General features: G+C 35.2%; 5 protein-coding genes and 1 long non-coding RNA gene across 7 annotated transcripts; 1 reads left to right on the plus strand and 5 right to left on the minus strand.

The window, feature by feature from the left end:
* The first annotated feature begins 5,537 nt into the window (after window positions 1–5,537).
* On the plus strand, window positions 5,538–9,982 carry LOC132285463 (triacylglycerol lipase OBL1). Its single transcript, XM_059787656.1, has 5 exons — window positions 5,538–6,321; window positions 7,628–7,872; window positions 7,991–8,024; window positions 8,248–8,951; window positions 9,482–9,982. The coding sequence occupies exons 1-5, from the start codon at window positions 5,958–5,960 to the stop codon at window positions 9,737–9,739; spliced, it is 1,605 nt and encodes a 534-aa protein (XP_059643639.1). The 5' UTR covers window positions 5,538–5,957; the 3' UTR covers window positions 9,740–9,982.
* Window positions 9,983–19,590: 9,608 nt separating this feature from the next.
* LOC132287057 (tyrosine-sulfated glycopeptide receptor 1) lies at window positions 19,591–23,568 on the minus strand. The gene has a single exon (XM_059789531.1). It carries the CDS (start codon window positions 23,258–23,260, stop codon window positions 20,042–20,044), a length of 3,219 nt encoding a protein of 1,072 aa, XP_059645514.1. The 5' UTR covers window positions 23,261–23,568; the 3' UTR covers window positions 19,591–20,041.
* Window positions 23,569–29,634: 6,066 nt separating this feature from the next.
* LOC132287060 (uncharacterized) lies at window positions 29,635–35,364 on the minus strand. Of its 2 annotated transcripts, XR_009472925.1 has the most exons (3): window positions 35,070–35,364; window positions 29,969–30,159; window positions 29,635–29,889 (listed from the first exon to the last, which is right to left on the minus strand). It is a non-coding gene; the product is annotated as an uncharacterized LOC132287060 (long non-coding RNA). The 2 variants fall into 2 exon arrangements; XR_009472926.1 differs by lacking the exon at window positions 35,070–35,364 and having other exon boundaries at window positions 29,969–35,063.
* A 1,644-nt stretch (window positions 35,365–37,008) lies between these two features.
* LOC132287058 (receptor-like protein 2) lies at window positions 37,009–40,400 on the minus strand. Its single transcript, XM_059789532.1, has one exon. The coding sequence runs from the start codon at window positions 39,380–39,382 to the stop codon at window positions 37,151–37,153; it is 2,232 nt and encodes a 743-aa protein (XP_059645515.1). The 5' UTR covers window positions 39,383–40,400; the 3' UTR covers window positions 37,009–37,150.
* Window positions 40,401–40,478: 78 nt separating this feature from the next.
* LOC132287059 (vacuolar cation/proton exchanger 3-like) lies at window positions 40,479–53,425 on the minus strand. The gene is made up of 12 exons (XM_059789533.1): window positions 52,928–53,425; window positions 49,064–49,333; window positions 48,718–48,785; window positions 48,582–48,610; window positions 47,094–47,290; window positions 46,052–46,264; window positions 45,805–45,939; window positions 43,997–44,113; window positions 43,862–43,915; window positions 43,516–43,632; window positions 41,613–41,706; window positions 40,479–40,800 (listed from the first exon to the last, which is right to left on the minus strand). The coding sequence occupies exons 1-12, from the start codon at window positions 52,964–52,966 to the stop codon at window positions 40,778–40,780; spliced, it is 1,356 nt and encodes a 451-aa protein (XP_059645516.1). The 5' UTR covers window positions 52,967–53,425; the 3' UTR covers window positions 40,479–40,777.
* Window positions 53,426–57,084: 3,659 nt separating this feature from the next.
* Window positions 57,085–95,904, minus strand: LOC132286551 (vacuolar cation/proton exchanger 2-like). Its single transcript, XM_059788900.1, has 11 exons — window positions 95,476–95,904; window positions 91,331–91,603; window positions 91,053–91,120; window positions 90,917–90,945; window positions 88,942–89,138; window positions 86,641–86,853; window positions 86,388–86,519; window positions 59,180–59,284; window positions 59,044–59,097; window positions 58,689–58,805; window positions 57,085–57,383 (listed from the first exon to the last, which is right to left on the minus strand). Exons 1-11 carry the CDS (start codon window positions 95,512–95,514, stop codon window positions 57,270–57,272), a joined length of 1,341 nt encoding a protein of 446 aa, XP_059644883.1. The 5' UTR covers window positions 95,515–95,904; the 3' UTR covers window positions 57,085–57,269.
* Window positions 95,905–113,554: the final 17,650 nt, after the last annotated feature.

Genomic DNA, 113,554 nt, shown 5'->3' on the forward strand with positions numbered 1-113,554 from the left:
CTAGACACCCACCCATCACACCAGCCGTTGCCCCGTGTGATAATGTATGCGTCGGTGGACAATGGCCCATTCATTCATTGACTCACCATGTTTTGGCTCTCACACACACGTATATATATACACATACATACACACATCTATATATATATACATACATATACGTATGTCGGTGAGAATTTGTTACATTTTGTTACACTACCAACAAAGTCAAAAGCGCGACTGCATGTTTTTCATTAAACGTATGCAAACACGGACTCTGACCCCAAACCTAATTACAAGGGACTTCATATTCAAACAACAGCTAAGAGCAATGACTTTGGAGAAGTTCTCGAGCTCTTGTTAAAATTCATTTTCATAAGTATAAGCATCTAAGCAACCATAAATTACTATTCCGCATTCGAGTTGAGAATTTAATTGAGAAATGAAAATCAATGAAAGAAATGGTCTCCAGCTCATTAACAATTGTCACAGTAGTTTGACGATTTAAAGTTCTTCATATTGTATGTCTAGTCTACACAAAAATACTTTTTTTATTTTAATTTTTATGTTTGGTTGGTTGGGGGATATTAGAATAATCCCATACGAAAAGTAGATGAGTACTTCGTCATCAAATGATTACTTAATAAATAATTCACTCTCTTTTCTTTGTAAAAATATTTGATTCGTTCTGCGGTTAAATATGAGATGATTTTGGATCGCTCTCGAAAATCAATTTTTTGCAAATACACTATAATTATATTCTGCTGCATAAAATTAGAGTATAAAAATTAGAATTGGTAAAATGGAAAAAGTTTTGGCTAAATTTTCTAAGTTGCTTTTTCAAATTTTACCAATTTTAAATTTAAAACCCCAATTCCATACAACTAAACATAACCAATACATAATAAATTTTATTTATAACTATTCTTAACAAGTTTTCATATTCAAAACATGTTAAATTGATGCTAATTTTATTGTCAATGCTATTCTCTCAATGTACACAATCATTATCATCTATTAATATTCTATTCAATTGCGGTATCGAGCCTTCATAAATTGATTGCTGAAAAATCACCGCTACCACCAGCAAAATCAATGCCGTGTGTGAGAAAGAAGAAGGTGGCTTCTCAAAAAGATGTTTACAATTTTAGAATTCAGTGGGCTCACGCTCTCTCTCTCTCTTTGTATACGCATCACAGGGTTATGTGTGTGTGTGTGTATAAATTAAAGCAATGATCAAATTGGCTTTAGTAAACTTTTTTGTAATGTTGTCTTCTCGAGAGAAATGTTATAGTAGCTATTTTTGAATTTTGAGTAGATTTGAGGTCTTTTAGAAATTTGGATAAAATACTAGTGAGGGCAATTACATAATTATAAAAAATATTTTATATAAATTTATAATTATAACAAAGTAGAGTGGGGGGCAAGGGGCACTGTTGTTGTAGCAGCATCCGATACGTGTTTTGACATGAACAAACCTAGGGCTAGATACATACGTGCTACACACAGCTAAGAGTATAAATTTACATACATATTGTATATATATGTGTGTGTGTGTGTCTAGATGTGAGGTCGTGATGCAATGAGGAGATCATTCTACGTGGGCTAAGAATACTGAGGTTAGTGTGAGTGAGAATTCAAGCTACACCAGAGACTCCCTGCTCATAAAGGGATTAAGAGAAGGAAGTCAACCAACCAGTACCTTGAGTCGTTCGAATTCTAATGTCTATCAATTTATGATTCTTGGTCTCTTATCTTAATGACTAATTATTGTGCCTATTTATACCATTTTCCTTCATGATAAGGATCCTTGGTTGCGAGGGTTAACTTCCCTTTGACTGATGGGCTGATAAGGCCTCCTCCTGATTGAATGAATGTCAGGAGGTGGCCTGAGGCAACCTGTGCCTCCGTTCAGAGACAATAATGATGGTTCCAATCTTGCAAGTCGAGGTTCTGCCTTCTTTAACGTCGCACTCCCAAATTCCTTCATCCCTCGAGCTCTTCTGTAACGGGTGGCTTAGGGCGAACAATCACGGCAAAGAATTCTTAAGTCCCTTTTTTTAGTACTGCAGGGAAGGGAGGGGCCTCTAGGATATGGGGGAGCCCATCTAACTGGAGTGGGGCACCTCCATGGCAGAAGGGTAGCGACCCTTTTCTCTTGCGAGCTCAGAACTCGCATGTCCAATCCTAGTAACTCAAGGCTATTAGGGTTTTTAGAGAGTGCCAGGTGGGACCTAGCATGGTCCAATCAGCATTAGCCAGATGTAATCATCATTCAATGAGTTACACGTAATGTCCGTTGTGGCAACACCATCCACAATATGTATATATTGTTGAAAACACTTTTAAAAAGCAACAAGGTGATTTTGTGAATAATAATAATAATAATAATAATTTTTTTTTTTTTTTTTTTTTGAAAATAAAGTTCTAGTGCCATTTTAAACATATTCTGGGTTTAATAGAAAATTGATGTAACGTTTTAGAAAGCAAAAAAAAAAAACTCTCATTTATCCAGTTTTATGTTCTAAATTAATGATTACATTCATAATAATGTTTATATAATGAAAAAAAAAAAAATCAAAATTTGCACATATAATAATATATAGTTTAATTAGTTTATTTTCACATTCATGCTTTGTTTGTATCATATTTTCTTGATAATTTCCGTGTCGAATCATTTGGTATCTGCATCTTGTGTCCTCTGATTAATTTTCTTGCTAAAAGCAAGGAACAAAAGAAAATAACAAAGAGAGAGACAAAAGAAAAAGAAAACGGAATGTGTGCTGCTGGTATGATGTAGGATCCAGTTTAGATGTCCAACTATTGATCACCTCATAATGGGTTTGGGCTAGAAGACGTAAAACCCAGTTTGGACCTGAGAACGGTAATAGCCGAGCCCATTATGGCACGTCCATCAGCTATGGTAAGAGTTGAGACCGAACCATAATGCAGGCTGGGCTGAAGCTGGCCTAACCCAATGAGTAGTCTTATCTCCATAACCAATTTAACTAACATCATGAAAGAGACACGAGATGGGGTAGGCCATCAGCTAAATCACCAATTTGCAATAACAGAAAGAAAACTCGCACATAATTGAAGATCATATCCATATCCCATAATTGCTAATAAAAAGAAGCACCATTTCTCTCTGGAAAAGCACCATAACAAACTTCAAAAGATTCCCTCTTTTCTTTCTCCCCACTTCACTTCACCTTCCCCCGTTGGACCCATTCTCAATAGCTCCAAGTTTCTATATACAAGAATAGGTATTATCCAACTGTCTAGTCGGTAGAAACGCCTAACTTTCCAAATATGTATGTCCGTATTTGAGTCTCCATCCCTAGTTCTCTTTAAAAAATAATAATAAAAAAGCATCATAGCCTAAACTTTTCATTTTGGTATATGCCTTTTCATTTCCACGTGATACAAATTGTACATTACAGCATCCTTTACACAAGGTTGGCTATCTGTGTTAGGCACAAATTGACATTTTTGTACTCAATCCTTCCAAGGACCACGTTGAACTGTGACCTTTTTCAGTTAGAGACGTGTTAAAAGATCATTTCTCATAGAAAATTGGCCAAAAGATACTTAATAGTATCTTAGTAAGAAATTTGCATAATCATAAGCTATTAATCATTTTGTTTTATATGAAATATAATTTTACCCATGTTTCTCTTAGGAAGTGTCAACACCTCCTACCAAAGCTTAAGATAAATCATGTCTGCACATAAAGGCTTGCATACCTCGTTTCTATGAATACATACATACATATATAATGGAAGAATTTGGAAGACAATGTTGTAATTTTTTGATAGGAAATAAATATAAAAAAAATTAAAAAAAATCTGTTGATGCTGTAACCGAATGGTGTACATTACAACGAAAATGCTATCAAGTTGTGAGCATGGTTTTGCGTGAGGATTATACTCCCCAAATATTCCCTGCCATCATTTGGTCCACAATGCCGTTGTATATGAGCGGTGCGAGTCCTCTGTTAGGCGAGGCAGTTTTCTGATCATACCCAGTGAGATAAAAAAATTCAAGATATATATATATATATATATATATATATATATATATATATATATATTTGAAAAATTCAAGTTTGATTTGTCACTCAAAAATAATTTTACTCGTAAAATTGAAACACAATTTTATGATTTTTTTGTCAATGATAAAAAGATAAAGGCCAAATGACCCGATTAACAATATATTTGAAAAATGAAGAGTGATGTTTGATTTGTCACTCAAAAACAATTTTACTCTTAAAATTGAAACACAATTTTATGATTTTTTTGTCAATAATAGAAAGATAAAGGCCAAATGACCCGATTAACAACAGTCATAAACAAACAATAATTTTTTTGTTATTAACTGTGAAAGTAGATGAAGATCAATTATAATTTCTTGTAAGGTAGAACATTATAGGTCCTTGTTACATTCTACTAAGGGTAGGCCCAACTGCAATCCATGAACATTTAAGTAATCTTAAAGTTTAAGGCAAAGATTACATTAAAGAAGTACTCAATGACACTGTTATATTATTGAAAGCCAGTAAGTGCAAGGAATAAACTTAGAGCTACACTGTAGAAAGCAAGCTTCAAATAAAACTAAGAGTTGGAGTTCATTGGGGACAATATGTAAGTTCAGGTGTATTGGTGCAGAACCTTTGCTCAGACATAAATAAGTTTAGTTTATAATACATGCTCGAGCAAGGTCGGACATTAGCTTCCACGTGAATGGCGAAGATGCATTCTCGTTGCAAGCCAACAAGTTTTTCGTGAGCATGGAGGAAAGCTGGCGTTGATGGGACCTTCAAATTGCAAGGCTGATCAGAGAAGGGGCTATTTTACTGATGTGACAATTTGTGCTGTCGCTTTTGTCAATGGATGAAAACCCTTGAATTACATTGATCGTTTTTTCTAGGTACGGAACTCATGTCAATTTAACTTGTCTTTTTTGTCGGACCAAAACCTAAGTCACATAAAGCGTAAGCAGGAGCGAGAGCGAGTTCGAAAGCGGGAGCGTGAGAGCAGCAGAATTAAATCATAAGTAGTGAGAATTTGAGTTAGACCGCGTGCAGAGCTTGAGAACGGGAGTACGCTCGGAGCATAAGAACGATACATGTTGAGAAGGATTATGTGACTTAAACCAAAATTCTTTTGATTAAATTAAAATACCAGTCAAAAGGGATTTACTTATGCTAATATGGCATCTCTAGCGGCTCGATCCTTCACCTCCCGGGTAAGGACCTTATCATTTGACTTGCTTATGTAGTAGTGAAACCAAATGTCCAATTTGGGGTCTACACACTGAAAACATATTTTATTTAAACTAAGAAATCAAGCAAGCCTTAGGAATCACTAATCAAAGTATGTTTTTGTACCATTTTTCTAATTTTCAATTCTAAAAAAATTTACTGACATGGCATCTCTTAGCGGCTCGATCCTTCCCCTTCCCCTTCCGGACAAGTATCTTATCATTTGACTTCCCTATGTTGCAGTGGAACCAAATGTCCAATTTGGGTCTAAACACTGAAAACGTGTCTTTTTTTTTTTTTAACTAAAAAAACAAGCAAGGGAATCATTAATCAAAGCATGCTTTTGTACCATTTTCTAATTTCCAATTCTAAAAAAAATGCTCAAAGAACTTAACCAAATAGACCCTTGATAATTCAACAATTCTTCTTTTACGTCTGAGTCTTGATACAAAATTTCAGATTTACCCATACACCTTTATCAATTGTGAGTTGGGGGCTCTAACGGCAATCTGTTTGATTAGTCCAGATATTCCATTCCTGTACACGCGACCTCTGCCTCTCCTGAAACCTATAAATTGGAAATCCCAATGTAAAAATTCCCACACAATCAATGTTCCTTCAATCATAATTTTACCTCCACGACCACCCATACAAGTTCCATTTCTAGTGTGAGAAAGAGAAGAGTAGAATCAAAGAGTGACTGAGTGAGTGAGAAATGGCTATTGAAGACGATGACAACTCTTCCCAAAGTTTCAGGTACCTGATTGTTCGTCCTGAAAATGGTGGAATCCGCGACCTTGTTCAATTCTGGGCGTCATCAGACAGAACAAGCTGTTCTAAATTTCTCGAATGCTCCTACGACGGTGACAGGGAGTTGTTGGGCGGCGGCGGCCGTGGCGGAGGAGGAGGAAGATTGATGGGTGACCACCGGTGGGTCATATTTGTGTCGATTGTAGTCCGGAAGATCATAGCCCTTTTTGGTAAGCCCATGGAGTGGATTGGCTACTTCGTGGAGTTCGTCCTCAATCTCCACAATGAAAATGGTGGTTTCCTCGGTTTACTCTACAACTTTTTCCACGGTAAGTTTCTCTCTTACACTCGATATATATTCACAACTTATATGTATATGTGATATGTATTTATATAGGAAATTGGCTTATTCTTTTGCTGTTGAAATATGCATATATGTGCTTTTTTTATTTTTTTTATTTTATTTTTAGTTGGTACTCACACACACATATTGGCTTGAGACCTGAACTCCTTTCGAAAGTACGGTTGGTATGCATATACGTGATTTATTTATATCAATTGTGATGGTGGTTATCCATTATGAGAATGAATTGATACCCTTGGGTTGTGTACGGGTAAGCCTTAGTTCAACACTAAGGTTGCTCCATTGTGACTTGGAGATCATGGTTTCAAAATAAGGAAACAACCTCTCCAAATGCCGAGATAAGACTGCGGTCGTCCAACTCTGCAATGGCGGTAGCTTCATGCAATGAGTTTGCCCAAAATGTGTAATATTTCTATTGCATTCCAGAACTATTTGTTTGCTTATGAGAACAAGAACTGATTTGAATCCGATCCCCAAGACAATATAATTGGGTATTCAATACTCATACATCCCTCCAAAGAATTGTTTGACCCCAAGAGGAGTCTAATCTTAGACCTGCCGCTTTCTGAGGCACCATGGCGAATTTACTTACCCACTTGAGCCAACCCGTTGGGGTTTATTTCAAAATTCTAACAGAGAGTAGTTCAATAGCAAGTTTAATTACTGAAATACTCACATAGACATTGTAACCACAATGACAAATGTTGGAGTTCTTCCTACAAATCATTCAAATTTGGGATTTAAGTGAACATTATCATAAAACGAAATGAAAAAAAGGAGAAACACTATTAATGACGAAAAAGGCTTCAAAAAAAGCTTTGTCGAATAAATAATAAGATGTAATTTTATTGATTTTTTGTAGATTAAGCCATAGAATGTTAAATGAAAAGGTGTAGAATAGTCGATAACAATTAGGGAGTTCTATGAATGTTTAATTACCTGGGAAATTTTCTTTTTGAATGTGTATGTTTTAAAATTAGTCGATAACAATTAGGGAATTCTTTGAATTTGTAGGTTTTAAAATTTGTGAATCATTTGCAATTCGGGGAATTACATTATGGAGTAGTATACAATATTTGTGCTACTTTGATAACATGCAAAGTTCAGTAAAATAAATAAATGATAGGCCAGTTATTGAAGTGTGCTTGCTTAATCTGGTTTCCTAACTTCCATTTATGAAAATGTCTCATATAATTTTTATCAGAAAAGTGCAGTACATTGTTGCAACAACAGTAATGTGATCTGTTAATGTAATGGCATTGGGGAAGCAGGAAAGGTGGTGATACCACAGAGAGGTTCAGAGACTTTTATAAGCGCAATTGGGCATTTAGATGGACGAATAGACCTTTACAGGAGTGATGTTCTGTTGGAAGGAATCAGTGAATCTGCTTCTGGACAGAGAAGCATACGGGTAGAAATAGGAGATCAGGGTCTTATGGACCTCTGCATAATAGCCGCCAAGTTAGCCTATGAAAATGCCAATGTCGTTAGAAATGTTGTAAATCTCCACTGGAAGGCAGGTTTTCCTATGTGAACTCAGCTCTGTTTCCCTTTCCTCATGCTAATTGATTGTACAACATGAACCGCACACAACAATATTAACTTTTGTAATTTCACTTCTTGACAAAAAGCAGATGCATTTTGTGGACTTCTACAACTGCTGGAACGGTAATTGAAGACTTGTCATGTGATTTATATTCATTGGCAGCTGTTGGAATTATCCAGCTTTATGCATTGATGAACATTCTTCATTTATATCTAGTTATTTCTTCTTTCCTTTTAAGTCAACTTTAATACATGAACTTTCTTCTTTTTTGTTAAAGTTATGATTTTAGATCTTCTTATGTCTTTCTAATACTTTTTTTCGTTATTAAATAACTTTTTTTGATAGATTATCAAAAGGAGAGGTCGACCCAAGTTTTTATACTCTGTGACAAACCAAGAGATGCAAATTTGATTTTGATCAGTTTCAGGGGCACGGAGCCATTTGATGCTGATGACTGGAGTACTGATTTTGACTACTCTTGGTATGAGATCCCTAAATTGGGAAAAGTCCACATGGGTTTTTTAGAAGCCTTAGGTTTGGGCAACAGAGATGATGCCTCCACCTTCCAGGAACTTCTTCAAGGGAATAACGCAAATATCACCCCTTCAAATGCTGTTGATATAACCACTGGCCCTTCAGCTGATAGTGGCAGGAAGAAGCTCATACCAGAGATGGTGGAAATGACTGCATATTTTGCTGTGAAAAGTAAGCTCAAGAGCTTACTGAAGGAGCACAAGAATGCAAAATTTGTAGTCACTGGACATAGCTTAGGAGGGGCCCTTGCTATCTTGTTCCCAACAGTGCTAGTACTACATGAAGAGAAGGAAGTCATGCAAAGGTTGCTGGGTGTACACACATTTGGACAACCAAGGGTTGGGAACAGGCAACTGGGGAGCTTTATGGAAGGCCATTTAGATTGTCCATTCCCTAAGTACTTCAGGGTAGTCTACTGCAATGACCTTGTGCCAAGGCTGCCTTACGATGACAGAACCTTCCTGTATAAGCATTTTGGGACATGCCTTTACTATAACAGTTTCTACATTGAGAAAGTACGTCTCTTGCCTTTGGTCTTCTTACTTTACTTCTTTCATATGTTATTGTATTGGAGTTCATCATCCTTTTCAAACAAATCGTGTTTCTGGTGTATACTGTGAACATGTTTCCGCTAAATAAGAATCTGGACCATTCTGTTGTAGAGTGTGTCAAATATGCATAGGGCCGTATATCAACGAATTTTGGTATTTTCACTACATTATGACAGCATTTTCAGATTAAATCGGGGATAATTTGTAAACCTTGTGCCTTTTGACCTGTCATTTGATTTTATTAGAAGAAATATTGATGATATGATCAATAAATAAGCATACTAGGCATTGTAGACCACAAAATTCTAGTCCAGAAGCCGAAAGTTTTGTTCTTCAGCATGGCATGGATAAAATTCTATCCAATCAAACTAGAAGAGTTGTTCACTGTTCTGTTCTAAGTTATAGTCCCCATGTAAAGTTCATGACTTTCTTGAATCATTGATTAAATTAGTTATGCTGACTTGATTTCTTCTTTTATGTATGTTACTTTGAAGAAAGTGGACGAGGAGCCGAACAGAAATTACTTTGGGATTAGATACCTGATACCAGAGTATCTGAATGCGGTGTGGGAGTTACTTAGAAGTTTGATGATGGGGTATGTGCATGGGCCGGAGTATAAAGAGGGGTGGTTATCAGTAATGTTCAGGATATTTGGACTTGCATTCCCTGGTATTTCTGCACACAGCCCCCTAAATTATGTCAACTCTGTAAGGCTTGGGAGGGAGAGCGCCTTGCAGATGTCCTCTCTATAAAAAAAGGCTTCTCTTGCGAATAATTCCGGCTGCAGTGTTACGGCAAGACTCATGTTTTGCAATGTTGTGTAGTGAGTATTTCTAGTGATCATAAATTTGAATCCCTCTGGCTTGTGGAAAAACCTGTCCTGTTGCATGTCAAGCTCATTAGTTCTATTGATTTCATTTCATTTGGGGTTTCTGTCATAATAAATTTTTGTTGTTTCTATGATTGAATGAAAATTTTGCTGTGTTCCACTAAAATTATTGCATTAATTTTAGAGCATAATTCATGAAATCATGGTCTCAGTTGAATGCTTGTCTGCTGATTCTTACAAGAAGAAACTGTAAGTGTGAAATCATGAAAATAGCATAACAAAATATCCGATTCGAAGACTACCCCATACCCATTTTGAAATTGGTTTTCTATATTAAGTGTTTTTTAGAACTGTTTATGCCCTAATTATGCACACTACAGTAAGAAAAACAAAGTGGGACCTGAAATAAAAGAATAGTGAGATGAACATAAATCTGTTAATCTAAGATATGTTATAGAATCATCTGCAAGAGGTCCCTTTGCATATGCACTCAATCTTTGGAGCCCAAAGAATTAGAATATCACTGCATAGATCACCATCAATGTTCACAGCAACTCTTTTGACGCCTCTCTTGTAGTAGATATGCCCAAAACTTACCATGCCATCAATTTAGGAAAATGATAGAGCCTTTAGAATTAGATTTAGGAAAATGATAGAGCCTTTAGAATTAGATTCAGGAAAATGATAAAAGACCGATTTATGTGATTGTCATTTATTGAAACACTTTGAGAGGAGAGAGACTTTTATCTTTATCCATTATGGCTGAGATAGGAAGTATAGATACTTTTCTTAAGGTGACGTGGCAGTATCGGATACTTGCCGGACACACGTCGGATGATACGGGTAGAAGTATCTTGAATAATGAATATTTTATTTTCTGATCAGACACGGCTGGGATATAGAAAGAATATGTTTTGGACACTTTTAGGATATGGCAAGGTGACTTGTAATTACGAAGCATTTTTTTTTTTTTTAGAAACATGTAATTTAATGCAATCTAAAATATATTATGGGTTAATTAGAAAAATAATTTAAAATTTAAGAAAACAAAAATAACAAACATCAAGCTCTAAAATTCAAATTATTGATTTATTTATGATTATATGGATAAAATGATAAAATATATATATTATTTATATATACAATGACATATATTATATTATTATTTTTTTAACGTATCCATGCCTTATTCATGTCCTAATTTTTTTTTTACAATTTATCGTATCGCCGTGTTTAATCATGTCGTACCTGTGTTCTGTATCCGTTTCGACTAAAAGTCCTTGTTGAACAGTTACACAAGCACCCAATAATTAAATGTAGCATTACTCTGAGATTTATGTCCAAATTCTTAAACCTCACTCCTACTGATTCTACATGTCCTTGCAAAGTGTGCACTCTCATGGCCTGCAAATCTGAAGGATCATTTCAACAAGTCAATGTGGTTTCCAATATTACTTTCAGTTGTTCTTTTTATTTTACATTTATTTCAATGAAAAGGCACTGAAGTGTGTTGTTTACATCCTCTTTAAGTACTGTACTTAAATATGTACTTGATTCAATGCACTAATATGCATTCAGATCACTTCCCTTGTACTTCATAATATGCAAAATTGATGTTAGCTTTTGCTTCAATCTCGGACATACATTGTATTTGGATCAACTGTACAGAAAACTAATAAACCACCTCGTACAGGGAATGTTCATTCAGGCTCTTTACTCTCACTCTATACATTGAACATGTCACTCTCAATTTCTTGGCCTGCATTTTATTACTTCCAATATTTTGGGAACTGGTGCGTTCAATTTTTATATTAAAAGATAAAAGATTACGGATATTTATGAATGAGACGGTGTTCTTAGTCGTTTCACCACCATCCTAATGGTGGTTCTATTCATCCATGATTAATTGGGTATGTTTCGAGTCTGTTCCTCATAGCACTAATTTGTAAAACGACTAAGATACATGGTGATTAAATAATGTTTGAACACTTAACAGCTTACATAGTGTGACTCACAAATTACTACTAAATTAAGATATTGGTACCATTTTGTCACATGTTAACAACACTCAAATTAAAGACGTGTGATTTCATACTTAATTACTTTCATAGATTGGACAATAGTAATTATATGAGAATGAATGTTTGAGAGTCGGACATATTTGACTTTTTTGTTTATGTAAATAAAAATAACGTTGACTTTTTTACGTGAGTAAAGATAATGTTGAAATTCTTTAAATAATTTTTTTTTTTAGAACACGTGTATCAACTTCACAACACACGCACCATTCAAGTCAGGAGTGCGATTCGAAAGTGAGACTTCAAGCACTTATCTCCTGAATCCCTGCCAATACTGCTACGCCTCTAGGGACTATTAAAATCCTTCACTTACACATAAAAAAAAAAATAATAATAATAATAAATAAATCGAATATGTCCAACTCTCAAAACTAATCATTTTCCTATCATAATTACCATATGCAAGCTTCAACCCAATACTTATGAATCAATTACATGTTCCAAACTTATTTAAATGATGAGAATGACGGGAGACTTGTGACATGCTAACTATAGTTAAATTGTTGATACATAAATAGACAAATTACTCCTTTCTTTATTAGATTAAATTTGAGAGGAATTGTTGTTGACATGTCATAAAAAGGGAAAAAATTGATTCCGTCCTCTTTCTAGACTTCTTGGCTCGACTTGTTCACTTGTGAAACATATTATTTTAATTTTAATTTTTTTATTGGTTTTTATTACTTTTTAACTGTTATTTTAGTGTTTTTAGTAGCATGATTTATGAAACATTTCAAAATATTATTAAAAAATCTATTAGGCACCATTTAATAACCGTTCTCATTGTTTAAGTTCAAAATAAACATATTTATTTAATGAACGTATAAAATCTTAGTTCGAACTGTTTTTGAACAACATGATATCTATAGAAATATATGCCACAGTTGGAAGGCAGCTGTCAGAAAAGAATCTCATGCTAATAGGAAGTTATGCCATAGACATGTTGCTAATTCACTTCTTTGATACTCCATATTGAAATAGAAAATAAGAAAACGTACTAAAGAAAATACTATGACCATTGTTACAGCTGTTAGCTAAAACCTTAAATCTGATAATGATATATATGTCCTCAAAACAAATGTTTGTTTATTCTAGGACATGAATGAACCAATCTATGGAGATTAGATGTTGTCTCCAAAGTAGCCCAAAACGTGACAAATGGGACAATAGAGAATGGGTGATTTTTGATACCAAATCTCAGCATCCACATGGTAAAATTTGCATATCTCCAAAATCTTATGAACTTCAAAGTCCTTGGTGTACATATTCAAGTCCGCAGATTTGTAAAAATCTTGTTTTCTGTAGTATCTCTAGGCGCTTGGTCTAATAAGAATGTAGGCCATTAGTCAATTTCAACTGCAATTACGAGAGTGTTGGGGGAATGGATTCGATACAGACAGAAAATTCAAATTTACTTAAAAAGTTATTATATTAAATACTAGAGGAAATAAAATTATATCGCAGATTCCATTCATATGAAAATAAGACAAGAATAATGACGATAACAACCAATACTCGAATTCCTATTCATATTTATTACTTTCTCTCATTAATACGGTTACTTTAATCATGGTGAAAGATTAACTTATCTTTAATACGGGTTACTTTAATCATGGTGAAAGATTAACTTATCTTTAATACGGGTTACTTTAATCATAGTGAAAGATTAACTTATCTTTTTATATGTTATCTATATGTCTTAGTGGTATCTTATTTCCTTTCAAAACGAAATGTAAACTATAAGTATTATGGAAATTCTTTATATATATATATATATATATATATATATATATACTTTGAAAAGTGCCAATATTGTTTCTTCATTATCCTCGTTTGACAAAAATCCTTTTTTGGTAACTATAAGGAGAAAATAACTGGATTTTACATAAATGTTCCGTCAAGGACAACCTACAGCACAATCAGAGTTGGAAATTTGGAGATCATTGCAAGCTAATACTTCTTTAATTTCTTATTCACTGTCATTAACTTTGATCCATGATCGAATCTTTGACTGTCAAGTTGTGCATTATAATTATATGGTAAAATAAACTTCTCTTACCATCGTATTTTCACTTCATTGTCACACACACACACACACATATATAGATACATATATATGATATGCAAATATCTGAGGAGAGAGAAAGGGGGGAAACTTGGGATATGGAGCCAAGTTGGAAACCAAATAAAGCTGCCTCCCAATACAGTAATAATACACCTCAGAATTGAGATAAGCTAGCCGACACACTGTTCCCATAGCTCTTTTCTTTGCCTTGTCTTCATTAAACATCCCTCCTCTTCTCATGCCTCCTTTGCCACTTTTCTAATTAATCTACTTACTTACTTGCACTCAAATACATACATACATACATATATATATATATATATATATATGTATGTATGTATGTATGTATATAACAATCATATATCCATTCTCTTCCAATGTATATACACAGCTTAATTTTAAATACATAAAAAATCTATGCCCACGTTCACTCCCTTCTTTCTTAGAAAAAACAATGCTGAGTTTATACACCTTTCCATGCAAATCCCTCTGTTTTCGAACCTGACCATGTTCATTCCCCCTCTCATTTCAAAGCCTAGTCAACCCCCTTCTATTCTTTCTATAAATACATCACTTCATTCTCACTACCCCTCTCAGGGTCCAGCTCCAATTTGTGGGCTTTTTTCCCATCTCTCTCTCTCTCTCTCTCTCTCTCTTTTCTTTTTTTTTTTTCTTTCAAAGTCATACTATAAATCAATTTTCAGCTATGGCTGAGCTCAAGCGACACTACAAGAGTGGCACTTCAAAGAGAAAGGCCAATGGGTTCACAAGGAAGTGTGCTTCCTTGGTTAAGGAGCAACGGGCGCGGTTTTACATCCTTAAACGATGCACCACCATGCTCCTCTGCTGGTATATTCAAGGAGACGACTAATCTCGAACTCCCTATATTTCACTTTGAAAGGAGTGGAAATACCACTAATCTGCATCACTTTAACTTTGTCCCACCACGGTCTTTTTCTACTCATTTTCTTTTCTTTTCTCTTCTTATATATCAATATTAGTATACGTTTATACTCACTCACACATCTTACAAAATAAATCCTACTTATCAGTAGAGAGCTTAGTTTTTTTCCTAAGATGTTTTTGTGAGAACATCCCTAATTTTCTCCTCTTGTTGGCTCATTCCATTAGCCTAGCCTGGTTTTGGCCTATGATCATCTGACCTGCCTTGTGGCCTATATATCAATCTCCTAATACATGTGCCCTAATTTTTTTTTAACCTAATTGGTGGTTAATCCAATTGGGTTTTTGCTTTTTGGGCACATGAGAGGTGTATTGTGGCACTACTACTATTTTTATGCTTTTTAGCAGACCAGGCATCCAGCAGCATGAATACTGATGAGGCTGACATGGGGGAGATATTTGGCATCCAGCTTCAACATCACTTGGAAGTCGGATCGTCGCGCATCGATTAGGGTTTATTAATCAATGATTAATATAGGTTGTATAAGGATTAATCTCCATGTGTAGTTCGCTTTGTAACTTTTCCCTTTTATTCAAGTGTCTGATGAAGGAAATATTCTGAGCCAGAGACAAAATAAATGAGTCCAGAAGGAATAATAAAGCAATAGATGCAATGTGGGTATTTTGGCTCTACTTGTATTTCTTCATAAATAAAAGGTTTATGATGTAAACATTTGGCCTATTAATAAAAAGGGTTTATGTTTTATTAACTTTTTGTGCAAATCTTGATGCTAAAACTCATGCAAATAGTTGTCAACTGATGCTCTTTATATACATGTTGCTAAGATGCCAAAATGGAATCATTAGATATAGTCATATCAAATAAGGATTCTTGCATACAAGTACCACATCTTAAGCATCATCCATTCTTGGGAAAAGATTCCACTTCCACCTGTTCTAAAAATCTTCCTAATTTTGTTGTTTATTTAAAGAAAGAATCTGCTAACTAGTAGTTTATATCTATTTATATCATCACACATATAATTTATTCTTTTATTTTTCGTTAACTAAATACTCACAGACTAACTCACATAATGTTTTTCAACGAGTGTTACTCTTAAGTTTTGAGTGAATCCTCACTCTCATGTTTCGTGCACATTATCGTTCTCATTCTCACTCTGTGTGACTTAAATTTTTCTACTTTTGTGCTCCCACTCTATATGACTTAGTTCACCACGCTTACAAATATCCACTAAAAAAACTCGAACTACTCGCTTTTTCGTTAAAGAAAGATAAATTATACAGGTAGACAAATGATCCAATGATCACACTTGAAGCTTATTGTTTGGTGCACTATTAATAGTTTAGGAAAATAATAAGTAGTCGGACTTTCGAACTAATCCGACTATTTTATGTGAGTGAGTAATAATGTGATCTGATTAATGACATCATCTCCATTCACATAATTGAGACACGGATATCCGAATTTTATATCGCAATTCAAAAGTTTATTGTCCGGTAAAGGAAGGGTTATTGTAAGGACTCCACATTCAAACAAACAATGGGAATATACCACTATATATACGGTGGGCAGTGCAGTGCTGTCTGAGTATACAAACATGAAATTGACAGCCAATGATGATATAGTTCGATATGGTCTAATTAAGTAGGATTCTACTGTCATGACATGTATGAATCTTATCTTTTGAAGTTAGCATCTTTATCAGAGCATTATGATTATGGTGCCTACCTAAGTAAGAATGAGTCGTGTGAGGCAAAACCACAATTGCTGGACCATGTTGCTTGGCAGCACGACATGATTTTGTGTTTATATATGTATGTATGTTGACAATTTGTCAATAGTTAAACACAATCAACACAAGGTGGTGCGATTAGGTAATTTAAAGTAGGTCAGTAAATTAAAACCATGGTAAATTGTCTAGTACTTTTTCACAAATGGCTAGCCATTAAAGGTATAGTCAACATCTCATTATGAACACCACAATGAATCAGATTCGCTGAGTTGAATGGATCATTTAATCGATTTGGTACCGTATAACAAATCAATTCAATATTATAATGTAAATACGTGATCAATTGCATATTGACCCATGTATTGTCCTTTTTACATACAAACTAAAAATAATTAAAAATTCATTTAGTGGACAACAATTTTGGAAAGTAATTTTTGAAAAATTAAGTTAAAAAAAATTAAAAGATTCACAATATAAAGAATACACACTTTTTTTTTTTTTTTTTAAATTACACCGCCTCCTTTAGACAAATTACATACAGATAGAGGCGTTTGGCTTTTATTACTTTAATTTCTCTTCAAAATATAAAATGTCTTTCATACCCTTATCTAATTTAATAATTGTTTAATAAAAAAATCTGTCAAACCAAAAACTATTACCCTTTTTTTTTTTTTTTTTTCCCATCTTATAAATACTATATTACCTACATTTTTTTTTTTTATTTTGAGAAAAAAGTAACCTAATCAAGCCTAAAAAAAAAAACTTAATCAAATGTCATAAAAAAAAAAAAATTATAATTTAAAATTGGTATCAAAATTGATAATTTACATTTCAATAGCATTTTTGTCATTTCATGTCAAAATATAAGATTATTGATATCTTTTAATATAAGAAAAAAGCAACTTAGTTATTTTTTGAATTTTCATTATTGACAAAGGGTGTCGTTGAATATATACGTCAAATCTTAAGAGGGGTGAAAGTAATAAAAATTAAATACTCTACCTGTGTATAATTTGTCCAAATATGAGGGACAGTAGTGTAATATTATTTTTATTTTATATATATATATATATATATTTTTTTTTTTTTACGTTTCTTCCAATGAGCAAGTCCAACGTCTTAAATAATTGATTGAACTCAAATCTTCTTCAATGCATTGACAGGTACGATAGGATTTGCTCACTAAATTATTATGTTGAAAGAACTGAACCATGCTTTAAAATGAATGGAAAAGGTCCTAAACAGTAGAACATCAAACCATTCATTTCAGTCCTAAACAAAGAAACCCACCTTTCTACTGAACCCCTCTCACTTGGATCTTGTGGTATAGGCCTTCAAGGTTTTCTTGATAAGGTGGTGCATTGATCCTTCTGCATCCTAAACCATCTCATATTCACAGTCATCATCTTCATTTTTCTCCTATGCCTATGCCTTTGTTCCACCATATGAAAATGTTTGTTGGATAAGTATATATATAGATATTGCATCTTCCTTATTGGATAAATTTGGAACAGCAATGTGTCTTAAATTGGTGTGCTTTTTAAGTTTTATGGTGTTTGGTATCAATTTCATGGGTTCTTACTCTTTTTTGTGTCAATTTTTCTTGCTTGTCACAGGGTTTCTAAGCTAAAGAAGTGCGGGTTTGAACAATTGTTTTCAAGGTTTGTTAGTCCTGCCACCTGCTTGTAAAAATGCCTAACTAGATACATTACACATTACTATCAAGTTTTCAAACACGCAAGTTCATACACACACACACACACCCATGTGCGTGTGTGTGTTTGTGTACATATATATCAGAGATCAGTCGGTCATACTAGAGCTTCCTGGGGGAATCTGTTCACCATGTCTGTATTTGAGTCTGGGGGAGTTCAAACTTTTATCATATGGACTTTTTACTGAACTTGCGTTTGTATTTCGTAATGGAACTGCTAGAAATTTTCTTGATGCCTTACATTCGAGGATTAAAATAATTTCCTCTTCTTTGAAGACCTTATAGATCGAACTCGGTTTTAGAAGTTTTAAGCTTATGCAGAAATTAGTTATAATGTTTAGTTTATCTATTTCCTTTGGTAATTGGTACACTTGGTACTTTCTAATTAGGAGTTATCACAGACCTGTCAGTAAAGAATCAGAGAACGTGAAATTGCAGCACATTACTTAGTAGTTACTTGATGTATTTGATTGCTAATTGTAGGCCTATAGAGCGCACAATTTTTAAAACTGATACAGAATGAATTATTTTGAACTGTCAATCTAGTGAAGGACAGATATGAATATCTTAATTGCCTGGGATTTCAAAGGAATGTGGGACTGTGATTAGTTTGCTTATGGGCTTAATTCATTTCATGGAAGCTCAATTGGAAGAATGAAATTGAACAGTTATGAATTACAATGGTCACACACTACTGCACTAGGCCAAGTTTATCAGGTCTTATAAAGCTTTAATTCACAAGTCTTTGGGAACCGAGAAGATATAGTGATTAGTTTATTTTCTTATATCCATGACTCTGTGGAATATAATTAATACAAAATGCTTAAAGAGTAATGGCATGGAGCTGATTTGCTTTTACTGTTGGTGCTTTTAATACTTGTGATTGTTATCTTTTGCTGGATTTCCTTCTGATTAAGGAGCACATATTTAAGTGGGTATAGCTTCTGAAATAGAAATCACTCATCACATTTCTTCAGTCTAGCAAAGTGCTAGCTATTATTCCACTGATTAGTGCACATGTACGGATAGAAGTTTGTCTTTTCATATAAAAATGACAAAATACTAATAGCGTAATTTTTCTTCTGTTAACAGGCAAATTTATGGGAAAACCTTAAGATTACAAGGTAAACCATATTAATTCTTGTGAGATAAATGACAGACATGTGTACAAATGATTTCCTGTTGTACGCTTTAAGGTGCTAACCTAAACTGGGAATTTTTTTTCACTGTTGATGGTATGTATCCATTGCAAAATAGGAAAGAGAGAAAAAAAAATCCTTGTTGACTATTAGCTGAGACAAACATGATATTACATTTGTAATTTACTTATGATTATGAACACATTTGAACTTGCAATTCAGGCGCAAATGAAGGAAAATCTGCTGTTGTAGAGGTTTAAGAATCTGAAAAGCAATTAGTATATGAAACTTACACTACTAAACTCAACTCAGCATAGCCTTGTTCCAACTATTAAGTCCTCTCCATAAATCCTTTGGCACTTTTTCATATCATTATTTTCTTTGCTAGTTCCTGTCTTCTAAATTGAATCATTTCTTTTTATACATCGGTTATGCATTGTCATTAGATAATTTTCCATTTACATGAAACAAAAGATTGCCTGCACAGCCAACGAGTTATACATGTATACTGACATTAAAATATGTAACAAAAACCCATATCTCTGTAAGATTATATGTGCATACTATTGCTTTCATCGTGGTGTCTGCCTGTTGTCCGGTATGTTCTTAAGCCAATGAACTACTTCTTTAATGGTTGGCCTCTTCAAAGGGTTCTGGCTGACACACATGCAGGCCACGTCAAGCACCTGTAGCATCTCTTCTTCAAATCCCTTTCCTCTCAGGAGAGGATCAAAAATTTCATCTTTTTTTCCCTCACTCCTCATTTTCTGCACCCAGATGACCAATTCTCTTGACATCTTTGGCCTGAATACCTCCATGGGCCTCTTCCCAGTGAGCAACTCAAGCATCACAACCCCAAAACTGTAGATGTCCCCTCTCAAAGTGGCTATCCATGATTGACTATACTCGGGGGGAATGTAACCCAGGGTACCAACAAGTTCAGTGGTGACGTGAGTATGGTATGGGAGAATGAGACGGGACAATCCAAAATCTGCAACATGTGCTTCAAACTTTTCATCAAGAAGGATGTTGCTGGACTTAATGTCCCGATGAACTATATGTGGTTCACAGATCTGGTGCATGTAAGCCAGCCCACAGCTTGCTCCCTGTGCTATTCTCAATCGAGTAGGCCAATCAAGTTGGGATGGACCGTCAGTCTTTTCATGCAACCAGTAATCCAGACTTCCATTCTCCATGTACGAATATATTAGTAACCGAAAGCCATCATGCACACAGTAACCTTGCAGGGAAACCAAGTTCTTGTGTTGGGCTGTAGATAGAGCTTCCACCTCTGCTTTGAATTCCCTTTCCATCAGACCCATATCTCCCGAAAGTTTCTTAACAGCCACCTTGATCCCATTTGCTAAAGTTGCTTTATATACCAAACCAAAACCCCCACAACCGATGATGTTTGCTTGGTTGAAATTGTCAGTGGCTTTCAAGATCTCAGATATTGTGAGATCCTTGATTTCATCAGCGTTGTCTGGAAACACAACCACTAGACTGGCATCTTTGCAATCCTTGATCGATATTCCAGAAGTAGAGTTAAACGAGATTGTGCCTGAATCAGTTCTGCCGGGGTCACTTCCTGGAAGGATTCTTCTCTTGGACAATATCCAGAATGCTAGCATGGTGACAGTAAAGCCAATGCCCAAACAGATGCCAAGGATGAGTCCAATAATGATTTTCTTTTTGGGGCTTCTTTTAAGTGCAGAAGGATGTGGAGATCCTGGTGGAACAGAGCAAGGACGCTGCAGAACTCGACCACACAATCCTGGATTCCCATCAAAGCTATAACTACTAAAAGTATCGAATTGACCTCCTGATGGTATTGGCCCTTGAAGGTTGTTGTTTGCCACGCTGAAGGAAGACATGAAATGGAGATTATTCAGTGATGCTGGGATTTCGCCAGACAAATGGTTTCCAGAGAGGTCCAGCTTTTCCAAGTTAGTGAGGTTAGATAATTGGTCTGGAATATTGCCAGAGAAGTTGTTATTACTGAGATCCAACACATGAATGAACTTCAACTGGCCGATTTCACTAGGGATTGTGCCATTGAGGTTGTTGCTTTTCAGATATATTGCTGGCGGCAGGTTGGAGAGCTGATTATATTGCATATCGGAAGCATTATCGGGCTGAATAAAGACAGGCAACTCTAGATAACTCCGGTCTACTTGATCGCCACCTTCTTGAGATGCTAGACTTGGCAGTACAGTAAGTTCCTTGGGGAAGTTTCCCCATAGGGAGTTATTCGACAAGTCTAAGTAGAAGAGGTTTGGAAGATTTCCCAACCAACCTGGAATTGAGCCTGTGAATTGATTCTGAGATAGGTCCACAACCTCTAGCTTCTCGAGCTTTGCCAGCCAAGCAGGAATTTGCCCAGTGAACCTGCAGCCACCTAGGCCTAGAACTTGGAGATTTTGAAATCCTCCCAAAGCTAATATGCTTTCATCATCTGGCATTGCTTCACCAAAGAAGTTCTTTGAGAGGATGACGGTGCTGAGGTTCTTGCAACCCATCAGAATCTTGATTGCTCCCGTGGAATTTGTTAAACTATTATTGGAAATTGAGAGAAAAGACAGAGATTGTAATGCAAGTATGTCAGGAGAAATCTGTCCCTCTAGCTTGTTAGTGGCCAGTCGAATTGCAGACAGTGACTTGCACAAGAAAAGGCTTCCTGGCAAGCTACCAGTGAAGTGATTGTTTCCGAGGTCAATTGTGACAAGTCGGAGGAGTTTTGAGAAATCAAGTGTGGAGAGCTTACCTTCAAAGGAGTTGACCCTTAAATTTAAGGTTGTCAAATTGACACAAGTCATCAGAGATGGAGGCACAGTGCCATTCAAATGGTTAATGTGAAGGAGCAGGCGTTCCAGCTTGGAGAGCTTCCCAATATCCTGAGGGATCATGCCAGTAAATTCGTTGCCAAAGAGTTCAAGGATTGCAAGGTTAGTGAGGTTAACAATGCGATCATCAATGGATCCATACAGCTTATTAGCAGGTAATGAGAGTTCTCGCAGCTGCACAGTGCTGTAAATATCATCTGGAAGCAGTCCTGCAAGATGGTTGAAACCTGCCCGGAAGACCTGCAGTTTGGAACAATTTCCAATTCCTTGGGGAAATTCACCACTGAAATCATTGGAGGAGAAATCAAGAAGCTGGACAGACGGGAAAATACTGCAGATAGAGGAAGGTATTGTGCCAGTGAAGCTGTTATTGCTGATATTGAAACTCAGCAAATTGGATGCAGGCTGGAGAAATGAAGACTGGATTGTCCCATTAAAGTGGTTGCTGGATAAATCGAGTGTGTGTGTGGCAATAGGCAAGCTATCAGATGATGGCAACGGTCCAGAAAGCCGGTTATAGCTCAAGTCAATGGTGTCAAGTTGATTCAAGGATGTGAAGAAGCCATCAGGGAGAGAACCTGAGAGCCAATTGTGTGAGAGATTGAGTTGAGAGAGATGACTGATGTTTGCAATAGACGGAGAGATCAGTCCGTGGAGGCCTTTAAAGGGCAGCGTTAAACGGATCACCTGATCATTACCATCACAAGAAACACCATCCCAGACACAGCAGTCAATCACAGAAGACCAATTCAAGGGAGGAGAAATGTTGAGAGAGAATGATAAGAGAGAATCGCGATCGAGCTGATTGCAGGAGGCATGGCAGGGATTGGAAAAAGAAGAAAGGAACACAATTGTTAAGAAGACATCCAAACAGAAGCAGCCAAAGGCAGACGGCCTGTGGTGGCTGTTGTGGTGGGGTGAAGAAGAATGGAAGAGCCACAAGAGCATGACTGTTCTTGAAGGTATGATCTTTTAGGCCAGATTGGCTGTTTAAAATCTTTTGATCATTATTAGAACAGAAACACAGAAAACAGTTGGGGATGGCAAGAAACTCCCAAGAATCATGTGGGTTTTCTACCTTTCGTCCAAGTTTTTCAGACTAAAGTATTCCCAAGAGAGAGAGAGAGTTTAGAGGGGTTGATGTTAACTTGAAGCAATATGAAAATGGTGGGGTCTAAATTCTGATAAAGCGTTTACTTTTGGGGCGGCTGGCTGGTGGACTTTTCATATGATTTTTTTTTTTATGTTTCATACAACATAGTGGGGTAGAAAGCGTGTTAAGTGGAGAGAGAGAGAGAGTAAACAATAAACATGAACAAAGGAGGGAGAGAGAGAGAGAGAGAGAGAGAGAGCATGAGTAAACATAAACCAAGGTGGTTCACTTCCAAATCTAACCACTATGGAAAGATTATTATAATGGGCTTGACTTAGCGTTGTATAATTCTATGTCCTAATAATTTGTTTGATGACTAGAGCATTTAGATTTTGAAACGTGGACAGATTTAATCTACGGTTTGTGAAGTGATTGAGAGAAGATGACCCATGGTATTGACAAGACGATTGGGTCTGTTTTATATTGGATTATTGAAAATTACTGAAATCAAGTCTGAGATTTGTAAAACTCATAAATGATCCATCGTATTCACAAGACGATTGGTCTGTTTTAATCCCAATCACATCATTTTACTATAATAACAATGATATCCGTGTAATTAGCCTCTTTTTATCTTTTTCGTTTTTTTTTTGTATAAACATGTAATGTTCTGTAACAAATAATTATTTGTTTTTTAGTGTTTCTCTACCACTTGCAAAAACATATTATATTTGGCAAGTTGACCCATTAAAGAATTTCTTTAGTCTTTATCCAGCAAAAAGACCGACTTTTTGTCTTTTGTTCCACAAAATTCTAAGTAAAACATGAGCTTATTTTTCTGGGCACAGGGATGTTCAGACACTCCATATTGAAGAATGAAGACTTCGTTTTTTTTTGAAGAATGAAGACTTTGTTGAACTTTTTAATTTAATTTAATTTTATTTTATTTTTCCTTTTTACCCATTAGTAGACTTGGTGAAACTATGAAATCATATTCTGGTAAGGATGACAAAATTATGTAATTTGTTAATGGATAAAACACTCTACAATTAAAAATCATTTACCACTAACGATTATTATTAGCTGAATGAAAGTGGCACCACACCTTCCTAGTCTCAACTGGAGAAGAGAACATGACCACCAAAGTAAGGAGAACCATTCAAAGTCAATGATGATTACCCCATGCCAGGATGCATCATCCCTGTATAAAAAAAATAATACAATGCTAGAGATAGATTTATCTGTATACACACATTACACACACATTACACAAACATTAAAATAGTATACCTATATTTTAGTCTTCCAGTTGCAGAATTTTAGTATCAAGGGTTAAAGAAATATACTAAACAGTGCTCTACCTTGTAGCTTTGGTGAACCTGATCAAAGACTTCTCTTTTTAAAAAACAAGTTGGTAAGCGGCATGGTCTGAGTTATTTTGGCATGGTGGATCACTTGTTAAAATAGTGTTTCCATCCACAATTAAGCCATTCAAGAGTTCAGCTTGTTTTTTTTTCTTTCTTCTTCTTTTTTTTTTTTTTTTTTTTTTTATATATATTTTTATTTTTTAGGGTGGGACTCCAAAATTCCTTCTCAAAAGTCAACAAACATACAAGAACACAGGTTGATCAACATGTACAAAATCAAACATTGTGAACAAGGCTGCAGAAAAACAAAGAAATTGCTCATTATGTGATCTAGGAAGAAAAATACAAACACAAATGAATATTTAACCAGCTCCAGATATACACAGTGTCATGCATCTACGGTGAAGGAACTTGAAATATTTGTGGGTGGTGCATTACTATCGCCATCCTGCAAGATTCAGCTGTCATCTGCATTTGAGCCCATAGCAACAAACATTAATTGCTAAGCTGAAGATTGTGCTGCTTCTAAATTCAAAATCTAAAAATTTTATAATGCTTTTTCTTCTCCAGTACGATGATTTTGTATTAAGAAATGAGAAATCATTTCATGTGTTTTGAAGAAGGGGTGGGCTAGGGTGTCAATGAAGCTTACAAGTAATGTTTTGATTAGGTTCTGATAATTTGGTTCACCAAAGAAATCTACAACTTTATACATCAGAAAATAATATGCTAAGTTTAAAGTTATTTGAGTCTGGTTAGAGATCGTTCAGCACATGCAGTTCTCCATACTCTATTTGGATAACTTTCCAGTGTACGTGGAATTGCCTCATCTCTCATGGCGGTGAATTTTTTTTTTCTTCATCTTTCAACATCTAATAGCTGCCGATGAACTAATTCAAGGATGTCAGACTTAAAACTGGTGCCAACTTTCACACATTATACCTAGACCAAAATCTGTTTTCTTAGCTCCTTGTAATACAGTTGAACCTCTAAAAGTCATGTCATGGAGGAAATTCCTAATCTGAATTAGCAAGGGATCGTTTTCCTTCTTCTTAGGTATTTGAGTCGTGTTGCCATATTCCTACTCAAAACCTGGGTCGTACAGTGTGTCAAACTATTATGAGTCATTCTTTTTTCCTGGTTTTTTTTTTTAGAAAAAAAAATTCCTAGTTGTATTATTATGAGTCATTCTTTTTTCCTAGTTTTTTTTAAAAAAAAAAAAAATTCCTAGTTGTATTATTAGTAGTCATTTATCTACAACCATTGAAGAATCGAAGATGATGGAAATGGAGTTTAGCGTAATACATACTGAAAATCTCTCAAGACTCAATCACATATCTAGCTTCGGTAAGTTGAGATCACAGAAACCGATAATGACCTAGGTTTGATCTCTATAATGCTCAAAAATATTGTTTTAATCATATTTATCAAAACTGGAATTTTTTATAAAGTGATTTTCAAAATAAGAAATTAAAAAAAAAAGTAATGATAGAGAACCGAAATAAAATACGCAAAATATCCCGAATCTTATGTGCTATGCCACGTCAATTTCTCATACCCTACGCAACTCCACCGTCTCTCTCCTCTTTTGCCGGCATGACCCAACACTCAAAATTCCGGCAGGTTCTCTCTCTAAAACCTCTCTTTTTCTCTATCTGCCTATGCCACATCAGACTCAAAACTACTTTTTTAGTTAGAGAAAAAAAAATTCCAATTGAGATCAGTACAAATCAAATTCCACCTAATTTCTTCTTCTCATCAATTCAATCCAAACTCCACCCAATTTCTTTTTCTCTTCATCTCATCAGTACAATCCAAACTCCTACCTAGATAATTCACTTTTTTACCACCGATGCTAATCAACAGAGTTCGAATTCTCTGTCTGATCCTCACCGGCATCGCCGGCTTCCTTCTCTCCGGCGGACCTTTACTAACAGAAAGTGAATATGACTCTCCTTGATACGAAACTGACAAACTCTGCGTTGTAGTGCTCAATAGCTTGTCGCTTCTGAAAACTTGCCGGCTTTGAACTACGTATTAGGCTGAAACGTGATTAGCTGCCCCGAAGAAGACGAATTGGAAGACATGGCCGTGGATGAAGTTGTTGAAGTTGAAGAAGTAGAAGACATGTACATAGAGGAGAGTTCTATCGACTTAGGTCTCTAATTGCCAGCGGTACCATTGTCGACCTTAGAAGGTAATAGAGGAGACCTTCTAGGGTTCGTACCAGTACCAAAGATCCTAGGGTTCAGTCAAACACACAGTACCCACCATTATAGTTCACAACATTCACATAGTCGAAGACCCTAAAATCCAAGATTGTTTTTGTCAGATTTAGAGAGATAAAGAGGAAGAAAAATTATGCTAGTCAAGTATGGATGTGGTGAGGTAATGGAGGAGGGTAGAGACAAAAAGAGAGGTTTTAGAGAGAGAAACAACCAGAATTTTGAGTGTTGGTCATGCCGGCAAAAGAGGAGAGAGACGGTGGAGTTGCGTGGGGTATGAGAAATTGAAGTGGCATAGCCACATAGGATTTGGGGATATTTCGCTTATTTTATTTCGGGTTTTCTATCATTACTCTAAAAAAAAAAAAAAAAAAACAGTATACCTCAATTAAAATGGTCCATCGATCCAGATTTTTCCAGAAATGTATTTTTGAAATCCAGAATGCTTCGATCAATGTGTCAACTGATCAAAGCTTGTCCAGTGAGTGTCAATTGAAGACTCAATCAATAGAACCATGCAGACACACTTTTATGCAAACTCTCTCAAATCAGAATTCTAAAAGGATTTCACTCCCATACTACATGGATCTCCTATATTCACTATAGGGTTATAGTCAATTTAGGGTTTCTCTTACAGAAATTTTGAAATCCTTAAATGTTATTGTGAAAATTAATATTTATAAAGAAAGCTCCGGGAATCAATCTAGGGTTCTTCATAGATTACCATATTATACGTGATTGAGATAACAAAGTAAGGAGCTGAACTGAGAAAATCTATCTGAGCATCAACCGAGTGGTTCATTGAGAACAAGACCGAACGACAAGTGGTTGGGACTTGAAATCGCTTGAGAAGCAGATTCGTAAGGAGCGGATATTTTTGAAAAGCAAGAAGGATGACCTGGAAACTTTTGGGAGAAAGTCTGTAATTTTCTGTGTCAAAAGGTAACGAAGGGTTTCTTGTAGTAAAGTCTGTTAGCTTGGGTTGTACTCACTTTCTAGCATAATGATTTTTGTTTGTCTGGATTAGCTCTCGTGGTTTTTTCCTACTTATGATTTTCTATATTAAAAGATATTGTGTCTTTGTTTTATTTTATTGAATGCTTTATATGTTTATATGATTGCAATTTAGACAATCAAACTAATTAACTGGATTTTAAACAATGATTAACGGTAATTCAAAAAGTTATTAGTTGACAACTAATATGCACAAGACCTAATTCACAGCTCACACTCTGACATATCAGAGCCTCAGGTAACGGTCCCTAATGCATTTTCAATTGTTATCAGAGCATATCAATTGTACCGTCTCTTCTTCTACTTCCTTTTGCTTTTGTGGTGCTACTACATAGTGGTTTGTAAATACAACCCTTGTCTCTCCCCCCTCCCCCTCCACACACACACACAACCGACAGGGGTAACAATTCAACAAATCATGACTTCTGAGAAGAAGAGCAATTACACAGAATGTAAGTATTGTAGTTAAACATTACAAGCTCCCTATTTTCCAATGGGTCAAAAGAATCAAAACTATGTTTATCAAGACTTACCATTTGAAGGGTCAACGTGTATAAAGAAACTGGCAGCGACAATGAGATAGCTAGAATAAGCATCAAACCTTTGAAATAGTTTGATATCCCTTCCCAGGGAATGGAAAAATCAATTATCAAGTCATAAACTAAAAAGAAACAGTTCAGCATCTTGGCATATAAATCAATAGGGACAAACTGGTCCTTGATAAATAAATAAATAATGTAGCCCGAAGAAATAGTCAATGTTTCTGATGTAATTCCAAAAGGAAGCTAGGTATCTCACTAAAGTTTAAGACAATAATTGTGCAATTAAAATAAATGAACCCCCAAAATTCTTCCCACTCTTCTCAAGTTCAGTAGAAAAATAACTGATCTTCCATGTCTTTGGTCTGTCATTAGTTAATGATACTTTTAGTATTAACAAAATAGATATTATAGACCAAATAAGGGCTTAATATTGATTACTCTAATCCCATGAGATGAGCTGATTTCTCTCTGCCCGTGTCATGTTTATTGCTCATCTTTACACAGCCAGTCCCAAAGCCTGAAAAAGGGAGGAGGGTTGGGGGGGAAAAAATCATGTAGCCAACCCCAACAACTTAGAAAAAAGCTTTGTTGAGTTGAGTTGAGTAAATTAATAGTTACTCAAATAAAAATTGCTAGCCCCTAATACCCATATTCCTCTACCCCACATGATTTTCAAGACCTACTTCAAATTTTAGTGCCATCTCATGCTCTTAATACATTAAGCATTTGCAGTTATAAGTGCACTTTAGCCGATATGAAGACACAATATTGACTTCTCTTCAATTTCAAGGCAATTAAAGCCATTACAGTTATACACTCAAGGTATAATATTGACTGCTTGTTTAGCATATCTCTTTCTCATTAAACATCACACAGAAAAATATTAAGTATACCGTAGGTCCGGTATAACATGCAAGCTGCCTGCAACAGAGTGCAGGTGAGCAAGTGAATTAGTATGTCCAAAGGAAAGAGAGCTAAACAACACAATGGGATGCAACATTTTAATTTGAAAAGCTAACACTTACTGAGTTACATAACCTAGCGGCTCATCTAAAGGTGCAAGGCCCAGTAAGCTGAATAAGAAGACCCAACCCTATGATATGAGAAGTACATTCAAAGGATTAAAACCCAAGAACAGAGGCATCACGAATAAATGAGGCTTGAACAAAGTTAAGTGATATGATTTGTGAACATCAAGCCACTTGCCACATAATCATACAAAATGTCATTTGCTCACCAATATATCCCCTCTACTGTTTCCTTTCCGCGACATTCTTTTCCAGATAGATGCAAATAGGAAAATGAGGACTGAGAGATAAACTTCTTACATGCTTTCCTGTAAAAGTGCAGCAATATCACCAGGGGCCCAAAAGGTAGTAACATGATAATATTTTTTATTAGGATAGTGAACATACTCCTGGCAGTTCTGATCACCATCTGCTTAAAGACCCATAAGTTGGTCATGTTTGCAAAGGAACCAATATGAGATGTCTCAAAGTCAGAGCTATGCATTTCATTTCTGGTTTTTGCTGAGCTAAAAGGATCTCCTCATCAGATTCATGGTCCATCTTCCCTTCTGTAGGTTCCATCTGCATGCATAGATAATCTGTACCACCCATGGTAGTTATATAAAGTAATACAAGCTCAACAAAGCAGCCTGTGGCACTTTATAAATTCTGAATTTCTAATACATTTACATTAACTCAGGACTCTACAATAAAAAATTATGAGGACCTCAACTAATGGAAAAAATTACTCATTTCAACAAGATAAATTTGTTGACACCAATTGATTGAACAAATTTGGTACATGATCGCAAAATTTGGTGTCACTATAACCAGAGATGATAACTAGGACATCAAGGAATGTCATACCTCTGCAAAGGTATAAAAAATGAACTCAAATATTAACCTCTAGAACAAAAAAATACGGTCATTAAATTTTTATTTTTTTTCTTATTGGTGGGTAAATAACTTCTGTTAACATCACGAGCCACACACAGGAATCTCCTCAATCAGGGGAAGGATAATGGCAAATTTACTACAAGATCAACTGGACTAAGATATAGAAGTTAACAGTCGCATATTAAGTTATCATTGCAATAGAATCCCGTACTAAGAAAGCGCCTGCATCTAATAATGGCTAAATCTCGTGTGCTTGATTCATTCCCCATCCAGTAGCAGTAGCTTCTGAAAGCCTGCGTGGTAGAAAGAGTACTACCAGATTGAGAAGGAATAAAGTGACAACTGACGAGAATCCGCTGGTGCGCTTATCATCTACCTCAACTCCTGGGTAGGAAGATTTTCTTTCTTTAATAGGGTTCCCCCCTTTTAGGGATTACTGTCTCATATATGAAATTTCAAAAGCATTAACATACCAATGTAAGTTGTAACTGAGACCTCATGTTTTTTAACATTTAAAATAACCCATTTTAGATTAGGAATAGGAATGCTGCTACAGTTTTAGCAAGCATCTATCAGCATTGTCCATTGACTTTGTATGAAAGAATAAAAATGATATGACTTAAAAGTTATACAAAGTGATTTTGGGGTAGGAAATATAGGAAAAGATGTGCCCAACAGGTTATACTCTAAGAATCCATCTTATTGCGCTTGAAAAGAAAAGACATCAGGTCTAGAAAGATCTGAAAAATCAGCAGTATCCACCATCTGAGAGAGGATGATATCATAAGATAATAGGCCATCAAGTATGTTCTTACTTGCCTCGATCCATATCCTTTTTCGCATTCCACTTTGACCCATTTTCTTTTGTGCATTCCATTGATAATCTTTCATCTAAATCACAATATACCCACTCGTTGCACATGACCAAACCAACTTAAAAGGCCCCCTTGGATTTTAAACTTAACTTGTGCAACCTCCACCTTCTCACAAATAAATCACTTTTAACACATCGACACCTTAACATCAAGAAAGAGAAGTGTGAATTTACTAGGCACAACCACCTTTTTTTCGACTCGGCCAACTCAACCAAGTAATAGTCAAGTCAAGATCTCAGGTGAACAAAAAACCGCAGAAGTCTCATGCTCACTCAACCAAGACACCAGTCAAAGGTGTAGTTTTTGGCAGCTGGCTTAAGTAGCCAGTGTTCTCCCCTTCTTGCTCATTTCTGCCCTCCAACCTTCAGATATACAAGTTTAAACACCAAAAACTTGAGATTCGTCCTTAGATTTACAATCTAAGCTTTCTGTACTCAAGACTAACTGGTATGATTTTAATCTTTTCCTTTTTTTGTTCTGTACCTAGATCTAAACTAGGCAAAGAACAAAATATAAGAAGGACAACCTCAGATGAAAATTCCCTTATCCATTCCCTCTTCTCTCCTTATTCTCTTCAACTCCATTCTCCTTGCTGTCTCTCTCTCTCTCTCAATTTTTTGCAATTAACCCTGTGTGTATATATATTATTGTTGTGCTTATACGTTATAGTAGTGTAACAGCTGCAAAAATGCAGCCATCATTCATGGGATGAATCAGGATCCTTCTAGTACACGGTACTTTCAAGTGCATATGCAACACCATTACATCGAGATGCAACACATTTACTTCGAAGATGCAACATATCAACACTGCAACCACTTTCCTTTGAGAATGCAACACTTTACGTTGTTGTTGCATGCTCGATTTAATGGTGTTGCATTTTCGATGTAATGATGTTACATATTCACAGTAAAGTACAGTACAAAAAATTGTACCGAAGAGGATCGGGGTTCTTCGTGGCATATGCTGCAATCTATCAACCTGTTTGTAGCTATACAAGGTAGATGACAAGGTCAAAGAATATTAAATTTTCAACAATATTAGCGAATTCCAGTATATCATTACCTTGTATAGCTATGATTTTTTGCCTTATATATTAGTTCAAAGATTATGTCATTGCTCCTTAAATGGAAGTGAGATGTAGGATCAACTAAATTAGCATTTAATTTGACTATTTTTTATATGAATTTTGATTAGTAGAGTTAACACCTTTAGGAGAGATACTACCATCAAACTTTCCCTTTGGAATATGACTTTTATGTTAATGAAGCCAATTCCGGTAGAAACTTAAATTGCTTGGACTTAAAATTCATTTTAGCAATTGTGAAGAATTGTGACACACTCCTACCAGCAAATAGGATGTAAAGAAATGCCATGTGTAATCGCACCATGGTAGGTACCGTCAAGGGGCTAACAGTAGGAGATGACAACATAATTTTCAAGGTGGCTTATGTATATAGAAATCAAGGCATAATTGTCTTGTATTTGGTTGGGACACCAGAAAGGGAGTTTCCTGAAGCAGAGGTTCTTGTTTGAAACTGTTCGTCATTGTTAAACCTGATTAGTCGAGGACCATCCAAGAAGTTATTAACCATTCAAAGCAACAGCCCGATTGATCGAGGCAGCACCAATAAGTGCTCCACTAATGGAAAGACGGACCAACTAGTTAAGCATTGTCCACTGAACACCAAATGGATTGATCAAATTTCTTCAGAGTCAATGCAAGACTAGTCTATTGTAAAATTAACCGTATTGGTCATATATAACCTCTTAGGCCAAAAGAAAAATCAGAAAGAGACAAAGAGAAGTTTGTGATGTAACATAAGTATGAGTTCAATGATTTCGTGTTATTATTGTAGGTGTACCCCAGGTGCTGCCAACTTGGCACATGCCACACAAGCAAATGAAAAGTCAAAATAGTCAAAAGGCCACAACATCAAGGAATCTTCCCTATAGATAATCCTCAACCCACTTCGAGTAGTTCTTTCCAACAGATAGATCTCGATAGATACGAACGAACTCTTCCCCACATATAAACCGAGGTTTTCTTTCTCACAGATAAGCCTCAAAGGATGGCAGGATGCAAGCTCAAGGAGCTCTTTCATGAAAATAAACTTCGAGCGGATGAGGCTGAAGGACCTCTTCCGTACAAATAAGCCTTAGACTCAGGGATATCTTCTCCACAAATTAACTTCAAAACTCGAGAATCTCTTTTCCACAAATAAGTCTCGAGTCACCCAAAATACTCAAGGACCTCTTCCTCATAGATAAGCCTCAAGTCATCTAAAATGCTCAAGAACCTCTTTCCCACTGATAAGCCTCGAGCCACTCGAAACCTGAACAGTTTCTACGGTGGACAAACCTTTGAGTTAAGAGTGTCAGCCTCTTCAAAATCATCTGAGAGGCTTGGAGGATCTTGGATTGGAGGATGAGAAAACAGAGTTCGTCAAAGCACACAGATACTTGACCCAATCTAAGGGATGGATGATCATGCGTCAACCGTCATGTTGGTGAAAACCTTAGCTAAGGCCGAGCACATTAAATGACCAGCCCCCAACATTTAATGTATGGCCATCGCTATTTAATGACTAGCAGGAGCCATTTAATAACTCTGCCATAAACACTGATGGAAGGAGAGGATTTGGTCGAATGGCCAGTAAAAAGAAGACTGAGGTGGTGATGACCTAATCTCATAGACTTCGGTTAATACCCACAGAAAGAACGCACCATTTGGCATTAACCAAGTCCTTAACCAAACATACTAAATAGCCTAAAATTCCTGGCATGGCACTTGGATCTTCCTGGCTTCCCCTGTAATCCCTTAGAATTGTCTGCTTCTCCTCCTTCCTCCCATTCATCCCTCCAGGTCTATATTGTTGTGTGAGATATATCTCCTTAATAGCATTTATTATCAACTTCGTTACAAAAAACCCACATTTGGTACACTTTATTTTTCATAGTTGATTGTTGATCCCCCTGTCCCCTGTAATCATAGTATTTTATGGAGCAACGTAAGACCACAGGTTCTCTGTGTGCTTTGGCTGATTGTTCATTGATTTTGTGCCATCGTGTATTTATTGCACCACAAGCAAATAATTGAGCACAAATTTTTAAAAAGACACTAAAATCACCTTTAAAAAAAGACATAATTTCCTAAAACATACTTGAAAAGTAGCACTCGTTTCTCTATGTTACATTCCAGTGGAATGCATTCAAATTGCAACAAAAACCAAGCAATTCCACAACAGTTAACTGGGTTAATTCACTAAGCATATGAATAGAATAAAACATCCAATAACAAATTCAAACAGTGAGCCAACTCAAGCAACCCACAAAACTCTAGTATAGCATAGGACACTGCAATTTACATGTTCAGAGAACCTAATAGTACGATAAAACAATGAAGCACATAAATTATGTATAAATGAATGGAAAGAAAGAAATACAGAAAACTTGGAAGAGAAACTACTAAGTTGAGTTGCCCGTGATTAATTGATTTGAGCTGAAAGGGTTTCTATTTCGAATCAAATTCACCGATTTGGTCAAAGCAGAAGTGTAGAAACCAACTGAGAACTAGATAATTCAATTCTAGTGGTAAATCCACAAGATTTATACAAATACTTGTGCATATATACGTGTGCCGGAGGTGTGGCCGGATCCAATGAAGACATTGAGCAAGACAGAAAGTATTTGTTCTGGGCGGCTTGAGAGAGAAAAAGATGAAAGAGATGACTTACAGTGGGCGGCATGAGCAAAGACGGTGAAGATGCTGGGAAGCTTCGCTTCTTCATTATAATTATAAAAAGATTTTGATTTTGATATCTAACTACATGTAAACCAAACCACCCCATCAAACCGATTACCCCAATTTATTCACTCCACTTTTTTATGATTTTTGCTTTAAAGCATATGATCAGAAACAAACTTTAGGAGTAAGTATCAAAACCCAACTACCAAAAAAAACTGTCATCAAGATTCTCCGACGACTATCTAGCATTTCCGATGTCGGCATTAATTCTAGCAAGAAACCAAGCCCCGTCTCTAAAACCTTCAAACAAATCCTTGCCATGGGATGGATCTGTCTTTAGGGTGGGCCCCAAAGGGTCATTGCCAAATGGGCCTGTCAGTCCAAGTCTTCTGATCCAGTTTGGAATATTGGGCTAGCGTGGGTCACAATTTCCATTAATTCGGATCTTTCGTTTTTGGGTGGGTGAAATACTCACCTCTTCTGATATTTGTTCAAATATCCCACTGCTGAATTTATTATCAAATTAGTCCTTGCCACTCCTTGGCTTTTGTCCAAATTTCCTGACGTTAGTCATAGTTAATTCTGTAAATGGAATATTTTATAAATACTTAAACTACCATTAAGTGAAAAAATAAAATGACTCAAATGACCTTATTAGTATATTAAATAATCATTTCAACATCTTCATGTCAAAACATAGTATTTAACAAATAATTTATATAATTCAACAAAATAGACATTAGTTAAAAATAATTCATCCTTTCATTCATCAACAAATCACTTGCTCAAAAATTGTATTTGACTGCCCACAAAAAAAATATTTTCAACTCGGCAAAAACAATCCAAAATGATGGATTTTTTTTTTTTTTTTTAATTTAAAAAAAGGTAGTTTTGTCCAATTAAATTTGGTTGAAATGATCATTTGATATTCTAACAAGGTAATTTGAGTCATTTTCTCTCATTTAAGGGCAATTTGGACATTAAAAAATATTTCATCTATTAACGTATAAAAATTTGGACAAACCTTAAAAGGTGTCAAAGATTTATTTTGACAGATTTCAAAAGAAGTCAAACTATTTTGACAATAGTTTTGGGGTGAGATATTTGAACAAACCTCAAAAAAGATCAAGACTTTTTTGACAATAATTTTAACTAGGAAATATTTGAACAAAGATTCAAGGTATATATATATATATATATATTTTTTAGCGTGTTTTGTAGTTTTGTTTCTTCCTGACAGGGAGGAAAAACAATTAAATTATTTTGTCCCAATTCATTAAAAAAAGACCGAACTCAAAGTGATTTGTGTGTAATCACCAATTGTTGTGTTCTTTAGTATACATATTTTTGTTGTTTGTTAGTTCCACCATCTGCTCGTGAAAATGCCAAAATAAACGATCAAACGAGGAGAAAGTGTATGTGGTGCTATGCATGGTGAAAATTAAAAAAGGGTGACTAGAGATAAACCAGGTTGGCCGCTTACGAATATAACAACTCCGGGAGGATATTATAACGGGCTTGACTTGTTGTATGTATTAGTAAATTGTTTTAGGTTTTAAAATTGTAACAGATTTGATTTATGGCGGACACATTTTGATAAGTTAAAAGACATCCCAAATTGGATGGCAAGTCAAGAGTTTTCGTATTATAACCAATTGTAATCATATAAGAGGATCACAAATGATTTCTTTCCACAATAATCAATCTGCATTGTACTAGTATTGTTTATATTAGTTTGGGCAAGTTAACCCAGTGAAGACATTATTTAGTTTTTAATTCATTTCTCATTTATTTTCCCAGAAAATTCAGAGAAATTGCTGGGGTAGTGCCATTAAAGCTGGTAAGATCTCACCTTCCTACTCTTTACAGGAGATAGGAATGAGTATCAAGCATTCAACACTCTTAAAAGGTTTCAATGCTCCAATTACTGATGTACATCTAATAACTTTATTTCTTCATTTTATTCGACACACCCGACTAACGAAAAACAAAAACAACTATTACTAGACTGCTACCAACACAGGTATCCTTGCCAACTTTGGTCATTGTTCCAGCCAGGATTAGAATTGATTAGAATTGAAAGAAACAGTTTCCACTTATTTTCCTCCTGGACAACATCCCTAATGTTACCACGGTCACACTAAGGCTAATCCCAAAAGAGGTGCCAAAGCTGAGTCCAAATATGATTTTATGTTCTCGGCTTCCTTCAGGTGCAGGAGGATGTAGAGGATGTGAAGATCCTGGTTGGACAGAGCAAGGACGATGCAGAACTGAACCACACAATCCTGGATTCCCATCAAAGCTGGAACTGCTAAAAGTATCAAACTGGACTCCTGATGGTATCGGTCCTTGAAGGTTGTTGTTTGCCACGCTTAACGCAGACAAGAAATTGAGATTATTCAGTGATGCTGGGATTTCGCCAGACAAATGGTTTCCAGAGAGGTCTAGCTTTTCCAAGTTAGTGAGGTGAGATATTTGGTCTGGAATATTGCCACAGAAATTGTTATTACTGAGATCCAACACATGAATAAACTTCAACCGGCCGATTTCACCAGGTATCGTGCCATTGAGGTTGTTGCTTCCCAGATATATTGCTGGCGGCACGTTGGAGAGCTGATTATATTGCATATCGGAAGCATTATCGGGCTGAATAAAGACAGGCAACTCTAGATAACTCCGGTCTACTTGATCGCCACCTTCTTGAGATGCTAGACTTGGCAGTTCAGTAAGTTCCTTGGGGAAGTTTCCCCATAGGGAGTTACTGGACAAGTCTAAGTAGAAGAGGTTTGGAAGAGTTCCCAACCAACTTGGAATTGAGCCTGTGAATTGATTCTGAGATAGGTCCACAACCTCTAGCTTCTTGAGCTTCGCCAGCCAAGCAGGAATTTGCCCGGTGAACCTGCAGCCACCTAGGCTGAGAAGTTGGAGATTTTGAAATCCTCCCAAAGCTACTATGCTTTCATCATCTGGCATTGCTTCACCAAAGAAGTTCTTTGAGAGGATGACGGTGCTGAGGTTCTTGCAACCCATCAGAATCTTGATTGCTCCCGTGAAATTTGTTAAACTATTATTGGAAATTGAGAGAAAAGACAGAGATTGTAATGCAAGCATGTCAGGAGAAATCTGTCCCTCTAGCCGGTTACCGGCCAGTCGAATTGCAGATAGTGACTTGCACAAGAAAAGGCTTCCTGGCAGGCTACCAGTGAAGTTATTGTTTCCAAGGTCAATTGTGTTAAGTTGGAGGAGTTTGGAGAAATCAAGTGTGGAGAGCTCACCTTCAAAGGAGTTGACCCTTAAATTTAAGGTTGTCAAATTGACACAATTCATCAGAGATGGAGGCACAGTGCCATTCAAATGGTTAAAGTGAAGGAGCAGCCGTTCCAGCTTGGAGAGCTTCCCAATATCCTGAGGGATCATGCCAGTAAATTCGTTGCCAAAGAGTTCAAGGATTGCAAGGTTAGTAAGGTTAACAATGCGATCATCAATGGATCCACACAGCTTATTAGCAGGTAATGAGAGTTCTCGCAGCTGCACAGTGCTGTAAATATCATCTGGAAGCAGTCCTGCAAGATGGTTGAAACCTGCCCGGAAGACCTGCAGTTCGGAACAATTTCCAATTCCTTGGGGAAATTCACCACTGAAATCATTGGAGGAGAAATCAAGAAGCTGGACAGACGGGAAAATACTGCAGATAGAGGAAGGTATTGTGCCAGTGAAGCTGTTATTGCTGATATTGAAACTCAGCAAATTGGATGCAGGCTGGAGAAATGAAGACTGGATTGTCCCATTAAAGTGGTTGCTGGATAAATCGAGTGTGTGTGTGGCAATAGGCAAGCTATCAGATGATGGCAACGGTCCAGAAAGCCGGTTATAGCTCAAGTCAATGGTGTCAAGTTGATTCAAGGATGTGAAGAAGCCAGCAGGGAGAGAACCTGAGAGCCAATTGTGTGAGAGATTGAGTTGAGAGAGATGACTGATGTTTGCAATAGAAGGAGAGATCAGTCCGTGGAGGCCTTTAAAGGGCAGCGTTAAACAGATCACCTGATCATTACCATCACAAGAAACACCATCCCAGACACAGCAGTCAATCACAGAAGACCAATTCAAGGGAGGAGAAATGTTGAGAGAGAATGATAAGAGAGAATCGCGATCGAGCTGATTGCAGGAGCCATGGCAGGGATTGGAAAAAGAAGAAAGGATCACAATTGTTAAGAAGACATCCAAACAGAAGCAGCCAAAGGCAGAGGGCATGTGGTGGCTGTTGTGGTGAGGTGAAGAAGAATGGAAGAGCCACAAGAGCATGACTGTTCTTGAAGTTATGATCTTTTAGGCCAGATTGGCTGCAGGTCCTTTTAAGATCTTTTGATCATAATAACCACTTCGGAAGATTATTTTAATTGGCTTGACTTGCATTTTATTATTCTATATCCTAATAGTCAACAGATTTACATGTAATATTCTATAACAAAAAATGTTTGTTTTCTAGTCTTTTTTTGCCAAAGAAACATGCAAAAACATTAATTTTTGCAAGCTCACCCATTAAATACATTCTTTAGTCTTCGTCCACCAGAAAACGACTTTTTGTATTTTATTCCACAAAATTTAAAGCAAAACAGGAGCTTGCAAAAATTCACAGGTATGTTCAGACATTCCATATTAAAGAGTGAAGACATTGCTGAACTTTAAAGTAATAGATTTTTATTCTATTCTTTTTCATTTTTCACATTCAGTTGGTGCAACGGTAAAAAGCATGTTCTGATGAGCATAACCATTATCTAATTTGTTCATGGATAACTCACTCAACAATTAAAAATCATTAACCACTAATGATTATTAGTAGTCATTACCAGGAGAGATTATTAGCTGAATGAAAGTGGCGCCACACCTTCCTAGTCTCAACTGGAGAAGGAACATGGCCACCATGCGAGAGAGTAGTAGAACCATTCAAAGTCAATGATGATTTCCCTTTGCCAAGATGTATCCCTGTATAAAAATAATACAGTGCTTGAGATAGCTTTATCACTATAAATATTATAGCCACATTTGAGTCTTCAAGTTGCATGATTTTAGTATTTAGTTAAAGAAATACACTATACAGTGATCTACTTTGTAGCTTTGGTGAACCTGATCTAAGAATTCTCTTTTTTTAAATAACAAGTTGGTAAGCGATTGGGTCTCGCTATTTGGACATGCTTGATCGCTTGGAAAAAGTCACTCCATCCTCGAGTATATTAAAAAGTTGGAGCCAAATACAATAAATATAGTGGGATTGTAATCAGCTTGTTTTTTTTATGTGTAGACTCCAAAATTCCTTCTCAAAGGTCGAAACATAGGCAAGAACACAAGTTGATCAAATTGCACAAAATCGAACATTGTGAACAAGGCTACAAAACAACAATTGTATGGAGTAATTTATGGGGGAGACTATCATAAAAGAATGAGAATAATAAAGATTACAAACATCCAAGTTCTCCTTGATTTGTAAATTGAAAGATTCCATTTAGCCAGAGATCAAAAAAGTCTGGACAACTTACAATGCTGGGAGAACAAAGAAATTGCTCATTATGTGATCTAAGAAGCAACATACAACACAAATGAATATTTAAACAGCTTCAGATATACCGAGTGCCGCATGTCTCCAGTGCAGGAACTGGAAATATTTCTGGGTGTTGCAATACCATCTCCATCCCGCAGGATTCAGTTGTGATCTGCATCAGACCCTATACCGTAGCAATGAACATTAATTGCTAAGCTGAAGATTGTGTTGTTTTTAAATTCAAAATCTAATATATTCAAGATGATTTTTTTTCCAAGTAATAAGATTTTCTTTAAGCCATAAGAAATGATTTCATGTGTTTCGCTGCAAATGGAGGAGGGGTGGACTAGGGTGTCAATGAAGCTTACAAGTTCTCTTTCAAGATTTGTAATGTTTTGATTAGGTGTTCAAATATTTAGTTCACCAACGAAATCGACAAAACTTTGTGTCACAGAATAATACACTCTATTTAAAAGTTATTCGACTCTGGTCAGAACTGGTTCAATTATACTTCCATAGGGATAAGTTTCTAATGCACATGAAATTGCCTCATCTCTCATGGCAGTGAATGTCTTTTCTTCTTTAAAATCTCATAGCTTCAGATTAAGTAATTCAAGGTTGTCAGAGAAAACTGGTGCCAACTTTCACAACATCAACTTCCTCTAGTCAATCCATGGAGGTTGGATAAACAAATTGTTTTCTTAGCTCTTTGGTACTATTGTTGACCCTTTACAAGACGAGATGAAGGCATTCCTAATCTGAATTGGTTCTCCTTGCTTTCGTGGTGCTAGTACGTAATAGTTTGTGAATCCAATCCTTGTCTTTTTCCCCCAAATTACTTTACCAACAAGACATAAATGAGATGGCAGAAAGGTAACAATTTAACCAATCATGACTTTTTAGTAGAAAAGCAATTATACAAAATGTAAATAGTATAGTTGTAAATACAAGTTCCATATTTTTCGATGCGTCAAAACTAAGTTTGTTGAGACTCACCTTCTACAAGGTCAACATGTACAAAGAAACTGGCAGCAACAATGAGATAGCATAGAATAAGCATCAAACCTTTGAAATAGTTTGATGTCCCTTCCTGCAGGAATCGAAAAAGTGAACATTAAGTCATATACTGAAAAGCAACATTTTATGCATGCTGCGTCTAGAGAACCAGGGACATACTGGTCTACCTACAGTTTCAACTGACATGAAGTTTTGTGCAGGGAACTACGAGAACACGTCGAAGTTAAAGAAGAGCAGGTATCACTTTGGGCTTTGTTTATTACTGCATGATAACTTTATTGAAAAAGACAGAAGTTGCAGTATGTTATTCCACTCAAGATTGGGTCCCTCTTAACAGTTTGGCATTTGTAGACACACTATGGCAAACAGTGTTCCCAAAAAGCTTAGGTCAAAAGCAGCACAGTTGTCTCAGGTTAATGTAAACTGCATACTGAAATTCGGGTACACCCAAGCTACCTAGGTTTAGTTGAGAATTGATTGAAATGGTTTTAGACAGAGAATAAGGGTTTGTGGGGTTGTTTCCATGGTTTACCGTGTAGTTTTAAGTACAAAGAAAGCAGGAAATCTCTATTATAAAGGAATTTGAAGAATAGATAAAAGAAAAAAATAAGAACAGGTAGAAGAGAGAAAAGAGAAGAAGACAAAAGAAACAGCAATCACAGTCTTGCTTGAAATTATCAATTCCATATCAACAACTCCAAAAAACTTATTACAAGCCCTTTAGACTACGAAATCGTAATTAAAATAAATTTTAAACTTAAATATCAAATTAATCTCAAATCTTAGTTAAAAGTAACAAACGTAACCTTAAAATGAAAGATAACCAAATTACTTCACAGCTAAATATCACAACACTACATGCTATAGCAACGTTAACTTGTCTACTTTAATGTTAAAAACTATACCACGAATGAAGCTCAGTAAATATGGCTTGAACTTTGAATAATGTATCAACCAGAACAACTTAAAATACATCATGTTGAACCAAGAAGGCTTCTTAATGTTCCACCTGCAGCCATGCGGTATAGTATAGATTTCTAAGCCTGTCATATTCGTCCAGCAAATTTGCAAATTTATAAATACGGCATCAGGAATGCCATTTCATTATGTGTATATACAGACTATATAGTTTACTCTTTTTATCTCAGTAACCAAACACTGTTTCAATTTTCAACTCAACTCTAGAAAGTCTAGTCCCAACTATTTAATAATAGCTACATAAATCATGTTCACCAATCTGTGTATATACAGACTATATAGTCCAGCAAATTTATAAATACGGCATCAGGAATGCCATTTCATTATGTGTATATACAGACTATATAGTTTACTCTTTTTACCTCAGTAACCAAACACTGTTTCAATTTTCAACTCAACTCTAGAAAGTCTTGTCCCAACTATTTAATAATAGCTACATAAATCATGTTCACCAATCTGTGTATATACAGACTATATAGTCCAGCAAATTTATAAATACGGCATCAGGAATGCCATTTCATTATGTGTATATACAGACTATATAGTTTACTCTTTTTACCTCAGTAACCAAACACTGTTTCAATTTTCAACTCAACTCTAGAAAGTCTTGTCCCAACTATTTAATAATAGCTACATAAATCATGTTCACCAATCTGCTCTACCCAATAATGCAACCCTATCTTTATTTACAATATCAACCAACGTAAGTTTTGTCTTCCCTTAAATAGTTTAAGCCTCTTGTGATACTGTTCTTCTTTTATAGTCTGTAACAAATTAAAAATAGAAAACGAAAACAGCTCTGAAATATGCACTTGGTGGTACGCATATGATTAGTTTTATAAGAGCTAGATATAAGCAACAGGATACATATTCAAGTATGTATTTAATTAAATAGATAACAAACCTGCAGCATAAATGCCACCACTAACACTGTGATAAAGAGTGTAGCTGTCTCAAAGAGCCGAAAGTTCAAATCCATTCGTTCTCCCATAATCCAACCAACCACCACACAGAAGGGAATCTGCATTTATCAACACCACAAAATTCTTAACCCGCTAACCTTAAGCCAAATGCAGAAATGTTGCTATCTAACTATAACAGAAGTGATGGATTCTAGTATACCTGCCCGCAAAAAACTAAATTAAACATAGAACTAGAGAGAATTGGGGAAACAAAGAAAATGTGGCAACATGACCTTTTCAAACATCAAAAATTAGCATCAAGGATTGAATTGAATCTCCAAGTCTTACCACAAACATTGATATCTGTGTAGATGATCCTATCGCAACTCCTATTGTGATGTCCTATAGAAGAAGACAGGTAATTAACTGACTCAACACAATTACACAAGCAAGAAATAGCAGTTCTGATTTTCAAGCACTCACAAGCTTGTCCTTCATGGCAAACATGATTGCACTTGCATGTTCTGCAGCATTCCCTACAATTGGAAGAATGATGACACTTATAAAAGCCACAGGCATGTTCCATGAGTCAGATGCTCCCTGAAAAGATACAGCAACATCATCAAACCAACAATTGTTCGTATAAAACCACAAATCATATTACTTCTAAAGCATATCAACATAAAAGAGCATAACAATTAAAATTTTCGAAAATGTTTCTGAACTTGAAAATACAGAGAATCCTTGCTCTCAAATTTGGCGCTTCATGTAGTAATGGAGGTGTGCACATGAAGCCTATGCTCCAACATGGTCTGAAGCCAGTTGGTGAACTTTGAAATTCAGGCAAACTTGCCAATTGGCAAACCATGAAATTCAGGCAAACTTGCCAGTGAGGCCAGTATGAGGCCTATATCTGAAAGCTAAAATAACTTAGCACAGAGCTCAAGCTAGCCAAAGGATGGCCCTAAAACAAGCCTAGGCAAAAATAATATTTTCTAAAACATTCACTTTTTTAGCCTATTTGGATGCCCACATTCACAATTTGCACTCCACTTTAATGTAGAAGGCAATCATCTTTATTGTAAACATATAGGAAAATTGGAAACTTCATATTTCTTCATATGTGGCCACTTTCAGGTTTCCTTGACAATGGCAAATTTTAAATTTCAGACATCTTTTTTCAAGTATTTGTTAGGTCAATAAGACTTAGGTTCACAAATTTCGTGAAAAAATGAGTGTAATTTTCGATTTCAGTTTATTCATATTTTTCAAAAGTTAGTTAGTTGGGTTACCCAATCCAAAGTAAATTCAACTCTCAATTCTGCACTCACCAAATTAGGGATCATACTAATACATTCTTAGCATTATTGATTATCAGGGTTTTTGACAAATATGTTTTGATCCTAAAAAGGAGTTTCAAATGAATCAAAGTTGCTTTAAATCAAAATTCCTAAAAAACAGAATTAGAGGGAGTTCAATTGATCGAAACATCAATGGACCCTCACTAGATTAGGTTTGATTGCTCAAACCCAAGTTTGATTGATCCAATTATCACGACCCGTCCCACCCTATGTATATACCGTCCACTTTGTTAGTTATAATCTAATCCCGACACCAAATGCATGGGCGTATATTTGCAAACTGTTTCCCAAGCTTGTTTCTCAAACATGAGGTTTCTTTTTCAATGTAATATAATAGAATATCAACACACTGAAATTTGTAATCTAAAAACAATGCCAAAGTCTTAAGAGGAAAAAGAGAAGGGAAAAAAAAAAAAAAAAATACCTGAATTTCTTCAAGTAACCAAAACAAATTTAAGATTGTTGCAGACATCCATTCACCAAATGTACATTCTTTAACAATATAAAACAGAACTTATAGAAATTGGTTGTGCATTACGTAACATAAATTCAGTGAATTTATTCGTAAAACTTTTTACCAAATGCAAAAATATTAATGCTGAGTTATAAAAAATAAAAAAAAGTGCACGGAACTATGTTTAAACATTGTCTGAAGCATAGAAATTTCATAAGAACAGCTCCAATCCAAATTATATGGCCATTGAAGGTACACATTCATTATCCAGAATGAGCCATTGATTACCAAGAACATTAGCCATCATTTAGAATAGATTGCTTAGAATAAGTTCAAATCTTATTTAAGTAACTGTATTACTGTAAACAGTCCAAACTACTTGTTTCCCGAAACCATGTCAAACCAATAGACAGACAGACAAACAGACAGAGACAGAGAGAGACAGAGAGAGAGAGAGAGAGAGAGAGATATCTTACCTGTATAGCATCAACGAGGTATCCAGATAGTACAGACACCCAGATGGTCAAAACTGCAAGCCACCCAATTGCTTCCCACTGAGAAATCTCAGGAGCTTCTTCTTCCTCAGAATTTTCGACATTATTGTCTGTTTGCTGCAACGGATGCCAGTGGTTAATCATCAGGACAATAAGGTGCATGCACATCAGGCAAAAAGACCTAATGCGAAAACAACATTCCATCCCAGAAAAAAGCAAAGAGCCTCACCTCGTCGATAGTATTATAAAGTTGTTTTTGACTCTTAAGCTGAAAGAATAGGTAGCTTGCATATGCCACCAGCATTATACAGCTGCTAAATCTTGAAAGAGATACCTCTGATGTCCCATCATGCACTTCAGTGTGTGTGAAGTGAAGTACAGCTGGAAATAATATACCCATAACAGCCATCAACAACAATCCTGAGTTCACGACGGCAGCCGCCTGTCTTGAAACATGTCAACAGAATTAGTTTTTCATTTTCTTTTTTCGTTTTTGGGGACAAAGGGGAGGGGAGATGTTGATGCCTAAGTAGGGCTCCAAAACAATTAGACTCAACTTGACCTCAAGACAGACAATAGAAACTCTATCGCGCTCAACATGGCAGCTACTTGCCAAACTTGAAGGCCATTCAAGCTTGGCCTTGCGTACAGGTAAGATTGCTCTTTAGGTGATATTTGCCGGCCACTTGTGTCTTGGTTGGTTTATTATGAAAGTAGAGGTTACAAGTCAAAAAGTTATGTGGTTAAGATGAAAGGCTAATCATAATGCTATAGTGTCAGCCTGCAAATTCATAAGCCGAGGACCCTATTATGTGGTTGCAGGCAACTAATATTTTGACATAATTTATTTGTTCAATGTTCTGCCTATCAATAATATAAAACTGGAATGAAAAGAAAAATGTAATCCAAAATATATATATATATATATATCAAAGTCAAATTAAAAAAAAAAAAAAAAAACTAAGCTATTGAACTCCACAGTCTCACCCGTTCAGGAGCCCACGCGAGCTGAACTTGAGACTGTTCAGGCTCTGCCCATTAACGAGCTTGAGAGAAGGGATCATGTACAACTTGTTTGCCAAATGAACAAGCCTGAGCAAGCCAATAAGTGAATTGAGTCTAAGCTGTTCATGAACAGCTAAATTTGTATGCAGCCATTTGCAGAACCAACTCAATGTTGACTCTATTGCTCAATATGTTGAGAATGTAAATTAACTCACTCCACATAGTATTTCAAGGAAAGATGTTTTGATCAGATTATGATAATATACCTTATTGAATTCCTGAACTTTCTGCCTATGAATGATCCCACCAGTAAAGAAAGCACATCCAAGCACTAATAGCATATTAGACAAGATGGAGCCCAGTAATGATTGTTGAACGACCCTAATCATTCCATTCTTCAATGCATATATTGAAATTATCATTTCCGTTGCATTTCCAAATGTAGCATTTAGAAGGCCCCCAACTGCAGAAACAACCAGAAAACTGTCTCAACTGTCTTCTTGATACAGATAAACAGGTCCAGGTGAATAGAAATATGAGAAGAATATTTTCTCCACGGCAATCTAAGTTTCATTTATCAATCTAACCGGATGTGTGTCCATCACAAGCAGGCATGCACAGACAAAACCCACACTAAATATATGCATATATATATAGGGTAGTGTCTATGCATGAGCTTGTATGTGTGTGTGTGTGTGTTTATATGTACAACATATATAGATATAATAAAGTCAAATAAGACCATTTATAAAAAAAAATAAAAAAAAAACTACAGACAACCTAGCCCTTGAGTGACATGGTCAAAATAGATTATAAAAATGTAACCAATTAATTCGACGTTAAGGGCTCTTCTAACGATGATTAATATCTTTCCGCCTCCATTAACTGAAATACTTGAAATGTAAAGTTGACTATCAAATCATTGATAATTTATGAATGAATGATACTTGTTAATAAAAAATAAAAAACTTTGACGAACCAACAAATAGCAACACAATGAACACTATACCTGTCCAATTAATTATTAGGTAGGATAAAAAAACCATGGCTGCCAAGCATGAAAAATTATGGATTTGAGTCCAAAAGTAGCTAATTTGTGTAAAATAATGGCAAATGTTTGGCCCGAGTGCAATCCACCCAAGGTCGGAGGGGTGGCTAGGGGGACCATGGCCCCCCCAAAAATTTCTAAAAACGCTATTAATGGTACTAATTTATTGTTATTAATGGTGATTTTGTATAGGACCCCCTCAATTTTTCTAAAACTTCCCATTTATGGTACTATTTAATTGTTTTCTAAGGTTATTAAAGGTGGTTTGAAAAAATAAATGATTAGTTGTCCCTTCAAATTCCAATGAACCTTTTTAATCTTAATTCTAAAAATCAAATCCAGTGAAAAAAAGTGTTAAACTGTTATTCTATATAACATATTAGTACTCTATTTATATATATACATCTATATTATTTGTTATGAATTAAAGAGAGAAGAAAAAGAGTGTTGGACACTTGAGAATGTCATTTTATCGGTTGACAATGTCATATATTTCCTACACCCACATGATATTCAAGAGATTTCAATTTTTAGTAATACCTCTGCTCTTTATGCATTTAGCATGTACAGTTCTAAGCATACTTGAACTGATCTTTTATTTCATTTCCAAGGTAATTAAATGCTAATAATATGCAATAAAAGGCATGGTTTTGACCTATAGTTTCAAACATCTGTTTCTCACTAAAAAAATAAAGAGTAAATATACCTGTAGGTCCTGTATAAAATGCAAGCTGCCTGCAGCAGAGTGGCAGGTGAGCAAGTGTATTAGTATGTTCTAAAGAAATGGAGACTAAAAAACACCAATGGAATGCCACATTTTAATTTGAAATGCCAATACTTACTCAGTTGCATAACCCAGCCGCTCTGCTAAAGGTGTAATGCCCACTAAGCTGAAGAAGAAGACCCATCCCTACGATGTGAGAAGTAGCATTCAAATAATTAAAATCCAAGAATAGAGGCATCATAATGAGGCATGAAAGTTACGTGATACGATGTTTGAACATCAAACCAATTGCCACATAATCATACATTATTTCAGGAGGTCATTAATATAGGTTCAAAGAAAATTCAATGGAATGCAAAATTAAGTCAATGAAACCGTCCCCTGTACTCTTTCCATTCTCCAAACATCCTTATCGTAATTTAATGTAAATGGAGAAATGGTGACTGGGAGAGGAAGCGTCTTACATGTTTTCCGGTAATATAGTGCAGCAATATCGCCAACGGCCCAAAAGGTAGCAACATATTAATCTTTGCTTTAATTAAGACAATGTATATACTCCTGAGAGATCTGTTGTCCCTCATCTTCTTAAAGAGCCACGAGTTGGACATATTTGCATGCAACCCAATATGAGATGTCTCAAAATCAAAGGGATGCATTTTATTCGAGGTCTTTGATGAGCTAAGAGGCATCTCCTCATCAGAACCAAGGTCTCTATTCACCTCTGTAGGTCCCATCTGCATGTACAGGTAATCTCACTGATCAGCCATAGTAGTAGTATAAAGCACCCAAGTTCTACATAGAAGTTATTGGCACTTTCTAAATTATAATCCCTCGCATCACATCAAGAGCCTACATTCAAAAATAATGAGGACCTCAACCATGGATAATAGATACTCTAACAGGATAAATTTATTAACATCAAATCACTGAATCAGTTGAGTACTTCATCATAAAACCAAAGAGTATCATTACAACCAGAGATGATAATTAGGACGTCAAAGTAACAATCAATTGAATTCAAATTATTGCTACCGCAAATAATTTTAACGATCCTAAAAGAATGGCACTCACTCTACAAAGGAATCAAAAACAAAATTTAAAACAGTTACCGAAATATATTATTATTTTTTTTTTTTAATTTTTTTTTTGGGGGGTAAACAACTTTTATTCAGACCATGAGCCACTCAAAAGAATCTACTGAAGACCTAAGATATAAATATGAACCACATAAGTGTTTGCTCATCGCTATACAAAATACTACCTACGGAACTGAAGACAGATAATAGCAGTACGAGAAATAATACTGAGTTCCTCTATTTAGGATGGGTTTATAACACTCTGCTTCTTAGGAAGGTTTCCTTTGGGTTGGCAAAAGCTACTACAGCTCTTCTAACAAGTGAAAAGAGGAAGACGCCAGTAAATGAGGAGTACCAAGCAAATAGACTTGCGGAAAAAAATGAATTAAGCTCTGGAAGGAGTAAGGCAGAGGAAAGAATTTTGACATTCTCGATCAAAATCTCAAGCAAAGATCAAGAAGTATTGTTATTATCATACTATGATACAAAAAATAAAAATAAAAAGCCATATGAGAAAGGATTGGCGAACACTAAAAAGAAAACTGGGAGAGATGAAGAGGACCAACAATTGCAGAGACTTGCAAATGTGGTTGACAAGATCTGCGAGAGTGAAGAAGATCTTCTTATGGTCTCCCCAAGTATAAGTTGGTTAGATACTGGTCGCACTTGTCACGTGTTCAAATAAAAAGTGTTTTACATGTGTTCAAATAAAATGTATTTGATAAATATGAATCATGCAACAGAGATATTGTTCTAATGGGTAATGGTGCGACATGCGACGTCATTTGAATTAGTACAGTGAAGATCGGGATTTTTTATGATAATTTCACACGTCCCTGATTTGAGGAAGAACATGATTTCGATAGAACCAATGGACTCTCTTGAGCGAAGCTAATCAACAATAAGTGGAACTATGAAGATTGACAAAGGGCCTTGATTATCATGAAAGGCCAAAAAATATGGAATGAATATGTACAAGCGAACGAATATGTACGAGTGAATGAATATGTACAAGCTGGTTGGGAATACAATTACACGTGGTGCAACTGTATGATTCCCAATAGAATCTGGAACATATGATATGGTTCTGTGGCATATGAATCTTGGATATATGAGAGAAGACATGTTGGAACTTCACATGTGAAGATTGTTAAAATGTGCCAAATTATGTATACTAGATTACTGAAAGCACTGCGTGTATAGGAAGCGTTGAAGGGATAGATTCAAGACACAGTCTCACACCATCAAAGTACAATTTTTGTGTTTGGGGACCAACTCCAATATCTCCACAAGGTGAAGCAATTCATCACCTTATTGAGGATTTCTCAAGGAAGGCTGGTTTTACTTCACGAAGCACAGGTATGAGCCCAATAAACAAATAATGGAAGGCCAAGATTAAGCAATGTACAAACAGGAAATTGGAGTACCATACAGATAAAGGCGTGGAATAAAGGAAAACAGGGTTCAAGGAGTTCTACAAGAAGGAAGGTATCACACGCCACTTGACGACTTCGAGAACCTACATCATAACTTTGTTGGAAAGAGCAAGAGGACATAAGGCTACACGCAAGGAAACTGAAGAACTTCTGGGCCAAGGTAGCTAGAATAACATGATTCAACATAAGCGCATCTCCATCTACAACAATTGTTAGATTCCATAAAAGGTTTGGATAGGAAATTTGATTGACCATTCTATTTCCAGAATGTTACTGGTTCTGGGCCATGCAAAGTAGTGAACTGTAAAAAAGTTTATGCAAATCCAAGAAACGTGTATACTTCTCGGACTTAAAGGGTGAAAAGGTATAGGCTTTTGGATACAGCTGCAAAGAAGAACGCCATCAGCTATGATATAGGCTTTGATGAAGACTGCATGTCTAATGATATGAGGACAAATCGAGGAACCATCAGATGGATTGAGGGATGGTCAAAACATTTAGTGGGGCTAAATGTGTAGCAACCACCTACAAGAGATAACGACAGAATATATTTCAAAATGACTCAAAGCAATACCAAGAACAACATTATTCAATTGTGAAGAAAAATATATAAATATATCTGAGAAAATGGTCGCAAAGGACTCGGAAGAGTATGGTTTTGAAAATATGATCTCTTCTGCCTTGGTGGTGAGTGTGAAAAGTCATCATGTTTCCATAACAAAGAGACTGAGAAAGACAATGTGAAGACAATTCTGAAATGTATTATATTTGGTTTTTGAGCAATTAAATGCCCTAAAAGGATCTTCTCGAGTGCAGAGATGTTTTCCGTCGGAAACTTTTCAATCAGCATAATCCCCGATTGATCAAGGATCATCCAGAAAGTCATGGACAGGTCAAAGCAAATAACCAAAGATCATGGCAGCACTGATAAGTACTCAACCAATCAAAGGAGGGATCGACCAATCAAGCACTGTCCTTTTATACTCCATATTAACTGATGAATTCCTTCAAAGTCGGTGCAAGATGTTGCTTTCTATCCCAAATCTACTTATATTTGTTATAAACAGCTTCTGATGGTGAAAGAAAAATTAAAGAGAGCCTAAGAGAGTTGAGACAGTTTTTAATAGGGCAAAGAGCTGTGGGTAGAGTGCATTACTGGTTCTGTAACACCTTAATATGTTTGAGTAGTTGATTGTTGATCTCCCTCTTCTCCATGAACATGTGCAATTAGGCATGCCATCAAACCACGTAAATCATATGTTATGCGTGCATGTGTGTGTGTGTGTGTTTGATTGTTTGATTGTTTTTGCTTGATTCTTTATTTATTTCATGCATTTGTCGATGACAAACAACATAACTGAGCACGATGACACTGGCATCCAAATTCCGTTCCACCAAAATAGTCCTTTATAAATAATGCATTTGTGCACCACACACAACATAACTGAGCACAATGACACTGGCATCCAAGTTCCATTTCACCAAAATCGTCCTTTATAAATAATATGAGTTGCTACATTTTGTGGTATACATTCAAATTCCAATAGCTTCAAGCTTAAATATTGGTTACCATATTGTCACCGAAAAACTGGTATACATGCTAGCCATCCCACAACACCTAACTGGGTTAACTCAGTAAGCATCAGATCAGACCACAACAAACTCAAACAGGGAGATAACTCGAGCAACCTATAGTATACGAGTTTAGCATAGAACTTGCAGGTTACACATCCAAGAGACCAAGAAAATCTTATTGTAAAATAGATCAATGAACTAGGCAAATTATATATGAATTATAGCGAATTGTGTAACTTACCTGTGTGACTAATTGATTTGATCTGAAAAGGTTCCACATGGAAATGATTTCACCGATTTGGTTAAAGCAGAAGTATAGAAACCAAAAGAGGACTATATGATTGAATTTGAGTAACAAATCTACAAGATCTATACAAATATGTGTGCATATAGATATAGAGCGAGAGAGGTTAGTTGAATAGATAAAAACGGAGACACAAAGATAAGCAGCAGTCCGACCACCTCTTGAGGGGTGACTGAGTCCTCCTTCTCGTTAATAACGAGGGGTTACAGACCTACAGGTTAGGGTTAGCCTCTTCCGTTGAAGAAGAAGAAGACGGAGAGAGAGAGAAAGAAAGGATTCAAAGTGGGCGGCATGAGCAAGACGAAGAAGGTTCCGGGAAGCTGCGCTTCTTACTTGACAAAAATATATATTTTGAATATTCGAGTTGATCCGTACCTAGATTTGGGGTTGATGTATTTCTTACATTTTATGGAAGCTTAAGACACGAGAAGTATTTGAGTGTGGGAGCAGCGTGGCCTGCGATTTGCCCGTCTAAGTAAATATTTAAATTATAATACTAAATTTATGTACATGTGTCATGTGTGGTGGGCCTGGTGGCAATAAATATCAACCAAATATACAAAGAATTGATTATAAAATAATAATAATAATCTCTAGCTCGTTTGTATTCCAAAAAGAAAGGAAAGATACATATATCTGCTACCTTTTTCCACACAAATCAATAAAAAATAATTTTTTTATATATTTTTATATATTTTATTAATTTTTAAGATCATCAAACACAAATAATGATCTATTTATAAAATCTAATTATTGTTTTTTATTAAAAAAAAATATAGTAGTAACATTTTTTGTTAAATTAATAATAATATAGTTAAGGGTTGAATAAATTAAAATTCATACAATATATAGCTGAGAATATAATATAAAATTTAAAAAATATAATACAAGTCAAATGAATCATTAGTAAAGAAATAATAATTAAATATGCTAAAAATAGATTGCATCCTTAAAGAAAGGTTTAAGATTTTTGTATTTTTAAGCAGTACCATTTCTAAAGAGTGTTAAAATACACCAATAAACAAAAATATATTGCATTCTTAAAGAAAGGTTTGGTGTTTTGTAGTTTTAAGCAATATCATTCCTAAAAATATGTAGCATCCAATTAAATATTATTATATATAAAACTGAACTTTGTAAAGGAAGGATGATGTATTCATATTCTTCTTTATTTTCATACATAACAAGAAAATTCGTTCCTTTTTTTTTTATTTTTTATCCACATATCTTTCTTTTTTCCTTCCAAACTCAACATCCCTTCTTCCTCTCAATTTTAATATGCGTTTCAATAATTTTCTCTTTACTCTTTATCTATGCAACACACTCCTTCCCCTCAAATTTTCTCCCTGATCTGTTTTCCGGCTAAAATGGGTGGATTTACTATTTTTTTCTTTGGCTAGATATATGGTGTATGTCATTTTTTGTTGTTTTTGACTTGGTCCGATCTTTTCCACTTGATTTGATTTTGTGCAGGTTTGGGTGGTTTTTTCTCTGTTGGAGGCGTCTTGTGAATGTAACTTTTAAAGTTGTGATAGCCAGGCCTTTAGGTCACTCTTATTGTTACTTTTCTCCTTTGGTGATTTTCGTTCTTGAGCTTTGACTATGTTCTCAACAAATTTGGAACTTATTTTTCAATTTTTTTTTTTGTTTTGCTCTATGCCTTTACAATGATATAAAAAATAAAATAAATATAATTAAATTAAACAATATTCTAAGTTACATAAGTTTTAAATTCTATAAATATCCTCTATAAATTATTATATTATAAATATTATTCAATATAATGGTAAAAATAATTAAAACTCTATACGAATATAGTAAATCATAAATTTATTCTTTTCTCTTCTATTCGATCCAAAAAAAAATTAATAATAATAAAAAAATAAAAAATACCACACAATCGCTTCCCTAAATGTCACATCCATCTTCTCTCCCTTCCATTTAATTTTTTTTTTAAAGATGAGTCCTGGATCAATTTAAAACAATAATATTTTACATACTCCTTTATTTTTATTTTTTTCCCCGGATTTTTTTACACTCTTCATCAATCAAACTAACGTTTAAATCCTCATTTCGCAATCCTGTTTGGGATGGGTCAAGACCCTTTTAAGATGCATTCACCACGTGGTTGCCGACATGGGTTTTGTTTCATTGCTTTGCAAATATCCGACAATTTATTGAAATTGAGCTGATGAATTTGGAATAACCTTATCAAATTGAAATCCAGATAATGATTGGTTGTTTTATCATGGACTTATTACTATGTATACTGCCGAGTCCTTTTCATGGGCCAACATTATGAATTTTTGGACACCGCAATTTTGTTTTCAACTGTCCCACCATAATTTGGATGGTTTGGAGTATCCAAATATATTCACTATATTGATCAGTTATGGTCGGCTTGACCCGAGTTGGGTTTGGGCTTTTACCAAATTTCGAACAGGCCGGCCCTTACTAAAAGATCCAACACTACCTCACCTCAATATATCTTTGGAACTCGATTCGAAAATTGGTCTACAAAAATAAAAACAATATACTACGTACATAAATTGATAAATATACACCAGATATAATAGCATATATTAAGCTAGAATGGAATCCTCAGAAATTTAATAGAATTACTTTTCAGCCTAAGAAGTTGTGCATCATAAAAACTTGATCCGAGATTATGAAGTAAAATAAAATCAATAGGTTTGTTTTCCCCTAAAATCAATAGGTTGATAAATACAATTTTAAAATAATGGATGACAATGCATTAGATTTATTAATTAATAAAATTATTTGGTATCAATTTGTATAGTGATAGTCATTCACTTCTTCCTCAACTTTTTTAATTAGAAGGAAAAGTTAATAAACATGCTTTCACAAAAGTGAATTGCAGAGCCAAATAAAAAATTATATTTTTTAAAGTGTGTGATAAAGATGAAATGATATTATTATTTGTATTCTATGTTAAAACATTGCAGTAAATTAAATGTTGTTGTGGTTAAATTTATGCAGTACACGTGCTAATTATTTTAGACTCTTGAATGATTTGCAAATTCAAAATACACGTAATAGTCCGTTTTTTATATTCGGTTCACAGAATCACAATCACCAGGTCAATCTGGGTTGATTTTATTATGTCAGTATAACAATATTTGTCGCTGCTAGCTAGCATTTTGTTTGTTCTACTTTATGTCTTTCCACGGAAAGAAAAAGATGAAATGTTTCTATCACAGATCCACAATGGATACAAAATCTCTATAGAAGTGTGAGAGAATATATGCTGACTTTGCCTTTTTTCATGTTTAACTTTGTCATGATGGAGAGAGTCATTTGCCTAATTTTAGATAGACTACCTGCAGAGGTTGGTTTTAAATCCACTCTTACAATGTGTGCACAAACACACAGTAGAATTTAACCCAAAATACAAGCATAGATAATGCAGAAAGAGAACACTGCTACTCCAATAGGAAATGGTCTGTTCCAACTTCCAATCCAATAGGAAATGAATAGTACATGGCCCATATTGGTTGTTTGGTCCTCTTCACAACTGTTATTGAATAAAGATTTTTTATATGCACATATGATGAATTATTATGGTTGCAAAGTTTAGGGCTGAACAGAGTTCTGTTTTTATATTTTACTTCAATTCTGTTGTTTTTAAATTCAAAATCTAAGCTGAAGATTGTGTTGTTTTTTTCCCAGTTTTCTTAAAGCCATAAGAAATGATTTCATGTGTTTCGCTGGAAATGGAGAAAAAGGGGTGGACTAGGGTGTCAACGAAGCTTACAAGTTCTCTTTCAAGATTTGTAATGTTTTTGATTAGGTGTTCAAATATTTAGTTCACCAAAGAAATGGACAAAACTTTGTGTCAGAAAATAATACACTCTATTTAAAAGTTATTCGACTCTGGTCAGAAGTGGTTCAATTATCCTTCCATGGGGATAAGTTTCTAATGTACATGAAATTGCCTCATCTCTCACGGCAGTGAATGTCTTTTCTTCTTTAACCTTAAAATCTCATAGCTTCAGATTAAGTAATTCAAGGTTGTCACAGAAATCTCATAGTCAATCCATGGAGGTTGGATAAACAAATTTTGTTTTCCTAGCTCTTTGGTACTATTGTTGACCCTTTAAAAGACATGTGATGATGGCATTCCTCATCCGAATGAAATAGTTTGTGAATCCAATAATTGTCTTTTTCCCCCAAATGACTTTTAAGTAGAAAAGCAATTACACAAAATGTAAACAGTATAGTTGTAAATAAAAGTTCCATATTTTTCGATGTGTCAAAACTAAGTTTGTTGAGACTCACCATCTGAATGGTCAACATGTACAAAGAAACTGGCAGCAACAATGAGATAGCACAGAATAAGCATCAAACCTTTGAAATAGTTTGACGTCCCTTCCTGCAAAAAGTGAACATTAAGTCATATACTGAAAAGCAACATTTTATGCATGCTGCGTCTAGATAATCAGGGACATACTGGTCTACCTACACTTTCAACTCACATGAAGTTTTGTGCAGGGAACTACAAGAACACATCGAAGTTAAAGGAGAGCAGGTATCACTTTGGGCTTTGTTTATTACTGCATGATGATTTTATTGAAAAAGACAGAAGTTGCAGTATTTTATTCCACTCAAGATTGGGTCCTTCTTAACAGTTTGGCATTTGTAGACACACTATGCCAAACAGTGTTTCCAAAAAGCTTAGGTCAAAAGCAGCAGTTGTCTCAGGTTTATGTAAACTGCATATCCATTCAGGGAAAAAAAAAAAAAAAAAATGTAAACTGCATACTGAAATTCGGGTACACCCAAGCTACCTAGATTTAGTTGAGAATTGATTGAATATGGTTTTGGACAGAGAACAAGGGCTTACGGGGTTGTTTCCAAGGTTTTCTGTGTAGTTTTAAGTACAAAGAAAGCAGGAAATCTCTATTATAAAAGAAACACCAATCACAGTCTTGCTTGAAATTATCAATTCAACATCAACAAACTCCAAAAAACTTCTTACAAGCCCTCGAGACTAGGAAATCGTAATTAAAATAAATTTTATACTTAAAAATCAAATTAATCTCAAATCTTAGTTAAAAGTAACAAAAGTAACCTTAAAAGGAAAAACAACCAAATTACTTCACAGCTAAAGTATCACAACACTACATGCTATAGCAACGTTCACTTGTTAAATTTACTTGTCTACTTTAATGTTAAAAACTATACCACGAATGAAGCTCAATAAATATGGCTTGAACTTTGAATAATGTATCAACTAGAACAACCTAAAATAAAACATGTTGAACCAAGAAGGCTTCTTAACGTTCCACCTGCAGCCATTCGGTATAGTATAGATTTCTTTGCCTGTCATATTCGTCCAGCAAATTTATAAATATAGCATCAGGAATGCCATTTCATTATGTATATATTTTTACCGTAGTAACCAAAAGCTGTTTCAATTTTCAACTCAACTCTAGAAAGTCCCGTCCCAACTATCAATTAATAGCTACATAAATCATGTTCACCAATCTGCTCTACCCAATAATGCAACCCTATCTTTATTTACAATATCAACCAACGTAAGTTTTGTCTTCCCTTAAATAGTTTAAGCTCTCTGAAATATGCACATGGTGGTACGCATATGATGAGTTTTATAAGAGCTGGATATAAGCAACAGGATACATATTCAGGTATGTATTTAATTAAATAGATAACAAACCTGCAGCATAAATGCCACCACTAACACTGTGATAAAGAGTGTAGCTGTCTCAAAGAGGTGAAAGTTCAAATCCAATGCTTCTCCCGTAATCCAACCAACAACCACACAGAAGGGAATCTGCATTTATCAACCCCACAAAATTCTTAACCCACTAACCTTAAGCAAAATGCAGAAATGTTGCTATCTAACTGTAACAGAAGTGATGGAGAATCACTGTATACCTGCCCGCAAAAAACTAAATTAAACATTAAACTAGAGAGAATTTGGGGAAACAATTCAAAGAAAATGTGGCAACATGACCTTTTCAAACATCAAAAATTAGCATCAAGAATTGAATTAAATTTCCAAGTCTTACCACAAACATTAATATACGTGTAGATGATCCTATCGCAACTCCTATTGTGATGTCCTATAGAAGAAGACAGGTAAATTAACTGACTCAACACAATTACACAAGCAAGAAATAGCAGTTCTGACTTTCAAGCACTCACGAGCTTGTCCTTCATGGAAAACATGATTGCACTAGCATTTTCTACAATTGGAAGAATGATGACGCTTATAAAAGCCACAGGCAAGTTCCATGAGTCAGATGCTCCCTGAAAAGATACAGCAACATCATCAAACCAACAATTGTTCGTATCAAACCACAAAACATATTACTTTACAAAACATATTACTACAAAAGCATATCAACATAAAAGAGCATAACAATTAAAATTTTCGAAAATGTTTCTAAACTTGAAAATACGGAGAATCCTTGCTCTCAAATTCAGCGCTTCATATAGTAATGGAGGTTGCACATGAAGCCTATGCTCCAACATGGTCTGAAGCCAGTTGGTGAACTTTGAAATTCAGGCAAACTTGCCAGTTGGCAAACCATGAAATTCAGGCAAACTTGCCAGTGAGGCCAATATGAGGCCCATATCTGAAAGCTAAAATAATTTAGCACAGAGCTCAAGCTAGCCAAAGGATGGCCCTAAAACAAGCCTAGGCAAAAATAATATTTTCTAAAACATTCACTTTTTTAGCCTATTTGGATGCCCACATTCACAATTTGCACTCCACTTTAATGTAGAAGGCAATCATCTTTATTGTAAACATATAGGAAAATTGGAAACTTCATATTTCTTCATATGTGGCCACTTTCAGGTTTCCTTGACAATGGCAAATTTTAAATTTCAGACATCTTTTTTCAAGTATTTGTTAGGTCAATAGGACTTAGGTTCACAAATTTCGTGAAAAAATGAGAGTGTAATTTTCGATTTCAGTTTGTTCATATTTTTCAAAAGTTAGTTAGTTGGGTTACCCAATCCAAAGTAAACTCAACTATCAATTCTGCACTCACCAAATTAGGGTTCATACTAATACATTCTTAGCATTATTGATTATTAGGGTTTTTGACAAATATGTTTTGATCCTAAAAAGGAGTTTCAAATGAATCAAAGTTGCTTTAAATCAAAATTCCTAAAAATCAGATGTAGAGGGAGTTCAAATATTGATCGAAACATCAATGGACCCTCACTAGATTAGGTTTGATTGCTCAAACCTACATTTGATCGATCCAATTATCACGACCTGCCCCCCCTATGTATATATTGTCCGCTTTGTTAGTTATAATCTAATCACGATACCAAATGCATGGGCGTATAATTTGCAAATTGTTGCCCAAATTTGTTTCTCAGACATGAGGTTTCTTTTTCAATGTAATATAATAGAATATCAACACACTGAAATTTATAATCTAAAAACAATGCCAAAGTATTAAGAGGAAAAAGAGAAGGAAAAAAAAAAAAAAAAAAAAACTACCTGAATTTCTTCAAGTAGCCAAAACAAATTTAAGATTGTTGCAGACATCCATTCACCAAATGTACATTCTTTAACAATATAAAACAGAACTTATAGGAATTGGTTGTGCATTATATAATATAAATTCAATGAATTTATTCCGAAAACTTTTTACCAAATGCTAAAATATTAATGCTGAGTTATAAACAATAAAAAAAGTGCATAGACCCATGTTTAAACATTGTCTGATGCATAGAAATTTCACAAGAACATCTCCAATCCAAATTATATGGCCATTGAAGGTACAATTTCATTATCCAGAATGAGTCATTGATTACCAAGAAGATATTATTTTATAAATGGCTAATTTCGGTAACAAAACAAGTCATAGTCGAGTTGTAATTTCAGTTACCATATCAGGATCGACATTGACTATGGAATATGGAAGGTTGTTCAAAAGAAGAAAATACTGTTGATCATCGAAAAGGAAAGAACAACACATTAGGAAGTCGTTTCCCACTTAGGACACAAATATCTATAAGGTATATTTTCAGAGTAATCAAAATACAGAAAATCCAAGTTCAAGTTGGATTCTGTCAAGTGCGAACCGGTACCTGAATTTGGGAACCGGTTCAAAAAGCTGATATTCGAGAAATTCCATTCTGTCCTTTGGAAACCGGTACCAAGATTCTCCTACCGGTATTACTGTTGTTTCAGTTTATGGAAACTTAGTCCTGATCAGTTTTGAACTTCCTATTTGGTTTAAAAGTTTACCAAAAGTCCTATGCACGAAATTTCCTTTATTTTCCGAAGGAATATGACTTTGAAACTCAATATAAACCTTGTCAGACACATAAGTTTATTCACGACTTTTGTTCTACAACTTCATTATTTTTAAAAAGCCTTAGGAAGATTATTTTTGCAAAAAATCAAAATTGATTTATCTGTCATCTTTCTAAAACACGTACACATAAACATATAGTGAGTTTAGAGTTGTGGTGTTCAAAATCCTGATCGTGATCATACTGTTGCATCTACATCGATCAGATAAAAGTATATCTACTTCTACATCGAATTCAGACGATTGAAGAACAGAAGTAAAAGCGATTACACTTTGAAAGGGTTGGAGCATTTGAGGAGTGTTATCTGATCTACCTATTACTCTTCTACAGATATCAAGCATAAGTCTGAGGTCAAGTTGCTGTTGGACGAGGAGTCGCAAAGCCAGAGGATTGTCAGCAATTGGTGTTTGGTAGAACGATAAGGTGTGCGCCAGAGTCAAAGTTCAATGTACTTTGTTTCAAACATAGTGTGTGGTGTCTTTCATTTTTTCGATTTTCCTAGTATTTTTTCGCACTCATGTATTTGTTTATTTTATCGTCGGGTTCCGCAATATTTTCTTTGTTGTGATTATTTTATTTTGTATGCCATTCATAATTTGTATAAGGGATAGTATGGACTTTTGTTATGGTAATGGCATGATGGGGTTTTAGTAATGTTGGGGGGTTGTTTTAGTACTTTTGCAAGGTCATGCTTTGACCAAGCCTTTGCTTGACACCGTGCACTACACTTGGCAACTTTTTCTCATGCAAAGGACACATATACACTAAGTGACAACATTCCACTAACCCCTACAGACCCATTTTCGGTAGCTAGTCTCAGTTTCTTCTTCCCTCTTTTTTTTCTTTCTTTCTTCTCATTTCCTACTCCATTGAAGCTCTCTTTGGAGCTTGGTTTTGAGGGCCTTCTTGTGGAATTTTGGAGCAACCCTTGGAAGAGAAAATGACCATAAAGGAGAGAGTTTTCCATTGATACAAGAATTAAATCCATTCCTTAACCACTGTTTTTCAAAACTTGTCTTGAAATAAGGAGCTTTGGTTGTACTACAAAGGAACATTTTTGTTCTTTATCTTTTCTCAATTGTTGGTGATTTTAGACAATCAATCAGTGGCTTTTGGCTGGGTTTTAGCTCTTGTAGAGGTAGGAGTTGTTCTAACCCTCACAACCTTTATTTCTAGTGAATTAATTTCTTTAAATTGAACCTCTTTTCAAGCATGCTAAGTGTGATTCAAAAACTGAAATTTCTAACTTTTGTCATGGTGTGTAGCATGTACTAGAAATTGAATTTTTGTTTCTTTAATATTGGCTATATCATATGTGTTAAAACTGAAAATTAGTACTTATAATAGTTGTAATGTTCTTACTACAAAACTGAAAATTTCATGCCCAGTGTACCTTAAATTTTGGGACTGTTTTGTGTGATTAGAAATCTGAAATTTGAGCTTATGTAATGATGGTGTATTATGTGCTCAAAACTGAAATTAGACATGTTTAATAGTATATATGCAAGTGTATGAAGTTCTTGAATTGTTATATGTTTACTATGTTCAATTTGCCATGTAAGTTATGTGGAGTTGATGACAATGTGAATGAGTTTATTACATGAAAGCTACCTTGATAATTTTCTGCTAGAAACATGGTTTATTGGACTGAGTTTTTATGTAGAAATGCTACAATATTATGACATTGAAAAACATGTAATCATTCATGCATTACATTGGGTATCAAATGGGGCAAAAGCTGAATTTTTGGAAGGACGAAAATTTGATTTTTGGGAAAATGTTTTGAAAGATTGTTTGTGAAAACCGGACAACAAGGAGTTACCTTGTGTCCATGCCGTTAATGGGACCTAGAAAGGATGTAGGGAGCTTGCCTTGCGTGTGGTTGAGTTACTAGGCCCCAAATGACGCTAAGGAGTTACCTTAGGTCAAGGATAGTTAGCCAATCCTCCTCTCGTGGCGTCAGGGAGTTACCTTGGGCCGGGTTACATTAACGATTTGACGATTGAGGCATTGGATGAAATTTTGGAAATGGGGAGTGGCATTGACATTTTATTCGCATTGCATTTCATTTCATTCATAGAATTGCATTGTAGAATGATTGTATCTCCCGACAAACATGATCCCTTTTACTTATAGCTATTCTTTGTGTAAATTCATAAAAGTATTAAGGAGTGCGTTTTAGGCAACTACTATTGAGCCATTGCGCTCACTCCATCATTCTTATATTTTTTTTCCAGGACACGGAAAAGAGGTAGGCGAGGACCTCCCTCCACAAACCTAGATTGACTCAGACTTGCCTTCGTGACATCTTTTGTTTTGTATCAATGTATATGTTGTAATTATGTAAAAGTCATGTGAATGTTAAAGTTGTATTTTTAGTACACTTTCCTCAACGACATGTAATTAATGAACTCTAAGGACTTATGTTTTGGGATATATATATTCGGGGAAAATTATGAATGTGCGTTTATAGCTTTTCAATTTCATTATTCATGTACAATGTGATTACATAAAGGTAGGCTGTGAAATGTATGTTGAGACAGGTGTGGAAGACTCGGGATAACTTAGTAGCCAATGGGATATGTTCGCCTTTCCTGTTCATTGGTATGTTCGCATGCCAGGACTCAGGTTTGGGGTGTTACAAAGGTGGTATCAGAGCGAGGTTCGAAAACCATTAGGACGACGGGTAGAGGCCTACCTAGGGTTGTGTGGGAAGCCATTTGCATTGTCTATGTGATTACTTGTTAATGTGTTTTGTTATTTGACAAGCATGCTTGATTGTTTCCTTGCTTACATGCTTCTGTGTTTATGCCAATGTGCTTAATTGTTTAATGATGTGCAAGCATGCCTACTTATTTATGTGGCTACGTGTTTACTTGTTGAATGTAGCATTGCTTATGCATGCTACGTGTTTAATGTCCTTTCTTTAGTCATTCTTAGACAGTCAATATTGTCATTATTTTTTTATCCGTGTTTTCGTTTTATAGTGTAATGCCACCGCGAAAGGAACCAAAGGGAGTTGGCCCTAGGCCGACAAGAGGTGATGTTGGTGAAAGCTCTAGTTCCTATCCCGCGGAGCCAGTTGAAAAGGATACACTTCTTAGGGACTTGATTTCCCCTAAAGGTGTCTCCACACGAAGGGACAATGTTGAAACACCCGTTGAAGCGGGTAAAACTGAGCTGGCACTGAACCGTTTGCTACAGAGTGCCTTGAGGGCTACAATTGCTACTTTTTCGCAACCGGTAGTTCAAGTAAAGAAGACGCCAGCACAGAAGCGTCTTAAGTTAATTGCAGGGTTTTCTAGGTTGATGCCAGTGATGTTTGAAGGTGGTGCAGATCCAATGGTAGCAGACGACTACATGGATCAAGTAGAAACCTATTTGACTTCTATGGATGTAACGGATGATCATGTGAAAATCATCCTAGCCACTTACAAGTTTTCAAAGGATACTAAGCTTTGGTGGAAGTCAGTCACTAATCAGCACAAAGTTGAGGACATGTGTAATACCCCTAATGTTAGAAAGGATAGTTTTGGTATTTTAATTAATGATTTTAGATTTTATTTCATTTTTATGGAATTATGTGTTTATTTGCTTAATTGACTAATTGTGTATTTGTTTAAGTTAATTGTTTAATTGTACTTGTTTATTTGTCTTAAATTAATTGTTTAATTGTACTTATTTATTTATTTTTTTAATTACTTGTTTAATTGTTATTTAATTTACTTACTAATTGGTGTTTTAAATGACGCGTGTTTTTAATGGCTTGTATGCCTTAGTTAGTTTATATTTATATGGTCGTGTATATAGTTTAGGTTTAGGGTTTTTCTTTTATGAAGATTGATTAGCCGACTTATTATTTAATGGGAATTAAAAATAGGTTTAATAAAGGCCTATATATATAGAACAGTATACGTCTGTTAGGGTTGAAAAACCCTATTCACGTAATAGTTCTTGAGAGGAAAAAACAGAGGCACGTAATGTAGTCTTGAGAGGAAAAACAGAGAGGAGCTTGAGGAAACTGTGAGGACCAGTTAGGATTTCGACCGTGGATTAAAGGTCGTATCAAGGAGGAAGGAAGAGATGGCTTGTGGGATTGAAACCGAACAATACGAGGTTTACCAGTAGTCGGCAGTCGTCGGAGAATTTAGAGACGACGTTGAAAGGTTTCAAACCGAAACCTAAAGGCAAGTTTTATTCTATCTCCTTCCCGTAAACTTGTGTTCTGTGCATTCTATACAGTCACCAGGAATCTAATTTAATTTTAAAACGGATATTTATGCATGATAGATAGACTGATAACTGTTTTACGTTTTTGTAACTGAAATTGCTTCTCTTGCATAAATTGTTTCGATTAGGTTTTAAACTTTTGTAAATTAATTCATAATGGAATGTGAGGAGTTTTTAGGGCTGTTTGGATTAACATTGGACCCTAAAAAGTTTTAAAACAATTGGGACAGAGACTTGGAACTTCGCCGGAAGCGAAAAAGAAGAACATAGGCAGAGAAGAGGGGTTCTCAGGGAGAGAGCCGGCTCCCTAGTGGAGGGAGCCGGCTCCCATTATGAGAAAGCCAGCTCTCCAGCCAGCTCCCTTGGTTGATGCACTCTTACAGGTGTTTTTTTGACGGTTTTTGGTTCTAGGGGCTTGAATGTGATTTCTAGAAAATGAAGGGGGGTTTTAAATGTTTAAAATTAACCTGATTAAACCTTAAGATAGTTAGTATGTGCTAGTGTGCTAATATTAAGGGGAATCATGAATTTTTAAAGATAAATATGCATGCTGTCAAGTAAGGAGGAAGGCTTAGTTTCTAGTTTGTTGAGCAAACTAAATGAACTGGTATAAGAGTTATGTTTTGGACTTTATATAAATGATATATATATAATTTAATGAAGGCCAGGAATGTTGGTTTATACTGTGTTAATGGACTCTATGAAATTTAATAATAATTTACATGTTGTCACGGAATATGGAAGTTTTATTGCTAGTGATTGTTTTAGCAAATTGAACGGACTGATAGGAATGTATTTTTTGGATTTGAGTGTATGTGCTTAGTTTAAACTTCTGAGTATCATTATATCATGTTTTGGATTCATAATTAAGGATTAAATAGACATCATAAAATTTATATAATAATTTGCTTGCTGTTAAGGATTGTGGAAGGTTTAAATTGGTAGTCTTGTTTAGTAAATTTAATGGACTAGTATGAAAGGATTTTTTTGGAATTTTGGTATAATATGCTCAGTTAATACTTCTGATTATCATTATAACATGCTATGGATTTTAAATTGATGAACGATTATAATTTCTGTTTTGTCAATTGGATGGATATAGATAGTTTAAATTGTGTATCTTTACTCTAGCAATTTAAACGGAGGTTCTATGATTATAATCATGTATTGGATGCATGATATGATCTTGTCTATATTTGATTTCTATTATGTTTGTTTTTGGATGTACTTGATGTTCAGCTGAGTGTGCATCATTTATGGATTATATGCATTATATGCACCGGTATGGGACGGTGGCATATTAGGGATGGATTAGATCAAAAAGCTAAATCTTACCTATTCATGCATACAGAATGGATTAACTAAAATAGTTAAATCCTACATGGATGCATGTCCTATCAACTAAAATAGTTGAACGATATATCAGATGTTTGTTTATTTTTCTGTATTAGGAAGGATTTATATATACACTTATGGTACCGTGATATGAGCTTGAGTCTCAAGATCATGGTTATGGTGCGTATATCGCAAATGATGAGTAACTAGATATAGCTAATGTTCCCTGGTAGGTCTAGGGCACATGCACACCGTAATGTGTGATTTACATGTTACCTTCTACCTATAGTGTGTATTTATACCTATATGAACTATTTTAGTTATTGCCAAGCTATCTAGGATGTATCTGCGTATCGAGTTTATGTATGGATTATAGTAGGATGGAACTTGCATGTGGGCCTGACCCACTCTTATTTTTTAGGTGTTCGTCAGTACCAGGCTTAGAGCTTGATCGTGGTAAAGCAGATACAGTCACTCACTTTTCTAACTACGTAGGACTTCCTTTCATGTTATAGTTTGGATGTTGGTTCTGTAATTTATGTTCATTTGGAATTATTAGGGGTCCATTGGATGGATTCTAGAGTTGTACGAATTGGAAAGATTAAATTGTAGTTATCTATTCTTTTGGAGGATTTTCATATTTAGAATTCTTTTCAGCTTACTATTTTATTTTAATTCTTTTGTATTCCTGCTTGTTTACATATTGATTGTATGATATCCCTCGGATCTGTGCTCGGACTTGATCACCCGTGGCTCTAGAATCGAGGGGTATCACAACATGAGTTGGGAAATGTTTAAGGAGTTATTCTATGAGAAATATTTTTCCATCACCAAAAGGTTGGGCTAAGGAAGAAGTTTGATGATCTCATTCAAGGCAATATGTCAGTGAGAGAATACGAAAAAAAGTTCACCTCTCTTTCTTGTTTTGCTCCTGAGTTAGTGAGAAATGAAGCTGACAAGACTCGGAAGTTTGTTTCTGGTCTCCCTTACCAAATGAGGCCGTTAATGACGGCCCATTATTTCAAGGTCTACTCAGAGGTAGTGGAAAGGGCATTGATACTTGAGGTGAAAGCCAAGGATATAAATGCAGGGAATGAACAATGGAAACAAAAGAGGAATGCCGGATCATATTCATAGGGGCCTTCATAGAAAAGGAACAGGGGTGGTTCATCTCAGTTTCAGGGGTAGCAGTCTGCACGATCCGCTCCTACTACTCTTATGCCAGCTGGGTCAGATAAGAGTAGGGTTATTTGTTATCAGTGTCAGCAGCCTGGACATTACAAGTCTAAATGTCCTATGAACTCGTCTACAGTTTCCGCAGCACCAAGAGCTTATTATGGTTTTGGCCAGCAGGGCCATAGGGTGAAGAATTGTTCGAATCAGGGAGCTGGCACAGGTAGTGGTAGAGGGTCACAGTAGAGATTGTCATAGTCTGCTACAGCTCAGTCAGATTTTAGATCGCCACTACCACCGCAGCCTACCATGTCTTCTCAGGGATCACGGCCAGTCAAGAGGGATGCTCCTACTATGTCAGCGCAACAGTCAGGTGTTCAGATTGGTAGTTCTCAGGCACAGACACTATAGGAATGTGTCTTTGCACTTACTCAGGCCGATGCATCTTTTGGACCATCAGTTCTCTGAGGTATCTTTCCAGTGTTTGGTTCTTGGGCCCGTGTTTTGTTTGACTCTGGTGCATCTTATTCTTTCATATCATCATCATTTGCATTTACATCGGGGTTAGAGGTTAGTTTCATGGAGCGGGCGTTGTGTGTTGATACGCCAGTTGGGGTTTTAGTGTCCATGAGCCGAGTTGTGAGGGATTGTTCTATTGTGATAGCCGGATGGACTTTTGTGTTTAACCTCATCCTCCTTGAGATGACTGGTTTTGATGTCATTCTCGGGATGGATTGGTTAGCTTCATTTCATGCTACGATTGATTACTTCAGAGGACGAGTCTCAGTTTGCACACCTGAGGGTGATTGTTTCTTCTTTGTGGGAGATCGGGATGATTTTCACACTTCGGCATGTTATGGGATTCGTGGATGGGGTCATTGTGATTACTTCTTGGCTAGTTACCTAGCTGAAGAAGATGATATTATGAGGGTTGTGTATCCAATAGTTGTATGTGACTTCTTGGATGTTTTTCCAAATAATTTGTTGGACTTACCCTCTAGAAAAGAGGTTGAGTTTGTTATTGACTTGATGCCGGATACCGCGCCAATTTCTATAGCACCGTATTGTATGCACCAGCTGAATTGGAGGAGTTAAAGAAGCAGCTTGATGATTTGAGGTTGAAGGGTTTTATTCGACCTAGTGTTTTACCGTGGGGAGCACCGATCTTATTTACTAAGAAAAAAGACGGTTCTTTGAGGTTGTGCATTAATTATCAGAAACTGAATCATGTCACTATCAAGAACAAGTATCTTTAATTTGCCGCGGATTGATGATTTATTTGACCAGTTGAGGGGATCTGGTTACTTTTCTAAGATTGATTTGAGATCTGGTTACTATCAGTTGTGAGTTCGGGATGAGGACATTTCGAAGACAACTTTCCGTACACGGTATGGCCATTATAAGTTCCTCGTGATGCCTTTTGGTTTGACTAATACACCAGCGACATTCATAGACTTGATGCACCATGTCTTCCACAACTATCTAGACCAGTTTGTGATAGTATTTGTGGATGACATTCTTGTTTATTCACGATCTCGGGAGGAGCACGAGATCCATTTGAGGACAGTGTTGCAGATTTTGAGATAGCACCGTTTGTATGCCAAATATACGAAATGTGAATTTTGGGTATAAGAGGTGAAGTTCCTGGGACATGTTGTTTCAGGAAATGGTGTATCAGTTGACCCTTCTGTTAACCTTAACGACTCCATCTAAGGACAATCTAGAGGTTTTGATGATAACAAACCATTAATGATGTTTAAGGACTACTGTTTACATTGAGTGTTATAGATTATTCATATTCAAAAGATGACCTCAATGAAGCACGAAAGATCATTCCAAGTATTCCATTACTCAAGATCACATCTATGGAAAGCAAATGAGACAAAGGAACATGAAGTTGCAAGGAACTAAATGCAAAGTCCATCCAAAGATGGCTTGGACTACAATGAGTAAGAAAACAACTTAAAGAAAAGAAGAAAGCAAGTCTACCTAAAAGCCTACACGATTATGGACAAAGCATGAAGAAATAGGTAGATAGGATGGTGAATGTTTAGGATTCAATGTCAAAGTATTTATGAATCCATTTGAAGCTCATCTCTATAGGACCATGCATATCATATCATCATTCATATGCTCTCATATTCATTGGCAATAGACTATGCACTTCATTCATATACAATTGACATATGGAGTTTTTGCTAAAGAGTGAATTAGTTCAAGCTTGCATAAGTTTTGAAAGAACTCATCACTTGTGCTAGAAATGCTAAGACCATGCACATCAATCATATAATTTATATTGGTCAACAATTAAGGCATGAGAAGCCTTTATTACCATGAGTTGGTAACGGATATTAGGAACCCAGAATGCGTGTCATGAAAAACTGTGTTTTTGGCTAAGTGTGAAAAATGAATTTTTGAAATAATGATTATTTCAAAATAATTATTCACGGTAATAACTCTTTATACTTCAACTAGCCTAAACTAATTTTATCAGAATTTTTGACCAAGTCTACATTGGTCTACATAAGGATTCATTTTTACCAAAACTGTCGGAAATCCAAATTTGTACTAAAACTGAATTTCTACATTTTGATTTAGTTGGATTTCAATTTTCTAGTATTTTTTATTGAATCCAAATGGGGGATACTTCCTTATTTACATTGTAAACTTAAAGTAAATGGACATATAAATACTGTAAAGGCATTAAATAAGGTCTATACAGATGTCCTGTACACAAATTGTCTCATCCGTTTACTTAGAACAAAAATTCCTGAAACTGCAGTTTCATTTTGGCAGACCGAAATGCATAGGCAATATGAATCTGACGACCGACTCTAACAGAATGTTTTAGAACAAATGAGGAAGGTGTTTCGGTTGACCGAAACAAAAGACCAACTTATTTCGGCCTACCGAAATAAGGCACTCAGCAGATCTCATTTCATTTCGGACGACCGAAATAAATCTCATTTCAGTTCGGTCGACCGATGTAAGTCCAGTTTGAATCTGAACGGCTATTTTCCTCTCGGACAGTGTGCACAACAGCTCTAATTTTGAATTAGCTGCTGAAACTCTACAAATAGAGTAAGGGGACTTCGGGATTTAATGTTGCTACACTTGAGAGACATCTTCTAGCATCATAAGAGCTTTTGCTCTTCATTCATATCATATTCTCTCATCTCATATCATTCATAGAGTATTGAGCTTCAATCTATTCATATATATACTCTAGAGTGAGCTGAAAGTTGTGAGCTAATATTTGCATATCAATCTTTGAGAGATATATTTGTATGCAACAAATTTCATCTTCATTTGTAAGGGCTAGTATGGCTTAAGAAAGAATAAGCAAGCTAGCTTCAATTTGTAAGGTTTGTGTGACCCAAAGGAAGATTAAGAGAGATTGTCTCTTAGCATAGTGAAGCAAGGAGTTGCTTCATGTAAAGGTTTGCTCTTCACCCGTAAGGAGATGCCATAGTGGATTGGGAAGTCTCAAGAGGGGTCTTGAGCCGATGAGTAGGAGTTTCCGAACCTCGTTAAAATCGCCGTGTGAATGTTTGCAATCTTTCTTTCCTTATCTCCTTTACATTTATGCTATTAATTGTTCATGTTTATATCTTGATAATTGCATAATTGTTAGAAGAGTTTAGTAAAATTTGCAAATCCGAAAATTAGCCATTGTTTGCTAAAGACTCTATTCACCCCCTCTAGAATCTATACTTGGGCAACAATTGGTATCAGAGCGTACTCTAATTTAAAAGACTTAACCGTCTTAGAGTACGATCATGGCCAACAATGGCATTTTCACACACCTAGAAGGATAATGTATTGATAGACCTCCAATTTTTGATGGAACCAACAATAGCTATTGGAAAGGTATAATGATAGACTTTCTTCAATCCATAGACTATAGAATTTGGCTTGCCATAGTTAATGGACCATTTATTCCCATGAAAGAAGTAGAAAAGACAATGATTCCTAAAGAAGAGAAAGAATGGAATGCAAATGACCATAGATTAATTCAATGTAATGCTAAAGTTATAAATAATCTTTATTGTGCATTGAATAAAAATGAGGTCAATAGAATTGCATATTGTAAAACGGCAAAAGAAATTTGGAACTTACTTGAGATATTCCATGGTAGTACTTGTAATGTTGAGGAAGCAAATTTATGCATGCTTATTAATGAAAATGAATCTTGTAGCATAAATGACAATGGTTCAAATAATTAGATGAATTTTAGCTTTACTAACATTACTCACCATGTGAATGATCTTGCTAGAACTTACTCATTTTCCTATAATGAAGAAAATAAAGCAATTCAAAGGAAGAGTGAAACTCTCCAAGCTTCTAGCAAAGAAGTAAATGACATCAAAGATATGGTTGATCATCATGAAGATATTGCTCTTTGTCTTATGGCCGACAAAGATGAGGTAAACTCTAACCATGATTCTTTTGATTTAAATGCTTCCTATAATGAGTTAGTTGATGAGCATAATGAATTATATGATGCTTTTAAATATCTACATAAGATGCTAGACAAAGAAATTTCTAAGAATGCCATTCTTATGAAAGAAAACATTTCTCTCTCAATTGAGCTCTCAAGAGTCAAAAATGAAAATGAGTCTTTCAAAAAGGAAGAGAAGTGTGTATTATCTAAGGAGTCACCATCAATTGATATTGTCCCTAAAAATGACTCTTTAAATAAAATCAGTGATGATCAAAATAACACTTTAGCTAAATTCACAAAAGCAAAGGAAAACCTATGTACTATGCTTAGTGAACAAAAAGTTATCTCTTTAAAAAATGAGATAGGATATGAACCTAATATAAAAAATGCATGTTTAATGAAAAAGAGAAAGTGCTCAAATAATTCATTTATCAAAAGTTCTTTTCATTACTCTAAATGCAATTATTGTAGAAAGTTGGGACATAAAATTTACAATTGTCTGTTTAGAAAGAAGAAAATGATCAAGAAAATTTGGGTTCCAAAAGGAACTTTTGTGCCATTGCCTAACATTTATGGACCCAAAAAAATTTGGGTACCAAATGAAGATTTCCTAAGTTTATCTTGTAGGGTTACTTGAAGGAATCTTCATCATCTAAGGAGACATAGATTCTTCATAATAGTTGTTCAACATGGGATGTAAGAAATGTTCCAAATTCTTCACTCTCAAAGCAATGGAGCATTACAATTGGAACAACTATAAAAGCATGGTCATTGGTATAATTCATAGAAACTTTTTATTGCTTAACTCTTTTGGCATGTTAAAATCATTTATGATCAATAAATTGTTGCTAAATGAAATCAAATCCTTAAGCTTTTGGTCATCATATATGAGAAGTTCTTGAATGAATTATACTAGACCAATGAAGACTATGATGATTTGCTATATACTGTGGATGTCTTATCTTTATGCTCCAAATACTCATTGTCTATGCAAACTATTTTTAATGCATGCTTTATTGATTTAAAATAATTTCGTCCATGCGTTACAATCTTGGAATTGCATTTGGCATGCTACACTTAAAATTAGACAAAATTGGTTTGAAAAGCATAATTCTCAAGAGTAACATTCTTTCCAACAAGCTAATACTCTTCAAAAATGAAAATTTAATTTTGGAAAGAAAAGTTCTTACTCCAAATTATTGAATTCTTAAGGATCTCTAAAAAGAGCACTTTATTCATTTCTGCCCACCTAGAAAGAATCTCATTGTTATCTCTTGAACTTGATCATATAATGCACATGGAATTACATTGTGATCCATATATGAAATTATGCTTTCTACTCAATTATTACTCATTTCATATTGGTTGATTGGGTTATATGTAGCCATAAACATATATATTTATTGAAATGACAAATGCACTAACATGCTAGACACATTTAAAATTCTAATCTTGTTTGAAACATGTTAATTAAAAGGAGTACTACATTTGTGCCTTGTATTGAATTATGCTCCAAAAGGAACCTTCACAATGTGTGCTAAATCACAAGGACCCTAAAAGTATTAGGTACCAAAGATTGCCACTTGAGTATGTTTTGTAGATTTAAAATCCATTTCACTCAAGATCGAGTGGATACACAAATATGGATGGCAAAAGCACTTGAAGAGAAATCAAGTCATGAATTCCTCTCAACATCAAAAGGATGAAGGGTGCACTATATTGAAAAACTATGCCAAAGCTAGTGCAATTAATTACTTCGGTAAATATCCTCTTCCTCATCACAAGTGTGCTTTTATTTAATAAGCTTGAATGTGACTTAATTGTGCTATGTGATAAGGACAATACTATCATTTCTACATCTAGTCATAACATAATTATTGTGGTTGGTGATTTTGACATGAATGCTACTTGTTACAAAAATGCTTATGTTAAAGTAGCTTATCTTGGATTATGTGACTTGAACATGCTAGCATGCATCTATTGTTAATCAAGACTAAAATTGTGAAAGATACTTGGAATTGCATGCTATCAAAGAAAGTCACCCAAAGAGGTTAAAAGCTACTTAATTTGAATTTGTTTTAAGTAGCTATATATAGAAAGTCATTTATGTGCCTTTGTGATTTGAAATGTTTCACTTACATCATTTTGGCATCGTTAGCACATAAAATGAAATTATTTGAACTCGAAGATAATAGGATCAAATCTGGAAAGAAATACTGTAACAGGTCCTAAATTTATTGGTTTTGCATTTCTGCACAAACCGGTCGACCGAAGTCAAAATCGGACGACCGAAATAGCTATTTCAGTAGACCGAAACTCTAATCCGGCTGACCAAAATAAGCAAATCAAAATTGCTTCAGGGATGTAAACCGGCCGACCGATGGGGTCATTCCGGTCGACCGATGTGTGTAAAGCACCAATACTTAAAGGGCTTTCAAATCTTCATTAGGATATGCATTGTGGGTCATTATTGGTAATTAAGCTAGAATATGTTTTCAAGAGTTCATCCAATAAAATGCTTTGAATATATATATATATATATATATATATATCTTTGTGCATATGGCCTTGAATTAAAGTAATAAGAATGCTACACGCTCTTGCATGAAATGATTTTTATCCAATGCATGATTTATTGACTTCTACCAAAAAGGGTCTATTAAGAAAAAATCACTCGGATTTGAAATGAACTACATGTTTAAAATTATCGATTGCCTTTTGCAGTCATAAATAAGCTCCTAGAGCTCATCTTGAAAGGCACAAGTGATTTTCTTATGAGTAGTGGTTTTTGATAAAATTTATATATATCTCTCTCATTATGTTCAAAAGCCATTGATAACATTGTGTTGATCGCACTTACATGGATAATATTATATTTAAAGCGACATTTATGTTTTATACAAAGAAGTTTACCACTAGCACGCAAAATGAATTGAAATTTGCATGATGAGTAAACTTGAATTCTTCTTAGGAGTGAATCTCCTCAAGTGTCATGGAAATTAAATTTCATATATCTATTTGACACTTTAGTCTTGAGATTATAATATTCAAAGAACACTTTGTTCTATCTTGATGACTAATATGATATCACAAATGCTAATTTGTATCCATCTTGAACATTCTAGAAATTCATGTGATATTTCTTCATCACTTCTTAAAGAATGACTCTAAAAGAGATATTAAGTTCACCCACATGGAAAGTTATGTAGCCAATCTCTCACCACATCTCTTAAAGAAGATATTTTGGTATCAAGACCTTAATCTTTACATTATTACTTTTTGCAATCTAGAACTTCATGAGATACCTTGACATCACATCATGAAAAATATGAACAAGAGAAATATTGAGCTCATCCTCATGTATAATCATGTAGCCAATTATTTCTAATCATATATGTCAAAGAAAAGATGTTTTTGCATAATTAGAAATTTATTGCACATAACTTAAGCAGTGACATTGCTTACATATGCTTTATGCTTTATGCTTTACATACCACATGTGATTTTTATCATTTAACCATATGCTTGTAAAAGATGATCTTTTTATATAAAAGACTTAATTTATATATCATTGCTTTTAATGATGTGTATCCATTAAATGATATATGATGCAAATGAAAGCACACTCATAGGGGGAGATTATTGATAATCTCTTGTGAAGGAATATTGCATGATTTGCTAAGCCTAATTGACTTACTTTGAAAATTGTCAAACATGCTACAAAATGATTTGTTGGTCATCATATTCATACTAATGAGCTTTCATGATTTTGATTAATTTTCCCTCATCTTTGAAAATTTCAAATGGAAAAAATATATTGGGATTGAAGCACACTTAAATTTCTAGATTTGCCTTACAAGGTTTTTGCCTTTTGGTTCATTCTAGTCCATGCTTCATTTTTATTTTTTTCTGGTTATGCTTTACTATGTATACTTTTGCCTAATTTAGCTTAAGTTTCATCTTTGATTTATGTCTTATGTATACTTTTGTATATGTCATGAACCTTAATGATCTATTGAACTCATGCTATCAATGAAATTTGTATCTTATGATATAATTACTTATATATTGCACTCTAAAGCATATTATAGTCATTACCAATCTATTGCCATTTCATGATAACCATTGCTTCACAATGCTAAACGATAAATGCTTAATGAAGTTGTTTAGGCCTCCCACCTTTTTGAGATGACAAAGGGGGAGAAAAGTGTGATGTGTGAAATGCTATGTTGTTTCATATCAAATGGGAAGAGGGAAGATGTCTCTAGTTGTTGAATCAAATGCTTCATATTATATACCATCATGCTATCATATCTTTTGATAGAAACATGTTGATAGGGGGAGATTTGTAGAAATCTCTTGAAGAGTAAAATGATCTTAAATGCATGTTTATGTCTAAAATTCATGAAGAATGTACAAGCATGCTATGTTATAACATTATGTTATAACATTATGTTCATTGAATGCACTTTGATAGGGGGAGTATTTTTCAAATGCTACTCCATATGTTTATGAACACATCACTGTTTTGTCATCATAAAAATGGGGATATTATTGACCTTAACGACTCCATCCAAAGACAATCTAGAGATTTTGATGATAACAAACCATTAATGATATTTAAGGACTAATGTTTATATTAGGTGTTATAAATTATTCATATTCAAAGGATGACCTCAATGAAGCACGAAAGATCATTCCAAGTATTCCATTACTCAAGATCACATCTATGGAAAGCAAATGAGACAAAGGAACATGAAGTTGCAAGGAACCAAATGCAAAGCCCATCCAAAGATAGCTTAGACTACAATGAATAAGAAAGCAACTAAAAGAAAGGAAGAAAGCAAGTCTACCTGAAAGCCTACACGATCATGGATAAAGCATGAAGAAATAGGTAGATAGGATGGTGAGTGTTTAGGATTCAATGTCAAAGTATTTATGAATCTATTTGAAGCTCATCTCTATAGGACCATGTATATCATATCATCAGTCATATGCTTTTATATCCATTAGCAATAGACTATGCACTTCATTCATATACAATTGACATATAGAGTCTTTGCTAAAGAGTGAGTTAGTTCAAGCTTGCATAAGTTTTGAAAGAACTCATCACTTGTGCTAGAAATGCTAAGACTATGCACATCAATCATATAATTCGTATTGGTCAACAATTAAGGCATGAGAAACCTTTATTACCATGAGTTGGTAACGGACATTAGGACCCTAGAATGCACGTCATGAAAAACTGTGTTTTTGGCCAAGTGTGAAAAATGAATTTTTAAAATAATGATTATTTCAAAATAATTTTTCCCGGTAATAACTCTTTATACTTCAACTAGCCTAAACTGATTTTATCAGAATTTTTGACCAAGTCTACATTGGTCTACATAAGGATTGATTTTTACCAAAACTGTCAGAAATCCAAATTTGTACTAAAACTGAATTTCTACATTTTGATTTAGTTGGATTTCAATTTTTTAGTATTTTTTATTGAATCTAAATGGGGGATACTTTCTTATTTACATTGTAAACTTAAATAAATGGACATATAAATACTGTAAAGACATTTACTTATGTTTTCAATGGAAATAAGGTCTATACAGATGTCCTTTTGGTAGACCAAAATGCATAGGCAATATGAATCAGACGACTGATTCTGACAGAATGTTTTAGAACAAAGGAGGAAGGTGTTTCGGTCGACCGAAACAAAAGGCCAACTTATTTCGGCCTATCGAAATAAGGCACTCAGCAGATCTCATTTCATCTCGGACGACCGAAATAAATCTTATTTCAGTTGAGTCAATCGATGTAAGTCCAATTTGAATTTGAACGGCTATTTTCCTCTCGGGCAGAATGCACAACAGCTCTAATTTTGAATTAGCTGCTGATACTCTATAATTAGAGTAAGGGGACTTCGGGATTTAATGTTGCTACACTTGAAAGACATCTTCTAGCATCATAAGAGCTTTTGTTTTTCATTCATATCATACTCTCTTATCCCATATCATTCATAGAGTATTGAGCTTCAATTTATTCATATATATACTCTAGAGTGAGCTGAAAGTTATGAGCTAATATTTGCATATCAATCTTTGAGAGATATATTTGTATGCAACAAATTTCATCTTCATTTGTAAGGGCTGGTGTGGCCTAAAAAAGAAGAAGCAAGCTAGCTTCAATTTGTAAGGGTTGGTGTGACTTAAAGGAAGACTAAGAGAGGTTGTCTCTTAGCAAAGTGAAGTAAGGAGTTGCTTCATGTAAATGTTTGCTCTCCACCTATAAAGAGGTGCCATAGTGGATTGGGAAGTCTCAAGAGGGGTCTTGAGCCGAGGAGTAGGAGTTTCCGAACCTCGTTAAAATCGCCGTGTGAATGTTTGCAATCTTTCTTCCCTTATCTCCTTTACATTTATGCTATTAATTGTTCATGTTTATATCTTGATAATTGCATAATTGTTAGAAGGGTTTAGTAGAATTTGCAAATCTGAAAATTGGCCATTATTTGCCAAAGACTCTATTCACCCCCCTCTAGAGTTTATACTTGGCCAACACCTTCAAAGATAAAAGCGGTTCTAAATTTTAAATGTCCCAAGAATGTGTTTGAGATTCAGAGTTTCTTTAGCTTAGCGGGTTACTATCGAAGATTCGTGAAAGATTTTTTTCGCTTAGTAGCTCCGATGACATGATTGACCCAAAAAGGAATCAGATTTGTGTGGAATGAGGCTTGTGAGTCATCTTTTTAGGAGTTGAAGACAAAATTGACTACAGCTCCGTTGGTGATACCCGAGCATAGCTTGGGTTATGTGATTTATTGTGACGCATCACGTGATAGTTTGGGTTGTGTGTTGATGCAGAATGGTAGAGTAGTGGCTTATGGGTCTCGACAGTTGAAGACTAACGAGCTTAACTACCCTACTCATGACTTGGAGTTAGCGGCAGTTGTGTTTGCTTTGAAGTGTTGGAGACATTACTTGTATGGTGAGAGATTCGAGGTGTTCTTGGATTACAAGAGTCTCAAGTACCTTTTCTTACAAAAGGACTTGAATAACAGGCAGCGGCGATGGGTTTAGTTCCTGAAGGACTATGATTTTGATTTGCAGTATCATTCGGGCAAGGCAAATGTTGTAGCTGATGCCTTGAGCCGAAAATCACATGGTACTTTAGCTAGCTTAGCCAGTTAGAAATGGAGGATGTTGAAGGACTTGGCAGAGATGGGATTACAGTGTTGTGAGTATGATGTTGGCAGCGAGTCAGCATTTTTATTTAGCCTCGTGGCTCAGCTTACTCTTGCTACTCGAGTGATTGAGTCACAGAGACTGGATCCAGACTTAGCTATCATTCACACATTGATTTCGAATGGTAACACAGTGAAGGATTGGACCCTACACGCAGATGGGGGTCTACAGTTCAGAGGTTTGTTGGTTGTTCCCACAGTTTGTCGTGAGGACGTCTTACGGGAGTTTCACACTTCCCGCTTTGCAGTTCGTCCAGGTGGTACTAAAATGTATCATAATTTAAGATGTCAGTATTGGTGGAATGAAATGAAGAAAGATGTTGCACAGTTTGTGGCTAAGTGCCTTATCTGTCAGCAGGTGAAGGCTAAGCATTAGAGACCAGCGGGCTTGTTGCAACCATTGCCTGTAGCGCAGTGGAAATGGAAGCAGATTACTATGGATTTTGTGACAGGTCTTCCTAAATCACGGAGGGAAAATAAAGTTGTACGGGTCATTATTGATAGATTAACCAAGACGGCTCACTTTTTGCCTATTAAGGCAACAGATAACGCAGAGGCACTTGATGTTCTTTATGTGAAGGAGATTGTGAGGTTGCACAAAGTTCCAGTGGCTATTGTTTCAAATAGGGATGCCAAGTTTACTTCGAGATTCTGGGAAGGACTTCAGGCAGTGTTTGGTTCATCGTTGCACCTTAGTATGGCATTCCATCCGTAGACGGACGGCCAGTCGGAGCGTACCATCCAGATCTTAGAGGATATGCTTTAGGTATGTGTACTTGACTTAGGAGGTAGTTGGGAGGATCACCTTCCACTTATTGAATTTGCCTATAACAACAATTACCAGATGAGTATTCAGATGGCTCCATTTGAGGCGTTATATGGTAGACCTTGTAGGTCTCCTGTTTGTTGGACTGAGGTAGGCGAGACAGCCGCCTTAGGACCCGACATTGTACTTGAGACCACTGAGATGATTAAGCTGATCAGACAGAGGTTGCTCACAGCTCAGAGCCGACAAAAAAGTTATGCAAATAGGTGGAGATGGCCGCTATCCTTTGAGGTAGGAGACTATGTCTTTCTACGGGTTTCTCTACAGAAGGGTTTGATGAGGTTTGGGAAGAATGGTAAGTTATCACCACGATTCATTGGACCTTTTGAGATTCTGGACCGTGTAGGCGAGGTTGCCTACAAGCTCGCATTGCCATCCCAGATGGACAGAGTCCATAATGCTTTTCACATATCGATGTTGCGTAAATATGAGCCGGATCCATCTCACGTGTTGAGTTGGGTTGATGTGGTTATTGACAAGGATGTCTCTTACAAAGAGGGACCGGTCCAAATTCTTGATACTCGAGAAAAAGTGCTAAAAGGCAAGACGATATCGCTAGTGAAGGTTCTGTAGAGACAACACGACATTGAGGAGGCTACTTGGGAACGAGAATAGGATGTTCATTCCGGCTATCCGGAATTGTTTTCTTTCCCAGGTATGATTTGATTTCGAGGACGAAATCTTTTTATATTGGGGAGGTCGTGGTGTCTTTCATTTTTTTTATTTTCCTAGTATTTTTTTGCACTCATGTATTTGTTTATTTTATCGTTAGGTTCTGCATTATTTTCTTTGCTGTGATCATTTTCTTTTGTATGCCATTCATAATTTGTATAAGGGATAGTATGGACTTTTGTTATGGTAATGGCATGATGGGTTTTTAGTAATGTTGGGAAGTTGTTTTAGTACTTTTGCAAGGTCGCACTTTGACCAAGCCTTTGCTTGACACCATGCACTACACTTGGCAGCTCTTTCTCATGCAAAGGACACCTATACACTAAGTGGCAACATTCCACTAACCCCTACAGACCCATTTTCGGCAGCTAGTCTCAGTTTCTTCTTCCCTCTTTTTTTTCTTTCTTTCTTCTCATTTCCTATTCCATTGAAGCTCTCTTTGGAGCTTGGTTTTGAAGGCCTTCTTGTGGAATTTTGGAGCAAACCTTGGAAGAGAAAATGACCATAAAGGAAAGAGTTTTCCATTAATACAAGAATTAAATCCATTCCTTCACCACTGTTTTTCAAAACTTGTCTTGAAAGAAGGAGCTTTGGTTGTACTACAAAGGCGTATTTTTGTTCTTCATCTTTTCTCAATTGTTGGTGATTTTAGACAATCAATCAGTGGCTTTTGGCTGGGTTTAAGCTCTTGTAGAGGTAGGAGTTGTTCTAACCCTCACAACCTTTGTTTCTAGTGAATTAATCTCTCTAAATTGAACCTCCTTTCAAGCATGTTAAGTGTAATACTCCTAAATTTTAAAAGGATATTTCTGGAATTAAATTTATTATTTGATTGCATTTTACTTGATTATATGTCATTTTATTGGATTATTTGTTTAATTTAAATTATATTGTGGTGCTTTAAGTGATTATTATTTAATTTGAATTATTTGTTTATTTGAATTATTTCTATTATGTGAATTATTTGTATTATTACATCTGTTATATTATTTATTTGTGATTTTTGATTTAATGGTGATTTATTTTGTCTATTGTAACATAGGGATATCAGTTATAACTTTGGCTTATAATTCACGTATAGGTGAGCCGCCATAAGTTAGAACTTAGATAGTTTCATGGGCCGATTAGAAGGGGAATTAGGGCTGGTCTCTAAATTAAACATGGACTAGGGTTGCTGGGATAAACCTATAAATATGTGCATTACTGTGGTTTAGGGTTTGGAGACAGAAAAACAAGAACAATATAACAACGTTCTGTAAAATAGAGAGATAGAGAGATACAAAAATACAGAGAAAGGAACACAGAGTGGAGTTGAGTGTTTTACAGAGCAGCTCAAGGAGGAAGGAGCATGGTCGTGTGGAACTACAGTCTAGGATATTAACAGAACCTTCAGAGACGGTGAATTAGAGTTTCAAATCTGAAACTCAAAGGTAAGTCTTTGTTCTTCTCTTTCCCAGGAATTTGTGTTCTGTGCATGCTTAATTAGACTCTAGGAATTAAACTAAGTCTTAATTACATTGCTTATACATGTTAAATCAGTTTTTAGCATCATTGAATTAAATCTGTTGCTCTGTTGTTACAAGTTTAGGTTGTATATGGTGGTTGTTTGCTTTAAACATTGATGAGTAATTAAATTTTTGATTGTATAACTCTGTCTTGTGATCAATCTGGGATGAGGATGGGACTTTAAAACCTGTAATAAAACCAATTTCAAAGACTGATAACCACCGGAGTCGGAGAAGACACACGTAGAACAGTTACGGCTTTTCTTGAGATGGAGAAGGCTCTCTTGAGATGGAGAAGGTTCTCCTTGAAGTGGAGAAGGCTCTTTTGTTTTCAGAGCCTTCTCTTTCTCTTGTTTGAAGCGTAAAACTGATGTTTGAGGTCTATTTGGCTAAACTGGATTTTTCAAAGGCTATCTATGTGCTACTGTATGATGTAATTCACTGCTTAAGACTTATAAAAATGTTGGGAAGCAAGCTCACATTCAGATATTGGAGATAGAATTAATCTAAGTTTAAACAGAGAATACCTAGGTGGATGAGTAGAGAATTAACTTCTGTTGCTTACTGTTTTTTTTTTTTAATTTTGATTTCTCTGAAAGATCTTAAATTGCAAATTATGTTTCCAGTTGTGGTATAAGCATATAGTAGTATAAATATGTGTATGCTTGGATAGAATTAACTGATGGTTTAAATTTGTTATAGAATGCATCAGCTGAGGCACTGTTCGGAGGAGTTAAGTGTATGGTCTTACTTTGCCAATTTAATGGACTGTAATTAGGATTCTAAATCCTTTCTGGGATGCCTAATTTAGTTATACACATGTAAACTATACTTACGCTTATTTTGGAATATGGTTGATAGATAATTATACTATTTTCGTCAACTATGTTAACTGGAGGATAGTATGCACCGGTATGGGACGGTGGCATACTAGGTATGGATTAGTTCAGACACTAAGCCTACGTAAACTGGATTGAGGTTCGGATTAACAATAAAAGTTAAGTCCGACTTCTGTTAGTGTCAGGTCAGTAAATAACTGAATGACATAATTGGATTTCTGGGATGGATTGTTATACAGGTATCAAGCCACTATACCAGATGGATGATATTTTTTATTAGGAGGACAAGGACTTTGTATATTTATGTTATAGTGCCATGGTATGAGCTTGAGTCTCAAAATCATGGTTAGGGTGCATATATCGCCTAGGATGGATAGTTGGACAGTAGTGCTGTTCCCTGGTAGGTCTAAGTACACATGACCACGTAATGTGCGATTTGAATGGTATCTCTACTTAGGCTGAGACAGACCTATTGGACTAGTGAACGTCCTATAGTGTGTATTTTATGCATATATGGACTACTCTAGATATTGTTGAGTCTATTTAGAATGTATCTGCGTATCGGATTCTTGTTTGGATAGTAGTAGAATATTACTTGCATGTGGGTCTGACCCACTCTTTTATTTTCTAGGTGCTCGCCAGTTCTAGGGTTAGAGCTTGATCGTGCAGAGCAAATACAGACTTCCATTCCACCGACTACGTAGGACTGCTTCCTTACTAGTTTGGATTTTGATTACAGTTATTGTATTTTACAGTTGGGATTTTTATTAAGGGTCCTCTAGATGGATTCCTGAGTTGTTAAATAATTGGAGGTTTTGGATTAATGGATTTTAATGATTATACTTTGAGGATTTTTCAATTAGAGTTCTTTTCAGCCATTTTTATTTCCTTCTTATTATTTCATCTTGTATTCTGTGTTTGTTAAATATTAATTGTTTTGATATTCCCTCGGGTTTGGGCCTAGGCCTGATCAACCCGTGTCTCAGATCCGAGGGGTATCACATTAAGTGTGATTCAAAAACTGAAATTTCTAGCTTTTGTCATGGTGTGTAGCATGTACTAGAAATTGAATTTTTGTTTCTCTAATGTTGGTTATATCATATGTGTTAAAACTGAAAATTAGTACTCATAATAGTTGTAATGTTCTTGCAACAAAACTGAAAATTTCATGCCCAGTGTACCTCAAATTTTGGGACTGTTTTGTGTAATTAGAAATCTAAAATTTGAGCTTGTGTAATGATGGTGTATTATGTACTCAAAACTGAAATTATACATGTTTAAGAGTATATATGCAAGTGTATGAAAGTTCTTGAATTGCTATATGTTTACTATATTCAATTTGCCTTGTAAGTTATGTGGAGTTGATGACAAAGTGAACGAGTTTATTACATGAAAGCTACCTTGATAATTTTCTGCTAGAAACATGGTTTATTGGCTGAGTTTTTATGTAGAAATGCTGCAATATTACGACATTGAAAAACATGTAATCATTCATGCATTACATTAGGTATCAAATGGGGCAAAAGCTGAATTTTTGGAAGGAGTAAAATTTTATTTTTGGGCAAATGTTTTAAAAGATGTTTGCAAAAACCGGAAGGCAAGGAGTTACCTTGTGTCCGTGTCGTTAATAGGACCGAGAGGGGACGTAGGAAACTTGCCTTCAGCGTGGTTGAGTTACTAGATTCCAAATGACGCTAAGGAGTTACCTTAGGTCAAGGATAGTTAGCCAATCCTCCTCTCGTAGAGCCGGGGAGTTACCTTGGGCCGGGTTACATTAACGGTTTGACGATTGAAGCGTTAGATGAAATTTTGGTAATGGGGAGTGGCATTGACATTTCATTCGCATTGCATTTCATTTCATTTATAGAATTGCATTGTAAAATGATTGTATCTCTCGACAAACATGATCCTTTTTACTTATAGCTATTCTTTGTGTGGATTCACAGAAGTATTAAGGAGTGCGTTTTAGGCAACTACTACTGAGCCATTGTGCTCACTCCATCATTCTTATATTTTTTTTTCAGGACACGAAAAAGAGGTAGGCGAGGACCTCCCTCCACAAACCTAGATTGACTTGGACTAGCCTTTGTGACATCTTTTGTTTTGTGTCAATGTATATGTTGTAATTATGTAAAAGTCATGTGAATGTTAAACTTGTATTTTTAGTACACTTTGCTCTACGGCATGTAATTAATTGTCTCTAAGGACTTATGTTTTGGGATGTATACATTCGGGGAAAATTATAAATGTCCGTTTATAGCTTTTCAGTCTCATTATTCATGTACAATGTGATTACATGAAGGTAGGCTGTGAAATGTATGTTGAGACAGGTGTGGAAGACTCGGGATAGCCTAGTAGCCAATGGGATATGTTCGCCTTTCATGTTCATTGGTATGTTCGTATGCCGGAACTCAGGTTTGGGGTGTTACATAGTGGATCAGTTTAATTTGAACTGTCCGCGCAAACAGTTGACGTATTTTATCAACTGGGGTTTCCTCGCTAAAAATTCTGGTGTCATCTCTAACTTTTACTTGGCTTTATTTTATTTGCATGTGATTAATTGTTTAATTACTAAAATAAATGAAGTTAGATAAATACAAGATCGGTTTTCAAAATAATCAAAACTTTCTAAACACTCCGTACAACTCACACATTAGCCATCAGTCAGAATAGAATGCATAGAATGAGTTCAAAACTTATTTTAGTAACTGTATTACTGTGAACAGTCCGGCCAAACTACTTGTTTCACGAAACCATGTCAAACCTACAGACAGACAGACAGACAGACAGACAGAGAGAGAGAGAGAGAGATCTTACCTGTATAGCTTCAACGAGGTATCCAGATAGTACAGACACCCACATGGTCAAAACTGCAAGCCACCCAATTGCTTCCCACTGAGTAATCTCAGGAGCTTCTTCTTCCTCAGAATTTTCGGCAGGGTCTGTTTCCTGCAACGGATGCCAGTGGTTAATCATCACGACAATAAGGTACGTGCATGCACATCAGGCAAAAAGACCTCATGCGAAAACAACATTCCATCGATCCCTGAAAAAAGCAAAGAGACCTCACCTCGTCGATAGGATTATAAAGTTTCTTTTGACTCTTAAGCTGAAAGAATAGGTAGCTTGCATATGCCACCAGCATTATACAGCTGCTAAATCTTGAAAGAGATAGCTCTGATGTCCCAAAATGCACTTCAGTGTGTGTGAAGTGAAGTACAGCTGGAAATAATATACCCATAACACCCATCAACAACAATCCTGAGTTCACGACGGCAGCCGCCTGTCTTGAAACATGTCAACAGAATTAGTTTTTCATTTCTTTTTTCGTTTTTGGGGACGAAGGGAAGGGGGGATGCTGATGCTTAAGTAGGGCTGCAAAACCATTAGACTCAACTCGACCTCAAGACAGACCATAAAAACTCTATCGCGCTCAACATGGCAGCTACTTGCCAAACTTGAAGGCCATTCAGGCTTGGCCTTGCGTACAGGTAAGATTGCTCTTTAGGTGATATTTGCCGGCCACTTGTGTCTTGGTTGGTTTACTGTGAAAGTAGAGGTTACAAGTCAAAAAGTTATGTGGTTAAGATGAAAGGCTAATCATAATGTTACAGTGTCAGCCTGCAAATTCATAAGCCGAGGACCCTATTACTTTGTTGCTCGCAACTAATATTTTGACATAGTTTATTGGTTCCATGTTCTGCCTATCGATAAAAAAAAATGGTATTTTAGAGGTAAAAGGACAAATAGATAGAGTCAAATTTTAATTTTTCAAATTAATGGAGGTTTCCCAAAGCTAACCAAGACCCAAAAGCCTGTGCAGCATGGCAAGGTCCATCAAGGGAAATAGGCTCACCAGTTGGCGCACCAGAGGCAAAAAGCGTTGCATGCACTACTTTCAGCGATCCCATCACAACCACCTTTAGCTGGTATATTGACATCCAAGGTTGGGTCAACGGCCACCTGAGTCAATTTGCATATATCCAAGCATTCTGCCTGAATGATTGTGAGAATTGAAGTCATTGAACAACTCTTTTGTAACAATGGAAATCTCATTTTAAAAATAACATTTTCTTCCAAATCAAATAGATAAAACCGAGAGTTTGATTGCAGCTGTTTGGCTTATCAAAAGATGATTTCTCAACAGACCCTCAAGGAGTTGGTAACCAACGGACGACTGAGATGAGGAACTGAACTGGGTTTCACAGAAACAGTTTGGCGATGAACAGCGATTTCCCTACCGGTTGACGGTGACGTGGGCAACAGTGAGCAAGGATCAGATTGGCGGGTCACGGTGACCGGAACAGCCGACGACGAGTAAAATATAGTCGGCAGAGAGATTGGAACGGCCGTGAGTAAGGAATACCCCACTGGCGATGATGATATAAGGGCCTGAACCTCGGGCAAGAGAAGATTCCGGCGAAGACAAAGGACCGCAACCAAGTGGGCAGCGAGCAAGGAATGACTGGTGACCGAACCAGCAACTCCTATGCACATACGACGAGCAATGATGGCTTGAAAGAACGGGTAGTGGGCTTGGAACGGCCGGCGATGATGATGAGAGCAGGAAAAATTAAAAAATAAAAAATAAATCTGATCTTGAAACTGTGATGCCGGCGAAGAAGAGGCGTGGCACCGGCAACAATGGTGAAGCTTGTGGTGCCACGGTGAACTAGGTATGAACCGACGGTGAGAATGAATGGGCCGACAAGAAGCAATTTCTGAATACAGTGGTGAGCATAGAGGTCGTGAATCGGCGGCTGTGAGCTTAGAGGCCGTGAAGAGAAAGAGGGTTTGTTCCTGCGCATGCTTTTGGGTCTGGTTAGCTTGAAAGGGTAGTTGGTCAATTCGCAACAATATAAAAGATGGGCAGTTTGGGAATGAAAAAAATGATCTAAGTAAAATTTTATGTCCACATCAGCATTTGAGAAAACTCTATTAATTTGGAAAACTAAAATTTGACTCCATTTATTTGTCAATTCACCACCAAAATACTATTTTTTTGGAATTCTCCCTATACATATATATATATATATTTATATCAAAGTCATTAAAAAAAACTAAGCTATTGAACTCCACGGTCTCACCCGTTCAGGGGGGCCACGCGTCGCACGGGAGCCGAACTTGAGACTGTTCAGGCTCTGCCCGTCAACGAGCTTGAGAGAAGGGATCATGTACACCTCGTTTGTCAAATGAACAAGCCCTAGCAAGCCAATAAGTGAATTGAGTCTAAGTTGTTCATCAACAGCTGCAGCCATTTGCCGAACCAACTCAATGTTGATTCTATGGCTCATTATGTTGAGAATGTAAATTAACTCACCGCACATAGTATTTCAAGGAAAGATGTTTTGATCAGATTATGATGATATACCTTATTGAATTCCTGAACTTTCTGGCAATGAATGATCCCACCAGTAAAGAAAGCACATCCAAGCACTAATAGCATATTAGACAAGATGGAGCCAAGTAATGATTGTTGAACAACCCTAATCATTCCATTCTTCAACGCATATATTGAAATTATCATATCCGTTGCATTTCCAAATGTAGCATTTAGAAGGCCCCCAACTGCAGAGACAACCAGAAAACTGTCTAAACTGTCTTCTTAATTGATACAGATAAACAGGTTCAAGTGAATAGAAATATGAGAAGAATTTTTTCTCCATGGCAATCTAAGTTTCGTCATCACAAGCAGGCATGCAGAGACCAAAAAACCCACACTAAATATATATATATATAGAGAGGGTAGTGTCTATGCATGAGCTTGTGAATGTGTGTGTGTGTTTATATGGACAACATATATAGATATAATAAAGTGAAATAAGACCATTTATAAAAAAATAAAAAAATAATAATAAAAAAAACTACAGACAACGTAGCTATTGAGTGACATGGTCAAAATAGATTATAAAAATGTAACCAATTAATTTGATGTTAAGGGATCTTCTAACGATGATTAATATCTTTCCGCCTCCATTAATTGAAATACTTGAAATGTAAAGTTGACCATCAAATCATTGATAATTTATGAATGAATGATACTTGTTAATAAAAAATAAAAAACTTTTATGAACTAACAAATAGGCAACATAATGATCACTTTACCTGTCCAATTAATTATTAGGTATGATAATGACTTAGTGTAATAAGGGTTAATCTTAATAGAAAAAATATTGGGTATAAATATGGGTGGTTATGTAGTACTATCCAATATTGGGTAAATGAGCAAGCGTCTACCTGTCAGATTCAGTTTTTGATTCGATCCCTTTCCACTCGGGGTATGTAAGGTGGCCCAAGTTACAACGAGAACGTTGCAAGTTTGGGTGGATAGGCAACATTACACAATAACTTGAGCTTTTGGGTAAATGAGTAAGCTCTAGCCGCGTAAAGTAAAAAAGCGGGCAGCCTGAAAAATTATGGATTTGTCCCAAAAAAAATTCTAAAAAGGCTATTAATGGTAATAATTTATTGTTATTAGTGGTGATTTTGTATTGAAAAATTGAAAACTATGGACTCTATTTTCTCAAATCTTTTGGCTCCGTCATCGTAGCGAAGGAGTTGGCCGCACCGATACCGGTGGAGGTGGGTTGTTGTCCCCCTCAATTTTTCTAGAACTTCCCATTTATGGTACTATTTTATTGTTATTTAAGGCCATTAAAGGTGGTTTGAAAAAATAAAAGAGTAGTTGTCCCTTCAAATTCCAATGAACCTTTTTAATTTTAATTCTACAAAATCAAATCCAGTGAAAAAAAGTGTTACACTGTTCCTCTATATAACATATGAATACTCTATTTATATATATATACATCTATATTATTTGTTATGAATTAAGTAATCTATTTATATATATATACATCTATATTATTTGTTATGAATTAAAGAGGGAAGAAAAAGAGTTTTAGACACTTGATTAATATCCTTTTCAGTCAATTAACGGACTTAATTCCATAAGGTGAGCTAGGTATCTCGCCGAAGCGTATGAAAATAATTATGCAATTTAAAATGGCAAGCCCCCAAAATTCATCCCAATTTTCTAATCATAGTAGAAAAACATAAGATCTTCTCACCTTTGTTTCATCCTTGGCTTATGAGATTTCCGATATTGCATAAAAAGAGTGTAGTGCAAATAATGCTTATATTCAAGAGATTTCAATTTTTAGTAATACCTCTGTTCTTTATGCATTAAGCATGTACAGTTGTAAGCATACTTGAACTAATTTTTTATTTTATTTCCAAGGTAATTAAATGCAAATAATATGTTTTTACCATAGTTTCAAACATCTGTTTCTCACTAAATATCACACAGAAAATAATTAAATAAATAAATAAGTAAAGAGTAAATATACCTGTAGGTCCTGTATAAAATGCAAGCTGCCTGCAGCAGAGTGGCAGGTGAGCAAGTGTATTAGTATGTTGTAAAGAAATGGAAACTAAAAAACACCAATGGAATGCCACATTTTAATTTGAAATGCCGATACTTACTCAGTTGCATAACCCAGCCGCTCTCCTAAAGGTGTAATGCCCACTAAGCTGAAGAAGAAGACCCATCCCTACGATGTGAGAAGTAGCATTCAAATAATTACAATCCAAGAATAGAGGCATCATAATGAGGCATGAGAGTTAAGTGATACGATGTTTGAACATCAAACCAGTTGCCACATAATCATACATTATTTCAGGAGGTCATTAATACAGGTTCAAAGAAAATTCAATGGAAATTTCAAATGGGGAAATGATGACTGGGAGAGGAAGCATCTTACATGTTTTCCTGGAATATAGTGCAGCAATATCGCCAAGGGCCCAAAAGGTAGCAACATATTAATCTTGTCTTTAATTAAGACAATGTATATACTCCTGAGAGATCTGTTGTCCCTCATCTTCTTAAAGAGCCACGAGTTGGACATATTTTCCTGCAACCCAATATGAGATGTCTCAAAATCGACGGGATGCATTTTAATATTCGAGGTCTTTGATGAGCTAAGAGGGATCTCCTCATCAGAATCAAGGTCTAAATTCTCCTCTGTAGGTCCCATCTGCATGTACAGGCAATCTCACTGATCAGCGATAGTGGTAGTACAAAGCACACAAGTTCTACATAGAAGTTATTGGCACTGTCTAAATTTTAATCCCTCGCATCAAATCAGGAGCCTACATTAAAAAATAATGAGGACCTCAACCATGGATAATAGATACTCTAACAGGATATATTTATTAACATCAAATCACTGAATCAGTTGAGTACTTCATCGTAAAACTAAAGAGTATCATTACAACCAGATATGATAATTAGGACGTATTCAACTTATTGCTACCGCAAATAATTTTAACGATCCTAAAAGAATGGCACTTATTATTATTATTATTATTATTTTTGGGTGGATAAACAACTTTTATTCAGGCCATGAACCACTCGAAAGAATCTACTGAAGACGTAGGATATAAATATGAACCACATGAGTGTTCGGTCATCACTATACAAAATACTACCTACGGAACTGAAGACAAATAATAGCAGTACAAGAAATAATACTGAGTTCCTCTGTATAGGATGGGTTATAACACTATGTTGCTTAGGAAGGTTTCCTATGGTTGGCAAAAGCTACTACAGCTCTTCTAGAGCATCTCTAATACAAAATGTTGTATTTCCATATCAAATCTATATTTTGAGAGGAATTATAGTGTTAAAATGCCATATTTTTACCATTCTGCTCCAATGGTGCATTTCATCCAAAATGTTATTTTCTGACACAAGAACCATATCATGTTTTGAGAGTCCATTGAAGTGTCTTATTTTCATTTTAGCAACTTTTAACAATTTCAAAATATGAGAGGTCTTTTGAGAGCCCATTGGAGTGCATTATTTTCATCAACTTGTTATATTTCGAGTTTGAGAGGCCATTTAAGAGATGCTATATTTAACAATACTTTTGACAATCTCAAAATATGATAGGTCTTTTGAGAGGCCATTGGAGTGCCTTATTTTCATACACTTGCTATATTTTGAGTTTGAGAGGCCATTTGAAAGGGTATTGGAGATGCTCTAACAAGTGAAAAGAGGAAGACGCCAGTAAATGAGGAGTACCAAGCAAATAGACTTGCGTAACAAAATGAATTAAGCTCTGGAAGGAGTAAAGCAGAGGAAAGAATTACGACATTCTCAATCAAAATCTCAAGCAAAGATCAAGAAGAATTATTACTATCATACTATGATACTAAAAATATAAAAAGCCATATGAGAAAGGATCGATTGTCGAAGACTAAAAAGAAAACTGGGAGAGATGAAGAGGACGCGGAGACTTGCAAATGTGGTTGACAAGATCTACGAGAGTGAAAAAGATCTTCTTGTTGTCTCGCCAAGTACAATAATTAAGTTGGTTAGATACTGGTCGCACTTGTCACGTGTTCAAAACTTCAAATAAAAAGTGTTTTACATGTGTTCAAATAAAATGTATTTGATAAATATGAATCATGCAACAGAGATATTGTTCAAACGGGCAATGGTGCGACATGTGACGTCATTTGAATTAGTACAGTGAAGATCAGGATGTTTTATGATAATTTCACACTTCCCTGATTTGAGGAAGAGCATGATTTCGATAGAACCAATGGGCTCTCTTGAGCGAAGCTAATCAACAAAAAGTGGAACTATGAAGATTGACAAAGGGCCTTGATTATCATGAAAGGCCAAAAAATATGGAATGATTATGTACAAGCGAACGAATATATACGAGTGAATGAATGTGTACAAGCTGGTTGGGAATACAGTTCCAGGTGGTGCAACGGTAAGATCCCAATAGAATCTGGAACATATGATATGGTTCTGTGGCATATGAACTTGGATATATGAGACAAGACATGTTGGTCGGAACTTCACATGTGAAGATTGTTAAAATGTGCCAAATTATGTATACTAGATTACTGAAAGCACTGCGTGTATAGCGCTGAAGGGATAGATTCAAGACACAGTCTCACACCATCAAAGTACAATTTTTGTGCTTGGGGACCAACTCCAATATCTCCACAAGGTGAAGCAATTCATCACCTTATTGAGGATTTCTCGAGGAAGGCTGGATTTACTTCACGAAGCACAGGTATGAGCCCAATAAACAAATAATGGAAGGCCAAGATTAAGCAATGTACAAACAGGAAATTGGAGTACCTTACAGATAAAGGCGTGGAATAAAGGAAAACAGGGTTCAAGGAGTTCTAAAAGAAGGAAGGTATCACACGCCACTTGACAACTTGGAGAAGATATATATATCTCTGAGAAAATGGTCGCAAAGGACTAGGAAGAGTATGGTTTTGAAAATATGATCTCTTCTGCCTTGGTGGTGAGTGTGAAAAGTCATCATGTTTCCATAACAGAGAGACTGAAAAAGACAATGTGAAGACAATTCTGAAATGTATTATAGTTGGTTTTTGAGCGATTAAATGCCCTAAAAGGATCTTCTTGAGTGCAGAGAGGTTTTCCGTCGGAATCTTTTCCATCAGCATAATCCCCGATTGATCATGGATCATCCAGAAAGTTATGGAAAGGTCAAAGCAAATAACCAAAGATCAAGGAAGCACTGATAAGTGCTCAGCCAATCAAAGGAGGGATCGACCAATCAAGCTCTGCTGCACTGTCCTTTTATACTCCATATTGATTGATGAATTCCTTCAAAGTCGGTGCAAGATGTTGCTTTCATCCCAAATCTACTTTTTTTTGTTACAAACAGCTTCTGATGGTGAAAGAAAAATTAAAGAGAGCCTAAGAGAGTTGTGACAGTTTTTAATAGGGCAAAGAGCTGTGGGTAGAGTGAAATACTGGTTCTGTAACACCTTAATATGTTTGAGCAGTTGATTGTTGATCTCCCTCTTCGCCATGAGTATATGCAATTAGGCATGCCGTCAAACCACGTAAATCATATGTTATGTGTGTATGTGTGTGTTTGTTTGATTGTTTTTGCTTGATTCTTTATTTATTTCCTGCAATCATGCATTTGTCCATGACAAACAACATAACTGAGAACAATGACACTGGCATCCAAATTCCGTTCAACCAAAATAGTGCTTTATAGATGATGCATTTGTGCACCACACACAACATAACTGAGCACAATGACACTGGCATCCAAATTCCATTTCACCAAAATAGTCCTTTATAAAGAATATGAGTTACTACATGTTGTGGTATACGTTCTAAGCATATGAATCAGATCAGACCACCTCAAACTCAAACAGTGAGATAACTCGAGCCAGGGGCGGAGCCAATGCATGCGTAGCCCCTTCCCTTCCCTTCCCTTCCCTTCCCTTTATATATGTATTATTTTGTTATCATTTTTTTACCATATGTGAAGAAATTTTATAGTATCCCCTCCTCCAAAAAAAAAAAAAATCTTCATTTACTAAAATTATATCTTATTTCCTCTTTTTTTTTTTTTTCCCCTTCTTTTATTCTTTAAATTCCTATAATTTCATTTTTTTTTTAAAAAAAAAAAAAAGTTACATTCCTATTCAATTAAAATCCTAATTTTTTTCTCTTCAAAGTTCTCCCTCTTTTTTTTTCACTTTTTAAAAATTTTCTTTTTGCACTTGTATATGACGGATGTAACCCTTCTTTTCTTTTCTTTTTATTATTTTTTTTTTTTGGTCTTCTTATTTACCTTCATTGTTGTAATTTTATTAACTCAGTAATTTCAAAATAAAACTAAATTAATCTTGTCATTTGAATTTTTATTTTTATTTTTTTTATTCAAGTACATTACGCCCCCGAAATTAAATCCAACTCGAGCAACCTATAATATACTTAGTTTAGCAAACAACTTGCAGGTTACACATTCAAGAGTCCAAGAAAATGTTATTATAAAATAGATCAATGAACTAGGCAAATTATATATGAATTATAGCGAATTGAGTAACTTACCTCTGTGACTAATTGATTTGATCTGAAAAGGTTCCACATGGAAATGATTTCACCGATTTGGTTAAAGCAAAAGTATAGAAACCAAAAGATGACTATATGATTGAATTTGAGTAACAAATCTATAAGATCTATACAAATATGTGTGCATATAGATATAGAGCGACAGAGGTTTGTTGAATAGATAAAAACGGAGAGAGAAAGATAAGCAGCAGTCCGACCACGCCTCTTGAGGGGTGACTGAGTCCGTCTTCTTGTTAATAACGAGGGGTTACAGACCTATAGGTTACGGTTAGCCTCTTCCGTTGACGAAGACGAAGAGAGATAGAAAGGATTCAATTCAAGTGGACGGCATGAGCAAGACGAAGAAGGTTCCGGGAAGCTGTGCATCTTACTTTTTTATGGAAGTTACACGAGAAGTATTCGAGTGCGGAAGCGGCATGGCATTTGCCCGTCTAAATTATACTAGTAGTAAATATTTAAATTATGAAAAATGATATTTTTAACCACTTATTTAGCCCAAAAAAACCGATTGAACAGGTGGCTATCTTAAAATAGGACAACTCTTTCTCTTCTGTACAAAGATATGCACTATCCCGACCCTTCTTTCTCACTCCTCGGCAAAATCCTCTCCTATCTATCTTATTATTCTCACTTCTTTTGTTTATACTTCTGATTTTGATTTTGTCCCCGATCTCGTCTTTGTATTACCTGTTGAGAAAGTATTTTTTTTTTTAATATTTTTTGGTTCCAAATGCAGTCCCTGAAGGAATTATTATTAGCCTTAACCAAATTCAGAGATCTTACTCCCACACACTCTCTCTCCATAGCAAATCTGCAAAATCTTCAAACCTTCAACCTTCAGACTTCTCTGTTACCCAAAACGTTGATGGCCAGTCGGAAAATTGTTGTTATTGCAGTATCACGGCTTTCCGGTGTATCAATCCTTGGGATGTTGAAATCGAGTAAGGGATTGATGACAGCTTTGGCGATGAACCCACGATTTCGATAGAAAGGATGTGACTTTGACCTAGTTTCGCCGGGAATGGGAGAGAGATGCAATTGCTTTGGTGGAAAATCATACGCATCGTGATTCTGGTGGAGCATTAAAAAAAAAAAAAAAAAAATCACATTTTATATGATGTAGAACCTGTGGTTCCTCCTCCAAGTGCAACTCCAGCAACCCTCAAAATGACACTCTCGAGAATAATGTCTTGTTTACGAATAGACTGATGAAGCTTTCCTCTCTTGGTGTCATTATAATTAGTACTTACCAGCACGATATCCTCCATCCGAACCATAGTGACATTACAGTGATTTTTACCTACCACAACCTCCACGAATCCCCAAAATATTAACAACCACCATTCTTACAGCGTTGTAAAAACGAATTCCTACTTAGCATAGAGCATATCAAGCTAATCATTGTAGATTATTTAACTTGTATTGGTAGTTAACTATCCCTTCCCAAGTAGCATACCATATTGAGGCACATCCAGGTCCAATAGATTAGTTAGGAGTTTGTATTTCTACCCAATCCTATGATTATATATTCACAAATCCTAGCGTACATAGCGCTATTACCTATGTCATCAAAATAATAGTTGGCTGATAACATACTTGTGTCCCCAACCAATCCATACTCCCAATCCGGACTAATTAATAAAAATGAAATACGTAATCACAAAATGAAACACATAATAACAAAATGAAACACATAATAACACAAATGAAACACGTAAATACACAAATCATAATTCAAACTATAACTCTACTTAGGACATCCTCCATTCCAGAGAAGAAAACCTCCTTTAAACTCAAGTTCACAAAAGTTCGTTCCATAGTTTTGTTGGTAATCGTCTAACCTTGAAACCTATCCGCTAAACATAGCTTAATTGCACAATCGTTTGCCTAAGCAAATACCCAAAGGCTTAACCCTTATCCTCCTTATACGCGGAAAGCAAACCGTCTATCGTAGCTTTACAAAGCAACTTAGAACATCACAACCTAATCCCCATACGCTCCGGAATGTGATATAAAATCACGTATTCGTTTTGATAAGAACTTCACCATATTCCGACCCTCCGGAAGAGTACTTCTCAAATATGACTATATGGTTAAAGCAAAAGTATAGAAACCAAAAGATGACTATATGATTGAATTTGAGTAACAAATCTACAAGATCTATACAAATATGTGTGCATATAGATATAGAGCGACAGAGGTTTGTTGAATAGATAAAAACGGAGAGAGAAAGATATTTGGTTTGTTGAATAGATAAAAACAGAGGTTCCACATGGAAATGATTTCACCGATTTGGTTAAAGCAAAAGTATAGAAACCAAAAGATGACTATATGATTGAATTTGAGTAACAAATCTACAAGATCTATACAAATATGTGTGCATATAGATATTTGAGTAACAAATCTACAAGATCTATACAAATATGTGTGCATATAGATATTTGGTTTGTTGAATAGATAAAAACAGAGGTTCCACATGGAAATGATTTCACCGATTTGGTTAAAGCAAAAGTATAGAAACCAAAAGATGACTATATGATTGAATTTGAGTAACAAATCTACAAGATCTATACAAATATGTGTGCATATAGATATAGAGCGACAGAGGTTTGTTGAATAGATAAAAACGGAGAGAGAAAGATAAGCAGCAGTATAGAAACCAAAAGCAAAAGTATAGAAACCAAAAGATGACTATATGATTGAATTTGAGTAACAAATCTACAAGATCTATACAAATATGTGTGCATATAGATATTTGGTTTGTTGAAGAGATAAAAACAGAGGTTCCACATGGAAATGATTTCACCGATTTTGGTTAAAGCAAAAGTATAGAAACCAAAAGATGACTATATGATTGAATTTGAGTAACAAATCTACAAGATCTATACAAATATGTGTGCATATAGATATTTGGTTTGTTGAATAGATAAAAACAGAGGTTCCACATGGAAATGATTTCACCGATTTGGTTAAAGCAAAAGTATAGAAACCAAAAGATGACTATATGATTGAATTTGAGTAACAAATCTACAAGATCTATACAAATATGTGTGCATATAGATATAGAGCGACAGAGGTTTGTTGAATAGATAAAAACGGAGAGAGAAAGATAAGCAGCAGTCCGACCACGCCTCTTGAGGGGTGACTGAGTCCGTCTTCTTGTTAATAACGAGGGGTTACAGACCTATAGGTTACGGTTAGCCTCTTCCGTTGACGAAGACGAAGACGAAGACGAAGAGAGATAGAAAGGATTCAATTCAAGTGGACGGCATGAGCAAGACGAAGAAGGTTCCGGGAAGCTGTGCATCTTACTTTTTTATGGAAGTTACACGAGAAGTATTCGAGTGTGGAAGCGGCATGGCATTTGCCCGTCTAAATTATACTAGTAGTAAATATTTAAATTATGAAAAATGATATTTTGAACGACTTATTTAGCCGAAAAAAACAGATTGAACAGGTGGCTATCTTAAAATAGGACGACTCTTTCTCTTCTGTACAAAGATATGCACTATCCCGACCCTTCTTTCTCACTCCTGGCAAAATCCTCTCCTATCTATCTTATTATTCTCACTTCTTTTGTTTATACTTCTGATTTTGATTTTGTCCCCGATCTCGTCTTTGTATTACCTGTTGAGAAAGTATTTTTTTTTTTAATATTTTTTGGTTCCAAATGCAGTCCCTGAAGGAATTATTATTAGCCTTAACCAAATTCAGAGATCTTACTCCCACACACTCTCTCTCCATAGCAAATCTGCAAAATCTTCAAACCTTCAACCTTCAGACTTCTCTATTACCCAAAACGTTGATGGCCGGTCGGAAAATTGTTGTTATTGCAGTATCACGGCTTTCCGGTGTATCAATCTTTGGGATGTTGGAATCGAGTAAGGGATTGATGACAACTTTGGCGATGAACCCACGATTTCGATAGAAAGGATGTGACTTTGACCTAGTTTCGCCGGGAATGGGAGAGAGATGCAATTGCTTTGGTGGAAAATCATACGCATCGTGATTCTGGTGGAGCATTAAAAAAAAAAAAAAAAATCACACTTTATACGATGTAGAACCTGTGGTTCCTCCTCCAAGTGCAACTCCAGTAACCCCTCAAAATGACACTCTTGAGAATAATGTCTTGTTTACGAATAGACTGATGAAGCTTTCCTCTCTTGGTGTCATTATAATTAGTACTTACCAGCACGATATCCTCCATCCGAACCATAGTGGCATTAAATATTAACAACCACCATTCTTACAGCGTTGTAAAAACGAATTCCTACTTAGCATAGAGCATATCAAGCTAATCATTGTAGATTATTTAACTTGTATTGGTAGTTAACTATCCCTTCCCAAGTAGCATACCATATTGAGGCACATCCAGGTCCAATAGATTAGTTAGGAGTTTGTATTTCTACCCAATCCTATGATTATATATTCACAAATCCTAGCGTACATAGCGCTATTACCTATGTCATCAAAATAGTAGTTGGCTGATCACATACTTGTGTCCCCAACCAATCCATACTCCCAATCCGGACTAATTAATAAAAATGAAATACGTAATCACAAAATGAAACACATAATAACAAAATGAAACACATAATAACACAAATGAAACACGTAAATACACAAATCATAATTCAAACTATAACTCTACTTAGGACATCCTCCATTCCAGAGAAGAAAACCTCCTTTAAACTCAAGTTCACAAAAGTTCGTTCCATAGTTTTGTTGGTAATCGTCTAACCTTGAAACCTATCCGCTAAACATAGCTTAATTGCACAATCGTTTGCCTAAGCAAATACCCAAAGGCTTAACCCTTATCCTCCTTATACGCGGAAAGCAAACCGTCTATCGTAGCTTTACAAAGCAACTTAGAACATCACAACCTAATCCCCATACGCTCCGGAATGTGATATAAAATCACGTATTCGTTTTGATAAGAACTTCACCATATTCCGACCCTCCGGAAGAGTACTTCTCAAATACCTCCCGGAAAGATAATACTAAACTTTAACTATATGTAGATTGGTTCACACCAACTCTACCAATATCATTCGCTACACCACTAGTGAATGAAATCACCCTCGCGCTATCCTTCATCTTCAAGATTCAGTATCCTCTTTCTTGGATACGCTGAAATCTCTTCCCTTCGGATCCTCTTCAGACTTCTAGTCTTCGCTTGTCTCCTTTTCGAGAACAACTGAAGTTGTGTTGGTCCCGATATACGATAACCTAACACCTACTCCTTAATTCTTTCTTGGCTTATACTTTCTAAGTAATGCTAATCCCATAACTAAACCTTCGATCCCAAGTTCTGTTTATGGCAAAGAACCCGACTACGTACTCCTTCACTCCTTAGGGTCTTTATTGCTTTCGCCTTGGACCCCATCCTCCTCCTAGTGTCAACCATTCTGTATCTCCAGAATATAATTGACATCAGCTCTTCCTAACGAACCGTAAAAATAGTACAACGAATCCTAATATGGCTCTAAGTTTTAAGAGACGCAACGCGGAAGTCCTATAACGAAAGACACTCCTAAGGACACTAGAACCTGGAGTGCTCTAATACCAACTGTGATACCCCCAGATTTCCGGATACGGGTTGGCCAGGCCCACGCCCGATTACCCGAGGATATCAAACCAATTAGTAATAAATGAACACATAATACAATTAAAATAAACATGAATAAATAAAATTGCTGAAAAGAAACTCGAATGATAATACAAAAACTGAAACCTTAGAATAAAATTTTATAGATAAAGAATTATTCTGATACATCCAACTTTTTCATTTTTAATACAACTCGGGAATCCATCTGGTGGACCCCTAATAAACTCCAACACTGGAAAATAACAACTGAAGAACTCCAATGTTAAACCATGAAGAAAACTCCTACATCGTCGGAAGAATGAGTAATTGTCTCTGCTCAGCACGAACAAGCTCTACAACCTGGAATCGTCCGTTACCTGAAAATTAATAGTGGGTCAGGCCCACGAACAAATTCTAATCTAACTGCAATCCATAAAGAGACCCGATACACAGATACACCCTAGATACCTCACAATATCTATTTAGTCCATAAGTATATATATATCCACACTAAGGACATTCACTGGACTGCAATAGGGGTCTCTACCTGAATAGAAGGTATCATGCGAAAATGCATCCAAAGGTGGGCATGAGTACCTAGACCTAACAGGGTACACCTACCTACTATATCCAGCTACGTATCCACTACATATACGCACCCTAACCAACGACTATGAGACTCAAGCTCAGATCGCGGTATCATAATTTATATATATAAATTTCCATCCAAACCAATGTAGTGTTGTTCAACTGTTCGTTGCCATGACACGACATAAAATTGAGATTTAAATGTTTTAATTAAATCTCTATCCTTTCTAATACAGAACATAAATAACCATCCAATATGTCGTTTAACCGTTTTAGTTGACAGGACATGCAACCATGTAGGATTTAACTGTTTTAGTTAATCCACTCCGTATGTATGAATGGGTAGGAATTAGCATTTTGATCTAATCCGTCTCTCCATATGCCATCGTCCCATACTGGTGCATGCATGCAAATAATCCGTAAATGACGCAACATTTATGCAGTACATCAAATAAATCCACATAATCCAAATAGATAATAAACAGAATTTAAACAGTTCATCATCTATAATCCAAATACCATACCTGTAATTGCTAGAACCTGATTTACTAGTTCAGCAATTATCGTTCAAGACCATGTAAATTACAGAAAGTGCATAACAATTTAGTAATTTAAATCCCATTACATCCATAACCTAATTAATTACAGAAAGAGTTTCATATCTCGTCAACACAATAATCCAGACTAGAATCCATGTAATTGCAGACAAGGTTTAATATTTCGACAATTAGCGTCCCAAAACATGAATAGATCAAAACAAATACATAGATGACCCTATCATGCATTTAAAATAAGTGTTATAAACATATTAGATCCCACTGGATTGCCAAAATTAAACTTAGGCAATTTAAGTTTTCTTCCATCCGTTAACCGTATACAAGATGCGTAGATTTTATACGGTTTGTTCCGTTAATTCAGAGGTAAACTTTAACCAATTAAAGGTCCTATTAACACCCTACGTTAATTCTTAATCACTCTGTAAAGTCCCAGAATAACCAAAATAATTCCCATGCTCCAACAGTAACAACAGCTCATAACAAAAAAACACAAAATATCAAAATTAAAAAGAGAGCCTTCTCTTTTAAAACAAAGAGCCCTCTCTTTTGACATAGAGCCTTCTCTTTATAAATCCAAAGCCTTCTCCTTTCCATAGAGCCTTCTCTTTCTAATTCTAGAGCCTTCTCTTTTCCTTACTACACGTCTTCTGCTTCATCTCCGACAACATCTGACCTTATTGTTCTTCCTCTAAATTGATCTTAAAGGTCTTAAATTACATCTAGTATTAATTCAGACCTTTGTTTGTTTCAGTGAGTTTCAAAACAAACTTAAAACAGTGAGACGTTTTATGCCAAAACAGAGACGAGAAAAATACACATGACAGAGCTATTGCAAATACGTTTTCACAAATAAGAGATTATCAAAGCCAAATATAAAAATCATGCATTTTAAACAAGATTTATATTCATGCTATAATCCAACAAATTGTTAAAATTAAATTAAACAATTCAGTTCCTCCCATCTATTAACCGTATGCTAAATTGTTTACTTTACGTAGGACATAAACCATGCATCCTTGTATTCCTCAAAAAGAAAAAGGAGTCATTACTTATGTTAATACTTTACTTATGACAGAAGAAACTGCAGAAAATTTATTAGATATATCCGAATTTTTAGAAGATGTTTCTGAAGCCTTAATGTTTTTTAGCCATCTAGATGAACCAAAGATTTTCCTTAATAATAAAGTTATATTAAAAAACCCCAAACTAAACATTAACAATCTTATAAAACTAGCTGAAACCGTAGAGATTCTAGGCGAAGATCCCTAGAAACACTGGTATAAAAATAATATTGAAGCAAAATTAAACATAATAAATCCTTTTATAACTATAAAGATACAACATAATCCTCATACCCTAGACGATCAAGAAGAATTCCAAAAACAAATTAAAGAACTTTTATTACTAAAAGTAATAGTAGACATAAGAGTCCAGCTTTTATGGTTAGAAATCATGCAGAAATAAAAAGAGAAAAAACTCGTATGGTTATAAATTATAAAAGATTAAATGATAATACTTATGATGATAGTTATAAAATCCCTAATAAAGATGTTTTAATAAATCGAATTCAAGATAGAAAATGATTTTCTAAATTTGACTGTAAATCAGGATTTTGGCAAATCCGTATGGCGAACGAATCCATCGAATGGACTGCCTTTACATGTCCCGAAGGACATTATGAATGGTTTATTATGCCTTTTGGATTAAAAAATGTCCCACAAGAATTTCAGCGCAAAATGGATACTATATTCAATAAACATTCAAAATTCTATTGTGTTTACATAGACGATATTTTAGTCTTCAGTCAAACTAAAGAAGAGTATAGAAAACATCTTGAACTTATATTCAACGAATTTATAACACAAGGACTCATTATAAGTAGTAAAAAAATGATATTAGAAAAATAGGATATTGAGTTTTTAGGTTTATACATAAAAGACGGAAAAGCAGAATTACAATCTCATATTGTCAAAAAGATTTTAGACTTTCCTGATAAATTAGAAGAAACCAAGTTGTTACAAGCATTTTTAGGATTATTAAACTATGGTCGCAATTTTATTCCAAAATTAGGATAGTTAGTAGGACCTTTGTATTCAAAATTAGGAAAACATGGTCAAAAATATTTTAATACTCAAGACATAGAGTTAGTTAAGAAAATTAAATCTTTAGTCTCTCAATTAGAACATTTACAACTCCTCTTTGAAAATAGTTATAAAATAATTCAAACAGATGCATCAGCTCAAGGATGGGCAGGTTTGCTTCTTCAAAGACCTACAAATGAATTTTTTTGAGATGAAGAACAAATTTGTCGCCATGCTAGTGGAACTTTTAATAAAGCACAATCTACTTTACCCTCAATAGATCTAGAAATTTTAGGAGTAACTAACTCAATAGAAAAATTTCAGATATTTCTTGATAAAGAATTTCTTATAAGAACAGATTGTGATAACATGGTTAAATTTGCAAACAAATCAAAGTAATAGCGAATGTCTGCAAAAAAATGGATTTCCTTTATTGACTGTATTACTGGAAGAGGTTTTTAAGCCATATTTGAACATGTTAAAGGAAAAGACTATTATTTAGCAGATATTCTATCTCGTTTACTAATCGATTGTTAAATTTTGCAAGAATGGAAACAAAGAGTAACAACAGTTATAGCCTTATACCAGGCACTTCTAATCCTTTTTTGATTATCCAAAACCTAGCTCAACAGTTCTGCGCTAGACATAATATTTTTCCTGACCAAAAACTTATTTTAGATAATATTTAGTTTTCTAGAAACAACCTCGATAGAACCCTCGTCAGAAATCTAAATACTTTAAGTGAATATTTTGTATCATTTAATTTAGCATATCAGAGTTTACAGCAAGCACATGAGACGCTTATATCTCATTATAAAAAGTTAAATTTAGCTTATCAAAAAACGACAGCAAATCCCACAGCGCTAACTATATCTGAGCAATGGACTGATGAAGAAGAAAATCTTTAGAAGGTTCAATTTCTGCAGGTACAAACCAAGTATGCCAAGTTATTACCTATGTTTTCTCCCACATACAGAGAAATCCTGAGACAACAAGTTGAGTTTCTTAAAGACATTAAAGAACTTATCTTTGAAGAAATTAAGTCAAATGGGCTCAAGGAATGGGTTGATATCCAAAATTACCTCAGAAACAACAGTCCACCCAAAGGAACCCGTTATAACTATTTTTTCCTACGATTTATACAGACTGGCAACCTTACACCTATGGTCATTATCTTGTTAGATGTAGACCCTATTTTCTTTATTCCTTTTAAAATAACTAGAAAAACCATTTTCTCTACAAAAACAACCATTTGTTATCTAAGTAAGTTGTTAGAATTAGGAATGATCTACAGTGTCACCATACCAAAGGACACGCCTTTAGAATATCTAGATTCTTTATGTAATTTTCCTAACCGTTTAAACCAAGCAATTGCCTTCGAACAGAAACTAACCCAAAATTTCATGCCCGAAAGTCCAATTCTCCTTCAAATCCACAGTATTCCCCCAGAATGGGTAAAAAATGGAGCTATAATTCTGGGACAGCATCGAATTTACATTCACTCTGATCCCACAGAAGTCAAAGTTCTTACCCGACACATTGATTTTGTAAATAACTTTCGTAATGAAATAAAACCAGCTACTTTTAACCATCTGGTATACTACAAAGCCTATCGTCAAGTTAACCTAAGCTACAATCCTGGCTTCAGACACTATAATCATAATATCAACATAAAAATTTTTGTTAAAGCAAGAATTCCTCATATCCTTAAGTCTCCTCCAAAGATTGAAATATCCCCAGAAGTTGAAGAAATAATAAATGAAGAAAAAATATTGTTGGAAAAGTTCGATCTCGCCTACGGAAATGAAGAAACCAGTTCACTAGACAGTACTGATGAATACTTGGCCCGCAGGCATGCAAGAGCAAGAGTTAACAGTCCAACAGATAGCACTACCGACAGAAATTTGTCTAATATACAAGATTTTTAGAGGAAAAGCAGATTCGCCACAGTGTACAGATAAAGGCAGCCCCAACATCCAAGAAAAACAGATCCACCGAAAGCAGATTCGTAACAACAAAAGTAGATATAATTCCCCAGAAGACGACATCAACAGTTCAGCAATAATCCATGCCATCTTATCTCTAAAGCATCTTGAATCTCAACCGTCTATGCAGCATCTTCAAGCTCAGCCAAAGATTCATCCCTCTCTTCTCCTATAAAAGGAACTTCTCTGCTCAAGTAACGATCATCGAGTTTTAGATCAATCAAGTCTAGAACCATCAAGTATTTCAGCCTTCAGTTTTCAGTGTATTTTTTTTTCAGTTTCCTTTGTATAATAGTGTGAGAGTGTATCCATGTATAAACAGTATGTATCCATGTATATATTTTTCATGAAATAAATCATCCAGTTTGCTCCTGTTTAAAAATTTTCTTTCCTTTATCTAGTATTTTTAGTACTTTCGGGCAAAGGACTTCTATCGACAAAAAGATCTAATATATAGATTTTATTTAGTCAGACAGTGTAGATCCTAGAATTTTCTTGAATCCAACTAGTACAAGCGGCCTTAGTACTAAATTAGCAATTTCTTCTGTGATTTGAGTCGAACTGTTGACTTGTTGGGCCATTCTTGCCGATGTTCAGGCGTTTTTACAGGGCGTTATCAGGTTCGGCAATCATATCTGTGATTTAATTGTTAAATTTATTCTATGTTATTTTGCATGCTTCTATCTGATTAGATCCAACTCAATTTTGGTATCAGAGCATATACTGTTTCGTTAAATTTAATTTATATATAAGATCTTTTGTCTAAAGAAGTCTCTAAGTTCATATTAATATATTGTGAAATTTTACTTTATTTCTTAAAGTATTCAAGGATCTTTTAGCAAGTATATTCCAAAATCTAAGGTCAATATAATATAAAAGTATTGTTAGGGTCTCTTATAATAATATAAGTTGTTGTGTGGTTTAAAGTAAAAAGTAAAGTCCATTTTAGATCAATATTGTGTTGGTCAAACCAATAATTGAAACTTTAAGACCTTGTTTTTATTTTAAAGTAACATTTGGGCCTTAAGCCCATGTATTTATAAAAATCCCAAATATATATATATCTCCAACCTTTTACCACACAAATCAATAAAAAATAATTTTTTTATAAATGTTAATGTTTTTTTATTAATTTTTAAGATCATCTACCACAAACAATGATCTATTTATAAATTTTAATTATTGTTTTTTATTAAAAAAAATATAGTAGTAACATTTTTTTATTAAATTAATAATAATATATTTAAGGGTTGAATAAATTAAAATTCATAAAATTCTTCCCCTCAATCATTTTTTCTTAATACGCATTTCAATAACTTTCTCTCTCTACCCTTTCTCTCCGCAACACACCCCTTCTTTTCCTCAATTTTTCTCCTGCTCGTTTCCATGGGAGTGGGGGAGGTGCCGTTTTGCCTCCTACAGATTCAATAAACTCAGCGTGTGTCAATAAGTTTGATTTGTGGGTGTTTTTCAAGCCTTTTTTGCTTATGTTCAGCTGGATCTGCTCATGTTTAACTTGTTTTCGGCTAATATGGGTGGATCTGCTGTTTTCTCTCCAGTTTGATCTCTGATTTATATTGGTTTTGGTTGTTGTTGACTTGATTCGATATTTTCCACTTGATTTGAACTTGTGCGAGTTTGGGTGGTTTTCCACCTGTTGGAGACGCCTTATGGACGTAACTTTGGAGCTGTTGTCTTGATGATGGTCAGGCATTTAAGTCTTGTTACTCTTCTCTCTTGATAGTTTTTGTTCTTGAGTTTTGGCTCTTGTTCTCAACAATCTTGAAGCATATTCTTCATTTTTTGTTGTTCTGCTTCAAGATTTATATGTCTTTAGGCTTTATCTAACATTAATGGCTTGGCCTTTATGCCTTTGCAATGATAAATATATATATAATAAAGCATAATTAAATTACATAACTATCCCCTATAAATTATAATATTATAAATATTATTAGATATAATAATAAAAATAATTAAAACTTTATATTTATCTGTTAACTAACATAAGTAAACTATTAGTTTATTCTCTTCTCTCTTCCCTAAATATCTCATCCATCTTCTCTCCCTTCCATTTAATTTTTTTCTTTCTAACCAAACATGGCATAATGATGCTTTTAAATAAATGTAATGGTACAATTGCCAATCTCATTCATTGAACAAACTCACTCTAAGATGAGTCTAACTGAAGTTACTGAATTTGACCAATTTAAAATAGGGCAAAGTATGGTAAACCCTTCTTGACTTGTTGCTTTTTTCCAATAAACCCTCCTTGCCTAATTCTTTTACCAAATAACCATCCTCGACTTATAGCCATTTCCAATAAATCTCTTTTATCTAATTTTTTATCAAAGAACCCCCCTCAACTATCTAATGGGGTAAAAGAGTAGATATTTGGACCAAAATGCCATTTTATATAAATCTTAATTTTCTCGAACTTCAAAATTTCATATCTCACAAACCGTACATCCAAATACTGCAAATAATATATGCATGGAAAGCTTATAAAACAAGGATTCCATAAAATATAATATTTGTTTAACAAAACTTCATAGCCATAGATAAATAGACAATCTAAAAATCAACTGCAATAATCTTATTTTATTTTATTTTTTTATAAAATACTCGGGTTATTTGCAAGAAAATTTTAAGAATTATTCATTTTCATATGGAGCTAACATATAAAAAAATTAGCCCCAATAAAGACCGAATATTCATTTTTACTTTTTTTTTTTAATTGTGAGTCTTTAAAATAATGAAAATACTTTGACGCAAAATATGATATTTCATAAAATCTATCTCTATTGGGGCTAATTTTTTATATATTTGGCTCCATATTTAAATGAATAATTCTGAAAATTGTCTTGCAAATATCTCGAGTATTTTATTTTTAAAAAATAAAATAAGATTGTTGGAGTAGATTTTTAAATTACTCATTTCTCTTTAGTTATGAAGGTTTGTTGTACAAATCTTATATTTTTAAAATCTTTATTACATAAGCTTTCCGTGCATATGTCATTCACAATTTTTAAATGTACGATTTGTGAGATATGAAATTTTGAAGTTCGGGAGAATTAAGATTTAAATAAAAGGACATTTTGGTCCAAATTTGAACTCTTATATTCCCTTCACATAGTTGAGGTGGGTTCTTTGGTAAAAAATTAGACAAAGGAAATTTATTAGAAAAAAGTTATAAGTTGAGAGATGTTCTTTGGTAAAAAATAGACAAAAAAATTTACTAAAAAAGCCTACAACTCTAAAAAGGTTTTCTATACTTTACCCTTTAAAATAAGATTCCCGTATGATAATATTTTACACACTCCTTTTTCTTTTTCTTTCTTTCTTTTTTTTTTTTTTTTTTTTCTTTTTTTTGGGATTATTTTTGCATTCTTCATCAATCAAACTAACGTTTGAATCCTCATTTAGCAATTCTGTTTGGGATGGGTCAAGACCCTTTTAAGGTGCATTCACCACGTGGTTGCCGACATGGGTTTTGTTTTATTGCTTTGCAAGTATCCTACAATTTATTGTAGTTGAGTGGATCAATTTGGAAAAACCTTATCAAATTGAAATCCAGATAATGGTTGGTTGTTTTATCATGGACCTATTACTATGTATACTGCTGAGTCCTTTTCATGGGCCAACATTGTGAATTTTTGGACACCACAATTTTTTTTTCAACTGTCCCACCATAATAGGGATTGTTTGGAGGATCCAAATATATTCATTATATTGATCAGTTATGGTAGGCTTGACCTGAGTTGTGTTTGGGCTGTTACCAAATTTCGAACAGGCCGGCCCTTAGTAAAAGATCCAACACTACCTCACTTCAATATATTTTTGGAACTCGATTCGAAAATTGGTCTACTAAAATAAAAATATATATACTACGTACATATATTGATATACACCAGATATAATAGCATATATTAAGCTAGAATGGAATCCTCAGAAATTTAATAGAATTACTTTTCAACCTAAGAAGTTGTGCATCATACAAACTTGATTCGAGATTATGAAGTAAAATAAAATCAGTAGGTTTGTTTTCCCCTAAAATCAATAGGTTGATAAATACAATTTAAAAATAATGGATGACAATGCATTAGATTTATTAATTAATAAAATTATTTGGTATCAATTTATATAGTGATAGTCATTCACTTTTTCCTCCTAAACTTTTTTAATTAGGAAGAAAAGTTAATAAACATGCTTTCACAAAAGTGAATTGCAGAGCCAAATCAAAAATTATATTTTTTAAAGTGTGTGATAAAGATGAAATGATATTATTATATGTATTCTATGTTAAAACATTGCAATAAATTAAATGTTGTTGTAGTTAAATTTATGCAGTACACGTGCTAATTACTTTAGACTCTTGAACAATTTGCAAACTCAAAATGCACGTAATTGTCTGTTTTTTTATTTAGTTCACAAAATCACAATCACCAGGTCAGCCTGTTGAAATTATTATGTCAGTATAACAACATTAGTCACTGCATTGCTAGCATTTCGTTTGTTCTACTTTATGTCTTTCCATGGAAAGAAAAAAAATGAAATGTTCCTATCACAGATTCACAATGGATACAAAATCTCTATAGAAGTGTGAGAGAATATATGCTGGCTTTGCCCTTTTTCATGTTTAACTTTGTCATGATGGAGAGTGTCATTTGCCTAATTTTAGATAGACTACCTGCAGAGGTTGGTTTTAAATCCACTCTTAAAATGTGTGCACAAACACACAGTAGAATTTAACCCAAAACACAAGCATAGATAATGCAGAAAGAGAACACTGCTACTCCACTAGGAAATGGTCTGTTCCAACTTCCAATCCAATAGGAAATGAATAGTACATGGCCCATATTGGCTGTTTGGTCCTCTTCACAACTGTTATTGAATAAAGAATTTTTATATGCACATATGATGAATTATTATGGTTGCAAAGTTTAGGACTGAACAGAGTTCTGTTTTTATATTTTACTTTAATTCTGTTCGAGTTAGGCTCACAACTTTAGAAAATCGTATTTAGCCTCTACTAGGTTGAATAATGACCTGGAGATACTTGGAGGAGAGAAAAACTAACCGAGATGATCCATTTAGAAAAGAGAAGAAAATCGGTTGTTTGTGTTTTTCCAGCTGCAAGCCAGTTGGTGTCAGAGTAAGTAACAAGCTCTTTGTACAAAGCCCCAATTTGAGACTTGGAGAGAACAGCATCCCTATTGACTTGAAATCTTCTAAATGGATAATCAGATAGGACAAACTCTCTTTCTGTCTCTACCCGATAAGTTTTTACATGGTCCGGAACTAAATGCCCCGTGATCTGTGTCTCTCCCCGGATAATGGAAAAGGACAATCTCTCTCTCTGTGTGTCTCTCCCCCCATACTGCAGGACTAACAGATTTGTACCCTCAATAACACCAAGCAAGAAAGGGACATTGGTAATAGCAAGTGGGTGAGTGTATTATGTACAGACAAAGTTGATGACTTAATCCCATTTGAAGATGTTGAAACAGCTGTTGCAGGACCATGAGCTTTGATGATTGTTAGAGCCCATTGTTTTGTTTTGGTTTTGACCCAGAATCAGTGGGCTTGGTACTGTTTCTTAACTGGAAGGAAGAGATCTGGGAAATGATTTTCAATGATGGGATTTGAAATGATGACACAACTAGGCTTTAGTTTATCTATGTGTTCGGTCACAAGACCAACAAACCTTTTCCTTTTCCTTTTCCTTTTCCTTTTCCTTCAATGTTCGACTTGGGAACCCTCTTGAATGAGCTAAAGTCATGACCCACAAAAGCAGGACACACTTGTGAAGTTAATTACTCCGTATGATGCTAGTCATTTATGCCCCTTCACCAACTGGTATTTGCATGACAGGTACACTCTAGCCTCTTTGATTGATAAAATAATCACTTTTCACTCAACACATACTCCATCTCCAATCAATTCTCCTCTTACATCTACTCATTTCATCACAACATTTCAGTAAATATAGATGACAAGCAACTGTCCCTAATTACTTGCACATTTGGAAAGCTGCAACTTCTTTAATGTCATGCTTTCGCATGGAGAAGACTTTTCTTTTTCCCCGGAAAGAAAGATAAAGCAAACGCGCACAAACACCTACAACATAACCCTACCATGACTCCAACTCTAAATCTCCCCTCCGGCGATCAGAAGTTAAACCAACTGGACTAGTGGCCCGAACACATTGTGTAGGACAGAATGGAGGAGCAGAAATTAAACCAACTGGACTTGTGGCCCGAACACATTATGTAGGACAGAATGGTATAAACATAGCTGTATTGCACATGTATGTAATGTTCACATGGAGGAGGAGGAATAGAAAAAGCAAAACAAAAAGTTGGGATAAGGATAATAAACATTAGTACAAAAGAAATGAATCAGAATATATATGAATTAGAAATTTAAGGGACACAATCCAATGAAAACAGGAGACCATTTTCAAAAGTTTAGAATGAAAGATTACATTTCCTATAATCTCAAAAGCCAGATGAGTAGGGGGCTATGCCATATGGAATAACAGACCACAAGAAGTTTCCAAGGAGGTAAATACCCCTTTGGTAGAGATTCTTTAAACACCACATAGTCATAACATATATATCTATAAATATATGTATATGTACCCTTTAAACCAAAGCATTTATCTTTATCAACCTTCCTTAAGGGCCCAGCCTAGACAAGATAATCACCCAAAAAGAGAAATGTAGCCTATAAATGCATGGAATGATTATTGAAGCACCTCAAAAGATCAACCAAGGTATATAGTCTACTCATTGATATCAGGGAAAGGAAAGCAAAAGGTAGACAGAGAACCAATGATCTCAATAGGAAATAAAAAACAGAAAATCATACTGTGGTCACATGTCGTTATGTACAGTATAGCTATATAGCCTATATGTATTGATTTCCTTCCAAAAAGGATGAAGGTAAAAGGTTAAAAAGTTTTCCCCACATTTGCATACAAGATCTTATGAATAAAGAGACCAAATCTTACAAATTTTACACTTTTTTGTCTTGCTAATAATAAGACCATAAAAACATTAGTACCTAGTTATAATGTAGCTATTGCAGCTTGGACCACCAGCAGTGCTTCTGAAGATATCAATTAATCCAACGTTCAATAGTTCTATAACAAGATAAAGATTCTAACTTTTTAAGTTGGGTAACACAATAGTATTTAGCTACTTAAAGCCTTATCTTTCACCATGTGTGTGTATGTATGTATGTGTGTGTGTGTGT

Source organism: Cornus florida, unplaced genomic scaffold (assembly GCF_030987335.1).
Source record: "Cornus florida cultivar Cherokee Brave unplaced genomic scaffold, ASM3098733v1 CherokeeBrave_3.0.0_Hap2_Chr11, whole genome shotgun sequence".
Lineage (NCBI taxonomy): Eukaryota > Viridiplantae > Streptophyta > Magnoliopsida > Cornales > Cornaceae > Cornus > Cornus florida.

Bases quoted from the DNA above. Each gene is read 5' to 3' on its own strand.
- LOC132285463 (XM_059787656.1), top strand. From the start codon at position 5,958: ATGGCTATTGAAGACGATGACAACTCTTCCCAAAGTTTCAGGTACCTG. The intron at 7,873-7,990 runs GCAGGTTTTCCT...GACAAAAAGCAG, and splicing joins TTGTAAATCTCCACTGGAAG to ATGCATTTTGTGGACTTCTA. The intron at 8,952-9,481 runs GTACGTCTCTTG...GTTACTTTGAAG, and splicing joins ACAGTTTCTACATTGAGAAA to AAAGTGGACGAGGAGCCGAA.
- LOC132287057 (XM_059789531.1), bottom strand. From the start codon at position 23,260: ATGCTCTTGTGGCTCTTCCATTCTTCTTCACCCCACCACAACAGCCAC.
- LOC132287058 (XM_059789532.1), bottom strand. From the start codon at position 39,382: ATGCTCTTGTGGCTCTTCCATTCTTCTTCACCTCACCACAACAGCCAC.
- LOC132287059 (XM_059789533.1), bottom strand. From the start codon at position 52,966: ATGTGGAACCTTTTCAGATCAAATCAATTAGTCACACAG. The intron at 49,334-52,927 runs GTAAGTTACACA...CTGTACATGCAG, and splicing joins CAAATCAATTAGTCACACAG to ATGGGACCTACAGAGGTGAA. The intron at 43,916-43,996 runs GTGAGTGCTTGA...CTTCTTCTATAG, and splicing joins TTGCCATGAAGGACAAGCTT to GACATCACAATAGGAGTTGC.
- LOC132286551 (XM_059788900.1), bottom strand. From the start codon at position 95,514: ATGTGGAACCTTTTCAGATCAAATCAATTAGTCACAGAG. The intron at 91,604-95,475 runs GTAAGTTACTCA...CTGTACATGCAG, and splicing joins CAAATCAATTAGTCACAGAG to ATGGGACCTACAGAGGAGAA. The intron at 58,806-59,043 runs GTAAGACTTGGA...TGATAAATGCAG, and splicing joins CACGTATATTAATGTTTGTG to ATTCCCTTCTGTGTGGTTGT.